Source organism: Balaenoptera physalus (assembly GCF_965194825.1).
Source record: "Balaenoptera physalus genome assembly, chromosome: 8".
NCBI lineage: Eukaryota > Metazoa > Chordata > Mammalia > Artiodactyla > Balaenopteridae > Balaenoptera > Balaenoptera physalus.
In genome coordinates this window covers 109,474,390-109,618,568 of record NC_138887.1, presented here as the reverse complement: position 1 = coordinate 109,618,568, position 144,179 = coordinate 109,474,390, and the positions used below count along the sequence as shown (strand labels likewise).

The window sequence follows — 144,179 nt, the reverse complement described above, 5'->3', positions numbered from 1 at the left end:
TCAGGAAGAAAACACTCTTTAAGACTCCGAGCTTCCACTGCAGGGTGCACGGGTTCCATGCCTGGTCAGGGAACTAAGATCCCGCATGCCACGTGGCACGGCCAAAAAAAAAAAAAGAAGAAACCACTAATTTAGACATCTTTAAGGGAACTCATTGCTTCTGCAAATGGAAGTTTGAAATCTTTTCTTCATTTCAGACAAATGACAAAGTCAGCTAAATGTTTAGGCCCTACCAGCCCTCCTCTGCTATCCTTGTGAATGGAAGCTCTTGTGAGTTACCATTTCAATCAAATCCAAAAGCCAGGGAATCAAATCCTCTGTCCCATTTAAATAGGTCCATCATCATGTGATTTATCTACCAAATTAAAATGATGCCCTAAGATTAACCAACATCACTAGATATAGAACTTAAATTAAGTGAGCTTTACATCACTAGGAGTAAGCAATATAAATGAATTTTAACCGACAACACTACTCGCAAATTAAGTTGTGTAAATTTAAGTATTTACCAGTATATTTTCCCCACAATGATTTCCACATTCAAACGTGCACAAATCTTAATAAAAAGGTATACTGTTTTGGATGAAAGTCTACTCTGCTCAACAGTGAAGTAAACAATTTAAAAAATCATTTATATTATTTCTAAACTAAAAGTGCAACTGCTGTATAATAACTGCCTCTATGTTCCAAATAAGAAATGCTTTTTAAAAGCTTGCTCTGAAGAATGGAAAAAATTATACAGTAAAACACAGCAATCATTTTTGTGAGGAATCCAATTATTGCAGATCTAAATTATCAACCTGAATATAAGGGATGCAAATTGCTGCACTAACAAGTGTTTAAAAAAAAAATCACTGCATGATAATGTGACACGAAATTAAGACTTTATCAAGTAGTTTGTTTTCGTAGTATACCAATAACAAAACAACAGATTTAATAAACACGTACAGTTCCAGACAGGACATCATGGGGGCAACAATTCAGAAGGTGACTCTTGCATACTCTGTCATCACTGAATTTGATTCGTTGACGAGTAGTATCTCCTGTAATAGAGGAAAGTTAATAACATTCAAGGTTAGACAACTGGAAAATATTTATTTTCTGAGAGCCCTACCATCACTAGCTTTTTATGTGTGGCTATACACACACACATTTATAAATCAGCTCAAGAGGGGTTAGTTTTTATATAATATCCTACAGAAAAACTATTTTAGACAACATGCAGTTGCAGTATGTGTACTGCACATGTAATTCAAATAGTCAAAGTGGGAAAGCAATGCATTCTGTTAAACAGAGTACTTCAGAAAAGCATAGGATGTAGAGCAGGAATGGACCTTAAAGATTATCGAGTCCAACTCCTTCATACTGCAGATGAGGAAACTGAGGCCCCAAGAGGTTAAGTGACTTGCAGCAGACCCACTAGGAGAATTTCTACTGGTATACAATGTTCCCTACTTGACACTAAGCACTGATTTATATTGTAATTATTTACATTAATTGAAAAACATAAAAAGTAATCTTGCAAACATTGCATACACACTGCGAATCCCCACTGAACCCCAGACGCCATTTCTTCCACTATTTTGTTCCAGCTGAAGTGTCTCCCTTTTGCTGCTGGGAGGAGTTAGAGAGGGTAGAATAACGTGTTTAAGAGCGTACAAACCTGGAAGAAGGACTTACACACCAGTCAAACAAAGGCATACTGCCTAAATGAAATGTTAACTTTAATGCCTCCAAAGGTCCCACACCTCCAAGTTTTATGTAGTCTGTGCTATATATGGCCAAACTGGGTACATTTAAATTCATTCTGTCTTCATTTAACATAATACACCTCCTAAGCAACAGAAGCACCCAACCTGCTAATCAAATATGCCTATCTACTCAAAACTTTAAAGAGTCTAAGAAAAAGAAAGGTAACTATATTAACAAAATATAGATGTTAGTTACAATTTTTTTGCTTAGAATCTCTTTGCGGGGGGAAAAAACTCTTAAGGACATTTCCTCTAAGTAGAATGATAAGCCCTAGGAAATGAAAGTGTTTTATTTTTAGCCTTAAACTGATATCGTCATTGATGAATGAAAACCTACTGGTGAATTACTGAAGCGAGAACTGTTGGTACCAAAATAGATTTTAAATACCACTGAACTAAAAACTTTCATCTAGGAAGTGATTCAATTATCTAAATTAATTTGTTTTCCACATGTGAATAACAAAAAAGGTTAAAACTTTACCCCTTTCACATGGTCTTATTTTGAAGAGCTTAACTCAAAGTCAACTAAATACTATCATTTTTAGGCGGGGTAAGATTTTGTTCAAATTGTTTTAACTTGGTTAAAAAGACTTAAAGAACATATTAATTTACAACCAGGTTTATAAAATTTTAAGAATAGTAATTTATAGCTAAAACGATAGCTTCAGAGCAGTTCAACAATAGGTTTTCTAGAGGCTAGTCTCTAGTTAAAGTAGGTTATTTTTGACACCACAATTTGGAATAATTAATTTAGTGTTCACGCCTGCTACTATAATAAAGGTTATTTTGATGGTCCTTTTTTCCTTTTAAACACAACTGCTTTTGTTCCACATTCATTAACACATCTGAAAAGTTAGTGATAACTCACGGCTCGGCGAATGCGGGGCCTTTCTGACACTCCCTTGCAGACTGAAGTAGGCAGGCATAGATACATTGAACCTTTACAAATAAAACAAGGGGCCAGATTGTTCAGTCTGTATAGAATAGACTCTGCCAGCAATTTCAATATAGCATCTAGAAGTACATGTTGACTGTAAAGATTCTTGTATATGAAAACAAAAGTGAACAAAATCAGGGTGTTTTGTTTTGTTTTAAAATATTGACTTAACAAGTGTAACCCTAGAGAAGAATATGACTGATCACAGGTAAAAGTCCAAGGCTGGAGCTCTGTAAAGTGGTCCTTGGGCAAACTGGGGTTTTGAAAAATGTTTTTTAATAAAGTATATTTCATCAAGACTTTGGTGAGGGCCTTAAGCTCATGTCAGAATGGTACTCTGATGAGCTCACACCAGAATGTCAATGCTGTATTAGAAGCTTTTTGCTTTCTCGCATGTACCCAAATTATGCTAAGAAATTTAAAGATAATATAAATTTTTGAAGAAGAAAAAAAAAACTTACATATCTAGAAGTCTCCCTGCTACAAGTTTCTAAGTTTTTCAGTAATGCAACAGCAGTATTGTTTCAGTGCTTTGTCAAACTAATGGCTCAAGAATATGACAAGCCAGGCCTTAGACTAAAATCAAGATTCTCGAAGTTTTACTAGTCACACATTTCCTCTGAAATCACAACATAAATCTAATATTAAGACATATGTGCCTTGAAGACACTGCTATCAGATAAAATGAGAACAATTCCAAATATGAACTAAGCAAAATTGTCCCTGAGGACCTTTCAGTGTCAGTTTCTATAAATGCCAAAAAGTATTTTTAAATAACTCCTCACTACATACGAATGGTTGCTCTATAAACATTTGATAACTGCAGTAAACACAATAAATACAGCTATCAAATATCAGCCTGTACAGTACAGAAATCTTTATAACAATGAAATAATAAAATTCCTAATAATTTGAGATACAGAAATACCCTGAGAGGGACTAGCAACTGAATATCTGTTTATTGATATTTTTTAAATTTTACTTGAGAGACTTTAAGGTTAACATTTTAAAATAATTTGACTATATTACCATACAGTATTTAATAAATGTATTTTATTTGGGCTTAAGCCATGAAAGTATAATCTGGCTAAACCAACAAAGAATTTTAAAATAAAAATACTAGTAATATAAACTGTCAATATATCTGGCCCAAACCATGTTTTTCAAAAGAAACTAGGTAAAAGAGCGCCCACTAAAAAGCAAAGGGGGGGGAGGGGGGAGGGGGGAGGGGGGAACTATAATTAATAAGGAACAAATATGAACCAAATCTCCTTATAATACAAGGAATTACTTTATTAATTCAATGTACTTTATCTTTGGGTTTTCTGGGTATATATTCATTATAAAAATAACTAAGTTAAAAGAACAATTGCTCTGTTACACTAATATTGGATCCAAATAATAGAATCAAGCCCAATACTGAACATATCATATCCTCTGTGCTAGGCAATGGGATTACAAAGAGGCATTTAAGACAAGCTCTCTACCCTCAAGGAGCCCCTCATTTTCCTAGAGACACAGGATATTTAAATGCAGTAACAAGTAATAACAAAAGGAAGCATGATCCAACTGCCAGATGAACGTAATGGATGAAATACTACCAAATAGTAGTACTTCAGGAATTCTAAGACTAGAATGACCAACAAGGACTGAAGAGGTTAGAGAAGGCTTCATGCAATAGTAGAAGCCATTATTTGAAGGAAAGACAGGACTTAGACCAAAGGAAAGGGGAAAGAAGAGCATTCCAAACTGGCGGTAATACCTTTGACAAAGCTTACAGAGGCAGGAAGGTTTGGGAAACAATAAGTTAAGTCGTATCTGGCTTTGGCAAATGGCTTCATGTAGAGGAATAGCAAAGCTGGGGCAAGAATAATATTTTTAGGGTAAAATCTGATTCAATTTTTTCTGCACCCAGATTTTAAATGTGTAAACAAAGAAAAAAGTTTAAAAATAATGGGGCGGAGATTAGACCAAGTTATTTGAGTTCACAACAATAAAATGCCCTATCCATAAAAACATGGCAGGCTCTCTTCTCTATGACCTCCGTAATACTAATTAATTAGGCTTTGTACATAACTATAATGATGAGATTTGAGATTAAAAACTTGATTTAGAACTTTGAAAGGAAAAGTGTTCTTCATCTGAATGGAAGCATCAAAATTTCTATTGTTTTTTCTACCAAGCAACTACCTTCAGAGTAACAACTCTCTTAACCTCTGTTGTTCAACCCCTTCATGAGTTTCATGAATCATAACCTATACACCTGAGTCATAGGTGTACAATAAAAACTGGAATAAATATTATTCCTCTCAAGGTCTTTCCATAACGTTAACAGAGCCTCAGTAACGTTAAGAGAGTCTGAGGTGCTACTGAGGCAGTTTCACTCAGGGAATATGGACAGCCCACTCTAAAAAGAAGGCTTCTGTCCAAACTACTCAAATATTGCTATTCTCAAAATCCCCCTCAATCTGTAGGGAGGGAAAGATAAACCCACTGTAAATCCCAACACTGCCATTTTATGGTCCTGCCCTTTCTGAAACAGACTTAAACTGTAGTAGCAACACTTAAAAATCTTAGCCTAGATGGTATCTGACATCATTTTACATGGTGCATGCTATTTTCCCAATATCCACCCCCTCCCTTCCAGTGCCAACCACCCTCTCCCTCCCATACAAACAATAAATCAAATCAAGTTTCATAGATTTAGGTGCTATTTTAAAAACATCAAAATTTTACTTTACCCATTCTCTCCGATGCTCCCTGTATTTTTTTAAGCTGTGAGTGGATGACCATGCTATGTGATCAACAACTGTGAAGGCTAAGCAAAAGTGAACTGAGTTTAGTATTGTAATTTCAAAAGAACCTTAAACTTTGTAATATTTGACATATATAATGGTATGCAGAATCCTTATTTTACCGCATTTTATCAGGCATTAATGGCAAGCAATTTATAAAAACAACTAATTAGTATTTCTTTTGTACAGAATCAGCTAAGAGCTTAGCTTAGAGAAAACAGAGAAGAGAAAACTCAACAGCACACAAAGCAAATGGAAGCATCCTAGTTTATAAATGGGGCCAGAAGAGGAAAAGCTCTCCCACATTCTCCAATGTGACAACCAAAGCCCTCCCCACAGGCATACTTGTTAGGGGCCACGTGTCACTGTTGGCTTGGGACAGGGCAGGCACATTCCCTCTGAAATAAATTCCATACCCTTTCAGTGAAAGGAAAGCCAGAGCTAGAAAGAGAGGTGTATAAGCTTAAAGTTTCTCATTTCCCTGTGCCCTCAAATCTTCAAATGTTCCACCTTCTTATTACCATTTCTTTCAACACAAGCTAGGACTCCACATAATAATGTGGGAACTATATAAAGACCAATTTCTAGTCTAGTAACAGAGCAGGAAGAGACCTGTCCTGTACAGTAAACACATGTCTTCATATGGACAAGTAAACCCCTATGTCTTCACGTGGAACCAAGATAAAAGCTACTGCTTCATCGTAACTATTATAGTAAAGAGCAAATTTGATCATTTTTACACACTCCTCCAATAGGCTCACCAAATCCACTAACATCTCCCACCTACCTTTGTTGTTCCTTTAGAATTTAGCCTAAAGCTCACCTATAAGAACCCTTTTATAATAACCTTAAAAGAAAAAACTCTTACTACTCCATGTTACCTTGTTAATAAATACACTCAGTTTAATTCATTGTATATTTATATAGTACAAAGTATAGGGTTCATTTTATGAAAAGATTCACTACCATGTCTTAACATTATATGATTACTCATGCTTTGAAAACATTTAATAGGACTCGATACATGTCAAACTTTTCAGGAATACGTTTATTACATAAGGAAAGAAAAAATACTCAGACAAAGATGGCAGCGGGAAAAACTAATTAAGGCATTCTCCCTTCCAAATGTAATATCAAGTCATTCTTTCTAACAGAACTTATAAAATCATACTGAGTATTAGTAGAGGCTTTCCTTTCCCCCAGAAAATGCAAAAAAATAAGGGTACTGAAAGGCCATCCCTCTTAATTCTTTCATATGGTCCTAAAGGTTTATCATTACAAATAGGTATCAATATCACCCCCACCATGATCGCCATGACAAGCCCGACATTTTAAAAATGCAATGCCCACTGCAGAAGAAATTTCCAAAACAAGTTCATTCTTGCTGAATATGACCAAAGATTAATAATGCTAAAATAATTTTTTAAATCTATCAGCCTACTTGTCTATGAAAATCCATATAAAAAAATTATAAGGAATGAGACTGGGAAACAGCCTTGGTAGCAGGACGAAAAGCTTACTCAGGGCCTTTACGAGCTAACAGAATGGTGAAGGAAATGTGCAGAAAGAAATACTGAAGTAGCTACATTCCAAGGGCTCTATTCCACCCCTGCCACAACCCTACCTTCCCTCATTATAAAAGCACAGAATCTTGGTCACTGGCAGGGCTCAATGCCATCACATTTCTGCCAGGGGGATATATGCTTTAGGAAATCAACATATTCCTCCTCTTAGATTTAAGACACACCTTAGAAAAGCCTGAATAAACAGTTACCCACAAATTTAGTCCTAAAAGTGGATTATATACAATTTGTTTTATGGTATATGTCATAAAGGGAAGTCCGTCATTAAAAAGTTGCAGCCTGCTAAATTTCATATTTTGATACTTAATTGCAGAGCTGCAATTCTGATACAGTAACACTCGTACTCTGGATATGTGATGCCTTCTATCATCCAGAACTTTTTATACACAAAATTAGAAGTAACGAAAGCTCTCTCTGGCTACGAAGAAATAGCTGAAAAGAACCAAAGAAAAAGTAATTGGCTGATTTGTCTATTAGAGAGACAAGTTCTCCATAGTTGGTGATAGCTATAAATGCTAAGCAGAGCCTCCCCAAATCTAAAACTAATGAAGAAATAAAAAGGAAAAATAAATGAGAATATCAAAGGACAGAGGCGACAGACAACTCAATGATAAAGGAAGTTAAAATGAAAAACAGCGATTACCATGAAGGAGACTGAGCCTTACAACTACTGAACAACAGAGCAGGAAAACCGTGACATATTCACAAGAATTGCCTTTGGGGGAAAGGACTGAAACTGTGAAGGAGAACAGGAGGGACTTCATTTGTTAACACTTTACTTAATGAACAAATAACATTTGTTCTCCTATAGGTGTTTGGTGGTCTTTTATATTTTTTTAAAAACTTTCTTCAAAATTAGACACCTATATGCAATCAGAATCACAGAATTTATCACTTAAAAATAAACGTAACTGTTCATGTGCAATCTTCACTCCCTACTAGACTTTCAGCCCCTCGAGAATTAGAGTCCTATGTCACTATTTTATTGCAGAGTCAAATGACAACAGAAGCAAGTACGTCCATAATCTCTAAGTAAAAGAAAGCAAGAAAAAAACTGAAACAACTCAGCAACCCAGGGATATTCAGGTTCTAGTCCCATCAACAATTACTACACCCTAAAACACATCGGCCAGTATCAGAACACCACGTCTGGGGAAGTATTCCCTCTAATACTATAAGGCACATTAAATCATCTGATTTATTTTCATACCAGAATTTCTCAAACTTCTAAAATCTGAGGTGAATCAACTGTTTTCCTAGTAAGCATGCCTTGCTGGTTCCGGTCCATAATACAGAATCACAGCACTTCCCCCAGTTTCTAGTCCAGGGGTTTTCTTTGATCATCAGCTTTTCTCACAGCCAGCACCTTTCACAATCCCACTGTGGAAGAGGTTGGCGAAATCCTGCAGAATTGCTGACCACCATGGACCACAACATTAATGGAAAGGTAAGATGAAGCAAAATACGTAATTTCATCCTAGAAGTCTAGATGGACCTCTCTGGGGACTTCGATATCTATCTCATGGGTGTGTATTTCTGTCTATTTCTAAGGAAAAGTCATTTCCACCCAGTGGGTTAGGCATATACAGTTGAGGCAGCTTTCCTTCCGTATGAGCAACTAATACAGCATTTCTTAAAGTATGGGATTTGGAGAAAAAATAATTTTAGATGTTGTATGATTTCACCAACATGACATTTTAAACACCACTCAATCACCAGTGATTATTTATCATGATTAAGAAAAAAGTTTCCACTTGGTGCTTAGTACGTACTTAATACATCTAATGAGTTCTAATTTTTAGCATAGGGTAAGTGACAACAGACTCTAGTTATCTCATAACACCATGTTGTTTTCATTGTATTTATTTTTCTGGTGACATAAACTTTCATTTTACAATTAGCTTAAATTTTCAGAAAGTGAGTTGACAAAAAAAATTAAACAAAAAGAAAACAGGGTAAAAAATAGTACAGGTGATATATGTGATTTACATTTGGGAAACATTTAACCGGAACAGAGTTTCTCAAACTTTTAATGTGCATGAGAGTCACATGAAAGGCTTCTTAAAACACAAATTGCTGGCCCCCATCCCCAGAACTTCTGATTTGGTAGGCCTGGGGTGTTAAGTCCAAGAATATGTGTTTCTAACAAGTTTCCAGGTGATGCTAAGGTTGCTGATCTGGGCACCACATTTTCGATAAACACTGATCTAGAACAATGGTCAAAAAGCTTTTTCTTAAAGGGCCAGATAGCAAATATTTTACACTTACCAGCTACTTAACTCTGTTGCAACTACCCAACTCTGCTGTTGTAAGGCAAAGCAGCTACAGACAATATATACACAAATGGGCATGATTGTGTTCCAACAAAACTTTATTTACAAAAAGCAGGTGGACCATAGTGCCAAACCTGATCTAAAACACACCCTCAAGTAACTGAAAAGGGTATACTGCATATCATAGTAGTAGGACAGAATATAGAAGCAGCTGAACAGCAAGGCGTATATATACTGTAGATACTATCCCGTAAATATCCAACCTATTTTATTGAAAGGCAAAGCTTTGGAAAGTTTAACTCTGAAAGAGAAAACTGATGTAGGCAGAAACCTGAGGTTTCAAGAAAATAAAAACAATTTACCATGCATTCAGGAGACATGACAAAAGATTCAGCAAGGGCAGCTGGTTAAATTCTTTTCATGTTGAATCACAGAGGTCAACATCATTGCACATGGTTCACAACTAAATTAGAACATAAGGATCAGTATCTAGTAAGAGTATTTTAAGAAAAAAGTTTTAAAGACTCCTTTCTCTAGGCCATGTTAAATAGAAAAATATAACATTTATTTAGCTGACTGAGTGACATGTTACTTTCTAATGGCTTTGACTTTTCAGTCATAAGTTACTCAGTTAAAACAAAAACACTAAGCTGTAGCCAATTTCAGAGTTTTTACAAACTACTTTTCTCTCTATCCTCAATAATCTTACAAAACTGATTAACTGATCTATTTTGGCCTTGCCTTCTAATTTCTATCCCAGCAGCTGCTAATGTATGAGATCTTAAACTGAAAAGGAACAGAATGACTTTTTTGCAGGAATCCATAAGATTCCTGTCATAAACTTACCCTCCCTCCCACTCCCTCATTCTTTCTCCCCAAAATGTTCTAACTTTCCTCATCTTCACAGTCTACAACTTCTTAGTAGACTGACTATTAGGTTGGGTAGTACAATCAATTATGTGTCCTCAATGAATACACTAACATTTCAAGCACCTTTCTGGAATTCCATTCTTGAGGAGTACCTGCTTCATTTACCTAGTCTTGGCCACACTTACTGTTTTAAGCCCTCTGCCTATCTTTGCAAACCCAAACTTGCCTGAACCCTTAGGAACTTCAAGCTTTAATGTTGATATGAACCACCTGGTACTGAAACCCTCACTAAACCTCACCCCCATCCATGACACCTACTTGCCCTTGACTTCTTGCTACCTATCTTTAACATGTAGCTCACTACCGTTTATCCTTATATGACATCTTACCCAAACCAAATCAAAGTATTTACTTGCTGCTTATAAAGCTTATGGACTGACAGACAAAATGATTTTTCTTTGCTTTTATTTTTTACCCGAAGCAAAAGAATGTCTCAGAAGCATAGATTTACTTGAGGAGAGCTAAACAACTGTAGAGAATCCAAGAACAACGCAGAGTTGTAAGAGGTGATATTATCATCACCTGGGCTGTTCTGTAGACAAGTACCTTTCAGAGTTCAAAGTGAGTTAAAGTTTTTTTAAACAGATTCACTATGTGGGTGTTAACAGAGTTTTCAGTGTTTTGATATGCTTGGACCTCCGATAAAATCAAATATTTACTAAAACTCTGTTTAAGTTTATGTTTAACTACTTAACCTTATGTTTGCTAAAATTTCTTATAATGTTAAAGAATTTACAAGCTCTGGAGTTAGATATAGCCCATTATTATTTCAAAAAATGTATATCTGCACATTAAAGGCTATGCCTCCTTCACTTAAAATGAACAATCCAAGTGGAATAGAAGAATGACTTACAACTGACCAAGAAATAAATATGATTCATTATGTTAATGAGAGAAAATGAAAAGAAAATGCTCTCAGTGTTGATGACAAGTCAAGGAACACAGATTACAGTAAAGATGATTTTACGAAAAAAACCACTGAAGAAAACGCTACTTCAATCGTTGATTCAATAATTTATTTTGCAGAAAGGCAGCGAGGTCATACTGTCCTATAGGTTCAACAGTTACATATCACTAAACTTGTACTAGGTACAAGTAAATGATTTTCTGAACTGTATTTTCCTGGGTATCTCCTAGGATACATCTCCTTTTAATTTTACATCCCATAAACTACAACTACCATATATATAAGTGATCAGCAAAAATATTAAATTATGATTAATGTACTCTATTAACTGAGCAAGAACATCGTATGGTCAGAAGGATTACCATCAAAAATAGCTAAAATTATCTGAAAACTTCAACTTCCCCTAAACATTCCCTAACCATAATGGGCAACTAATGATGCTATAAAATTCTAATCTATAATCTGAATTCCATTAATCTACTGGTTGTTTTTGAGGGCAGATGCCATTTCTGGCCTGGTGTAACCTTTACGAGATGGTCTCTGTTCCCATTTAAGGGTTATAAGCAATTAAGAGATATGGAATCCCCAAAACTACCTTCTGTAACTTCTTTAGTTGCTAAACTTAGGATATACTCTAAATTCACACCCTCAATTTTGTTTAATTCCTATCCCTGGAACCTTGCAAGGCCTTTCTGGGGTCAGGGCCAGAGACTTCTCATAACTAAACTGTACCTGTTGTCAGAAGGGCTTTAGCTAAGGGACATCCTTCCAATTAAACCAACCCAACAAAAATAACTACAGTCTGTGTGAGGACACTAGGTTCCTGCAACCATCACACAGACAATTCAGCTGAACTGCTGCTTGACTTCCCCTGTGCTGCTCCTCCCTGCTTTCAAGTGGAGTATGTTCCGGGAAGACAACTGGTCCCTCTCCCTTCCATTAATGCTAACAACTAAAACAAAGGTAATTATAAAACTTAATGTATCTTAAACTTCAGACAAAATAAGATACTAATTTATATCTACTTACGGTTCCTCCCTTTTAAAAAACTTAAAATATACTTATTTTTCAACATTTTTGAGGATAACATAGGAAATTACTTGGCTTCTCATTTAACAAATTATAGATTTAACTTGAGGCAAAAAAGGTTAAGTGACTTACCCAAGGTTACAATTAGAGGTACAGCTGGGGCTAGAAACCAGGTCTCCTGAGTCTCAGCCCAGTGCTCTTTTCCTTAGCCCATGATGCCTTATCAGAAAAATCCAAATACAGTCAGACCCCCAGTTACATGGGTATGAGTTACACTGATTCACATATACAAACTTTATATAGTGTGACCAATGTTTCAACTCACGCGGTACCCTGCTTCCATTTATGCAGTATGCCAGGCATCGGCACGATTTTCAGTGGCACACAGGCGGTTGCCACCACCAGGGCCCTAGGCAAAATTGCAAAGAAGGCAAAGTTTGTCTTTGGCCCTCCCACCTCCCTTATGCATTCCTCTCCCACCTCCTGGTCATCCCCCTGCCCAGCCTCCCAGCACCATCATGCTGCCCTCTGGTTGTCCAAAGCCTCCCACTTCCACCACTCAGCCAGGACTGTCCTTTCTGGGAGTGCCCAGGGATCCAAAATTACCTCTCCATTTCCCTATTAAAATTCCTATTTCTGAGAATTTCAGTAAAGTTTATGTAATCTACATGATTAACCGATTTAAGTAATTCAAAGTAAGTTACATTTAACAGACTTAAATCTCCAATGAGTTTAAAAAGGAACTAATTAAAAATTCTGATTTGGGGGAGGGGAAGAGGAAATAAATCTTTCATTAGGGGGGCAAAGAAGGTAAAAGAGAAAGTACTCTGAGCCTCCTGTGCCACTTCAGATTCCCTCACAGACAGGACACTAAGAGTTAACGGGGTGGTTACTGCCACCCTGACAAAATGACAGTCATTGCTTTATAGTCAGTCTCTGGGATTTAAAAAAAAAAAAAAAAATTGGACACAGCTGCTTTGAATACCCTCCTACCTACCTTTTCCATCTCTTTCCCACCTCTTGGATCCCCATTTCCACCTCTTAGTACCAAAGACACCCAACAGCATTCCCTGTAAGCTATTCCTGTGTCCAATACAAAGCTTCCCGTTATATGGTTTCAAATTACATGAGTTATTCAGGAAGGTGTATCCACGTCCCCCTATCCCTGGATAACTTCAAGTTGACCGTACGTTAAAAAAAAAATCCTAATTATTTAAAGGTCCTGAATCATAAGCTGAAATATGTAAACTCATTAACTATCTGGTAAGAAGGAAAAGAATACTGATTCTTGTCTTATATATATAAAAGAACTAATTTGGGTAGCTAAAAAAAATTCAATTCTTTTCCTTGAAAGTAGTATGTTTCTTACTTCTGGCCCAACACAGCAGTGAAAATCCAGTCATTTCAGCTAAATAATATCGTGGACTTGTAAACATGGGTTCATTGGTAAATCCTCTTAGTCTGGAGGCAAAAAAAAAAAAAATCCAGTAACAGACACATAAAAAGATAAATTTATTTGTATACAAAGCAGACTGGATTTTTAAGAAACCCAAGTTTCTGGTGATTACACACATAGGAGAAAAATATATATGTACGTATATGTGTGTGTGTGTATATATACGTATACACATATATATATACACACACACATTCTAATTCAGCTTTGCAATATTAGATTGGCTGCCTAGTTTGGAAATTTATCAGGTGATAGTAGTTACTTTGATCCAACTACCCTCCCAGTAAAATTAGGAAATTCAATCCATGCAGAAGGTACCAAAAACGGTACCCATCTAGAATTAAAAGGATCATGTAAAGTATGTCTTAAATGAAATGATTTCTATAATTTTACTACAAAGATTATTCTGTTAGCTAAGACCCTGGATTAAGTCTCTTCTCAATACCATATGTTATAAAAAACCATTCTTATCTAAAAGTGACAAATGGTAACTGATAAAACTTTCTCCAGTGGCATTTTTAATTAACGTTAACTTTCAAGGGTTTACTACACAAATGAAATTCATTTCCTTCCCAATCTTGCCTCCTCTCTACACAACCACAAGTAGGTTTGCGATCTACACCTATTTTTGTATACGTTCTACGAAGGTAAGTTCCAAATGTGGGTATTTATTACAACTGAACTATGAACACTGAAAAACCACGCAAAGTATACACTGCTAAAACATTTTAATTCGATAAAATGTTTTACTCACATATTTTGCTGCAGAGCATTCAAGGAAATTATAATAGCGACTGCTAAAAAGTTGAGAGTGCCTTTTCTCTTACGTGAAGCAATTTAAATAACTTGTCAAAAAAAAGCATTTCTTTAATGGCTAAGAAACTATTTGCCTGAACAAGCAACATACAAAAATGAGCAAGTGTTGGCTTTGTCTTTAAGAGAAAAAGTAGTGAACTAGACCCTTCCTCCATATTAGCATGGATTTGAGTCGAATATCAAAGAGTACATTACTAATTATCACCACCAAAAAAGCATCAGCATTTCATCTTATCTAGAAATTCTCTATGACAAAAAGATATCCAGCCATTAGTGGTTTTCTATACAAGCTCTAACCTAAGCGCCTAAAAGGATCGTTGTTTCCCCTCAATTCTACTTCACTGGGCACCACATTTTCAAAATGGTTCTATTCGGGGCACAAGCAAGGTTTGTCAATATTTACTGAACAAAGCCTCTATTAAATTGTCTAACAAAATGGAGGTCTCTCGGAAAAAAAAACAGGCCGTAACATCCTTCTTTTCACAAAATGGGCCAAACACACCCGCTTCAAGAAACCATGGTTTGGGTCAGATTTTCCCATAAGAATGGTTGTTTCATCCCTGGGACTGGATTCCTAGTAAAGGTTTTCTCCGGACCCAGGTAAGGGGGTGGATGATGGGGGCCAGTTCTCCCTGGATACTCTGGAAGGCGGCGACGAGGACTGATCCCAAAGCTCTGGGTTAAGGAATTAGTTCAGGGGGCGGAGGCTTTAGCGGTCCGCAGGTACCTAATCAGCGACAAAACAGGCCGCCCGCCTACGCAAAAGAGACGTGGGCTCTCCCGTCCCAGCCAAGTCAACACTCAAGGCTCAAACTCTCCTTTCGGCCTCCAGGCCCCGCCTGACCCCATTGGCAGCAGTTCCCGCCAATCCGCTCGGTCGCCGCCCCCCAGGCCCGCCTGCCCAGCCCTGATTGGATGGGACGGGAGCCGGGACCTCGTGTTACCAATCTGGGAGCCCCTTACTCAGCCACACACACAAGCCCAGGTGCGCCCGCGGAGACCCTTCCCTCGCCTTCCCCATCCCTTCCCCCACCCCCAGGGCACTGGCAGAGGCTTACCGTCCCGGGAGGTGCCCATCAACTGGTCCAGCATCGCGCGCATCTGGGCCTGCGCCGACATGGCGGCGGCGTAGCGGGCGGACGGACGGGGGTGGGGCGCAGACCGGGCCCTCTCGGGCGGGGGGACAAGGGGAAGGGGTGGGGGAAGGTGAGACGCTGTCTCGGTTGCCGCCGCTGCCTCGAGGCGTGCGGAAAAGGGAGCTGGAGGGGTTGCAGGAGAGTCCGGGCTGCGCTCCTCACGACGACGCGTACGTGGAAGGCAGCAGCCCCCGAAAGCGACCCTCGTTCCCTCACTCTCCGTCGGGTTCCTGGGACAGAAGCAATACCGGCTAACCAAGCTCTCGTCTCCAACACCGCCACCCGCCAGAAGACGTCAGCCCCCCCTTCAAGCTCTGACGCCGCTCGCCGCCACCGTCGCCGCGACGTGAGCGCGCACGCTCCTCGCGTTTAGTCGTTTCCCGCGGGGGCTCCACCAACTAGCGTCCAACTGTATTTGCTCCGCCCACCCCGTGCGGGAGGGGTTCCACCCTAACGGCTCTCGGGCGCGTGCACGCGGGCCTCTCCCGCCCCAGCCCTCCAGATCTCGCGAGACTCTGGTGCCTCAACGGACCCTCGAGCCGGATCCGCCCCGGGCGCGAAACCTCACGCTCCAGGCTGCAGGGCCGCTAGGGCAGTGTTGCGCGCTGTGCTGGCGAACCAGCCCCAAGTTAGCCAGTGTGCCAGAGGGTTAGCCCGAGTCGAAAGTAAGTAGAGACCATACCCGTCGTTTCGACGGAGGTTAGCAGCCTTAGGAGCTAATACGGGCGTATTCCTGACGAATATTCATTGACCGATTAACTCGTTTTCAAGGGCCCACCTGAAAATCGTGTAGACTCGACTCCTTTCTCACTGCTGCCCGACCCTCTACAGAAGGAGCCCTGGAGACCTGACAGCTGGGTCATCTTCCTTAATCTATGCAGGGAGGCTTTAAGCACCCCCAACTGGAATAAATCAGGTTCAGGAAATAACGCCTGAAATTACTGCACTACGAAACAGGCCACCTACCCCATTCGGATTTGTCATCGTTACTTATATATAGAGCAGGAAGCTGTTAGTCTAAATTAGAAACTATAAAAGTTAAGCAGTATTCTACTGCTAAGCAGGAAAGGTCATCTTGTAGAGAATTTTTTTCCTGCTTGAGAGCTAAATTTGAAGGATAAGGCCTTTTCAGTGTATCAGCAGACCTGACAACAGAAAAGCAAGCCTGTGGGTTCTTAGCTTGCCATCACCCCGCATTCCAGACGTAGGTCGACCGATTACTAACTGTGGGACCTTCAGCGATTTATTTCTTAATCTCATGTCTAATGAAGATACATACCTTATAGCACTGTTGTGAGGACTAAATGAGCTAGCAGAAAATCCTAGCCCAGAGCCTTGCCCTGAGGTTTTAACTTTTTTTTTGTAAAATATTAATTCCTTAAGATGAGACATAGGTACTTTGCAAGGGAATACTGGTAAAATTTTTTGTTTCATTAAGATTTTATATACATTGTCTTGGAACTTATAATTTAATATCAAGATCAGTAAAAAATTTACATGAAATAACAATCATAGTCCCAAGATCCTTTTTTTCTTTTTGGCCGCACTGCGCTGCTTGAGGGATCTTAGTTCCCTGGCCAGGGATGGCACCTGTGCCCTGCCAGTGAAAGCACCGAGTCCTAACCACTGGACCACCAGGGAATTCCCCCAAGATCCCTTTAAATGCATACTGGGCCAACAAAAATCTTAGAATCATCCTAGTGTTTAGTAACTGACCAGATAGTTTCCCACCAGTTATTCAGAGAACTGAAAATTCAAACAACTCCAATACTTGGAATATCATCCTTTGAAAACTATTTACAATAAAAGAAAAATTTACAAATTAATATGTCTGAGAGGAATGCACTATTATATATACAATACCCTTAGGAGGAAAATACACTAAAATGTTGAAATGTTATGTGTCAGTGAAGAGATTTTAGTTCTTATCCCTCTCTTACTTTCTACCTTTCTGGTTGCTTACATTTTAGATGTATCTCTTATTTTTAAAAAACATGGTTTTTTTCAATAGTCTGATATTCACTGTCTTTTAATTGAAGCATTTAATCATTCATATTCATGTAATTACACATGTGCTTGAGTTTAAAGCTCTTATTTTGTCTATTTGTCTCACCTGTTTTATGTTTAATTTTCTCTCCTTTCTTGCCTGCCTTTTAATCATTCCATTTTTTCCCCTTCTAGTAGTCTGAAAATTTTAGTCTGTTTTTATTCTTTTAGCAGTTACCCTAGAAGTTATAAGGGGCGTTTTTAATGTATCAAAGTCTTTACACTTCCCCCAGAGAGAACCTAGAAAACTAACTCCATTTAACCTATTCCCAAGATACATGCTCTTGTTAAGCATGTTTTAGTTCTTTACAGTTTTTTTTTTTGGCTGCACCCCGCAGCTTGTGGGATCTTAGTTCCCCGACCAGGGATGGAACCCAGGCCCACGGCAGTTAAAGTGCAGAGTCCTAACCATTGGACGGCCAGGGAATTCCCAGTTCTTTATGTTTTTTAAAACCAAGTTTCATATAATCGATGTTTATTTACCACTTTGCTTTGCTTTCCTTCTGGAATCTCTGCATCTGGGGTCATTTCCCTTTTGTCTGATGTTTAAACTTTAGGACAGGAGTCAGCAAGATACAATTCACCCATCAAATCCAGCCCATTGCCAATTTTTGTGAATAGTTTCATTGGAATACCACCAGGCTTACTGATTTGTTATTGTCTATGGTTTTTTTGCGCTACAACAGCAAAGTTGAGTGGTTGTGACAGATACCATACCCTATGGCCTGCAAGACTAAAATATTTACTATCTAGCTCTTTAGGGAAGTTTGCCTACCCTGCCTCAGGGTTTGCTTTAGTGTTTGGCCTGCTGGTAAGGAACTCTTCCATTTTTGTTGATCTGAAAAGACCTTTATTTTGCCTTTCTCAATTCTAGATGGGTATTCTAGGTTGGAAGTTATTTTCTTTCAGCACATAGATTCTATTGTTCTGCAGCCTTCGTCGCTCCTGGGAAGTCAGTTCTCACTCTGTCACTCCTTTGAAGAGAGCTGGCTGCTTTCAAATTTTGTTCTTTTTGCCTGTGGTTTTCTGCAACTTACTATGATGTATCTGGGTGTGGATTTTTATTTATTCTGCTTGAGATTCATTTAGCTTTTAGAATCTGTGAACTGACATCTATCAATTCCAGGAAATTTTTAGCTATTCTCAAATACTGTCATTCATCAACTTCTGGACCTCCAAATAAAGTTTTCACTGTTTCCTCTACGTCTCTTTACTCTCTTCGCATTTTCCACCTTGTCTTGCCAAGCTACCTTCTTGATGCTTTTTTTCTGACAAATTTTATAGTTCACACTAATCTCCCTTCCACTGTATCTAGTCTGCTGTTAAACCCATCCATTAAATTCTTTAGTTTTTCAGTTCTAGAATTTTTATTTGGTTTTTCAAATCTAAGTCATTTTTTATAGTTTCTGGTTCCTTGATGAAATTCCCAAGGTTAGCTGTTCTTTGACCCTAGTGATCATAATTGTTTTGTAATCTGAGTTTGCTAATTATAATATCTGATGTTTTCTGTTTCTGTTTCTGTTGTCTGTTGTATTTCCTGGTTTTCACTTATGGGGTCTTGTTTTCTTCTGTGTCTGGTTATCTTTGTGTGCTGAACATGTATTTGAAAAACTATGTGTAGGAATAATATAAGCCCTAAGTAGGATATAATGCTATCTTTCTCCAGAGGGGATTTTTATTTTTCTCTGATAGTAACTTGAAGTACTTGTCAAGGATCACCATGATACAAATTCAATGCTTTAATTTCTCTTGACACCAAAATGGCAAAAATATGGTCTGAAAGCCTGGCAAGGGCTTTTTTTATTTCCAGTTCACACTTGAGGGTGAACTCCAGGGTCCTAGTTTAAAGTGAGTGTGAGTTTATTAGAGTGCCCACCTTGGTGGGCCCTAGACTTTGCCTTTTGCCTCCCTAGCCCTATAATCCCACCAAAAATACAGGTCAGTTTCAATACTGAAGCTATTGCTACTAAATTGGCAAATGCCCTGAAGCCAAAAATGTGCCTTTGTGTGCTGCACTTACTTTTCTTGGTTCTTGTCTTCTAAGATTTGGCCTAGTATTTCCCTACTTATCTTAATAGCTCTTTAATGATTTTAAGAATTAAAAAAAAAATTTCATCCATGTTTTTTAGCTGTCTTCAACAGAAGGGTTAATCCAAATTACCTAGACTATCATTAACAGAAGTTCGTTCTCTTTGTTTGTAAACTTTTTTTAATTTTTAAAATTTACTCTTATCTGAAAAAAACAAAAACCTCTGTGAATATGTCTTTGTGTACATTCTAGCAATGATATCCATTCCTTCAGGAATAAGGTCTCATAAGGAAACAGGAACTTACAAGAACAGTATATACTCTTAATCTATACATGCTAGAAACTAGGTAGTTAAAAATTAGAATAAGTACAAGTAGCATACATTTTGCTAGCCATCCAGAGCAGACAACTCTGCATTTTACTGTAATTTATAAACTAATATAGTAAATAAATAAAGGCTATATAGTAAAATTTAATACTGCAGTTATCCTTGGGGCATGAGTACATACCTAACATCAAATTTTATAAACATGGTTCCTGTTAATTTAAATGTAGATTAAAAAATTCAAATTCTGGGGGACTTCCCTTGTGGTCCAGTGGTTAGGACTCCGTACTTCCACTGCAGGGGGCGTGGGTTTGAGCCCTGGTCGGGGAACTAACATCCCGCAAGCCACACGCAGCAGAATGTTGAAAGAAAGCCATGGCTCCTAGAACCAAATTTCGGTATGGCTAGACTGTCAAACGTGCGGGGAGTAGAGATGTGGCTCAAGAGATTTGGCAAGGGCCAGATCCTGCAGGCCCTTGTTAAAGTTTAACTTGAAAGGTTGTAGGCTGGAGAGAGACAAGATCAGATCTGTACACAGTGGAATATGGATTGATTGAAGAGCGCAATTTGGATTTAACGAGACCAATTAGGGAGGGCAGTGGTTCAGAGAAGAGATGCAGGAGATAAGAGGTCTGCGCTAGGGTACTAGCAACAGCGAGTCAAGACTCTTAGGAGGTAAAATCTAATGTAACGATTATTTAGCTGAGGATGTGAAGGAGAGGAAGCAGTCTCGAATAACTCAGATTTCCGGCTTAAGTGGCTGAGAATGTCAATGAACTAACAGGGAACGCCAGGGACTTTACGGGGGAATGAGGAGTTTCCATTTTAGATGCACTGAATTTGAGATGCCTTTGAGCCACCTAAGCGGTGTGGTCTGGCCGCTGGACGCACGAGTCTATAGCTTGGCAGGGGAGACTGGACTGGAGTTAGCCTGTTGATGATAATTAAAGCCTTGGAATGGAGGTGATAACCCAGGGAAAGCATGTAGAGTGTGAGATAAGGACCTAGGTCTGAACGTGAGGAACACCAACCTATAAGCGATACACAGAAGAGGAAACTGAAGACGAATGGCTAGAGTGAGAGAAGAAAGCAGAAAATGTATCATGAAAGCCAAGAGAAAAGGAAGGAAAGGTTAACAGTGGCAAATACTCCCTAGGGGTCAGCAAGATAAGGAATGATCCATTGGGTTTAGTGGCATGAAGGTCATTTGTAAATTTGCAAGGCAGTTCTAGTAGAGGGTGAAAAACCAGACTGCAGTGGATTAAGAATGAATGGTCATGAAAAATGCAGAAAATGGGTACATGAGACAACATGGATTATTAACCTCAAAATCTGCATGCTGAGCAAAAGAAGCCAACTCAAAAGAGTAAATACTATATGACTGCATTTGGATGAAATACTTGAACAGGCCAAACTAATCTGTGGTTACAGCAAGCAGGTCAATGGTTGCCTGGGACCAGGTGTGGGGAAGGGGGGTTGTCTGCAAATGGGCACAAGGGAACTTTTGGGGGGCAATGAAAATGTTCTATAGCTTTATTGGTGTGGTTATTACACAGATGCATTCATTTGTCATTATTCATTGACCTGTGTATTTATTTTATGTACATTATACCTCAATATAACTTATTTTATAAGTTTAAAAAATGTGGGGACTTCCCTGGCGGTCCAGTGGTTAAGACTTTGCCTTCCAGGATGACTAATAAGAAAATAAATAAATAAATAAATAAACATTAAAAAAAAAAAAAAAAAAAAAGACTTTGCCTTCCAATGCAGGGGGTGCGGGTTCTATCCCTGGTCGGGGAGTTAGGATCCCACATGCCTCGCGGCCAAAAAACCAAAACATAAAACAGAAGCAATATTGTAACAAATTCAATAAAGACTTAAAAAAAAAAAATGTATAAAATGAAAATTCACTCAATTCACTGAATAAATTCATTCAATTCATTGAATACATTCAATTTGTTTGCGAAGAGGAATGAGTTAGAAGCTGAAAAGATATTTGAGTTAAAGCTGAGTACAACTGACCCTTGAACAACATGTGTTTGAACTGTGCTGGTCCACTTATACGTGGATTTTTTCAATAATAAATACCAAAGTACTACCCGACCTGCAGTTGGTTGAATCTGCAGATGCAGAACCGTGGAGGGCAGACTATAAGTTAAACTCAGAGTTTTGACTCTGTGGAGGATTGGTACCCCTAATCCCCCAAATTGCTCAAGGGTCAACTATAGTTGTTTTTAGATGGAAGAGCCTTGAGCATATTTAAATACTAATAGAATTCGGTGAGAGGAAGCAGCTGAAGTTAAAGGACAGTCAGAAGAGACAGCAAAGGAATGTGATAAAGCATGTACCACATCAAAAACTACAGTGAGTTAACACAGTGCCAAAACCTCAGGAGTCCCTAGTTTTAGGACATTCCCTGTATAGAAAGTTTATCACTAATACAGTTCATATCCCAGAGTCAATTCCATCTATTTCTAACATTGAGTTCACCTAATTCTGGATGGTAAGACCATTGATAGGAGGTCCAGGTTGATTAAATAAGGACAGAAATGGCCTGAGCAAATCATTTAAACCATGGGAAATAAGCTGGCTGTGTTTCAGAAGACTGGTGGCAATAGGGCTTAGAGGAAGGGTTCATGATGAAAGAATAAGGGTGCGGTGGTTTAAGATGAAAACAAGTTTTTCTTTTTTGTCAGGCACTTATGTACTGTGCAAATGTTTTATGTAAACATTATTCTCACTTATTACAACCACCTTGTTGGCATTCTCATTCTACAAAAGAGGGAACAAGCTCAGGGCAACTAACCCACCCAAGATCACACAGCTGGTAAATTATAAAGATGGGATTAAAGCCTAGGTCTATATGACTTCAAGCCCATAAGTATTTCCTACCCCTTTAGGCAATTCTGCCTCAAATCTCTTTCTTTAAAAATGTTATGGGAATTCCCTGGCGGTCCAGTGGCTAGGACTGGGCGCTTTCACTGCTGTGGCCCGGGTTCAGTCCCTATTCGGGGAACTAAGATCCCGCAAGCTGCTCGGCTCGGCCAGAAAAAAAAAGTTATTTGTTATATACACAATATTTTAACTAAAGGAATCAAAACATCAATCTATCCTAATCCTTTTGCTTTCTTCATCTTAGCAAAGTAAAACATCTTCAGATAATAATATACCCATGTCCATGAAATAACACAGGGGGAAATAGTATGTTAAACATTTTTTTTGATCTGTTCAATTGAACAAATGCTTGTTTTGACCTCTTAATACTATTATTTTAACGTTAATCTCTTAGAAGAAAGAGATAATGTTTTGAAGTGCTTGGAGTATTCTGTTCAGATTGTTCTCCTAGTGAGCAGAACTGAGCCTTGCATTCAAAACACTGAATAATTGTCTATGCAAGTCACTGTGGAAGACGCTTTATAGGCTACAGAAATGAATGAGACATCATCCTTACTCTAAAGGAGCTGAGAGTCCAGGGAAAAAGAGATTACATGTCTACAATTGTAATACCAGAAGAAACTGACATATACCACAAAGGGGGCACACATAAAGAACTATTGGTAGTTCACAGAGAATCTTTACTTGTGGAATTCAGGACTTTAGAGGCAAGGGGACCATTTAAGAGTCTAGTTTAATAGTTCAGCCAAAAGATTTCCAGCGCCTGAACTAGGACAGAGACGGAGATGCTAACAGTTCTTGCAGAAGCAGAACTTACTGACTGGATGTGGAGAGTGAGGAGAAGGAGAAACACAGAATGAAGCCCAAGTTCTTGACTTGGTCAGCCAAGTGCATTACGCAGCCCTTCACCCTGAGACAGAATTCAGGAGGAAGAGCAATTTGACATGGAGGGTAGAAGGCAGAGGCGGAGCGGTCAGTGTGCTCATTCCATTGCCCTCTCCCTGGTCTTCCTGCAGCCGGTAGATGAGTGGTGGCCATGTTCTTATACCTAAGGGTCAACTCCGTCAGGCCTAGGGAGATGACAGCTCCCCACTGTCTTGTTGACCTTAATTCAACCCACATCTTTATAAATATCCCTTCATTAACTCTCCTCAGTAACCCTGTATGAGTGTGCCATCTGTTTCCTACCAGGACCTTAACATCATATTTGTGTACTTTTAGATAACAGGTATATATGTATAATTGTTTGTTTATGTATAGGAAACATCTAGAAAGATGCACACCAAACTGTTAGTAATCGTTACCACCTGGTAATGGGGTTGGGAGAGCGGAGAGAAGGGCAAGGGAAAAGGTAAGAGGGCTTTATTTTATATGTCTATGCATTTGAATTCCTTAATAGGCTGTATTACTTTTTAAATTAAAGAAAAAAATAAAGAGTTTTAAAAGTAAATCAAGAACATCAATCAGCCTAGTGTAAGAACTTCAGAAAATTCACTGAGAGTAAAGATGAAACCTCCCTAAGAAAACCTCAGTCAACAAAATTTCAGAGAAAACCCCTAAACTTTAAAAAAAATTTAATGATAAATACATATTGATAGAAACGATTAAATTCCTGTATGAAGGCAGCATCCAAGGAAGCTCTCCATTTTCATGGCTCCCAGCCCTTCCCTCCAGGCTGCTGGGGCAACTTGAGACCCACTAAGCCAGCCGACTCCTCCGCTGAGCGCTCACCCTTGCCATGAAATTCCTGGTGGAGGGCCACATGTTCTCGGATGCTGCGCAGAAGGCAGAGATAGGTGGCAGCTTGGAAATGAAGCTCATGCCGGGCTCTGCACAGCTTCTCACTGGTGACCTGGAGGAGTAGCAAGGTCAGATACTCTATTAACAGCCCAGCTGCAGACACAGGTCCACAGAGAAAGATTTGTTAAACAAGCATTCTCTAGAATGAAAGTAAATTGCAGAGGACCTACACACATGTGTTTGTGCATACTTAATAACATATATAAAGGCACTCTGTATATATATAGAGGCACACTGTAACTGTTGATGATTAGGAAAGCTGGCACCTGTTAATCAAAGAGGAATTTTACAAGGAGTTTCACTGAAGCATTTCATCCTGTCCTCAAATTTTAATACCGGAAAAAAGTTTATCTCTTGGTTCAACACCCTCATTTAACGAATGAGGGAACTAAAGCCCAGAGAGGCTCTATGGTTGGTTAATGGCAGAGATGGGGAATACAGTCAGGTCACTGATCATTAACGTCACCTAAGGAATAAAATACAGAACTTTCTCCCCTTCAAACAAATGAAGGGCTGCTTTATTTTATGTGACTGTGGACTTTGGTTAATATGGCATATGCCTTTCATTTCAATGAAAATTAAAAACTTATTTTTCTGAAAAATAGCTTTGTCCTCACCAGTAACAAAATGAAGGTTTTATAAATAAAAGTAATATGTGTATGTTCATACTACTTAATTATACTCGCTCTCACAATTTATTCATCTAAAAAATCTGTATTCTGATGACCTTTAGAAGCTGGAAATTCCATATCCATTCCAAAGTGACTATAAACCTTGTTTTTTCTTCATCATAATTAACTTCCAGATTAAATTAGTACACAGACTTTACTTGACTAGTTTTATGTTCTGAGGCTGTGAGAAAGGGGCAGGAAAGGTAAGACAAAGATGTGTGCGTAGCCTCAAATGACTTAAGGAGCCCTGTTCAAGTGTGGATTAATCTCTGGGCACCACTGCCTACGTATGTCTCTCTTTGACCTTTCTTTACTTGAATATCTAGGTTTGGAATCTGAAAACTAGAATGTGTGCTTTAAGATTTGCAGATCACATATATGAAAATGGCACCTATAAGCTGCTCAAAAATAAAATTCATCAGCTTTAATCAATTTAACTTTTTATAATTAAAAATTTATGAGTGACCAACACTAATGTCAAGCATCAACAACGGGTAACATTCACTTCTATTATATAAGTCTAAATTGACAGAATTTGAAACAGGAATTCTATGTTAGTATAGGGAAGAACATAACTTATCTTGATTCAGCTAAGCCTGAATCATGAGGAGTCAGGAGAAAAGCATCAGCAATGTAACATAGTAAATGAACCACAAGAGACCGAGAGATCTAATGAAATAGAAAATTGTATTTTCCCAATGGCGAAAGGGGAGATTCAGCTAACTGAATCCCTTCAGCCTAGGGAGAGGAGAGAGAAAATGGGCATAGATGATTATTGAGTTAGCTCTGAGCCAGCAGGAAATAGAACCCTTTCCCATATCCTCATATGCATTCCACAGAGTGGTGTTTCTGGAATTTTTAGCATGAATTTCAGGTGTATTTCCAAGGAACTTCAGAGCCGTTACCAAGGCCCTCTCAAGGGCAATCATGTTGCCTCCATTAGGTACAACTATAATCATGTCACCTTGAAAATCTTGAGTGACTTCCCATTACATTTCCAATGAAGTTTAAACTCCTGCCTACCACCTACCTCATCTTCCTCCACTTCCTCCACCACACCCTAAGCCGTAACAGCTCTCCACTGTCAGCTCCTCTCACCTCTGGGCTTTCAGTTGTACACCTTCTTTACTTGGACCTCATCTTCCCCAACCCCCATTTACTTGCTAACTCTAATTTATTCTTCAAGTCCCTGGTTAATGCACTTCCTCCTGAAAGCCTACCCCTTCTGTATGCCAGGACCCCTGTTGTCTATTTACTCCCTTAGCACTTGTTTATTCTAAGTCCTTGGTTACATGGCTCCTCAGGTGGATCGTAAGCTTCTTAAAAGACAGCACGCATGTGGCTCTTATTCGTCGTTTTTAGCCAAGTTCCTAACAGTCCCTAATATTGTGACCTTTTAAAAATTAGTTGGAAGTTTAGTTCTAACATTTTGCATTCTAACTTCCATGGCCCAGAAAATCAAGAGTTAGGATGATGGTTCTCCCCTTTCCCACACTGCTCAAAGGACGCTAAATTTCCTTTGCTAAAGCCCAAGCTGACTCTCCAATTTATCATTTCTGAGAAAGGCTGCAACTTCTTTCCAAGCCAGATCAGTAACTCTAAAGGCAGTAATTAAATGGAAGACTCTTATTTGGGAACCAAGTAACCTAGAGCCTAGTTGCTCCTATACATGTGCTTGTACAGGTCAACCGTCCCCGAGCCTCAGTTGCCCCTTTTGAAGAAAGAAACTATCTTCCATCCGATCTTGCCTAAGGGGTAGGAGTGCGGATTTCACAAAGGGATTTTCCAAGGATGATGGCCTCCCATATGTACATATTTATCTACTACCGGCGGAAAAACTGTTGTCTGGTCACATATCACGTTAATGTTGTAACTCACAGTACCACCTCATTAGAGGTTTCTAGTTCAGCCCTGCAAGGCACCATTCCCTGAAGCGGCGTAGTCCTGCTCTTCAAGAAGCGCCCAATATTCCTCTCTGCATCAAAAACTGGTTCTCAGAATAGCTCTCCTCCGGAAAGGAGAGTGTCGGGTAGATGCTGTGGCCTGTGAGCCTACACTCTCCACCAAGGACATCTTTTTTCTTGTCCCTCTCTATTTCCGCCATTTCACTTCCCTCTGACTTTCCCCTCCACACGGGCCAAAGACAGCCAATGAAATCCTCAGGGACGGCTCCACCCCAGGACGACTCTGCCTTCCCGCCGGTCCTCGGTTAGTCCCCGGGCTCAGGCCTTAGACTAGGGCCTGGATCTGTTTGGAGGGAACCAGAGCCTCAGAAATGAGGGCTAAGGCCAGGCGCGCTCCACCCTGCCCAGACCCGACTCTCCCTCCCTTCCCGGGAAAGGGACGCTGGAGCCCCCGGACACGGGCTTCCGTACCCGATGTGCACGGAAAGCCTTCACGAGGTACCGATAGGCCGCGGTGTGGCGATAGGGTCGGCCTGTGGCCGCGTTCAAGTAGCGCAACTCTCGGAGAAGGCCTCGCCAAGTGCGCAGCGGTGACCCCAAGGCCGCCATTCTCCCGTCGTCCGAGCCTGGTGCGGGACGGCGCCCTACGCCCCTCTTACTCCCTCACCACCCCCTGCTCAGCCGCTTAATGGTACGGTCGGAACCAGACTGCCGGCTCCCCCTATCGACTGCAGGACAGTGGAATGTCTCACTTCCCTTCTTTGCGGAGCGTTATTAATCGAACGCCGAGCGGCGTCCTAAGGTGTTAAGAGAAAAGCAAACGAAAGCCGAGTGTAATTGAAGAGCCTGGAGAAAGGCCGGGCGAGGGAAAAGAAGGTCCTAGTTCCTTTCCTGACTGCGTCATTTCAGACGCCATTCGCTGACGGACTGCTGACTCTGGAGAAAATGAGGGCATGTCGGAAGTGGGTGTCAATTTGAAATAGAAAACTTTGAGATTTTATTTCTAGAGGGGATGTCAAAATTCAACGTACTGACTTAGCAGAAATCTTAATGGGGTTACGGCTCAGAAGAAGGAAATGGGAGTATGTTGATTCTTGCAAACTGTAGCCCCACACCTAGAAAAACCACGCATACACTTTCCATCGTTAAAGAGTAAAATTAAGTTAGCATTTTTAGCTATAATTGTTTAAGAAGGGGGAAAGGCAAAATGTTTTAGTGGAAAGTTTATTTTAAAGGCAAAAGTGCAACCACCCCAGATGGGACTCGAACCCACAATCCCTGGCTTAGGAGGCCAATGCCTTATCCATTAGGCCACTGGGGCTTCGGTGAACAACGCCCTCAAACAATGTATTCAATTTTTTTCCTCCTTGGTACGTCATCGTCATTTCAGTTTCTTTTTAACCTATCCTAGGAAACCACACTTGGTACCATTAATGAGGTGCGAGGCATGCTGGGAGTTGTAGTTCAGAGAACAAATATCCGCCTCACAGCTCCAAAGGTTTTACCCTCGAAGCAGCACCGACGCGCCGGACGGAGATCGGGCACGCGCACGGTTTTGCGTACGCGTTTCCTACGCGGTAGCTCCGCGCCTGCGCAAAAGCGCGCATACGACGTCGCGGAGCCGAGCGCGCTGGACACGCTAGCCGAATCTCCCAGATTCGCCCGCTGAGCTTGTGCTTCGTTGGGTTTTCACCGGAAACAGCCGGCCCCTTCCGGTGTTGCGGCTTTCCGGACTTGGCTTGGCTGCATCCTGCCGTTAGGGGGCGTGCGTGGCGGTCATTTTGTTTCCGGTTGAAACACTGAGGCCATTTCCGCAGAGCAAGTGGCCAGTTAGAAACGTTTGCCTTGTCCTCTGAATTGGCGGGTTAGTGGTAAACATGGGACAGCAGGGAATTAGAATTAGTTAATTCATTAGGAATTAGTTAATTAGAAACAATTAGGAGTTAATTTTCTGTTTTTTTTCCTATTTGAATAAATTGGACAAGTCACTTCTGAGTCTCAGCGGACTAACGCCTTGCTTAAAATCTCGCAGTGGCTCCCCGTTGCCCGTAAGATAAATTTCAGACCACTGGACCCTACCTAAATTGACCCTTGCCTGTGTCTTAACCTTCATCTCCTCTCACCCTCTGCTCAGTGTAGCTGAACTTCTGTCTTCCTCTCCACATTTTTTTAATAGATTTATTTAATTTTATTTGTTTTCGGCTGCATTGGGTCTTTGTTGCTGCATGCGGACTTTCTCTAGGTGCGGCGAGCAGGGGCTACTCTTTGTCGCGGAGCACGGGCTCTAGGCGCGCGGGCTTCAGTAGTTGTGGCTCGCGGGCTCTAGAGGGCATCCTCAGTAGTTATGGCATACGGGCCCAGTAGTTGTGGCTCACGGGCTGTAGAGTGCAGGCTCAGTAGTTGTGGCACACGGGCTTGGTAGTTGTGGCTCATGAGCTCTAGAGTGCAGGCTCAGTAGTTGTGGCTCACGGGCTCTAGAGCACAGGCTCAGTAGTTGTGGCACACGGGCTTAGTTGCTCCGCGGCATGTGGGATCTTCCAGGACCAGGCAAGCCCCCCTCTCCACATCTTGTGTTATTCCCTTTGCCTGAATCTTAACCATTTGCATTAATATTCCTATTTACCTTTTGGGCTTCAAGTTTCCTCAGGAAGTCTAGGTCAGACACTTCTCCAGGCCCTTATGGTCAGTATGGCAAAGTTAAAATGATTCACTTCACCTCCTGTGGGCTCCCCTAGATTTTCTATGTAATCTTACCTTTTACGAGCTATATCACCTGTGTCTCAGCTTCATCATTTTCCTCACGAGCCAAGATGCAACTGCTCAGACTCCGGACTTCCCATTCTCATGGGTCTCTCTTCATAGGTCCCTCTCAGGGTTCACCAGCTCTAGCTGTGCCAACTTTGATCAATTTTTCACGTGGGCTGGAATCCTGACACTTCCAGAATCAACGCAAGAATAAACCAGTATGACTTAATGTGAATGAATTGATCTCTCCCTGTCATACTCATAAAATATTCATTTTATCACCCTGTAATTCACAAGTGTCTGATTTTTAAAAGGCAAATATGCAGGGGGTTAAGAAGAATGCTGTCAGCTATTTTCCCCTTAGTAGAAATTTGCAACTTTCTAAGATGTAGCAAATTTAAGCCAGCTCTGAGGAAGTGGGAGAATTAATTGGAAGTAGGTTTTCAATAACTGTTGATACGGTAAGGGGCAATAAGACATAATTCTGAGTTCCTTTTTACTGAACTGCAGAGAGACTCTTTTCTTCCATTTTTACACTAAAGCAGAGTAAATAGATAATTATAAAATGTTAGCTCTGTGTAGCCACTAGTCACCAAAGATGGCCGCCCAAGATCTTCCCCTTTCATACATATGATGCTTCTTACATCAAGAGGTGAAGCTTATTACTCATCCTACTCACCCCTCCCACACTTGAAAGCCAGCTTAGGCTGGCTTTGTGACCAGATTTAACTAATAAATAGAAGGTTCTGGGACTTCTCTGGAGCCCCAGGCCTTAAAACTGGCAACTTTCACAATCTGCTTCTTATCTAGCTACTATGCTGTGAAAACCCCACGGCCCAAGGAAGAGTCCTGAGGTACACCAAGCTGACCTCTCAGCTGACAGCACGAATTATCATGTTCAGTGAGCCATCTTGAGTGTCCCAATCCAGTGGCACCCCCAAATGACTACAGTCTCAACCAATGTCATATGGAGCAGAGAGCTGCCCAGCTAAACCCAGTCAACCCAAAGAAACATTAAAGATAATAAAATGGCTGTCTGGGAATAAATTCCACTAAATTTTAGAATTACTGTGTGTCAACAGAAAACCAAATCAGTCTAAAAAAGTTCTTAGAGACAATTTAGCTGAACTTCATAATTTTGCAACTTTGGAAAATCTTTATATTCCTAGCGCAGGGCTACATACCCAAAGCCCTACAGCAGAAAGCAGGCAGGTAAACAAGAGTGAATCAGGCAGGTGGGTTCCTACCTCCTGCACAGGAGCTAGACTTTTCAGCTCAATCTAGTTGCAAGTAGGAATGTGGTTCCAGTGTTGCCAGAGCTTCTGATTTTTCAAGAGAAGTTGTAAATCCAGAATTTTTATGCAATGCCCCTTTAAGTGTTAGCAATCAGTTAAAAACAATACTGTCTGTCAAACAAAACACTTCTGTTCACCTTACATAACCTAGGGTTGCCAGGGTTCAAACTATGTCCTGGGGCACTTCACAGGCAATGTCCCACTGGACCCTCGCCACAATCCTATGAGGTAGTACTCGGATTTTACCTACTTAGAAATGTGGGAACAAGCTCAGGGCAGTTTCTTGGTTTAGCCAACTTTACTAACTGCTCAGTGATAAGGCTGGTATTTGACCTCAGGCAATCTAACTCCAAAGCCTATTTTTTAAACTTTAAAAAAAGTTTTATAGCAGAAAAGGGATTTTTATTAAAAAGATACTGGGTGATTGTCAGAACTTCCTGGTTAGGCTAGACACTAGGCTTAGGAGCTACACAGGCAAGAAACCTCACCTAAAAGTCTGTCCCAGATCTGGTCCAGTGAAAACACCAGCAGGCACAGTCGCTGCAGTTGCAGTGCTAACACAGTGACACTGGACAAGGGCTGGACAATGGCATCAAAGCTGTTGCTCCAGGACACTGGCAGTAGCTGGCTCCTCTGCCTCCACTTGTGCCAGAATAGATTAAGTCATTACCTAAGAGTCAGAGTTCTGGGCTGAGTACTTCTAATTAGCATGGCCTGGGTTATGTTCCCATGTTGTTCAGGGGAGGCTGGGAAAGCAAATATTTTGTCATTCAATGAATTTTTATTAAGCATCTGCTGTGAGGCAGGCACTTCCAGATGCTAGGGAAAGCACAAGTAGAATAGGTAAACCTTTCCTCTACTCATGAAGCTTCCATTCTAGAAAGGGGCAGACAGACAATAATCAAATAAACAAGAAAAACATAAAATTTATCAAATGGTGATGAGTGCCATGAAGAAAAAGAAAGCCAGGGGCAGGGGATTGAGACCTGCTAATGTGTTCTGAGAGGTCCTTACTGATAAGGTGACATATGAGCAGAGACCCAAATGACGTGCAGAATCTGCATCTTCAGGTTGTGTGTGTGTGTGTGTGTGTGTGTGTGTGTGTTGGCATGGGGAAGTGCCCACACTTTTAAGTAGAGAGACCCTACCTCCAGTCTCCACCCACTGTGAGGCCACCATTATTCTGTCCTTCAAGCTCTGGGAGGGTACAGGAGGAGTTCTGGGACAAGTTTTCTATGCCCAGTGAAACTGTAGGAACAGACCCTGAAGGTCCAGTCTTAACACTGCAACTATAGCAGTGACTAGCTACCTGGCCATGAGCTTGGGAATCTGGGGGAAATTTTGGTGGGAAAGAGCCAGGACTAATGAAAGAGGGTGTATCTGAAAGTAGACGTTTGTAGGCACTCGCTTCCATCAATCGTGATTCTAGAGATGCGTGTCCCAGGGCAGTGATTTCTAAACTTCTTTGATTGTGTAACCACTGTGGTAAAAATCTTGTGCCTCCTCCTTTGTATTTATTTTTAAATTATATACATGTACTATTGATTCAACGTAGTAGATACATTTAAAACATGCACAAAATAGAAATAAAAAGTATATTTTAAAAAAGAAAAACAATATTTTGAAAATATTTTTATTAATTAACAGTAAAAAAGTACTAATTTCTCTCAGTAAAGAAAGATTATTATTCTTTATTTTATTGAAAATGCAATGTAATACAGTATGTTTTATTATTTTGAAAATCTTGGTTTAACACATCATTTGGGGCAACAAAATCACATAGTGATAAACATTTCTAAACATCCATTTTCAAATTTCTTCATTGCATGAGTTTCTTTTAAAAAGGCAGTCAGTGCCTCACTTAGCTTTAAAATATCACTTTTAACTTAAAAGGACCCATTAAGTATGTTCATTTCTTTCAGAAGATCAGCTAGGCACCTGTATCCATCAGGGCTCAGTCAGAAAAAGAGAAACCACCGCAGGCTTTTCAAGCAGAAAGGAACTGAGTGCAGGGCATTCAATTCAGTAGACGCTTGACGGCACCATTAGAAGAGCTGCAGGAGTTCAGGAAAGCTGCCACTAACGTTCAGCAGTTCAGAGTACTGGGAGGTTGCTGCTATCACCTAGGTCAGAAAAATGCAGGTCCCCCTGCTGCTGACCAGAGCTGGCCCCCAAGTACTCACATAGGGGCTGACAGGAGATTACTTGGGAGCTACGGCAGAACTTTCAGTCTCCCATGGCCTGCCCGTTTTGCTAGGTGCTGCCAGAAGAAAAAATATCACTTTTTCCTCCCACCTACAAAATACCACGTGAATACATCTAGCAGAAAGAAATCACATCCAGAACCTTGAAGGCAAGGAGTTTGGGAACGTTTCCATAGATCTCGCCCGTGTAATACATAAGGATATGGGAATGAATGCTGGCTGCCAAAAACCAGACTCAGAGCACACAGCAGTTTACTCTTCATACCCTCTTGTCATCACAGAGAAGGACGGCAAATGAGAAACACTTGCCTCTTTTGTAAAAGAAAAATAGGTAATTTTTAAGTTTGACAACTCTTGTAAATACTTTTCAGCAAGATAATCATTCCATCTGTGTAGTTTATGGATTTTTATGTCGTTTACTTCCCATTACATAGTAGTTTCTGCCATTTAAATGTCTTACCCTTAAGCAAATTAACCTTACTGATAACATCCTGTAGCATACAGACTGCAGTACATTATAATACTCAGAAGTAAAGGTGACTATTAACCAGTAAGCTGGACTTGCTAGATACAAGCAGAGAGCAATTTATTCCTCCTTCCATTGCTGCTTGTGGACTTCTTCCTCTCCGGCATGAAATCGTGGGTGGCTCACACAGCTTTCCTAGGAAATAACGGGACAGTTGGCTTTTTTTTTTTTTTTTTCCCTTTGGTTTTAAAAAAGTCCAGTCTGTTTAACATTAAAACTCCAAACGTCATTGCATAAGACCTCTCCCCATTGTCAGCTGAGGCTGCCACAGGCTGAAAAATAGGCAGTTAGGGCAGTAGGACACGGCCCACCTACCTACTGCTCTTCAAATGCAACCTCTTCCTGGAACAAGCTAGATTTGTGTAGACAGAAAGCAATTTTGTTTTCTCATGGGTGCCCCTACACACTTGCTGTAATGATTTGTGCTTATGGTTGGATGAAATTTACAGCTTTACTCGTTGAAATTTACAGCTTTACTCTTTTAGGTGACAAACAGGTTAAAGAGTTATCATGATCATTTTAAGAATAGTCTCTTTTTTCTAGGTGTGAACAAGTCTCATCCAGGATCAGATCAAAACTTCAAATATCAGTTAATTTAACATTTCTCTCCTCCTCCAGTCTGGAAATGTGAAGGAGAATGGGGGTCAGGATCAGTGTCATTTCTGTTTCTCACTACCTCCTGCCCCCTTGCTGGCTGCTGTTCTGGGCCTGTGGGCCGGTTACAGCAAGGGAAAGAAGAAAGAGGTAAGGTCTTACTTTGTTGGTAGAGATAAGCTGGTGTCCGTGTCCTCCGGGAGCAGCAGATTCCAGTGTTGCTTCTTTTTTTATAGGTTCTCAATAGTTTCTCCTTCTCTGGGGATCTCTCAGCTGTAGTTCCCTTGTAGGCCATGCCTTCTCTAGTTACTTAGAATTCCTGCCCCGGCCCCTTAGTTTCCAGGAGCCTCCCCTCCACTGAGGTCATTCCATCCGTCCAGGTGTTCCCTTTGGCTGGGTTCCTTCTTAAAATGACCAAATCTGGCTCCCTTTCTTGAGAACCACGTCAGGACCACAGGAACTCGGGAACTTTGGGAGTGTAAACCATTCCCATTGCAGCCTTCTCTCCTCTTCTGTCTTCTCCAGGAGCTAGCTACCTACGCCTCATTTGTCTTTAGACTTTTAGGAGTGAGTCAGACACCAGTTTCTGTGTCCCTCAAACTCCACAGGATGTGTCACGCTCTCCCAATGGTCCTCTAGAAGTGCCCCCCTCATTTGGCATGAGGTGAAGAGGAAGCACCTCCACCCTCTCCTGCTTGGGGAGCAGAAGGGAAATGTCCAGCATACTGACAGCTGCTTCCAAAGGAATCTTCTCACATTCTCTCACAGAGCCTGGAGGTGGGTGCCGAGCTCTTCCTTGCCAGCACTGAGCCAGTGCTTCCCAGTATCTACTTCACAATCTCTTAGCATGTGGTGCACAGGTGATCTAGCTCCTTTTCCCTTTAGACTGTGGATGGACTTGGCACCTATTGTTTTGTTCTCAGCCTTTGGGGTTTCTGGTGAAACTGACACAGAAAGATTCCCACTTTAGTAAATGAAGTTACCACTGTCAGACCCTCCTTATGGAACTCCTGTTCTTTCAACAGGACACCTGATGCACTCACTGCAGGCAGCATGGGACAGTCTGACTTGTGAACTGGACTGTGGGAATGTACAGTTAATATAGAACTTTTTTTGATATTTACATATTAATTATTAAGTATAATCTTATATTAATTATATTAAATTTTAATATTATGTGTTTATATAGAGATATAACTATTTTTATAGAACCTATAGGTTCTTTCCTTCTATAAAGGAAAGGAAGCCTCCGAGTAGCATGGTAGGAGGTCAGATCATAAACTCTTGCAAAATAATGGAGCCCCCAACAATTGACCTTATTGCTGGGAATTTTAAAAATATCCCTGACCTCACCAAGAGGAGACTTATCTGTCTCAACCTCAGCTCAGGGTTGGGTGGCAGGGTAGTGAACCTTCTACAAGAATCCTTAACCACCAGCAGTAACCACTCAAATACATTTGTGGCTGAAAGTCCTCCTATCTCTGTGTCCTTGAAAGCCTTAAGATGAGCATTTAGTTTGAAGTGGTCCTGGGTTGGTAATGTTCCTAGAAGCCTGGAAGAAGCAAACTCAAATACTCTTTTAGAAGAACACACTTTAAAACCAGGCCTCAAAGAATGCCCAAAGCCAAAGTGCAGGGATATATAATAAAAAAACCACCACACACATGCAGAAATAAGCCAGTATAAGCAAGTTAGTAGAAAACAATAAACTGTAGGATTGGACCTACAGTTTGGTTCAAGGTCTGACTCTGGTGCCTGGGACCTTGTGGGTCTGTTGCTCCCAACCCACTAAACACATGCTAGGGCCCTAACCTTGGCCTCTCCCCTTCGTATACATCACCAGCTAAGAAAGCTGCTAAACCCAAGAAAAAACAGGCTCACACCTGAAAATAATGAGGTACTTGAGGAGTATAATCACAACAAAGAGACAGTTAATGGAACATACTGTAATAGACAAACCAGAATGGAACAACACAGATCAAGAACTTAAAATAAGCATAATAAAGATCCTCACAAAGAGGCTAATAATAAGGAACAAGCAGTTACACAGAACCAAATGGAAATATATATGAAACATGTAATAGCTGAACAAACCCAACAGACTGGATAAAAACAATGGCTAGCTAGCTGAAAAGTGAATAATAATCTAGATCAGCTCAAGGAATTTTCCTAGAAGGTACTGGAAAGAGATGGAAAATATGAAAGAACATTTAAGAGATAATAATAATGTCAATATCTGTACAATATGAATCCCAGTAAGAGAGAAAATGGATTTAGGGAAGAGATATTTAAAGAAATCATAAGTAAGAACTTTAAAAAAATGAAAGATAAAAAGGACTCCATTTCAAAGGTCTCATGGAGCACCAAACGGAATAAATATGGAAAAACCAAAACTTCGACACATTACAGTGAAATTTAAGAACATTAAAGACAAAAAACTCTAAAAGCTTCTGGAGAGAAGAAGCAGATAGTTCACAAAAGAATAAGAATTAGATTGACATTAGTCTTCCTAAAAGACACTGGAGACAAAAAAACCAATGAAGTTATATATTCTAAGTGATGAAGGAAAATAACTTAGAATATTATACCCAGCTAAACTGTTACTTAAATGTAAGGATGGAAAGATGATACATTCAGACATACAAGGCCTTAGAAAGTTTACAGCACAAAGGGTCTCTTTGAAAACCCTCCTGCTAAGTGAAATAAGTCAGACAGAGAAAGACATATACTGTATAATATCACTTATATGTGGAATCTAAAAAATACAACAAACTAGTGAATATAATAAAAAAGAAGCAGACTCACAGATATAGAGAACAAACTAGTGGTTACAAATGGGGAGGGGGAATGGGGAAGAGGTAACATTAGGGGTAGGGGATTAAGAGGTACAAACTATTAGGTATAAAATAAGCTACAAGGATATATTGTACAACATGGGGAATATAGTCAATTATTTTATAATAGTAATAAATGGGGTATAACCTTTAAAAATTATGAATCACTATACTGTACACTGTAACTTATATAATATTGTACATCAATAAGAAAAATAATAAAAAATATAAAATATAAAAAAAGAAAACTCTCCTGGAAGAAGTACTTTTATATATTTAATATACTAATATAAGTAAATTATACTTAATATACTACATACTTAATAAGCATATGAAAAGATGCCCAACACCATTAGTCATTAGGGAAATGCAAATCAAAAGGATGAGATATCACTTTATACCAACCAGGATAGCTATAACCAAAAAAAAAAAAAAAGGAAGATAACAAGTGCTGGTAAAGATGTAGAGAAATTTAAACTCTTATACATTGTTGGTGGAAATGTAAAATGATCCAGCTACTGTGGGAAACAGCTTGGTGGTGTCTCAAAAAATTAAACATAGAGTTACCATATGACCCAGGAATTCCACTCCTAGGTATACACCCAAAAGAACTGAAGACATATATCCTACAAAAACTTGTACACAAATGTTCATAGCAGCATTATTCATAATAATCAAAAGTGGAAACAGCCCAAGTGTCCATACTAATGAATGGATAAATAAAAATGTAATATATTCATACAATGGAATATTATTCAGGACATAGATAGCTGGGATATTAAATTTAATATTAGGGCAAAAACACATCATAAAGAAAAATGAGCGACATTATATATTGGTGAAAAGAACAATAGATCAAAAAGATATAACTAAAAATAGAACTACCATACGACCCAGCAATCCCACTACTGGGCATATACCCTGAGAAAACCATAATTCAAAAAGAGTCATGTACCACAATGTTCACTGCAGCTCTTACAATAGCCAGGACATGGAAGCCACCTAAGTGTCCATCAACAGATGAATGGATAAAGAAGATGTGGCACATATATACAATGGAATATTACTCAGCCATAAAAAGAAACGAAATTGAGTTATTTGTAGTGAGATGGATGGACCTAGAGTCTGTCATACAGAGTCAAGTAAGTCAGAAAGAGAAAAACAAATACTGTATACTAACACATATATATGGAATCTAAAAAAAAAAAGTGGTTCTGAAGAACCTAGGGGCAGGACAGGAATAAAGATGCAGATGTAGAAAATGCACTTGAGGACACGGGGAGGGGGAAGGGTAAGCTGGGACAAAGTGAGGGAGTGGCGTGGACATATATACACTACCAAATGTAAAACAGATAGCTAGTGGGAAGCAGCCGCATAGCACAGAGAGATCAGCTCGGTGCTTTGTGACCACCTAGAGGGGTGGGATAGGGAGGGTGGGAGGGAGACGCAAGGGGGAGGGAATATGGGGATATATGTGTATGTATAGCTGATTCACTTTGTTAGAAAGCAGAAACTAACACACCATTGTAAAGCAATTATACTCCAATAAAGATGTTAAAATATATATATATAACCAAAACTAACATAACATTGTAAATCAACTATATTTCAATTAAAAAAAAGAAGAAAAGATATAACCATAATGAACTCAATAAAACTCATGGTTCCTTGAAAAGCTAATAAGAACAAACCTCTGCCAAGACTGAATAAGAAAAAGGGAGAAGATGCACATAAACAAAACAGAGAATGAGAACAGGAAAACAAATACAGATACAACAGAGGTTATAAGGATAAAAAATATTATGAATACATTTCTAAGAAATTTTCTGCAAGTGGGTTGATTGTACATAGGTGTTATAGGAAAAGCACTTGACTTAATTCAACTTATACTTATGATCAAGATTTCCAGAAAATTAGGAATAGAATTTACTTAACTTCATAAAAACTATAAACCAGAAATATAGAATAAATGCTATAGTTAATGGAGAAAATTTAGATATTTTCCCGTTAAAATAAGAAACAAAGATGGGAACTCCCTGGAGGTCCAGCGGTTAGGACTTGGTGCTTTCACTGCTGTGGGCCCAGGTTCAATCCCTGGTCGGGAAACTAAGATCTCACAAGCCACGCAGTGTGGCCAAAAAAAAAAAAAGAAAGAAGGAAACAAAGATGGCATTTTCCCAACTACTGTCTACATAGTACTTATTAAAGAGTCTAATGCTCTAAAATGAGACATAAAAAGTGAAAAAAACTGGGAGAGGAGATTAAACTGCCATTATTTGTAGAGTGTATGATTAACTCAGTTGAAAAGTTAATAAAATAATCAGACAAGTTATTAGAATAAGAGAGTACAGCAAAGTTGCTGGATACAATCACAACTTGTGAAAATCAATAGCATTCCCTGATCCCAGCAAAAGTCACTAGAAAACATAATAGAGATTAACATACCATACTTAAAATCTACAACTATAAAGTACCTAGAAATCAATACACAAACAATACCTTTACAGAGAAAATTTAAAAGCTTTACTAGAAGACATGAAAGAGGATTTAAATAAATGAAGAGATATACCATGAATGAGGTAATTTAACATTAAAGATTCCATTCTTTGTAAACTACAAATTAAATTCAATCCTAATATTTCAGCTAGATTTTTTGAATGGAACTTGAAGATTTTATTCTAAAATTTATATAGAAGAGTAACAATTCACGATTAGTTGAGTGAACATGGAGGAACAAAGAGGGAGACTCTGCCTACTAAATATTAAGGGAGACTATAAGTCTATACTGGTATGGAAATAAAAAGAACAATGGAATGGAATTGAGCTCAGAATAGACCATTGCATATATGAGTATTTGACATATGATAAAAATGGCACCAAAAATTAATGGGAGAAATACTGACTTACTAAATGGTGCTGGGAAAAAACTGGCCCACTAAATGAAGAAAAATAAAGCTGGACCCCTACATTATACAAGGTATAATGGACAACAGATGGATTCTAAATGAAAAACTGAATATTCAAAGAGAATGTAGGAGGATATCTTTGTGATCTAGGGGAAGGGAAATATTTAATAACAAACCCCTCAAAACATAAATTAGACAAAAATTGACTATTAAAAAAGGTTTTCTGGTCAATAAAGGATGGCATAGGCAAAATTAAAAAGACAGGTAATAGACTAAAATATCTGACATGTCTGAAACTGTTAAGAGATTATTATCACAACAAAAAGATGAAAATGCAATAGAATGAGAACAGATGAACAGGCAATTCGCAGACTACCTATAGCTTTTCTCATGGTAATAAGGCATCGGAGACACCCTAGATATCCACCTCTAGGAGGACGGATATGCAGAAAGTGGTGGATGCATCATATGAAATACTATGCAACACGTAGGATGTACAGAGAGCAACGTGGACCAATATAAGTGAGAAAAGTAGAAAACAGCACAATTTATAGCACAGGACCATTTATATAAATTAAAATTGCATACACACAAAATAACACTACAAGTTTTAGAAGGACACATGCATAACAAGGGGCACATATCAAAAGAGTAAGGGTGGGTACCTTTGGGACAGAGGGAGTGGGGACTAAGGAAGGAAGGAGAAACCTAATTTATAATAAAATGAGGGAATGAGATCTTGTATTAAGTGATGAAAACCATGTGCTATGGATTGAGGCACATGATTAATGCATTGCTTTGCATTTGAGGTACAATAAAGCAGAAATAAACTATATACAACACATACTAACATACAGTTTGGAAATGCAGCAGCCAATTGGCTATGAAGCGAGAGGCAGTAGTTGTCAGAGGGCTACCTGTGAAACCTGACACTTCGAATGCCAGGGCAGAGACAGATGGCTGGCTCTTGGTGACACTGAATCAGCCTATAAAGCTTTACCTAAACTAGGTTTACCTCTAGAAGGCTCACTTATATGAATCGAAAGATCCCCTTAACTGTTTTGTTTGATAGACTTCATTTTTAGAGCAGTCTCCCTTTACTTTTTATGCCAGGGGTTTGACACCTGTGATGAAAGAATTTTAACTGATATTTATCCACTCCTGTACTTTAAAATATATATATATATATATATATATATATATATATATATTTTAAGATTTTTTAAAACACTGGTTTCACTTCTATATTTGGGGAAATTAGGAGAGCAAGAGGAAGCACGAATTTAAGAAGAAAAAGGCAGAAAAGAGACAGGATAATAGTAGCCACCATTCATTAGCTCTTCTTATGTGCTAGGCACTATGCTAGGTGCTTTCCGTATCTTGTCTCTAATTCAACAACAAACCCCACCACTGGGAATTACCCCTGCAGAAATGAGGAAACAGGCTGAAAGGAGATCCGCATCTTGTCTAAAGTGCCACAGCTTCATAATCGGGACCTGAGAACCCAAGTCTGTTTAATGTCAGCCTATTCTGCATGCTGTGCCACCCTACTAGAAAAAAGATAGTGGGAAATAGTGAAAGGTCAGACACAGGGACACAGAAGAGGTAACTATACACAGAGACAGAGAAAACAAGCCATGTCAAGGCACATATTGATGAGGAGCAATCATACTAGATGATACCTGCATCAGAGGGGGCTGTCACTGTCCTTGGAAAAGCTCATGATCCCACCTGCAAGCTAACGCAACCCTTCGTGCACCTCGAATCAGTTCTTTTACTTCCAATTTTCAAAACTCTGTTTTAGAAAAGATTTATTTTCTCAAGTATTCCTCAAAGCTTTACACAGATATGAAGCAATGCCACAGATTCCAGACACCAACTTTCAAATCTGGAATGTTAGTCATTATTATCCATTACAAAACAAACTTTTGACTGTTGGTTTGATATGCATACACAGACTGCAGATACCTAAAGGATATCACAATTTGACCTGTGACAGTTATCTAACTGCCCGTTAATAAAGAATGGATACAATAAATTATGGTACTATAACTATGGAATACTATGAGCTGTCAAAAAGTACAAGACAGACCTCTATGTACTGTGTGGAATAATTTCCAAGATAATTGAGAAAAAAATGCTAGGTCTGGTAGAGCAGATATGTACGCTAAATTTATGTTAAAAGGTCAGATGCATATGTATACTTTTAACTGGAGAAATTGGTAGCAGTGATTGGTCTGAGGGAGGAAAATGGGGCTATGGTTAGGAAAGATGCCTTGCGTTCACTGTATAATCATGTATTTAGTACTTTTTTTCTTTTTAACTAAGTGCAAGAATAATCTTTTCCAGAAAAATCTTTACTTTAAATCAAGCAGTTCAGGTGTGTCTTCCCTCTAAGCCAGATCCAATTTTGGGATCTAGCAAGGTCTGAGTGGAAGAAATAAATTCTTTTCTTTTCCCTTCTCCCAGTGATGAGACAGCAAGAGGCTCCTTCCCATTTCTTTCCCCTTTTCCTCAACTAAGTCCACCTACTGTTTCTTAAAAAAACCCCAAAACCAAAAATCTTGCTCATGTTATCCATGTTCATTGAAAATACATTTAAGTAAAAGGACAAAGAAAAAAGCATTCATTTCACCAATCTTTATATTTTGGCGTGTACGTCCCCCCATATATTTTTTTCTGTGCCTATATATGTGCATTAACACTTATAACTGCTCTTTTAATACATGGACATCTTGATCATTTCTTATGTTAAAACAATTTTGTTTAGTAGTATTATTTTTATTTACTTAACCAATCCCCTCTAGCACATTAGATTGGTTCCAACTTTTACTGTTATGAGCAACACAGATTAACACACTCGTACAGAAACCTTTGTACAAGGCCATTTTCCCCTTAGAATAAATTTGTAAAAGCAAAGTAGCTCCATCACCAATTTGTTAACTTCTGCCTTCGAGCTCCATCTACAGTTGTCGATTTTCTTAACTAGCCACACTCTTTTCTGCGCCAAAGCTAAGGTCTGAGATGGTTTCTTGACTACATGGACAAGTGTAAAACGTACTTCCTGCTTCGGAGTTTTCTATACTCCTTTGAACCAGCCCCCCTTCTGGACACCTGTCCCTCATTCAACTCTAGAGAACTGGTCGCATTTCTCTACCTGCTTACTTCTCGGCTCTCTAAACTGACTTGGTTATTCTGAAATCCTTAACTCCTTGGGCCATGTTTTTTCTTCTTAAAAACTTTAAAAATATATATATACTATATAATAAATAATAAAACAGAACTAGTATGAATGATAATAAAAGCTAACATTTACCTAGTACTTACTATGTGTCATTATGCTAAGTGCTTCACATGCCTTATATAATTTAATGTTAATTGAAGTTACATGAAAAAAAGTATTCCATGGTCAAATAAGCTTGAGGAAATTATGGGTTTAAAAAATCTGGTTTAATAATGGCACCTTTAATATGTTAACACACATTTACAAGATGGTGACAACATAGTTAAGTGTAGTCTTATTATTTAACTACAGATTTCTTGTTACTCTCAAGAACACACTTGCAAAACTGTCCTTAAATGTTACTAGTTTTTCATAAAAGCACTTGCAGCCTACCCTCCTCCCTGCATGAGGACCATGCCTTTTAAATTCTTCATCCTGATGACAATGCACTGAAAATACACTTAAGTACCACCACTCTTATATTTGGGGGCTTATGTTCTTTTCTGTATCTTCTATGCACATATACACTTACAAATGACGAAACCGTTCAATTTCTCTGACAAGTTGCTTTCTATCTTTTCATCCTTTTCCCACACTCTACCTGGATTTCTAAGATTGAATTCTTTTTTACTTTTTTTCTCTTAACAATATTTTTCCTAAAGAAGTCCTCCACAAGACTAAAAGATGCTCACCTATGCAACTAATTCCTGTATCTACAACTGCAAGCCTTGATCCTGGAGGCACACACACACACACACCCTATAACCTGCAGGAAGAACCTGGTAAGCCTGCATTCCAGACTCCCCCAGTCTGGCTTCTCCTACTCACCCCAATGTCTACCTCATAGCAGCCTGGCCTCCTTCCTGTTTCTTTCTGACTCCGCTCAGCATGCTCCCTTTTCCTCCTTCCCAGCCAAATCCCACTCATTCTTGGAGGCCCAGTTCAAATGCCATCAACTTGACAATTCTCCCCAGATCTTTCCAATCCAATCTCTCCCCTGCTCTGAACTCAAATGTCAGATGGCCACGGACCACACCTTTGTGATAAATTTTGAACTGTTGTCTTTTAACTTCTCATGTGATTGCAAACTGTTTGCAAATATATGGAGGGTGGGGACCACGCCCTTACCTCTGTATCCCACAGCGCCTAGCACAGTGTGAAACAGGCACGAGATACTCAACCACCACCGAAAGAATGAGATATTAAAATCCAAGGTAGTCCAATGATACAACAGACACGAGAATAATATGTACATTCCTCTTTATTTAATACAACAAACACATAACACATACAAAAAGAAAAAACACTCATGTAAAAGGCCCTGTCACAAAGGATAGACAGGAAAACATCTACACTGAATCAAATAAGGCTCCTGCTTTAAAACAGGGGTTTGCTTAGCTACACCTGGAATATGAGCAAGGCTGTTACGAAAAAAAAAACAAAAAAAAATCCCTGCACTGAAGGAGTATATCAATGGGGTCAATTTACTAAATTCACAGATCCACATTTAGGAATGTTCAAGTCCTCTCACATGTCCAAAATTCAACAGGATTTTATGAAATGTGATTTTTTTTTTTTTTTTTTTTTTTTTTGGTTAAAAAAGTTTACCTGTCCTTCTTTCTTCTTAGAAAATAGTGACAAGAGCTCTTTAAAAACTAGAGACCAGCAAACCACCCAAAGTTTGGAAAGCTTTACCATTAAAGTTCAAAAAGTGTGTAGAACTGAGAATTCAAAGGCAAGATGGCAGTGGGAAGAAGAATTTAACTTAGTCATTTCCTGGTCAATCACTAGGAAATACAATGGAAACAGCTAGGCTCAGTGCAGGGTTCAGTAGCAGCAGTTTGTCCATATTCCTGCTCTCATTAGAGCCAGAAATTAAACAAGCACCAGTTCATCTCAAAAGAGCCTTATACAAACACACACACATACATACCCACACCCATCCACATGTCGTCACCACCCCCTTTTATTTAAATTTATTATTATTTTTTTTACTAAAATAATACAAAAAAGGGAGACAGGTATATTTACAAAAATCCATGGCTGGTACAGTACATAATTTTTAAGACACACTAAATGCTACAATCTTTCAGGTCCTGAGATTATTACAAATATCAACTCAAAGCTGTGTTCAGGTCCAGTTTTAAAGGAGGAAAAAAAAAATCCCAAAATATTAAGTCACACACTTATTTAAAATACAGTATATCCCTTCAAGTTAGCAAAAACACACCTCCCTATTAACAAATGCAGTACAGTAACCAGGGCCTTTCACCCGAAGGAGCAACAATTACGTAGGCTCCTTCCTTCAAGACTCGTTGTAAAACATGTTGGCATCTATATCAAGTGTGGAGGCGGCTAAAGTGAGAACATGATGTGTAACTGGAGGGAAGCTCCTCTACAGAGTGAACGTTCACTGTATAAATAAGTCCTGTTTTTCCTTCTGTTACCAAACAAAAGTCTTTCCTTTATGAAAATTCATACCGCAAGGGTTGGAAATATGTGCTTAACCCAGACTAAAGATCAGAATCCTTATTTCCAATCATTTATAGCAAATAGGCCTGCAGTCCCACAATAATTTTTACAACTGCAAATAAATTTTCTTGCTTGTAATAAAAGAGAAAACACTCATCACTTGGTTACCGTGGTAGACTTTGATTAACATGTTATCTGGGGCACAAAATTTTCACCAGCCAGAGATTTCCTTTCCTTTTCTTTTAAGCTTTACAATGTTCAGCGAGCAACAAACAAGGGCAAGCTCCAGATTTACATACTCTTCTTAAGAACAATTAGATATTTTTGATACATTCTATAATATAGTTTTTCAATAACAGCCAACAAAAGAACAGTACAAAGCTTGAATCCTTTCTCTGGAGGCTGGCCAGGAAATTACGTATAGGTTGGAAACCTACCTCTACTGGTGAAAGGGCCCCTTGCTTATCTGAAGGTCTCAGAAGGTATATGTAATTAATTATGTAAGCATAGCCAGGATTTTAAAAGTTGGCCAAACTTGGTCAACTTTCCGACTACCTATATAAAACAGTAATACATTTATCAACTGAGAATAACTTCTCTTTTAATGCCTCTGGCCAAAATTGGGGTAATTCTTGATAATTTCACAGGTACAGGAAAGAAAACCCAATATGCGGGCACAGGGCACACTACCCCTGCAAACAGAAGAGAGAAGCAAAAAAAGGAGGGAAGTTTATGGCCGCAAGGACAGAAAATATAATATAGCTGAGATGTGACAAATAAAGGGCAGGTGGTCACACAGAAAAACATGCCACTTGGCTGGTCTTGGTTACTGCTGACTCCTAAATGTGCTTAGAGGGTAGATGGAGCTGTTAACTTCAAAAACAGAAGTATCTCCAAGTTATCTTAGGTAATAATCATCTTGTTTGTATTTCAATTAAGTTTCCATTAGTGCTTTATTACAAAATATTTTAAAACTAGATTAAAATAGAATTATATTATTATTGGCAAATGGGAGCAAATAATGTATAGAGAGTTTTCTGAGGAACATAAAATTGGTACTAAGGATTCACATGGCCTATCTGACTCAGACCTTTGCAAAGTAGGTTTATTCCAGGGGAAGTAATGAAAATAAGCAAGGCAGAGTATTATGTGAAATAAGAGCCCTAACAAAGGTCTGTGTCTCTTCTGAATAATCTTGAAAAGTATTGAGGAAGCCATGCAATGTAGCTACTACTACATTATATAGTAGAGAAATCTATTTTTAACACAAAGAAGAGAAAAATAATTCAGGTCACCAGTGATGACTCTAAGTTCTAGACATATAGACCCCTTTGATTTTACTACTGAGATTTTTAGAAGTATTCTTGACCTGTTTGGGTAACAGTTCGGAAAAGTGTCCAAAATTTAAGTACTAACCCGATCTAAAATGTACATATGTAAGAAAGGCTGGAAAAAAGAGGTATTACAGTATGAGGAAATTAAATAAAGATCACAAATAGTTACTTTCAAGCAAATGGTACTTTGGGAGTATCTGAGAAAAATGTAATTTAATACTAAGTTATTCAAAGGCAGTCTGATTAAAATCTTACCAGTCCCTGTCTTGAGTCTGTGCTGGGATGTAAACAGTCTCCTAGAAATGCCTACAGTCTTTACTTTTGAATTCAGTGGGAACACAGCATAGATGGCCAACGTGAGTGAGAAAAGGAGGTGAAAGACAGTTTAACCTTTCCTCCCCTGACTCTTAGCAACTTATATTCTAGTGTAGCAATTGGTTGATGGAATGGTTAACTGAAGAGCTCAGACTAGAGGAAAGAAGAATGAAGACTAAAGAAAATGAAGAAATAATAAGAATTTGACATTAATATTCAAAGCTACTTTTTAATTATAGTCTGACCATCTGTTTAGCTCCACAAACCTGAACACTGTGCCACAGAATCTAAAACTTTCTCAGAATTGAACACTGGGATGGTTTTATCTTAACAACCCAAAGACATGCCATGATTCTAACTACAGTTTGCACCAGTATCTGTACTTAGTTTTTTAATATAAAGTTCACATTTTAGGATAGATGAACACACAAAATATCTCTATTTTTATGTTTCCATTAATTTTCCCTAGAGGAACAAACACACATTCAACAAAACCCTTATGCCTTATTTCTTTGGGTAGAAGTCTTAATTAACATCTGTTATTTAAAGAATGGAAAAAAGAGAAAAAGTGTGGAAAATTTGTGTGTTTATCTGCATAGTTGATATTTAGAGGCTACTAACTAAGGCTTTATCTGGAAAAAGCAACAAAAAAACCAAAAAGTGACTTTTAAGGAAAAACATCCTATGCTAGAGATTAAATGGGCCTCAGCCAGTTCTGGGAATTAACCCAGAGGCTTTGTCTGCTTGGGCCTGGCGCTTTCTGCTGACTCACTTACACTGGATAATTTGTTCCTCATCCCCCTAACATTCTCTTTCCTGACCCTGAATATGTGCTACAATTTAAATCTACATCCACCCCCTAACAAATGTTGCTAAGCATTTGGCTCAGAGAGGTGGCATCCATTTTTTCCTGTTGTTGTTGTTTCCAACGATAAAAGGAAAATTCTATGTATTACTGCTTAATATACCCAGTGGAGGGTAGGATAAGATGACCTTCCTTTCCTCTTTGGAGTTGAGCAAAACATGTTTCCCTCTACCCCCGCCCTCCCCACCCCCTCCCCAGCTACAGGAAAAGAATCCTGCCTCCCCCCTCTCCCATTTTCCTACCACCTGAGCAGTTGATGGCTCCAACTCTTTCACGGTTGAAGAAGCATAAATTACAAAGGTAGACTGGCTAAAAGTACACCCAGCTGACTGTATGCAGTGCTTGCCCCTTCAGTGCAAAGCTGGATAAACCTATAGTTACAGCAAGAGTACACAATCTCAATTTACAAGAAGGAGGAGACTCCCATTCATTCTTAGAAAGTTAAAAGTTTAGCTATCCCTCACTAAACAAGTCATATAAGGAAATCAGACTGAGAATATGGCAAAGTGAGGCAGATAAAATGTTTGGGATCATTAATCAACTCCAATAACCAATCGTCCAAGCTTTAGCTAGCTTCAGCTCCACAACCTTGGCAAAAATCACATGTGTAATAATACCATAAATGGCTAAAAAAAAAATCTACTTATAATTGAGAAACTTAGTGTTATTTACCCCCTCCCCACTTATTAACCTGAAACTAAGCATTTTATCCAACCACAAATATAATATGTTTAAATAACAAATATGTATCTAAATTAGAATTCCAGTGATTTTTTTTTAAACTTAAAAATCATATGGTACTTTTTTATACCCATCATAGGGAAACATTTTTTAGCCTCTGCAGGAAAATGATAATACTTTTTTAATTATATAGGACATTTTAGAAAAACTCAAAATATTTTTGAAAAAGTCTCTGATATCCCTGGGAGGTAGGTGAATATTATTATACCCAATTTTCTAATGGGTAATCTGAGGCACAAAGGTTAAATGATATTCCCCCTAAACACAGTAATTCAAGAGTAACATGCCTGAACTGAGGCCACCTGATAACAGTCTTGCTATCAGGTAACACTACCAGGAGCCTCTGCTTTCTCCTTTTTGGCCACCAGTCTCCTCAGTTAAAATGTAGTTAAAAGGGGGCATTTATTAGATATATCTGTACTGGGCTTTGAGGATTGGTTCAATTTAGTCTCCCTTAACATGTCACATCTGTTTTCAACAAGAAACAGATGAATATTAGCTATCGAATATTATGTTATTTTGCTCAAGGGAGAAACATAAATAACCATTAAATCGTATTAAGCCAAATGTAATTACTCGGCAAATAAGAAAACTGAAGCTCTCTCAAGAATGCTATGGGTTATATGAGTGTTTTTCCTCAGAATCTGAAGTCTTTTCTACTTCTAAGTTTATTAACCTTTTGACAGATATGCAGCTATATGAATTCTTCAAAAATTATTTCCCAGAAGAAAACATGATGCATTTTTAATATTGACAAAGTTGCTAACTTCCTTCAAAACTCAGAAACAATACCATGGTTCTAACTCTAGCTCTCCCATGTCTTTAGTCTTGCCTGCCGTTGTGTACCTTATCAACTTGACCCAGAAAGACTCTAAGATTCTTGTTATTCCAATGCTTTCTCTAGTATTATGCACGTCAAGTTTGAAGGGCACAGAGTAGTGGATTACATCCAGGAATAGTCAATGAGTCCACTAAATTTATTTTACTTGTAATAACTGACTTATTTTATTTATATCTATATCTATATATCTATATCTATATATATATCTATCTATATATATATAGTTATAGTTGTTGTTGCTGTTGACTTCTACAGACAGATATTCAAAGGGGGAAAATAGTATCTTGTGAAAAGACAATTTCCCAATCTACCCATTTGAATTGACTAAAAGCAATGGAATAAACAAGGCAGTTTTGCAAGCATTAATAGGGGAGTGCTCAGAAAGGATGCAGTGGTACAGCAGCTACTAGTTTCGTATATATATTACATATGTATACATATATATACAGATATATATATATATATATGTATGCATGTATGTATGTATCTTACACATATATCCATATTCATATAAGGAAAAGGAAGAATATTATAGCATGACATGATCTTGGCAAGTTTTGAGATTCTTCCTCCTGAATCCCCTGACGTATTAGCCTGTACTTTAGGATATCTGAGAACAGTTTCAAAAGAAGGGAAAAAAGAAAGAAAAAAAAGGCACTTAACAAAGACAAAGGCCTGAACTGAGTATGTTTTAGAGGAGTAATATAAGCCATTTTACCAGAGCTAAGAAACGATCTACAGAGTTAAACCGTTCCCCTTAAATTTTATAAAATAAAATTAACATGTTTGTAATCAGTCATTTACCTACTACTGCATTTTTCTTCCACATCACTATTACAAAAACAAAAGCCCCCTAAAAGCAAAAACAAAAACAAACAAACAAAAAAACAATCATACATGCACAATAGAAAGTAAAAGTGCCCTTTTGAGAACATAAGGTCAGCAGAAACTACAGTGCTGAAGCACGGGGCAAGTTCTCAAGTTTGGCCTGATTACAGATTACAGATTTCTCTCACTCTTCTAATTTAAAACAACACAAAACAAACATCAACGAACAAAAAAAGCAAACAAAAATTCAAAACCTAAATGATGATAAAAAAGAATACAGGGACCAGTGTGCTTTTATGGTACACCCCTAAAATAAAGTATCCTAATTCTATACATGGGCCAAATTATATGACAAAACCTCCTAGAAGTAAAGAACTGTAAATTAGATTAAAGTTGACCATTACAGGCAAAGTTCATTTTACAAATGTAGCAGCAAATCTGATAGATAACTGGAGTTCTAAGAGATGATCCCAAGGGACACAGCGTTCTCATAAGCAATGGCAGTTTGAATAACAGTAGAATTCCATTTCAGAAAATGTCTTGAACCAAGTAGAGGTGGAAAGGGGTGTGGTAGAGGGCAACGAGAGGAGAAAGATTAGAGGTGTCTGCCCTTTCCAAACCTGGGTAGTAAACAATTTAGATCTGCTTTGGGAAAAAAAAAATCCTGGGTTAAAAATCTTTTCAGATAAGTTGTTTTCAAACAGGTGTCAAACCCACAGCATTCAAACGTGTGTGTGCCCAGTTCTTCCTCCTACCTGGGTGATATGATAAACCCTATTCAGCTTCTCTGATATTAAAAAATGTAATTTGGGCTAACAGCATCCATCAAAGGGGTGGTAGGCATGAAAGAATGTACTAACACAATCCTCTGATTCCCTCAATCTCAAGATTTTGTGACTTCAGATTAACCTCACTTCTTTCCCCAAAACTTAACTTCTTCAGGCTGCTTTAAAATCATGATTTCTTTTACCCTCTGATCTCAGAAGCATATGAGAAAGAATTATAATCGACTTATAATTAAATTATTGCTTACATCTATTGTGGAGGCTCTGAATGAGCTTGACACTTTGCTCTCAGTCTCCAACTGAGGCTCAGCTCTGCTATCTCTGCAGACAGCTCTGCTGACCATTCGTTATTGCTCGTGAATACTGAGGATTAACTTGTATGTACAGTAACAGCTTATACATCAGTGAAGGCAATTTAAAATACGAGACAGTTGAAAACAGCTTACTTTTCCTGAATCAAGAATCCCGCTGAATGGGACATCATTGTGTGCTGATTACTTTTACACTGGGATGTTGCTAATGCTCTTCAGAAATACACATTGCTCTATATCCTTTCCAAATTACTCACCATTTTAAAAAATAACGTAATTTGACTTTCAAGTGCAAAAATAGAATATGAGTCACAAGCCTCTGTGCTAAAAAATAAACCGATTTGTATGTATGATTTTAGTAAGACAAACTGTAAAAATAGGTGACTGTACAGTATGGACACCATTTTCAATGTTATGGCCTAGAAAAGAAAGAGGTATTTACATGTAGTAACTCTTTGATCATACTTTTTAAGAAATATAAGGATGTTGGTTTCACTTGTACAACATAAAAGGGTAGTCTTGATTGGAGTGGATTAAGGTAGTGAAAATGTGGTGCAATGACGCAGAATCAAGACCGAAGAGAAAAGAACAGAATCTCCACGTATGAGAACTCCTCAGAGCCAAGGGCCTTCAGTTATTTTTACCGGTTAGTTATAAACGATACTGGGGGAAGAACTGATAATCCTGTTCTTCTCTAATGAAGACAGAGTCATCAGGGATCTTCACATGGCGTGATTCAGAGTTGATGGATTAAAGAAATTAAAGTTGTTACTCCTCAACTGAAAGTCCTAATGAACTTATATATAGATAAATGTATGTGTACAGATATACACATACAGATGAATACATGCACAACTATCCTCAGGAAGAGAGATTAATGTGCATTCTGACTTCTCTCCTGGTATGGGAAGTAAAACAAAGGCAGCTTCCCAAAGGAAAATTCCTAGAGATTAGCAAAGACTTCTTTTTTCTAAATTAAATAAAAGCAAGAGGTATGCTACACTGGAACAACTCAAGAACTGGGTAAGCTTCCCTAGTTAAAAAACCAAACAAACTTTAATCAAACATACTCAATTCAAGTCAAACCTATCTGCACCATCCCAATATCCTTCCAAAATATCCACCAGGGTTGATACAACATTCTTATTTGCTTTACCGGTAAACTAAATTCTTAGAGGCAAGTAATTATATCAATGATTCCTTTGAAATAATCCTTTCCTCTTATTGTAACAAGTTCTTAGAACTAAAGTTTTCAGTTATTAACTTTTTTTTTTTTTTTTGCTATAACCAAGCCAATGTGACTCTGAAGTCAAAATACAGGCTTACAGATCTAAAGAGATCTGTGCTCATTTATTCACAGTCCTAAAGCTATTTGGAACTTCTGCTCATGAAAGGAAAAAAAGGGCCTGGTTAATACCCTTATCTGAGTAAACGTAACAGGATGATTTGTAATGAAAACATATGCAAGGAATCTTGCTACTACCAATCTGATGCTGGTTTTTTTAGGTTAGTCTGTCATTGTTAATGGATCAAGCTTACACTATTCTTGAGTACAGTTTGAAAACATTCAGAAGCCTAAATAGGAAGAAAAAAGAGAGACTAGAACAATGATGAGGTGAATAAAAACCCAAACAAAATGCATCCAAACATAACCATAAATTTCTCCCTTAACGTCCTTTGTTGAATATGCTATTTGCATGAGGAAGTTATAATAACGGAGTCTTATTATCTGCAGGTTTACTCACATATCGATACTCTGAGTAAATATTAGTAAAGCTTTAAAATCCCAAATGCTCCAAATCAATTTCACTACACTGGATATAGGGAGTAAAAATACACTATGATTGTTATAAAAATAATCCCCTGTACACATAATGATCCTAATTTAATTCTTCCCTTTAAAATACCATCTTCAAAATTCCAAAAAAATTACATATATGCCATTTGAATGACCAATGAAGAAGCACTGTAATGCACACTTATACCTGTTTATATCAATAGTTAATAATCACCTGAAATACCACTAGCTAAAAGAACAGAAGGAGACGTTGTGAACCTGAGGTGATGTTGGGGGAAATTTACAGTTCATACTGGCAGGCCTGCAAAGGCTAAGTGGACCAAAGCCACAGCCCTCTATCAAAGATCCCCATTTCTCAAGAGGAAAATGTGAACACAGTCACGTTTTAACATCAAGAATGGAAATAAGAATCAACCAGTCAATACCAGATGCACAAATCACCTGAAGAAGAGAGTTAAGTACCTGCTTCTGAATGGAAGATGTAACTGACCCTTTTACAAAAAGGGAACATCTAAGTTTTGTCTGTTAAGAGCAACGGGCTCAATTTTTTGACTTAAAAATGTAATATATATCACTGTGCTAAAATGACTTTCCTGAAGCATCTTTAGTCCACTGATTTACATAGGAGTTGCTACACACTGGAGAAGATTCAAGTTTGTTCAGGATTTTTGAGGGTACATGATTTATACTCAGCTACTGTCTGTATCAGACATAGGGTCATTAACTTTTTTTGTGGCAAATTTGCTGCACGGTCCACCCAGACGTGATCATTACTCCTGACAAACTGGCCTAATTTCAGATATATTGTCTTTTATTATGCAATTATGTCTACAAGTGTTCAGATCCAACCCCCAGGATGGATGGAGTTTACCCAAATCCTCAATTTCCTTCTTCCTCCCCCCGGGAAAAATCCAATTTGTATTTCTGTGGGTTTGACAACTGAGTCTCTTTCAAGTCAGTTAATATGGTAACTTTGTCTTTCTTTAGAAAAGACCAAAAGGTCACTAACTTTGCACGAAAGCATTTCTTCCTCCTGCACCTGGCTTTACTCAAGTAATGTTTTCTTTTCTTTTTCCTCCTCACCACAGTGCTTGGGACGAGAGAATGTAAACATCGACAGAACAGCAGCCCTATGACCACATGAGTACTTTTCCATCAGGTAGATTCCATCAGCCAGCCGAGTGTGTCATCTCCTTTGCTTGCTGGGAAGTCACTGAGATTTCCGTGGTAATTTAGTGTCCCCTTTACTTTGGCCTCCATCTGAGAAAAGAGATGTTTAATTGGTATGGGTCGGCACGTAATAAAAAATAAAAACAAAGCAAAAAGAACAATTAACTTTTAATTTTCACGTGGATGATGAGATTGCTAAAAAGATAACCTTTCGTACCTTACATGTTATAGCATCATAGAGGTTGAGAACATAAAGGAGATAAAAACTCAACAAGAATGATCCTCTTACCTCAAATGACTATGGTTTAATTGGTTTTCAGTGTCCTAAAAATACTATTTCAACAAGTATTTATTATCTACTTCACTGTAAATTGTGTCAAATGCTGTGAGGATTATAAAGAAACATAAAAGACATAATCCCCCTCCTTCAAGGGACCTACCACATTTTTTGATTCCTTTAGAAGACAAGGTCAATTTCATTTTCTTGCAAGCGAGATTAAATTTCCTGCCATGACACAGCATTTAATAACTCTCAATTATTTATGTAAATGATTGGACCACACTGGTAGTGAAAACTCCAGCTGAGTCTTTGTTTTAGTCCTAACCTGGCAAAAGTTGTAAAAGGTAGGAAAGCTTGCTACTGGGAACAATGGTTTCTAGTTTTACATATGGCTATGTAACTTTTACTGGGAAAATGTTGATCACTCTACTTAAACTGGACACGAGTAGGGCCCAGTGACCTCGAGAGACAATAGAATATAGAGAAAATCTCTAATAGATCATTCATTGCCTTAGCAAGGAAAATTAAGCCCCCACCAGGCCTGAGAGAAAAAGAGGGAGGCACAAAGGGCAGAAATACACAGGTGTAAAGGAACAAATTATTGCATTCAGTAACAATCTTAAGGCTGGAGGAGACCACAAAAGTCACAATGCTAAGTCCACTCGTGTGAAACCTAAATTACTCGGGTGAAACATAAGCAAAACAAAAAAACTGCCTCCACTGAAGAAAAGATGTATCAATGAAACAAGACAGTTATTTCAAAAGCTGTATAAACAGAATATTATTAAAATGAACTTGGTGACAACATCTAAGGAATTGACTTTTCTATTTTATAATGAGGTATTATACCCTTGCATTTGTAGACAGAAATGATTTGACTTGAGGCATAATTAAATTCATAAAATGGCAGAGTGGGATTTTGCTCAAAGAAGCTTTGGTTAATTACCAAAATAAAATACTCATATTAACTGGACTGTGCAATTCTTTAGACCAGGGTTTGGCAACTATGGCCCGTGGGCCAAATATGGTCTGCCACCTCTTTTTATGAATAAAGTTTTATTGGAACCCAGCCACACTCATGCTACATATCGTCTATGACTGTTTTCCTACTGCAATGGCAGAGTGGAGTAGTTGTGATAGACTATGTGGGCTGCAAAGCCTAAATTATTTACTATTTGCAGCTTTATAGAAAAAGTTTACTGACCCCAGTCTTTAGACTAGATAAGGTCAGAAAATTAACATTAACTGAGCTCTTACTATGTACCAGGTACCATGCTAGAAGCTTTAAATATATATTTTTGTTAAATTCTCATAAGAAGCCTATTAAAAACATCTTGTTGTCCCCAGTTTACAAGCAAGGGAAGTGCAGGTCAAACAAGTTAGACTTGCTCAAAGCGGCAGTCCTAGAATTCAAAAATCCCAGCCTGATTCTCAAATTTAGTGTCTCATACTTTAAAACGTTTTTACAATGAAAAATTATAAACTTTTTAATTTCAATTACTTGGAAAATGCCGACAGTCTTATTTCCTTTCTCCCTCTGGAACAGTGGTGCTGGCCAGAAAACAAGATAATGTACCTACACCTGGAATATTGGGGTCATGTTGAACCACAAGAATCCCGGGTGTCTAATTCCTTGCAGGTTTCTACTGGTCTGCCCTCAAACATACAGCTCTAAGCCGGACTCATCCTACCAAGCAGTGGTCAATACCCAGGGTGGAACTACCTTAAAGGGTCACAGGGCAATTTTCCATAAGCATTTAAACCTAATCAAGAAGCCCAGGAAGATCAGGACTGTTGACACTTGTGCCTACTTTGTGGTCCCCCATTTGCACGACTGTGGTTTTGTATTCATTCTCTCAAGGGGAGAGTCTGGGGCAGCTTACCACTTAGGTGTTTTAGGGGATTAATTACAACCTATTGCCTCAAAGCTCCCATTTCCACATTGTGGTCAACTGTAAACTTGTTCAACAATAATTTTAAATGCAGTGGCCAAAAAGAATAGTGAGGCCCCAGTCAACTTCCAAAGTTAAGAGAGCAGCCAAGCGGCCCAAAGATCCTGAAAATGGCCTTCAGAACGGTATCAGCGTTCTATGGGGGTCAACTGCTGGTGAGAGCAAGAATCTGGAGGCCAGTGTTGTGTCCAGTGTCCACTATCCAATTTCAGATTTCAGAGCGACCTAGTTGGGCTGCAAATATATAACGTGTACAGTTTAAAATCACGTTAATTTAATCACGGCTAAGAGGCAGAGAAGTTTAATAGTTAAGAATACAGGCCATGGAGTCAGACTTCCTGGGTTTGTATCTCAGATTAAACACTTACTACCCTATCATCTTGGGCAAGTTGCTGACCTCTGATTCAGTTTCCTGATCTGTAAAATGGGGATTGTTATCTCATTCACAGGTTTGTTGTAAGGATTAAATTAGCTAATACATGTAAGTAGTCACAAGACTGTCACTTAGTAAGCTTTCAATAAAGGTCAACTATGATTAATTACCGGACATGACTTTTGTACACTGTCGTATGAATCCTATTCTTTGTCATTATTTCCATATGACAAACACCTTCAAAAAGGCTCTCTACACATGTAATAAAAGATCTCCTTTACCTATTTCCTTTCTGTAAGGTGTTTGTTGCCAATAAGGATTCAGTCACATGAAAATTAGTTTTTCCAATCTTTGTCATTCCCTCACGTGGTTTTCAGAAAAGACTTAAAATATATATTTGTAAATTTGTATAAACAATAAAGAGAGGAAGAAACAGGTGGCTTTCTTACCGTTAAATGTTTGCTGTAAATGTGTAGGCAGAGGTGAGTGGGAAAGTGTTGCTGCATGCTGAGCTCCTGGCTGTAAACCCTTTAGCAAATCTGAGAGGAAAACAGACTTGTCAGTAATCTTCTTAAAACTAAGATTTGAGCCCTCTTAGATAAAAAATGAAAATAGTTTATCTAATGCAAGCACAGACCTTGACTTCTTAAAACTAGAGCACATACATTAAAAAATATTTACATGTATAAATATAAATGTGTATGCAAATAACCCAGCAAATCGGACTCCCTCTTATAAATTTCATTAAGATAGAAATGTGGAATAGATAGTTCACTTAGAAACTATAAAAAAATTTCAGAGTCCAGCAATTTGACTTATTTTATATATATAGATGAAATAAACTGCATTTCTTTTTAAAACATTCTATAATTTTCACTAACTCCAACTGGACTACTCTCAATTAGTATAAATTTGTGAAGTTTCCTGTTCTATCAAACTAGGTAGCCAAGTAAATAAAAGAGCCCCACTTACTCTGAGTTAGGCTATGGTGGAAAGCGGCTGAGGTAGATCCCGAGGTGGTTGTCACTCCAGCTGTGTCCGTTCCAAAGCCAAGTAGCTCCAAGGGAAACTGGAAGGGCATGGTCACTGGAACAAGGCCACCCAGCATCCCAAAAGGAGTCACATTTTGATTTGTTACAGACAAAGGTGATGTCATGAGAGTCAGAGGTGAGGCATTAGCCAATAATGATGCTCCTGCTGTGGACTGCAGAAACCAGGGGTCAAAATACATAAGAAGTCAAGTCTTTAACCTGAATTGATTTATTTTACTTAATATCCTCATGGACACGAGACTATGTCTTACATCTGTTCTAACAGAAACTTTGGGAGACAGAAATGAAGACTGAAGCATAAATTACATTTCAAAGAGTGACCAATATTGGCTCTGGAAATACTTCTACTCAGCTCTTCATCGCCAGTTTAGATTTCTTAACTGTTACCGCAATGCCTATATTAGCACCCATTCGCTCTCTTAATCAGCTCATTTCTAACCTTAGATTTCCATTTTTGCTCTTAGCCCCTAGATCTGACACTGGTAATTAATTCCATATAATTTCAATTTGGTCTCTGAAAATGCTCTGTAATTTTACTGTTTGTCTTACAATCTTTTCCGACACAACCCCTGCAGCTGCTGTTCTAGACTGTTACCCTCTCAGATCCCCCAACTTGATACCCTGTACTTTCATCATAACAGCCATCCTGTGTCCTCCTCATCATTAGCCTTACCTGCCTCTTCCTCAGAAGCTGAACACCTGACCTATGCCATGAATCCCACCCACGCAGAACTTTCTGCGACAAATGTCAAGCACTGCACCTTTTCCGTATTCCCTCTGCCTTCGCAAATACAGTCCTCTTACATGGTTTTACAACCACGCTGTTATTCCTGGCTCTCCCCCAACCCCTAGCAAAAACCTGACTTATGTATCTTCCTTTTATTATCAAACTTGCTGAATGACAGCCTCCTTTTTCCACATTATCTAGCCTCTCCTTAACCCCTGAAAGAGGTTTCCAATTCCACTACTTTTCTGAACTTAGACTCCTAAGGCAAAAGGTAAATTAGAGAGTGTTTTGACACTCCCCGACCTGGGCTTTGATGCCATGTTTATGTTTAGAAATATGCTAGCACTGATGAGCTTTCATTGTCAAATTACTTAAATATACTCTATTAAGCTAATTTAATTCTTTGAACACTTTTCTATAAAGCAATTAAATAATTTTTTCCCATTTTGACTTTTTTTATGTGTACTTATCAAAAAAGATAACCAAAATTTCTCAGTATCAGACGTTATCTACTATAGTTTCTGCAATTTTGTAGCCTATTTTATCAACTCAAAATTTCTGCGGTAAAAAACTTTACATTTCTAAATTTGGTCAAGAAAACTGAATTCTCTGAATATCTGTTAATCAATAATAAGCATTAGCTATGGTCAGTTTTACTTTGTATGTTGATTATTTCTACCAGTAAATATTATTAATTAAGGGCTAGTCATTTTATTTCTTAGTTAATGTATGAGAACAAGGTAGGTGATTTTCCCATGCAAAAATGCCACATTACATCATATATTTATACACTTAATGGTCCACACCACTGCTGAACAAAAAAAATGAAGAACATCCTCCAAAAGCTTTCTATTCTGGTTTTTCCACTAGTTCTCCAATAGCCTTCCCTTATCTCCTTTATTTATCTCTCAGATTTATACCTATAGTTCTGACCTCTCATCTCAGTTTCAATCCTGTTTGGCTAACGGTTTAGTGAAGAATTCCGCTTGGATATCTAACACTCGCCAACTTGGCATGTCCAGAACTGAACTCATCATCTGCTACAATCACTTCCTTCTCGTATATGTTAAACGCTAGGATCAGTAGTTTCATTCTTTCCCACCACTCTGGCTTGAAACCTTAGTTTTTAAGCATCATGAAATGAAGAACAAGATGAGCTCGCAGTCAACATGATATCTTTTTTTTTTTTTTTTTAATCGCAACTTCCTCTCACACTTAAGTACAAATCTTTATCACTTTACGCTTGGACTTGACTACTTTTCTTACTTGCCAGTCTTTCCCCTCTACTGTGCCCACCATGATATACAAAATGGGTGATTTAGGAAAGTATTACTAAGTTAGACACAACAATGCTTCTGAAGCAAAAAAAGGATCCAGCATCAATTTAAGAATTAACAAGGGTTCTTTCTTCTTTTTAATCGTAATTCTATTTTAGTCTCAGGATAATATGGGGAACACACTGCAAGGCCATGTGCCCCAAGTGGAGCCCCCCTAGTGAGGAACATGAAACACTGCTAATAAGGAGAACTCTTCTATGCTTTTCTGGAGGAGGCTAATGGAAGCATTAAAACTGACAGAAAATGCAAATTAGGGCAACTTCCACAATTAAGTAACATGTATTAGCAATAAAAAATGGCACCATGCCATAACTATCTAACATTCTGTACTTTCAAAAACCTTCCATAACCACTTTTGTTTATAAAGCTAAAGTGAAACGCCAGATTATGTAAATGTTATATGGGCATTTATAAGTTTTTCTCTCGTAGAAGGTGGAGACCTTTCAAAAGTGGGATATCCCACTGTTGATATCATTCGGAAGCACACAGGAGAAGCTGTCAACATGAAGCAGGTAAACAGTTCGGGATAATGCCTCATAATAAAAAATATTTTCCATGACCTCCACATTTCATTCCTAGGGGAAAATATGGACTGGCACCTTGCTCTTCCTGTGGTGGGCATTACATTCTTCTTTTAACGACGTTTTTTCATTTTGGTGAGTACATCTGCCCCCCGTTCTCTACAACACCCAGAGTGATCTTTTGAAATATAAATCAGACCATACCACTCCCCTCCAACAGCTTCCCGCTGAACAGAAGTAAAAGCCCAAGCCCTTACTGTAGCCCACAAGGTCCTCCATCACACAGTTCGGAGTTGACCTTTGATCTCCTCACCTCCCCATCCTTCCCTACTGTCTAGCCATGCAGGCCTGCACGTCGTCAGGCTCTTTCCTATCTCAGTGTCTTCACATCTACCATCCCCCTCTTGCCTGGGCTGTTCGCTCTTCTCTCCAAATGGCTGGCTCCTGCTCATTCAATTCTCAGCTCTAATGTTGCCTCGTCAAAGAGGCCTTCTCCATCTCCCTTATCCATGTTAGTAGCAATCACACTTTATCATATTACTGTTTTATTTTATTTTTATAGCGCTTAAAGTATTTTTAAATACTTGTGTTTTGCTTATCTTCCTACCTAGAATATACGCCCCATGAGAGGAGGAATCTTGATTCACCCCATTTCCCCAGCACCTAGAAGAGTGCCTGGCACACATTAAACACTTAGTAAACGTTTGCTTGGTGAATTATTTTGGGAATTATAGAGTGGCAAAGACAGGATTCACAGAAAATCAATAAGCTGAAGGGCAAGAAAGAACAGGAAAGCCTTGAGTGGAAAGTTAATAAAAAGCAGGTAGAGATAATAATGTGAACCCAGAAAGACTTTAACTTTTGTTAACCTCAGGACCTGTCATTTTCACATCTGCAAACAGCTAAAGATGTCTTTCAGAAAGGAGTGGAATAGTTTATAGGCATAGATAGGAAATCTGTTTTTAGTGTTCGCCAGCTAGAAGGATAGGATCTAGAGGCCACAAGGTAGCTGATAAGACTTCAGTGAGATGCTATGTTAAAAAAAAAGAACCTTAGTTGACCAAAAGTTAGAAATAACCTTATTCAATTACTGATCTTTTCCTCAGTCAAACCAATAAGAAAGACAAAAAGGATCCGACATGAAGGCAGGAACACTAAGGTCTCCAAATCATAAAGCCATTTCGGAGAGGAAGAAAACCAGGGAGGAAGTAGTTATATTTTAGAAACACAAATTTTGCCACGTAGTTTCCTTGCCAACAAACCAATTGGTAAACAACAAACCAAGTTGTTCTTCAGGGAAAAATGATCAAATATAGGAAGGTTTCCAGGAAAAAAAAAAAAAAAAAAAGAACTGATAGATTCTGGAGATGACAAAAGATAGAGGGAGATTTAACTTTAAATTCAAAGAAAACAAAGCAAGTGGAAAAAAAGCAATTTTTAACTACAGGAAAAAAGTCCAAAATTTATAATTGAAACCACAGTTAATGACACTTAGCTCAATAGAGACAATATTTTACATAGTCACAGATTTAACCAAAAGTTGTAATTTTAGTCTTTGAAGATAATGGGAAAGGTATAAGTGAGCTAAAAGCCTTATTTATCACAATGAGAAGCTGAAAGATAATACTAAAATAAATAGTCTTCCATTCATTCTTATTTTTTAAAAAACAATTTTTAAAAAACACAAGAGAAACAGCTAAGAGAGTTAAAAGTAGTTGACACTAGGAGGAGGATCTGGGGCACGGAACTGCCATTTCAGTTATACTCCTCTCACATACTCCTGTGATCAAATTAAAGACTGATCTCAAAAACAGTCAACATTTTAATAAAGATAATAAAACAGGAATGTGGACTAACTCCTAGACCTTAGTTAAAACTTACATTTTAACATACAATCCCTAATCGGTTTTTTTTTCTTATTTCTGATAAAAGCAAAATCATATAGATAAAACATCTATTTATCCCAGATTTCAGTTAATGAAGTATCAGTTAATTGAATTTTGTTCTATATTAGAATTCTAGAATTCATTCATTCCTAAGCCTACTTTAGTAAAGGCAGAGTGATGATTTGGGTTTTAAGTGTATATTGAATACCAACACTTAGCTTGTACCGAATAGCAGAGAACCTCTACAAACACCAAGGGGAAACGTATTTCATTAGATGTTCCTATTCCACATAAATAAGAGGCAGTATAAAGTTAGAGCACTTTCTTAGACGACAGAATTTCAGAAATCAATAAAAGTCATATTTTCAAAGAATAACTGAGAATCTAAGAAATAACATCATAAAATGTTATATTTTTTTAAAGCTTCTTATGAAACAGAATATTATGTAAAATCCACTTTCTTGAAGAGTCTAAAAAAGTTATCAGGAAAATATCAACACTGGTGGGATGATGGGTGGCTTTTATTTTCTTCTTTTCTGAATTTTACCTACTGCGAACATGGATTATGTTTCAGGGGACGGGAAAAAAAAGTTAAAGAAACCTAATCAGTAAAGTGAAGGACAAATTTGAGAAAGCCTCAGAATACAAAGAAGTGGCAGATAGATGAAAACAATAACAGAGAAGATGATATGAAAGGCAGAGAGGTGGAATATATGAGTGATAAAGAGTTCTCAAAAAACCTAGGCGAATGGATCAGAAAACATAATCAGACCCATAACAGAATAAAATATTCTTGAGCTGAAAAAATGGGCAGGTCTGAGATTGAAAGATGTTACCATTTTTCTAGGTACACAATTAATGAAAACTAGATAAACATAGCCATTATCTGGGAACACTTGATTTTCAAGAAACAAGAGAAAATGTGATTAGCATTTAAGCAGAGAAAACACATTACTTATAAGGGAACAAAAAGTCAGAATTGCCTCATACTTTTTTATAACCTTAATTAGTAAGTAAGGGTCAGTGGAGCAGTATTTACAAAACTTGGAGTGAGACAAGTTAGTGACCCAAGAAGTCTTTATCAACTCAAGTGTGGCAGCACAGAAATTATCAGGTATGCAAGAGCTAAAGTAAAACAGCTTTCACATTAGCCTTCTTGAAAAGATTCCTTGAGTTAGGTACTCCTGCTAAATGAGAGATAAATTTAAATTAAAATCTCACAAATGGGGAAAGTGTGGTATAAACGGATTACTGACACTAACTTGACAGAGAATTATATATGAATAACTGCAAAATTTGTGAAAAATAAAAATTTTATTCGAAAAGACAAATGGTTAGAGAAAAAAATAATATGAATGTATAAATTTTATTAAATAAAAAATTATGAAAGTTGGCAGGAGAAAGGGGACTAGGATGGGGAAAAGAAGAGACATGTGAAGGTATGTTAAAATCATAAGTGACTATTTTGTTCTGGACTTTGATAAGGTACAGTTTTAAATATGCATTTTAGTTGTGTTTTTTAAAAATTCTGAAAGTAAGCATGTAATAAAAAAAAATCCACATCCCAACAAAAATTTCATTCCCAGGTGTCTCCATCACTGTGATGTCAACATCCATAAGTTATAAGTCATCATAAACAACTGATGATATTATAATAAAGTCATTAAATTGACTCACAAGAGAAATTACACCATCTTACACTTTATCACGTGAATGTATCTAACATACATACCTGCACACTGGCTGTTACCACTGACGACCCTGAGGCAGAGGATGGTCTATGTGGAGTAGACAACGGTTTAGTAGCACCCTGTGTTCCACTTCCTGTTCCCCCAGATAGACTAGTCCTACTAGCTCCGCTTGAGTTAAGGTTGCTACCTCTGCTGGCCGGTACATTCATTGCAATTCCACTCAAGCTATTCTTGCCGACAGTTCCAGTGGATGATGAGTTTGTTAGCTTTGGAGGGGCCTGAAGATTTTTTGTAGATGGAAGGCCTGAAGTGCGATTAGAGGGCAATAAATTCAAGGTGGGAGACTGTCTGCTGATGTTTATTCCACTGGGCTGTTTATGGACTGGGTTGTTACCGCTAGAGTGGCTACTCTGGGCCACTAGTGCATTCGGACTGGAAGGACTTGGGGATACAGTAGGTTTGGGAGTTGGGTTGGATTTAGAAATAAGTTTAGTTGATACTGAAGGCTTAGCTGACTGAGAGGGCTTGGGTGAGGCAGAAGGCTTAGGTGAGGGCAAGGGTTTAGGAGACGTGGCAGGTTTCGGAGATGCGGCAAGTTTTGGGGATGCAGCCATTGAGAAGGGAGATTTGAAACCCTGCGTGGGGATTTGTGACACCATCGCCTTGGCTAAATAGTTACTGGAGGTAGTGGTGCTAGGTACTGTCCTAGAAACCAGGGAGTGGGACCCTTGAGAACCATTTCCAGGTTGGGGAGCAGATAAGGGAAGGCGGTACATAAGTGGCTTATCTGAAGACTTAATAAGTGGGGATGAACAGGAAAGTTGGGGATTATTACTTAATTTCACCACTGGATTGGTCTGTGATTTACTAATAGTTGCTTGTAATGGAGACACATAGTTCTGTTGGACAGCTGAATGCTGGTGCACCTTTGTTACTTGTGTTAACGAAGAAGCATCTTGGGCCTCTGATGTTCCCAGAGCGTGAGAGGAGGCAGCAACTTGGGCTTGGGAAGAAGAGGAGACATGGGTCTGTGAAGAGGAAGCAGTATGAATCTGGCTTGACCTCTGTAGTCCTTGTTGAAGTAGCCTGGCTGGCAAAGGTTCTAAGGAAACTTTAGGGTTCTGAATTGAAGAACCAGCAATAAGGCCTGAAGAGATGCCAGTATGAGCTAAATCCTGGGGTTTCTTTGGTACTGGCCCTGTGTGGCCAGCAATAAGACTTGATGAATGTGCGGTCTGAGTAGAATCTAGTTTTTTGGGAGTAGCCAGTGGCAGTTTACTCATGATACTTGCTAATTTTTCCTCTCTCAGTCCTGGACGAGGTTTTGCAGTTGGCATACTTATCCTTGAGCCAGCTGGAGGGCCCTTGTTCCCGTTGTTGATAACAGCTAAAGCTTCAGAAACAAGATCCAGTGCAGGTGGATGAAAAGAAAGTTCTTCATCTAGTGAGTCATCAAGGCAGATCGTCTCCTGGGCTGGTGTAGAGCTAGAACTGGTGGAGGCCACAGCAGACGTGCTCGAGCTCGTTGAAGGGCCACCAACTGAAGCCACCAAGGATGCAGGAGTTTTCTGGTCCTTTTTTGGACTACACTCCTAGCATAAACAGCATTATGTTGGAAAAACAAAAACGATTAGTCAAAATTTACAAAGTATTAGATTTTAAAGGACAAAGGAATTCTCATAACTAAAATTCTACTAGAAATCTTTAGAGACTGTAAAAACCAAAATAATTTTCCAGAGGGTAGAGCTCCTAACTGAACTGTCCTCAAAAGCCAAAGTATCTGATGTATTGCACACAGCTGCCACATCTTAGTAAGCCATTCTAAGAAGGCTTAAAACCAAGCCAAAGGAACATTCATATACTAGGTCTATTACTAATGAAACCTCCTCTCCCCTCACCCACCTCTATCAGATCTTCAGATACTATTCCGAATCCATTTGTTCAGAAACTATTCTCCTTTTATCCTCCTTATACCTAGGAGAACTTCTGCCTTTATCTTTTTTATTTGTATTTTTTTAACCTTTTGGCCGCACCGTGCAGCATGCAGGATCTTAGTTCCCCGACCAGGGATTGATCCCGAGCCCCCTGCAGTGGAAGTGCAGAGTCTTAACCGCTGGACCGCCAGGGAAGTCCCTCTGCCTTTATCTTAAGATTCTACCCAGGGACTTCCCTGGTGACGCAGTGGTTAGGAATCCGCCTGCCAATGCATGGGACATGCGTTTAAGCCCTGGTCTGGAAGGATCCCACATGCCAGGGAGCAACTAAGTCCGTGAGCCACAACTCCTGAGCCTGCGCTCTAGAGCCCACGAGCCACAACTACTGAGCCCGTGTGCCACAGCTACTGAAGCCCGCACGCCTAGAGCCCATGCTCCGCAACAAGAGAAGCCACCGCAGTGAGAAGCCCGCACACCGCAACAAAGAGTAGCCCCCGCTCGCCGCAACTAGAGAAAGCCCGCGCACAGCATAAAAGACCCAACGCAGCCAAAAATTAAAAAAATAAATAATAAAAATAAATTAATTATATATAAAAAAGATTCTACCCATCTCGTATAGTATGGTTTACAACGATACTGGCCCTCACTCTCTGCTTCCTTGCATTTCGGCCTCTTTGTATGCCTGTCCTACAGCTACCCATAGGCAGTACATAGAGAAACTGGTACATCAAACTGGCAGAAGATTCAATTCAAGCACACTTAAATTACCTTTTCTATTCATTATGGTAGAAGTCATTTGTAATTTATTCCACATATATTCACTATGAGCAAGGCACTATGCTAAGAAAGCAAGAGTATTAGGAATTAAAACTTGGAATACCTAAGAGAGAATATATTCTGTTTTATCAAAAAAAATTAACTTTCTTAAAATTCAAGGAAGAGATACGAGAATTAGGGCACAGTTTAAAATACTCAAAGAGCAAAAGAATTTAAAAAGTATCTTTCTCTTAAGAAAAATATAAAGTACATGATTCATTTTATATTTAAAATTAAGAAGAAATAAAACTACATAAAAATCTTTTCAAAGTTTCTTCAATTAGTTTCTTAAAAACAGACAAATCCAAATAAACCCAAACCCTTATATTATACATTAATTTACGCCATGACAGCACTTATTCTAACTACAGTGGAGAAAGCATGGAGAGAAAGGGTCTTTACCATCTACTTTCTAAGGTATTACAGTAAATAAGAATAATAAATTCTTATTTCTGTTAAGAATGCCACTATACTCTTTCTTAGCAATTTCTCTAAACTTCTATTCTAAAAAGCCATGATTGAAAACCTCAATACCTTTTAGAAGTCTGTAGCGTAACTACATTAAGGTCAAAATTGTCTGCTAAGATGAACAGGTAATGCAGATGAGACATGATTGCACTGACATGCCATCCAATTACATAATTAGTGAAAACTGCATTACTATAAAAAGTACAGAAACTGAGAGTGGGGGAGTGTGTCAAAATAATATTGGGAGTGTTACCAGTATAAGATTGCCATTTTAAGTAACTTTCTTTATTAATTTTTCTTTAATTAGTATTTTTTTCTTTACAAAAATAACATTAAATCCAGCCAAGAGAGTACTGTGTAGATTTATATTGGTAAATTGTTCAGGATATATATTTGAGCCGAAAAAGCAGGTTATTCCATTTATATAAAATGTTAATTCAGTCTGGATAAATGAGTGACTGGATGGACAGATGGATAGATGGATAGATGGATGGATGAATGGATGAATGGGTGGAAGGAAAGAAGGAGGGGAGGCAGGGACAGAGAGCCAGAAGAAGGGAGGGCAGATGTGTACCAGAAAGTTAGTAGCTCTTTCTTCTGTGTGAGCAGAAATTTCTGGATACTTTTACTTTCCTCCTTCTTACTTTTCTGTATTGTTTGCATTTTCTCCTGTAAGCATTTCCTTATATTACCTTTATAACTGAAATAGGTATTTAAGGGTCAGCAGGGCAGGAAAAAACCATATCCGCAATACAGTTTTTCCATTTGGGGACAAGGAAAGGGTAATTTAATCACAAAGAAAGGAACAAAACAGATAATTCCCCTGTACCATCCCAGCACACCCATTATTAGAATTCTGGTAAATTAATCATATGTTTAAATATATGTATCAAAATTTAACCAACGCTTTATGGTGGGTATTAGGAGTTTAAAAATAAAGTCAAATGTCAAAACAAAGCATGAATTCAATAGATTTAATGAAATACTGGCTCCATATTATTTGGATTAGAAGACAAAGCCAGGTTAACTAAGAAAAAGAAGACTATTTAATCTGTATTCAAAGAGCCTCTAATACAATAAATTAAGAAGACCATGGAGTAGCAAATATTGACCTTCTGGCCCTAACCTCACAAGCAAGGAACCTCTATTCAAAGAGATGAAGGCTATGGGAAAAGTCTAAAACCTACAAGTTGTGGGCTTTCATTACAATTTTAATTTCAAATGATTACAGTTTTCACTTCTAGAGGTTATACTTGGTTCAACTCTGCTTTGTCTACTTTGATCGGATATTTTTTGTCCCCCCTTCTACTTTTTTAAATATCAAAAAGCTTAAGTTACTTTATGTTCTAAATCTAATAAATCCATTCCTTGCCCTTCTTAGGGATCTAATTCTGTTGGCTGTTTCTGCTGATTCACTCATAGTAACTTACTTCTTCACGTATTCTGTATTTTCAGATTGTAAACTCATGTTTCACACAGTATATATGTGATAAGCCTTTGAGGCCTGGGATGAAGGTACATTATTAAAGAGTGAATGTGATTTGCCATTGCCCTGGGTTAATACTAATCTACCAACCTTAAGTTATTTTCTTAGCCTGAGGTTTTCCCAGATCTTGCAGGTTGTGTAAATTAAACTCCTAATCCAGAGAAAAATTTCAGGGAGGACTTTCTTCCCCTAATCCAGAACCCAGGCCAAGATACACAAATTTCTTAGTCTTTCCACTGGTGAATGGATTTCTTTTCTAGTTCTTTCTTTTACTAAAAATGTTACCCTTTGAGAGTCCCAGGTTTATGGAGAGTTTCATTCCAATTCCCAACCTATTTAAGTCTAAGAAAATCTTCTCTGCTGTGCTCTGAGAAGGTGATGGAAATCAGCAAATGCACCTAAGGGCAACTAAAGTTTCAGTGACAGATTAACACTCTGGCAGCTTCTTCTTTGTTTTGAGCCTTAGGAATTTCTCTTATATATTTATATTTGCAATCTCAGCGATGCTTCTGAGAGATATTTGTCATATTTTATCCAACATTTCTAAGTAGTAATAAGCCTTACAATTTAACTAATGTATATAAATTTCCCACTGCCACAAAGTCATCTCTTCTCCCAAATACAATGGTTCTAGGATTTTTACAATGTTTGAAAACACCCATCTTAAGAGTATGGTACCTAAAATATATGTGAAATGCCATATAACCTTTTCATCCTAAGAATGTATTTCAACAGTCACCAATTATCACTAATTAAAGATTTGGTTCAACACTTACCTTCACTTTGGGTTTAGGTGCAGGAATCACCTTTTTCTTTGCCCTAAGAGAAAAGATTAAAAAGGACGCCATTTCAGGAGCAGTTAAGTCATGCATTAGGAAATTGTAACACATAATCTTGTAATTATATGGGTCAGTAATTTCTCCCATTTGGGAAGTTCTCTGAAGGAACTATATATAAGCTATATAAGTGCTCAGTTTATATGTGAATATACAGCAACATGTTCCCCAGTTTCAATTCACTAGAATAAAGGCCAAACCATTAGTAAAATGTGAAATGTAGATGATAAAGTTTTTTTAAAAATTAAATGTAAATACTCAAAAAAAAAAAATTAAAATAATTCAAGACAGGCTAACAAAGCTGCCTAAGGAGGCTTATTTCAAAGAATTGGTAAGAATTTGTAATCATTTATAGAATAAGAGCTTCAAGGAACTTTAAGCTCAAATTAAACCATGCTAAGAGGTTGTAAATGAGATACTGTTTAAAAAACAAAACAAAAAATCCTCAAGTTTTTAAAGAAAATTATTTTTAACATAATAATTTAGATAAAAAATTTCAAAATGACAGAAAAAAGGCAATAAAAAATACCATGGATCCTTGGAACCTTTGGGAACCAGTGTGGAAAATGTTTGAAGATTAAAAAAGGGTTGAAAAGCTAAAATACCTCACATGTCTGAATATTTCGACTTCACTAAGTTAAAATGCCATCAATTAAATTAACAAGTATCTTGATTAAAATTTTACTGCCAATCTACAACTTCGTTAAGGCAACAGTAATATTCATGACTTTCAGGCCCATATTATCACACAGATTCCTACTTTCTGATATAAAATGAAACACAAAGTTAGCCATAATAATGAGGCTACTAAAAAAGAAAAAAATAAAAACTGAGGTAAAGGATCTATGTAAACACTTGCTTTAGAATTAAAGGAATGAATTATTTATTTATACTTGAATTGTAACGTGATTTTAGAACTATAGGGAAATCAAAGGCCTGAAATATTATTGACACAAATACATATAAAGGCATAAAAAATATACATACCCCCCACCCTGGGATATCTAAACCACCTGCAACAAAGTAAACCTATAACGTATGAAACCAAACTACTCCAAATTTATACCCAAAACAACAAAACTAGCAAGATCTGAAAACCATACCAACTCAATACATCTCTGATGGTATACTAACAAAGTGTCCTTCCTAAAAGCTGTAAAAAATTCCACCTACTATAACTGTATACAAGGAGAGGGGGAATTTTGTAACATTACCCAGATGTTAACCAGATCTCTCAGTGGAATACTGAACTACAGTGCTCAGTAAATTCTCAGTGACTTGCTAATTTTATATTTTATTAACCCTTAATACTACACTTCTAGGCAATAGAGAAGTAGCCTTAAGTTGTAAGTAAAAATAAAATCCTTGTCAAATTAACCAGTATTCACCCAAAAATGTAACCACAGAAAAAACTTGCCTTTTCACTAGAGACCCTTCTTTAGTAATTATCAATACATCACTAATGAAAGATTCAGTTTTAGACAGAGGGAAGGACATGAAGAGCATGTTAATTTTGTGGAATAAAACACTGCAAGGCAAGGCTAGGTAGGATATACACAGAACTGTCTTGGAAAGCATGAGGCTAACAGATTACCTTTGTAGATGGTCATTAAGAGGGAAAGAAAAAGTATACAAAACAACTGGAGGGCAGATGGTCCAGGAACAAAGGAAACCACCAGAGCCTTCCTGTTTACATGGCTTCTCACTACCAGATCTCAGGCCAATATGTTACAGTATGGATTCAAGTTTTTAGAGACTAGCCTGAGAAGTTCTTTAATAGATAAATGTGTCCTGAGGTCTACAGAGTCAACAGTTTAAATGATTTTTAAAAACAAAAAAGCAGTGGTAAGACAGAGATTGTATAAATGTATGTTTAAGTTCTATTTTACCTAGCATTTAACAAATGATATTTTTGTTTACTAAATATCATAATGTGAATAAATATAAATGAAGAAATCTGGAGTCTGCATTTACTCACGGAGCAGAAGTAAGATGATTATGTACACTCCGACTTTCCTTAAAAAGCATTCTGGAAAAATTAAAAGGACACAATTATTTTTCTGCAGCAGATAATAACATGATAATCACTTTGTTAATTTAATCATTTAATATTCAATAGGCTACTACTCGCTTTTTTTACCAAGTAAAGACTTATAATGGTACAGTAAATTCAATAACCTATTTTATGGGAAATGTTATATTACCTCTTTATTTAAACCTTTTAACAGATTTCTGTTGATTTAAGATGAATACTTTAGGATGACAGGTTGAGACAGCCAAGTCTATTAATTTTAACATTCTTTACTTAACTCTTTAAACTGGGCTACACTTAGTTTTAGAGATACCACTCTACATTGACTATTTTCAATAGCACTAAGGCTGTGCCTCTTTTTCTACACTCTAAATCTTGTACTCAGTTACTGATCTTCATGATACCCATACAAAGTTCCCCTTCCAAAGTTCAAAACCTTCGTCCCCCCTCCCCTTTTCTCTTATTAGGAAATTCACGTGCAAAAAAGAAAAAGTGGTCGGTAAAAAAAAAAAAAAAAAAATCACCTTTATGTGTATCTCTATGTCCATGTGACTAATTGTTTTGTTTTTTAAGTGAGTGAAGCTTTCAAAGCAGACATCATCTGAGATGACTGTAAATAATGTTAAACACACTAGGTTCTTAGGAAAATGAATGTCATACGTGTGTATATATGTCTTTAATAACAGCAATAAAAAAGTAAAATAAAATCTAGGATGTCATATTTCTTACCTTGCCTGCATCCAGCCCTTAGGCCACAATGGTTTCACCTCTGTCTCCATAAAGGATTTAAGATAATCCTCAGCAGACTGGCTTTTATTTGGCTCTAACTCATAGCATCCCAATTTGATCTCAACAAGGTTACATAACAAAGTTCTAAACAGATTAAAAATATATATTTATATATAAATCTGACTGCAAAATTGTAGAAAATTAAGCTTGAAACAGATTTTTTAAAAGCACACAAATCTGACAGCAATAATAAAGAATATTATCTGAAGAATTCAGAAGATGACATGAAGATAAATAATTTCTAACATATATCATTCAGTGTACTATAGCCAAATTCCCAATATGAGATAATTTCCTTTGATACCTTTAATCCAGGCACCAAAGATTAAAAGGGATAGTCCTACAACTAAACCCTCCACTTGGAGTACAGAAATACTGGTAAGAAAGATGACTGGTTATATAAATATATTTAGTACTTCACCTCTGAAACCAGTATGACTTACTCAATAATAAGATTAGTTTATAAAAAGTACTATATGTAAATAGAAGTGATAGAACTCTGAGGATATTAGAACCAAATTAATCTTCTCTTGATTAATTTTTCCTACACACTAACTTCTGGTTGCTTCTATCTAGTTTTCCATTTACTATCGATTCTTTTTATGAGAAACCTGACTTCTGCATCATCTATTTGGTTAAAAGTGAAGGTTTTGGTTAAATCTTACCTAATGGTGTCATCCCAGTGGAATTTCTTCCTTGGTCCTATGACACGTTTCCCTGGTTTCTCATCATCATCTTCCTCAGATCCATTTTTTTCTCGTTCTTCATCTGTTTGAAACCTAAAAGTGAAAACCATTTTATGAAGCAAAGTTTCAACCCAACACTGCCTATAATATGTTCCTTAGATACTTGTTGAATTGCTTAATTGAATGTTAACTCAAAAGCCAGGGTAAATGAGGAGTCTGCCTTTCCACATAATACTCTGAGTTTGAAGTGCATTATAAAGCGCTCTGGTAAATAAGGTCTTCAGACGCTAATATAAAGGCATGAACACTTATCTTTTGTATCCAACTTCAACCAGTCAAGTAGGTCAACATGTGAAATGTCTGACCAGTGTCAGCTCTAGCTTTGGTCACATCCATACACTAAATCAAAAGACCTTTTGCCTTCCACACCAAAGCAGCTGAGTGATAAGTCACTTGCCATTTAGAAAATATATTCAATTATACCACGTCAGTGGTTTATGTGGATTTCTACTGGGTGATGAAGTCCACTTGAGACCAATCCCTAACAGCTACAAGTATTTCTCAAATGCAAAAGCCAGTCCAAATAGAAGAGGTACGTACTTGGCACACTTAGCTTGATTACGAGCCTGGCAGTCCTCCTGGTATTTAAATAGCTGTTCAGGCATGACATTGCTAACAGCCAGTTTCAGTTTTTGCAGAGGTTCTCTTAAACGATCATCCTGAGGAAAAAAAAACACTGAAAGTTTTTTCAAACATATTTACAAAACTTATTTTGCAAGCAGATCCTCAAAAGATGAAATTTGGGTTTTAGATATTGATCACACATTTCAAACGTTAGCATATTCAAATACGGACATTTCTTCTGAAATGCTGACTTTTCATAATGCACACTGTAAATAAAATTAGGATAACCCTACTTCCCAGACAGCCAAGCAGAGTCCCAGTTTTTGCCTCTTGCCTCAGCATAATTATTAATAGTGCTCAATTACACTCTTAAAAATACTCCAGTAAATTATATGGACACTTTAACTGTAATAAAATGATTAAATAGAGAACAAAATCTACATTGTGCAGACTACTACCAGTTAATCCCCATTAGGATGGGGAACTAGTACCACAAGAAGAGATACTGCTTTGGAGGACTGGAATGCACAATTTGGTTTGGTGACTACCAACAGAATGTTGGCATCCTGTTTTCTTGTTTATTGTTAGTAACTGTGACTTAAGTTGTAAGGAAAAATGCAAGGTCAAGGCCAAAGTGAAAGAGGAAAATGGGAGACTCTTATTCATGTCGGTTCAGGGCAAAAAGAAAAGTAGGTTTGTATCTGACAGCTTTAATCAATCAATTTATTAATTTCATCTTGCAAGTAACAAAATATATATGTAGCTATTTAGAACATACTCTTATTACTGTCATAGGTGCAGAAATATTAGACTTTGCTTTTCTTACTGACACAACTGTGTTTAAAATGTGATTTTTGGTAAGGAGAAGATTTTTAGGAATGCAATTATCATTTTATGGCAGGTATGTTTTACAAATTAAAACATTTTATTCTATTAATAACATTAATTTTATTAATAAAAACAAAATACAGATATTACTAACAAGCATTTTACTTATTTCATGCATACCAATTAATAAGTATTATTGCACATATGACAGTGTCTGCTATAAAATCCCATTTTAAAAAATGGAAGATCCAGTATCATGGTCTCTGGGTGATCTCATCTTAAGAATTACATAGCTGAGACTATCTGCCTGGGAACAATCCAAATATACATCAACAGTACAATGAATAACTGAGATATATTCATACAGCGGAACACTGTACACACAGCAGTAAAAATGGAGTTCCCCTACATGTAAAGACAGATAAATCTGAGATGCATAACGGTGAGTGTAAAAAAGCAAGCTGCATAAGAAAACAGACACTATTACTCCATTTAAATGAAGCTCAAAAACATGGCAAACCAAACAATATAATGTTTAGGGATACAAAGGTACATGATTATACCACATAAAGAAAAGCAAGGGTTAGATAAATGTCTTTCTTCCATAGCCAACATTCCATAGTCAATGTCCAGGCATAGGCACAAAATCTGAGACCTCAAATAAATTTCATTTGTTCATTAACCTGCTTTGAATTGAGAAAGAACTACAGTTTCTCAATTCAAAAGGACTATTTGATTAATAGAAGTATAGCGCCTATAACAAAGAATTCTATGCCTGTCAGATCACAGCCACTGCGGAGATCCAGAGCACCGCACTCAGTCCCCTGTTTGCACCATGCTGTGCTCTGTGACTCCAACCCCCCGACCAGAAAAGTTCAGACTGACTCAAAATAATACAACCAGAGTTTTCACCCCAAGAATATGGATTGGGATGAAAAATCTGCAGTCAATCTCTGTGTGTAGCTCTTCTGTAATATAAAACCTTGGAAATAAAGAAAACTTATCTGCAGATGCACATAAAAGGATAAAACTGAGATAAGGTGAGAGAGGTAAAGAGAAACAGAGTTAATTCAGATTATCAGTTCCCATTCCTTCCTGGTTGCATTCTTACCCTTAATTCCAGGAAATACCTTTATTCATAGAAAAGAAGTGTTCTTTTTTTTATCTTAAACTGCATCCAAGTTATTTTTTTCTATAATTTGCAAGTTGTAAATATTTTTAAAATACATAGTCAAACAAATCATTAAACGAAGAGTAATCAGGACAGTGAAGGTACTGAAGCCCATTTTAAATGAAGTAAAGAAGGGGACATAATTTGTGAATAAACGCAAAAGGAGAATTAGGACCAATGGGATGGAAAGCACTTGGATTTGGCTCAACATATGCAAAAACTTCCTGATACTGTAATGAAATAAGTTTCTGATCACTGGAAGCATGCAAACTTGCACAATTACTTAGAGGCATTGTAGTCAAGAAGAATCTAGCAAAACATGGATGCTTACACTAGATAATCTTTAAGCAATCTTAAGTTTACGTGCAACCCTGTGATTCTTTCCATTGGTCTTCATGTCAGTGTGAGCGTATCTGTATAGGTCCATTTCAGGAATAAGAAAATTGAATTATACGTATGTCAGATTATTTGTTGAGGGCAAAGTTGTGTCAGTTGTGGAACTGAGGTTAATTTACCTAGTCCAAGAAGCATTAGAAAACATTATGTCTCATCTAAACCTCTCAATTGATGAAAAGCAATTTTTTCCCGGGGGACCCAACATGCTATGGTTACTAAAGAACATCCTATGGTTACTAAATATGTACAATACAACTATAAAGCAATTAGTATGCAAAAGTAGCAAACAGAAATCAGTCTCCTTTCAGGTTATAAAACCCCAGATGCAGGTATTATTGTTCCTCCTCTTACCTGGACATTGAGATGTAACTTCTTTAGACGTTTTACCAGTGTTTCTTTATTGCATGGCACAAAAGCTTCAAGGTGGGAGTAGACACCGCTACGAATGACAGGGCCTAGTTCCTGCAGCTGTAACTCAATGCTGACCAAAAACAACAACAAATAAGTAGTACAGAATTTCTTTTAGGTAGTAACAAACAAGCAAGGAGGCAGAGGCAGTGATTCTTTTCTCCTTTTACCTTTCCATGATTTCCTAGACAGTATTTTTCAAGGAAAAAAAAAAACCCCATAAATCGTAATGCTATAAAAAATTTCAATGAATCTAGTTTAAGAGTAGAATTTACAATCCCAAACAAGATGGCAAATAATTTTTTTTGCTTTCTTCTTTTTTTTTTTATTGAGGTATACTTGATTTACAATACTGTGTTAGTTTCACATATACAGGAAAGTGATTCAGTTATATATATATAAATACTTTTTCAGATTCTTTTCCCTTATAGGTTATTATGAGAGATTTAATATAGTCCCCTGTGCTATACAGTAGGTCCTTGTTGTTTATCTATTTTATATATAGTAGTGTGTATCCTAAACTCCTGGGAATTCCCTGGTGGTCCAGTGGTTAGGACTCCACGCTTCCACTGCAGGCGGCATGGGTTCGATCCTTGGTCGGGGAACTAAGATCCCGCAAGCTGCACGATGCAGCCAAAAAAACCCCCAAAAAACCTAAACTCCTAATTTATTCCCCACCCCGCCCAAATAATTTTTTGATGACAGGGGCAAAGTCTACATTTTTGGGTAAAGCACAGGAACTCCATTATTAACCAAAAGCTCACTTCCTCAAAGAGACATCATACTTCCCCTCACCACCCTGCAACTGCTATACTAGAGTCACAGTTTCAATGAATTCTTAGAGTATTTTTTCCTTAAAGGTGTTGGAAAAAATTACAGATTCAGAAGAGGTAAAGCCCTCCTGGCTACACACACAGACTGTTTTATCCTTCTTTGTTTTCCTTATTGTGCCTCCACTGAACTAGATATTTAATAGTTTGTTCAATTTATTCCAGTTCTCCAGTTCCTGCTAAAAGGGTATTTAACCAAACAGTTACTTCAAAAAAAAAAAGGAAGAGTTTGTAATAGCCACCATATTCTCAGCAGGACAAGCCTACTGACAAACAATTGAGGTTTCTTCCAGATGGAAGACAGTATATCTGGCAGTTGCTACTGTAGAAAGATGAGAACAGATGTTAATTTGAAGGTCAAGACCAAACTGCGGCCCTTGGCAACAAACTATGTCCAAATCATCATGTTTTACTATAGAAGAAGGTGCAAACAGACGTAAATATTTTCACAAATATAAGGTGCATCCAAAGATTCAATTAACAGCTTTTGGGGAAGGAAAGAAACCCGCCAGATCAAATGTATCCAACACTTAAAATATACACTGCAATTTCAGAAACAATGAAATGTGGAAAACTATACTCCTTAGAATTGACAGTTGAAAATTCTTGGTATTAGAGAAGCCAAATACAACAAAAGAATAAATAAAAAGAAGTTTAAGCCCTATTAGAGCCAGAGGGTCAAATCAGAGGTTCATATGGAAGGCAATCACTATGGTCATGAGTTCTGTGTACAAACACTTGGTTAAATATTGTGGTTAGATCTTTATTAAAAGTCGAGACTCTGGGTAGGAGGCATTCTAGGCTTGCCCCATTATAAAAGCTTAGTTAAAGCTGAAAATAAAATAGAAACTCCAAGTAGTAAGAGATTCCAAGTAAGAAGAGACTGGCTCAATGACCTACTTATAAAAATTAGTAGTTTCCAAACAGGGGTTAACTCAGAAACAGGAAGTGCTGACTCCCTGCTCCTAAGCCCATAATATTAGGTAAAAATTAGAGAAATGTATTAACCATAGAGGTTACTGACTGTATTGGTCTATCCCAAATATATACAAATTCATATCTGAGAGCAGTTTAAGTACACATCCCTCACACATATACTTTAATATTTTTTTTCCCACTAAGAATTCTAATGTTGTAGTATATGGGGACAATAAAATATACCTGAATAAATTCATGGGAATTACTACCCCAAATAATCATGTCTCATATGCCCTTAGAAAATCAACTCAGTCCAGAAAAATAAGGATGTCTATTCAGGAAAGTGGAAAAAGAAGACAAGGGGGCATAAGAAAGTCACTAAAAGGGAAAAAATTCAACTCTGAACACTAGGGCTTGTAGAATTAGAGGCACACTCTCAGTGAAATAAAAAGCAGATGGGCTCCAAGAAAACTAGAAGATTCGTTTTAAGACAGACATGGCAGGAATTAACAGAGATGCTTCTTTGAGATGTTATATCCCAAGGATGATTTTTTGATTCTCTCAGGAGAGAAAGAGTTGTCCCCTTACAGAAGAGTAAAATAAAAAAGGACTGTCTCAGTCACAGGAAAAAGACCTGATCTAGAAAACTTAGGGCTCTTAGGTGAAAAAAAAAAAAGGAGCTAGTCAGATCCCAGATTTTGGAATCTGGGGCAGCTCTGATGAGTAATGGTTACACTGTTTACTGAATCTAAGGTTTAAAAGGGAGCTAGGTAAAAGGAGGTGGAACAGACAGGAAGCACCTGCAGGCAGACAGAATCAGTCTGCAAACCCCTGGCTAAAATAAAGAATAGGAACAAGAAACTCCTCTGTCTCCACGCCACTGGCATACTAGGTTATGTGTTTTATGAGTCCGTGGGGGCCAAAATGATTTTTTAAGTACTTCAGGAGAATGAGAGAGTGCATTAATTAAAATAGTTATCAAAACCAATAAGCTAATCCATCCTTTATATCTCACGAGAAACTATCTCCATTATATATTTAAAAGACAGGAATCGTAGTATTGGAAACACTGCCTTGTTTCTTTGTATACGATGCTACTGAACCACCAAAAGTAGGCATACGTTATTTTCATCACAGAGGAATTTGCTGCTTTTCCCAGGACCACTTCCTTTTTGCCCATTTCTGCGTGTAGCCAATTATATACTCAATTTCTGGAACCATGGTCAAAATTTATAAGCCAACAGGTTTATAAGTACAGCTTATTTGACCACAGTCTTAGAACGTGCAACTTCATTAATGTTAAACTCTAGCTAAGGGTGAAAATTATCACTAATTTAAATACAATTTATATCATAAACCAGCTTTCACCCTTTCCTTTCCAATTTAACATCTGTCTTCTCCACACTGCCTCCGTCCTACCCCACAAAAATGATTCTTCATTAAACCACACTTTCCATTTGGCTATAAATGTCTGTATGAATTATAATAAACCTCACTGGATACTAATGGAATTATTTTCCCCACGTCTGAATCAAAGTAGAAGGAAAGTACACCAAATTTAATACAAACAATCAGAACTGTCCCAGAAAGATATTTTCACATAACGTGACAAAGAATGCATTTAAATCTACGATAATATTCAACCCATACAGCAGTCACTTGCTCTGGCAGTTATAACATTGGAAGATTTGATTATCGTAAGGGGTCCTGGAGAACCAATGTATGTAGAAGCATCGTTTTGCTAAGAAACAAATGTTAATCACACATGCTGTGAGGCCAAAAGGGAAGAGCTAATGCATGAGACTAGCCAACCACTCAGCATCTGTACCTCAAAGGCCTACTATATTTTTTAATGACTTCATAAGGTTTAAATAATTTTCAAGGTTTCTTAATCAAAGAAGAAAATTACTTACTCCAGAAGAATATTATTCATATCCTGTGTAAAGAATTTTTTCCTTCCTTCTTCGTCAAAAAGTTTGGCAGCCTAGAGAAACACAAGATTGTCAATATAACTCTCAATAAACACATTACACATTATATGCTTCCATATCTATTTACTTAGAATAAGCTCCTTGAGGGTGGGGCTATGATTAACTACACTTTGTATCCCAGCTTATTACCTGGCATGAGCAGGCAATTAAACAGTGCTGAAACAAAATTTAGCATACATAACATTCTTTCCTGTTATGTCTGTATTTCATTTTTCGGAATTTTCCTAAATTTAAAAAGTTACACAGGGGCTTCCCTGATGGCGCAGTGGTTGAGAATCCGCCTGCCAATGCAGGGGACATGGGTTTGAGCCCTGGTCCGGGAAGATCCCTGGTCCGTGGAGCAACTAAGCCCGTGTGCCACAACTACCGAGCCTGCGCTCTAGAGCCCATGAGCCACAACTACTGAGCCCATGTGCCACAACTACTGAAGCCCACGTGCCTAGAGCCCATGCTCCGCAAAAGAGAAGTCACCGCAGCCGGTTTGCAGGGCAGAAGTTGAGACACAGATGTAGAGAACGGACATATGGACACCAAGGGGGGAAAACTGCGGTGGGGTGGGGATGGTGGTGTGCTGAATTGGGCGATTGGGATTGACATGTATACACTGATGTGTATGAGGTTGATGACTAATAAGAACCTGCAGTATAAAAAAACAAACAAACAAAACAACTAATACTAAACTTTCATTGGGTTATTTGTATGGAAATATGTTAATATAAATGTTTCAGACATTACATGAAATTTCTAAAAATCTTATATGTTCTGGTATAATGTTATAAGTCATAATCCTAGTTATTACTTTAAAATGTATATCTCAGAAATAACTAATTTTCTTGTCAACTGCATTATCATGAACTTTCATCAAATCTTTAACTGTGGTCATTTTTAAGTCTTTTGTCATTTACAGACAGTTCTGGGTGTACTCTGATGCTTTTGCAAATATGTTCCTATAAAAGGGTTTCATCTTTAAGAAATTCATGGAAAAGACTCTGACAAGTACAGGTTTCTGGTAACTGACTGTACTGCTGAACTGAATGAATAAGCATTTTCAGAACTCTAATGAAAAACTGATGAACTCATAAAAGTGCTAACAAAAGATCAAGATGAAAAAAAAAATTAATTACATGGGACTGAGTGAACTGATGAGGACGACTATAATTTTTGTGACTTTCTGTCTGAATTAAAAAAAAAAAAATCCCACAAGGACTCAGAGGTAAAGAATATACAAATCAATTTTCACTGCAAAGTAAAGGAGCTGTTACAGTGGAGGATTACTGGACTGAATGTCAATATTATGACATAGTATGAGTGTGTTTCATGTTTGGTAATTGCAATCATTGTTGCTTTTGTTGTGGTCATCCATGTACAATGCTTGGTGTCAGTCTATTTATCTCTTGTAAAAATAAAATACAGTGTGTGTGTATGTGTGTGTGTGTGTGTGTGTGAAAAAAAAAAAAAGAAAAGAAAAGGAAGTTAGTGGGCTGCCAGAGATTGTCATTAAGAAGACAGTCACTTTCCTGTATTAAATGGTATGATTAGAAAGTGAAAAAAAACAAAAAACAAAAAACCAAGGACAGTCTGAGAAACTGTCTCAGCCAAGAGGGGCCTGAGGAGACAGGATGACTGAATGTAATGTGGTGTGCTGGATGGGATCCTAGAACAAAAGAAGGACATTAGGGAAAAAGTAAGAAAATCTGAATAAGTGTGGACTTTAGTTAATAAGAATCTATCAATACCGGTTCATTAATTGTAACAAATATACCATATTAATGTGCAATGTTAATAATAAGGCAAACTGAGACTGGGGTTAAAAAAAAAAAAAAGAGTCTGTTGTTAAATACTGGCTAACAAGAAATAAAGAAAAATTTGCTTTTCAAAAAAAAAAATAAAAAGAGAAGTCACCGCAGTAAGAAACCTGCGCACTGCAACGAAGAGTAGCCCCCGCTTGCAGCAACTAGAGAAAGCCCGCATGCAGCAATGAAGACCCAACGCAGCCAAAAATAAATAAACTAAATAAACTTATTTTTTTTAAAAAGTTACACATATAAGACTTTTTAGTGCTATGGGTGTCTTGTGTATTTTGAGTATCTGTAAGGTTTATCAATTCTTGCTGTGATCTCCAAGATAACAGAAAGCAGATGTCTCATTTTCTACAAGACAATACTGTCCAACAATGTGTCTGATAGTCTATATATTATACTCATTACCATGTTTAATCTTCACAACAGCCAGTGACATTGGTATTATAGCTCCCATTTTACAAACAAGGAACCTAAATCTTACAGAAGTCACATGATATACCCCCAGATCACACTGCTAGTAAGTGGTGAATCCCAGACTCAGACCAGAAGCTTTCTGACTTCAGCCGTACAACACTGTCGCCCTGTACAGAGATACTCAGCTGACTGCGGCCAGTCTGGGTTCTACCTAATTACTGACAATGAAAAAATTAGCCACAGTCATTATCAAGCGATAAGCAACAACTAATTCAATGAGGATAAGAATATTTTCATCACTGTGTTCGTCACCTTAACCAGTTTACCAGAAACAAAGAGTATGCAAACCAAGACACCGTACCATAAGCAAAATTTACTGGGGAAATCACAAAAGGTAGTTTATTTTGAGATGCCCAAGATGTAAAACATCGAGAGGCCTGATCCAATAATCTGAGCAAGCCACATGCTGACTCTGTCAGTCGGCAGATTGATAATTTTACACTGTTTGACAACATCACATTCTGTAAATAGAAGAGGACAATTTCTGAGATGTGCCTCAGTGCTTCTTAGAAAGGATGAAGACTGGGTATGTGTAGGGAGAAGAAATATAGGAAGAAAGCCAGAATGGAAACTAAACTTCAAGAAAGAGAATCAAAAGAAGTCAAGAGGCTGAATAGTGGAAGATATGTTACAAAGTGAGAAAAGAGCAACAAGAAGAAAGTCCTTATCAGACAGATACGAGCATTTTACGCAACAATGAATTCTCATCTCCTGAAGAAAAAAAATACCATCTCCTATTTCAAAGAAAAAAATACAGAGAATTCACAGATACTAAAAGTGAAATGAATCTTCTTATTGATAATTTCCTACTAAGAGGTTAGGAAGTAGCTGTTCTAATCCTAGCATGGCTACTACAGAAAGAGTTTTTAGTATATGAGATATAACAGCACCTTACAAGATTGAAACACACTCATTACTAATCAGTTCTGTTTATTAAGTGAAAATAAATGGCATACAACACAGTGGACGGAGGGCAAGTTATAAAGCATGATGGTCCTGCCTTTAAATCCTGACTTTGCATCAAGCCTCACCCATTTAAAAATTATGTGGCCTTGGGAAATTCCTTTAACCTTTCTGAACCTTAGTTTCCACATCTATTAAATGGAAGAATACTACCTACCTCACAGAATTGTTGGAGGATTAGACTACACAGTATATACAGTATTCTAAGCCCAGTCAGGGCACTGTCTCCTGAACAATAAATGATGTCTTGTGAAGTTGTGGGTCCCAGGAGCACTGCACTCAATACAAGGTATAGGTTTTTGCTAAATAAATAATAGCTGTTATTATTAATTATATATTGAAAAACCTGGATTACATCCCTAGCACTTTTTATTTAAAACATAAAAGAAACTAAAGATTTTAGGGGCAACATGGGACAGCAAAAAGCATGTACTATTGAGTCAGGTGAACCCCTGTGTTTAAATTCGGGCTCCACCAGTTACTAGTTGTGTGGACTGACCAAGCTATTTAACCTACCTCCACTTAAGTTTGTTAACCATAAAAAGGAAATAATACCTACACTTCATACATAAAGTGGTTAAGAATAGTAAATAAAAAACCTATTTGATTAATAAAATGATTGTATACTTTTCAAAAAATAAGCTCAGAAAATAACAAAAGAATGAAAAACAAAGGAGGGGGAGGGAACAATAAAACAGAATATAAAAGAAAATGACAGAATAAAGATGAATTATATCATTATCATTATAACAGCAGTAGGTAAGATAAAATTTTAAAGAGAAAATCTTAAAAAATACTCAGATGAGGTCGATAAACAAATTTCCATTTACATGCTGTCTATAAGAGAAAGAGCTAAAATAAGTCAAAAAATAAAAGAATTCAAAAAAAAAAAGGGCTAAAATGAAGGTAAATGATGGGAAAAGCTATACCATGCAAAAATAAAGAAAAAGGAGTCTACAGTAAAATCAGACAAAACTGAATTCGAGGTGAAAAGCATTAATAGCACAGAAAGGGTCACCTTCAAATGATAAATATGACAACAGTGATCTAGCCATCAAGAATTTTATGGGCCAACAAACAATAAAGCATAGAAATAAACAAAGCAGAGGACTTCCCTGGTGGCGCAGTGGTTAAGAATCCACCTGCCAATGCAGGGGACACGGGTTCAAGCCCTGGTCTGGGAAGATCCCTCATGTCACGGAGCAACTAAGCCCGTGCACCACAACTACTGAAACCTGCGTGCCACAACTACTGAAGCCCACGTGCCTAGAGCCCATGCTCCGCAACAAAGAGAAGCCATTGCAATGAGAAGCCCACACACTGCAATAAAGAGTAGACCCCGCTCGCCGCAACTAGAGAAAGCCTGCACGCAGCAACGAAGACCCAATGCAGCCAAAAAAAATTAAATAAATAAAATAAAAATAGCTCATGAGTAAAATAAAAGATACTTAGAAGTAAATGACAGTGAAAATCTTACCAAAAAAAGTAAAAAGAAAAGAAACAAAGCAAAAACTATGGTAAAAACAAGTTATAACCTAAGAAACACTGGCAATGAGATACTTGAGCACAACTCTCTAAGTCCTGAACTAATAAATAAAGTACCTTAAAATAAGTAAAAATGTAAGAGAATTTAATAAGCCACAACCTCAGAAGAAATGCTAAAGAACAAAAACAGAAAAAAGAATAGAACTGATAAACAGAATCCATGAGTCAGTTGTTGGAAAAATTAGATAAATCTCTCGCTTCCCTAATCAGATATTTAAAATTCAGAAAGAGTTAAGAGAAATAAATACAACATAGAGAATAAATTTAAAATCTGATTTAAATGGTTACTATAACCTTAGAAGAAAGAAACAAGTTGTAGAATAGTCCATACATTATACTTCGACTAACAATTATTTTTAATAACAACATATTTGCAAATGCATGGATTAAAATCCAGAAAAATAAGTAGTTTAATAGTGGTTATCCCTGCTGGGGGTGGGGAATGTCTGATTATGGGGTATCTTTCCCTAAGTATAAAATACAATTTAGGGAGTTCCCTGGTGGTCCAGTGGTTAAGAATCTGCCTTCCAATGCAGGGGATAAGGGTTCGATCCCTGGTCAGGGAACCAAGATCCCACATGCCTCGGGGCCACTAAGCCCGCACCGCAACTAGAGAAGCCCGAGAGCCATAATGAAGACCCAGTGCAGCCAAAAAAAAAAAAAATTTATATTGAGCGTATGGCTTCTGTAATCAGGAAAAAAAAAAAAAAAAAGAGGACTAAAACATGGCATGGGTTCAAACAAACATGCTAAAGTAATAAAAAAAGGGCATTTTAAGCAAGGTTTGAAACATTTTAAGTCAAAATTATATTTCCCTGAGATTAAAGGGAGAAGTGTACTGACATACCTGGATTTGCAGCTAGTTAAATAAAGATTACGTACCCAAGTCAATCGGGAGAGGAATCTACTGTGAAATGCTACAATCTCAACTCTTAAAAGTTTGTCTAGTGAGAACACAATGTTTGCTTACTAAAGCTGTTGATTAGCTGGTAAAATCGATTGTAGAATAACTAGTTGTTAACATAGTTGGGACCAAGTTCAAGTACACTTCTGCATTGTTACTATTTGTTCCTACCTTTCTTCTATTTTCTTTACATGACTACGTATGTATTTATGAAACCTATGCAGAAAAATATTTATAAAGTGAGATAATAAAACAACCAACTGTTATCCATGTTGTAACTATATTTAAAAGAAAAAGGCTATGCATAGAGCCAATGCTTAAAAGGAAGTATAGAAAATAAAGTTACTTATAAGTAGTTAGGATTATAGGTTATTATTTTTGCCTGAAAGTAATTATTGTTATGTTTGTGCAGCAAACACAACACAAGAAAATGATCACACTTACTACGCGGAGGTCTTCGATACGTTTTTCAAGAAGGACAGGCAGACCCTCTGGGAGTGTAGGTACCACCTTGGGCATAACTTGAGAAGCATAGGTTGGCTGGGTGGTGTTTCCATTCTCTCCTCCTGACTCAGAGAGGGGGCTACCATTAGAAGCAGCATCCAGTAATCTGTCAAAGTCGAAATCATCTAGCATCTCTAGGGCATTTTCAGCTTCCTGAAATAGTTCATGTTCATTTGTGCTAACAAAAATGGGGAGGTCCGGATCAGCACTATTCAGATTTAAGTCCGAGACATCATTTCCCAATGCCACAGCAGCAGAGGGGGTTTTATTCAGAGAGGAGGTTGAGAAGTTCACTGGGACTTTAGGGTTAGACTCCTTCCTTAATGCATCCTTCTCTTTTTGAAATTTTCTTATCATGGCAGCTAGAGAAAGAGAATCTTTATAACGTTTCTTCTTTTTTTCAGATTTGTGTGAATTTAGAGCCACAACTCTGTGAAGAAAAAAGTGATCAGTTAGGCTATGTATGATTTTAAAGGTTAAAACCCCAAGTAAATAAGCAGGCACAGAATTAAAATAATCATTTGATAGGTAAGGAAGCAAATTTGTTACTAAATTACATTTTTACAATGGCATCTTCATCATCATCTGGATTGTCACTTATGAAAGGCAGATAGGTGAATGGCCATTAGAGTGAAGAAAATGAAAGCAATAATGTCAACAGAAATAAACAAAACTGAATAGAGCTCTGGTTTATTAGGTATACGAAGTTAGGGAATTCCCTGGCGGTCCATTGGTTAGGACTCCTTACTTTCACTGCCAAGGATGCAGGTTCAATCCCTGGTCGTGCATCTAAGATCCCGCAAGCCCCTCGGCGTGGCCAAAATAAAAAAAATAAAAGAAAATGAAAGTATACGAAGTTAAACTTACTACTCTTTTTGGAATGTTCATTCTTTAGCACATCTATAAAGTAGGCACCTAAAGAATTAACGAAGTAAAGAAATGCACTTTTGCTGAAAACAGAGTTGATTACAACCAGAGAAACCTACATAGTACACCTTCAAACTGGTACCCCAGGTGGTTTGTGCTACAAACTGCCGAAGAAATGCAAAATGTCTGTGTCAATCTGTGAGCCTTCATTCATCACCATGTCTTCTATCCAGACCCTATTTTATCTGCTACTACCTTCTGATCATTTTTCACTCTCCATTCTAGGAACAGCCTTCTGAGGCTTTCGGATAGATCCGTGTAATTTTCAATGACAACTTTCTCCCTATAGGGACTAAGAGGAAAGGGTGGTCTCAGTTTAGCTATCACCTTCTCTAAAAAATCTTTTCTAAATTTTATGTTTTATATGCTTCCACGTGCACTACAGAACCTACAAGATTATTAGTGCCTTACAGGTAGGCCAGTGTTTCATTTACTGTTATATATCCAAAACCCAGACAGTGTCTGGTACACAGTAAGCACTTAGTAAATATTTGCTGAATGAAATCAGTTACAAATTTGAGAAAATGATAAATTCAATAAAAGGCATTACTTACAGTTTTTGTTCATAAAAAGTTTACTTGTAAATAATGATCATTTAAAACAACCAGTAGTAATTTTTTTTTCTTAATTTCTTAATGACTCAGGGATCACTATAATCTCATGTTTAGGAGGGGATAAATACCTCCCTACATCAACTCTGGGGATACTGACAGCCCCAAGTTCAGATGTACCTTCTCTGCTAAGGAGGGAAGGAAAATCCAGCCTCTCACAAGTTTTTGTCCCTTGATTCTACAAAAAAAAGCCATAGAGAAGTAGAGACAAATGGTAGCTTTATGACTGCAAGGTACAAACATTTATTCTTTAAAAAAAAGTCTTTTTTTTTCTTTTCTTTTTCTTTCTTTCTTTTTTTTTTCGTGGTTGTGCCTTGCGGCTTGCGGTATCTTGGTTCCCCACCAGGGATCAGGAATTTCACCCAGACCCCGGCAGTGAACGTGTTGAGTCCTAACCACTGGACCGCCAGGGAATTCCCTCTTATGACTTAATAAGGCTTTTGAGAAATTCTACTTGGTTTTTTAGAGGCCATATCATTATCTAAAGTCACAAGCGTTAAGAATAGCTAAATAAAATCAATGACTTTTAAAAAATATTAAAACGACCATAAATCGCTTATACAAAGACTACCGCCAATTGTCAATCCCCAGGCATCTAAGCTCAGTTTTAGTACAAAAAAATTAAAATAACATGTTCAATGTTTGTACCATCTTTTCAAACTGGTTCTTGTTGATAAAATGTTGTAATGAGCAAAATACTTAACAAATTTATAAATGTGATCTAAAACACCTTAATCTCTAAGATGACTTCTACTTATTAATAAATACAATATTATTAAAATATAAGTTAATAGGTCACTGACATTTATAAATACTGTATTAAATTAGACCCAGCTCAGCTGAACTAATTAATGCTAAATATATCTTTCTAAAAGGAGAGTCTGTCATGCTACAACACTAGTTCCCTCATTATGTCTAATTTCACATACCCCAGTTGTTTCGGTACTTTTTTCCTTGGCTTCTTCTCCTTTTCCCCTTCCTCTTTCCGCTTCCGCTTCTTCATCTCAATATCATCTTCTTTCATTTTGGGAATCTACAAAACGATTAAATGCATAACTTACCTAAGTATTACTGCTTTACTCTCTGATGTTATCAATCCAGCACCAGGGCAAGTGGTTTTTCTCAAATTTCACAGTGCATTAGAATTGCTTGTTAAAAATGCAGATTCCCTGGGTCCATGAGAACTCCCACCCCTGGTTTTGGTTCAGTTAAAGGTTTGGTAGAGCCTTTTAATCTGCATTTTTAACAAACATTTTGGTGATTCTGGTACAAATATGTCTTTGGCTCACACTTCAAGGAACGCTTATCTAAGGACATTCTATTCATTTCCCAAATACAATATATATATATTCTATAAAATTTGCTTTACATCTTAGGAAGAGTAACAGCTATTAACAGTCATTTCCATATCAAGTCTTAACGTATCCTAGAACCTCAACCTTATCCAGAAACAGATTATCAGACTAGATATGGAGAGAGAAATTTTAAAAGAAAGTATTAGAATTATATTAGGATTATAATAGAATTATAATAGAATTTTATGATATAAAAATAAATTTCCCCGTATCTATATAATTTTACTTTTAAGCATGTAATTAACTATAAATTCATTAAACAATGGTTAGCATTTTACTTTTCCTTATATTCACAGCTGTAAAGTACAAGTAAAAATCAAAAAATATATCCTTTTAATTGAATGCTCTCATTACTGTTGCAATGTTGGATAAACTCACTTTGGGTGGCTTGTGCTTTTGGTTGTCTGTAATATCTTCTTCTTCAGTATCTGAAGCTTGGCGAAACTGGAGAGTGCCAGTGTTGATATAAAAGCCTCCATATTTTGTTGTTAGAGAAGCAGGAACTAATTCGTCATACTAGATTTAAAAAAAAGGCTTCAGATATATCTTATTATCTTTAATTCTATAAATATGTCAAAGAAATTCAATCACCATGTCAGAATCTTCCTTAAACCTTAACTGCAAAACTAACTGCAATGAGGATGTTTGTGAATAAATAAAGAGAGAGTTACTATCTGGAACAGAAATGAGCTCTGATCATTCAATATTTAAGAAATGAACTTCTGGAATACTGAAGCAGATTCTAAATATATCATCTGCTGAGAAAAATTTAAGGATCACTGATATTCTTAATGACAAATGATTCTGATGAGAAACTGAAACAAGTTAAAACAAATGACTGAATGTCCAGGCAACAAATGAACTTCATTTCTTACCATATTGGTATATAATTTTATTCATAAAGAGATTATAAAAAATAAAAGGTTATTTCTTCGGCCTTAGCTCTAAGCTTTTAAGTAGGGAATATTTTTTAAACATATAAAAGAAAAATAGCATATATATATGTTTTAAAGGGAAGTAGAAAAAGAACTGCCCTGTTCGGTAAGCATACACCAAGGGCCCATAATGAGCCAGGCACTTTGCTTCGAAAAAGAGACTCAAATTGTCTAAATCAGTCTGAATGTCCTCTAAGCCTGGATTTTAAGGTTTATCATTATCTCACCTGATGAAGATGAAGAAAAGCAATCATTAAATGGAAGGCCAGTCTTAACTAAACGAAGATGTTGATGGCAGAAGAGAAAAAAAGGAACTACTTATCTAACAAAAGCAAGATACCTGCTACCTGGGTTCCCCAGAACTCTACTTAAGGGTTTTCTTCATATTACATAATTAGTCTTTAAGAAAGTCATATTTGTAAGGAAAATTCTTTGCCATAGGCAAAAAATATACAGAACATGTTAGTTACTCTAAAAATATTAAGGCTAAGTACAAAAGTTGTGATTTTAACCTGTATCATTTTAAATTACGTGGAAAATGGAAAAAGAAAGAATGTACATTTAATCATATTGAATCAAAAAGGAATGAAGTTAGAAAAAGAAAAAGAAAAAAGGAATGAACTGCTTTCTTGTTGCTCCACTTGACGGGCTACTACTGAACAAAGACCTACAGGCAAGACCTTCAGAAAGGGCCCCGTACTATCTGCGAGTAAATGAGCGATGTGAGGAGTAAAGGATTAAAAGTGAAAAGGCTCTGTAGTCATTATTTTGAAAATGTGTAATTTTGATAAGATAAATACACCTGTACTTTCTGCTTACATATACTTGTATACTGCTTTATAATTTTCAATGCTTCTTCATATAAATTATTTCACTTGATGGCCTCCTGATACCCTTTTGAGGCAAGGAAAGTAAATATTCCCATTTTATAAGTGAAAACCAAATTCAGAGAGGTTAAGAACCTTGCCAGAGTACTTTTATTAGTTTATGGCAGAGTCACTGACTGCTTCCCAGCCCATCCACTGAACCAAGCAGCATCTCATGTGGAAAACACACTCAACACCAGGTTCCCAGGCAATGTGGATGTGTTCAATGTCTGTCTTCTTCTGCAGTATTCTGCTGAGCTTTCCCTATCAGGACACTTTTCAGGAGAACAAACTCTTTATGCATATTTGATTTAGCCTTTGTTTTTTGTTTTTTTTTTTTTCAAATTTAACTGGGTGGACTGTAGTTTTATTTGCTAAATCTGGCAACCACACTAAAGTGACACAACCAGTAAGTGACAGAGCAAGGATTAATACACAGCCTCCACTGCACTGTGAATTATAAATGTGCCAAGCATTTTTTTGGTAAGGTACAGGAAATATTCTGGTTTTTTTTGTTTGTTTGCTTTTATTGAGGTAATATTGGTTTATAACCTTACATAAGTTTCACATGTAAATTATATTTCTACCTCTGTATCATTTAGCCTTTTAAGTACAATGTATTAAGAGGCAATGGATCACTGAACTTGAGAATCAGATTTACTAGATCCTTTGCCAACAACTAGCTATTGTGACCCAGAGTAAATCACTTAACATCAATACTTCAGGGCTGTAAAACAGGAAAAATATTACTTACTTCACAAAGTTCTAGTGAAATTTAAAAGAGATAACCTAAATAAAAGCATTACTCATGTCTGGTATTATTATTATTTCTAATAACAAAAACATTTTCTTTTGGTCTTTTAAAAATTTGGCAGCATAAGTGTTAGACTAAAAATAATCTTCAAAAGCATTTATTTTCAGATATTATAGTAGTGAGTAGTATACAATTCTGAAAGTTAATTAGAACCAGATTATTATCACTCTCTATCAAATAATATATGAACAGTGAAAGCCTACTGGTGGGAATTCCCTGGAGGTCCAGTGGTTAGGACTCTGCGCTTTCACTGCTGAGGGCCCAGGTTCAATCCCTGGTCGGGGAACTAAGATCCCACAAGGCGCGTGGCACAGCCAAAAAAAAAAAAAAAAAAAAGGCCAACTGGCAATACAATCATTTAAAAAAACAGAGAATCATTTGGTTGGCTCATAAGTGTTTTATGTCTGAATTATTGAATTATAATGAGAACCAAATAATCTATTAAGGACAATGATACAAAATTATTTTGCAAGTCAATAAACAACCTGTGCTTTAGTTCAATTTCCTCGTATAAAACAGGGACCTAACTTGTCCTATAAATGTCAGTAATTGTATAACTTATACAACTTATACCTATAAAATTTATCCTTATTTATTAGAGCAGTGGCTTTCAAATTTTCTTCACCACAACCCAAGTGGAAAATATACTACACATCAAAAGCCAGTGCATGGTACAAACACACAAACATAATAAAAATCACATAATGTACCAGTGGTTTACTGTTAACAGCTCCTATTCTATTCTATTTTATTCTCTTTAAAAATGCTGGCCACAGTCTCTAAACTGATACACAGGTCCAATTATGGGTTATAAAAATCTGTTTGAAAAACACTTTATTCAAATATTTGGAATGCTACAAAGGAAAATATTAAAAATGCTATTTATGAAAGGCTACATACTATATGATTCCAACTATATGACATTCTGGAAAAGGCAAAACTATGGAGACAATAAAAAGATTAGTGGCTGCAGGTGTTAGGGAGGGATGAATAGGCAGAGCACGTATTTTTTTAGGGCTGTGAAACTATCCTGTGTGACAGTATAATGGTGGGTACATGTCATTACACATTTGTTAAAACCCATAGAATGTACAACACCAAGAGTAAATCCTAAGGTAAACTATGGACTTTGGGTGATGATGCGTCAATGTAGGTTCTTCGACTGTAACTAGTATACCACTCTGGTGGGGGAACGCTGGTAATGGAAGCTGTGTTGTGAGGCCAGGGAGTATATGGGAAATTTCTGCACCTTTCATTCAATTTTGCTGTGAACCTAAAACTGCTCTAAAAAAATTAAGTTTACTAATTTTTAAAAAATATTTATTTATTTATTTATTTGACTGTGCAGGGTCTTAGTTGCGGCATGTGGGATCTTTTCTTTTTTTAGTTTGGCATGCGGGATCCCTAGTTCCCTGACCAGGGATTGAATACAGGCACCCTGCATTGGGAGCCCAGAGTCTTAACCACTGGATCACCAGGAAGTCCCAAGTTTATTAATTTTTTAAAAATTCTATTTATGTAAGCCTGAGTACATGGAATGTCCATTTATATATGGCTGAGTTCCCTCTTGGGTTACTTAGAATTCAAAAATCTACTTCACATATAATGTTAACACCAGTACCAATGCTTTATACTTGCATTATGCTTTTCAGCATGTCATTATCTTGACTCTCAGAGTACAAATTCTGCTGGGCAAGCCAGTCATAACAGAGAAAACTGGGTGACGCTAAAATAAAAGACTTGCTCCTGGTCCACAGTGAATTAGAAACCAAGTGAGGTCTAGAATCTAGGACTTTTGACTTGAATGCCAAATCAAGGTCAAGACTGTTGAAAACATTCCATGCCCTAACCTACAAAAAGGCTGACAACATTTTTGGTAACAGGAAATCCTCTCTACTCCAAAGGCACTGTCAACATTTTATTTCTACAGACTAGGCCTGTTAACCAGTTTATCTCAGGACACCAAAATAACACAGGGGTATGACAGGGTATCCCATACGCCTCGTGCTGGAAGTCCTGCCTGTCACTCTCCTACCCCTGTATGCCTTGTCATCATCTATACAACCAAGCACTGCAGTAACAGGAAAAAGAGGCACTAATTTGTGGGTAGTATAACAGCGACCTTAGTGTCACTTTCTGTATATCCTAAGTAATCACTGAACACTGCAGAGGATATAATCCAGGGATTATACACTGAGAAGAATGTAAGAACATGTACCTTACCGACCCACCTAACAAGACACGCCTTTATTTATTTGCTGTGTGATCAATGGACTGCTGTAGTCCTGAAATGCTCTCCTGAATTCCTCTTCCTTTTATAAGAGAAAGAGGATTCCAGTGCAAAAGCTGTAGGGCTTGATCAAAACAGACAGTGATAAGGCCTGGCATTCAATTATCGCCACTGTAGTAAGGTTTGGCAGCAACAAAAATATTAAGTACATTTTAAAGACACCTGCCAGATTAACTTCAACCCAATAGCTCCAGTCTTCAAGATCACGTGGTTCTTATCTGGAAGTCATTTCAAAATATACCTGCTCAAGTTTGGGAATATCAATAAAAATTCAAGATGTAAATAACCTTTGATCAATAAATCCCACTGCTAGAAATTTATCCTACACATATATTTGTACTCTATAATTATCTTCATACATACTCAAGTACAAAAAGAGAAATGTATACAGATGCTCAACTATTTGTAAGCGCATAAAACTGGAAACAATTTAGATGTATATTGAAAGGGGATTAGTTAGTAAAAACACTTGCTGAAACATTTACTTTTTCCTTGAATTCTACTATCCAAGTAAAGAATTGCTGCTATATTAAAGATACATTACTCACAGCCTCTGAATTATCAATAAATGGATCTGTCTCATCATAGCCAAAGCCTATATCGATTAAATCTTGTAGCCGATCCTTCCGGTGTTTACGGGGCTTCCCACCCTGTGAAGAACAGATATGTTAGACTGATTCAGTACTCATGCTGTTTCCATAAAATTAAAAAACACCTGTTAGAAAATAAACAAATCGGACCTAATGAAACTTCAAAGCTTTGGCACAGCAAAGGAAACCGTAAACAAGACGAAAAGACAACCCTCAGAATGGGAGAAAATATTTGCAAATGAAGCAACTGACAAAGGATCAATCTCCAAAATATTCAAACAGCTCATGCAGCTCAATATCAAAAAAACAAACAACCCAATCCAAAAATGGGCAGAAGACCTAAACAGACATTTCTCCAAAGAAGATACACAGATTGCCAACAAACACATGAAAGGATGCTCAACATCACTAATCATTAGAGAAATGCAAATCAAAACTACAATGAGGTATCACCTCACACCAGTCAGAATGGCCATCATCAAAAAATCTACAAACAATAAATGCTGGAGAGGGTGTGGAGAAAAGGGAACCCTCTTGCACTGTTGGTGGGAATGTAAACTGATACAGCCACTATGGAGAACAGTATGGAGGTTCCTTAAAAAACTAAAAATAGAACTACCATATGACCCAGCAATCCCACTACTAGGCATATACCCTGAGAAAACCATAATTCAACAAGAGTCATGTACCACAATGTTCATTGCAGCACTATTTACAATAGCCAGGACATGGAAGCAACCTAAGTGTCCATCGACAGAGGAATGGATAAAGAAGATGTGGCACATATATACAACGGAATATTACTCAGCCATAAAAAGAAATGAAATTGAACTATTTGTAGTGAGGTGGATGGACCTAGAGCCTGTCATACAGAGTGAAGTAAGTCAGAAAGAGAAAAACAAACACCATATGCTAACACTTATATATGGAATCTAAAAAAAAAAAAATGGTTCTGAAGAACCTAGGGGTAGGACAGGAATAAAGACACAGACCTAGAGAACGGACTTGAGGACACGGGGAGGGGGAAGGGTAAGCTGGGATGAAGTGAGAGAGTGGCATGGGCATATATACACTACCAAGTGTAAAATAGATAGCTAGTGGGAAGCAGTTGCATAGCACAGGGAGATCAGCTCGGTGCTTTCCACCTAGAGGGGTGGGATAGGGAGGGTGGGAGGGAGACGCAAGAGGGAGGTGGTGATATGGGGATGTATGTATACGTATAGCTGATTCACTTTGTTATACAGCATAAACTAACACAATGTTGTAAAGCAATTATACTCCAATAAAGATGTTAAAAATAAATAAATAAATAAAACTAAGAACAACAACAAAAAACCTGTTAGAAGAATTTCTAAATGATTTCTGTAGATTAATTCCCCTCAGGAGGTTGAATTTAAGTTCCCTCACACCTTGAATGTAAGTTGTACCTAGGGACTTACTCCCAAAGAGTACAGTATGACAAGGAGGAGACAAAGTAACTTTACAGTGAAAAACCTAACACTACTCAGCCAGGCGATCAAGGTCGACATCAACAGTGATACGTCATGTTGATAGCATTACCCTTGACATGATGAGACACAAATGGCACTTTACCTTTGTGGTCTTCCTCTCAAAAGCCTATAACCTCAGTTGTAGGCTAACCACAAGATAAACATCATGACAAACTAAACCACAAGAAAAACACCAAACTAAACTGAGGGACATTCTACAAATAACTGACCAGTATTCCTCAAAGCTGTCAAGATTATCAAAAACAAAAATCTGAAAAACTGGCATAGTCTAGATAAGCCTAAGGAGACATAATAACTAAATGTCATCTGGTATCCTGGTTGGGATCCGGGGACTAAAAAAGGACATTAGGGGAAAAATAGTAAAATTTGAATAAAACACAGCGTTAATTAACAGTAATGTACCAATGTTGGTTTGTTAGTTGTAACAAATCTACTCTACAAATATGAGATGTTACAGGGGAAAGTGGATGAGAACTATATGGAAACTCTTTGTATTTTCTTTGCAAATTTTCTGTAGATCCAAACTATTCTTAAAATTATTTTTTTAATGTCCTAGATTTATTTATACACATAGACATACAAGAAAATAAAAAATGAACGCATGCAAAAACTGGTGAAATCTGCAAGACATGACTTTCCTTTGGTTTCAATTCCCATAGTGCATGTCTCTCAATGCAAAGTGTCACTGGTTCTAATTGGTGAAAGATGGCTGAGTTTTGTGCAACATGGCTCTTAAATGAGAGCAAATTGTTTCATCTTATTTCCACGTAAAGAAATGATCTTTGGGCTTCCCTGGTGGCGCAGTGGTTGAGAGTCTGCCTGCTAATGCAGGGGACACGGGTTCGAGCCCTGGTCTGGGAAGATCCCACATGCCGCGGAGCAACTGGGCCCGTGAGCCACAGCTACTGAGCCTGCGCGTCTGGAGCCTGTGCTCCGCAACAAGGGAGGCCGCGATGGTGGGAGGCCCGCGCACCACGATGAAGAGTGGACCCCGCTCGCTGCAACTGGAGAGGGCCCTCGCACAGAAACGAAGACCCAACACAAGCAAAAAATAAAAATAAATAAATAAAATAAAAATTAATTAAAAAAAACAAAAAAAACAAAAACAAATGATCTTTTCCAGTGTTCACGTGACAAAAACAAATATGATGGACTTACTGAGAAAAGTCTCCAACATGGTACCATTTACTTTCTAACTAATTTGTAAAGGTAATTCTGACTAAATGCTATATTTGTATTGCATACTGATGTTAAAAAACCTAATCCCCATAACTATGAGTCCAGTGTATGTTTTTCAATGAAAAAACTTTTACTATACCATCACCACCAAGAGGGTCATTTTGGTGTGAGATAAGTAACAGCTCTCATGTTTTTAGATTTTACAAGTTCCGAAAACAATTTTGGAGACCAACACAGGGTGGCAACCCTTTTATTTTGCTAAACAAGACCACTGAAGGCATAATCTCAGAATAAGAACAATTCTTCTCAAGAGACACCAACTGGCAACTTAAACATACCTACACACACATACACACATGCGCGCGCACACACACAAAACGTATGTATATGCTTAAATGCAACACATAAATAAAGTGTCCTTATTTTTTCCATATGCTAGGTCTGCAAGCTGGAACTCTTACACTAGGTTACAGAATTACAGTGAGAGTAAGAAGTAAGGAAAGGAAAAAGATATTTCTATGTTAGAAGTTATTCTACCAAGAAAAAGTAACACACAAGCAGTTAAACACACGAGGGAATGTTTCGCCCAAAAAGGAGAGAGAGAGTTCTAATAACATAAAAATCCACAGACAAAAACTAATGAGGAGGACTACCCTGTCACATATTAAATATATGTAAAGTTATAGGAGTTAAAATAGATATGACAGGAATACAAGAATGAATTTAATATGAAAGAGGCAACATTACAGCTCAATGGAGAGCAATTAATAAATAAATGGAATTAAAGTAAGACGCCAATTTCATCTATCAAATTATAAACTTTTAAAATTCTGGCAAGATGGAGAAGAAACAGGACTGCTCAAACACTGCTGATAAGAGTATACCAATAAAACTCTTGGAAAGTGATCTGAAAGCATCTGCCAAGAAATTCTGCCATACACTTACATTTTCTTCTTTTGTCTCTACTATGTTTTCCAAAATTTCTATGAAGTATTAATGCCAAAATGGAAATATACTAAAATTAGTTTTAAAACTCTTCATCATATTTGACTCAATAATCCTACTAAGTTACATATCTTATTTTGAACTACTACTTAGATTCAAAAGTAACTGTTAAAAATGTATGCTATAGGGACTTCCATGGTGGTCCGGTGGTTAAGTCTCCATGCTCCCAACGCAGGGGGCCTGGGTTTGATCCCTGGTCAGGGAACTAGATCCCGCATGCCACAACTAAGAGCCCACATGCTGCAACTAAAAGATCCTGCATGCCACAACTAACACCCAGCCAAATAAATTAAAAAAAAAAAAATGTATGCTGTAGAAAGCAATATGTGTAATCTACAGATTCAACACAATCCTTATCAAATTAGAACAAAAAATTTTACAATTTGTATGGAAGCACAAAAGACCCCAAATAGCCAAAGCAATCTTGAGAAAAACGGAGCTGGAGGAATCAGGCTCCTTGACTTCAGACTATACTACAAAGCTGCAGTCATAAAAACAGGATGGTACTGGCACAAAAACATAAATAAAGATCAATGGAACAGGACAGAAAGTCCAGAGATAAACCCATGCACCTATGGTCACCTAATCTATGACAAAGGAGGCAAGAATACACAATGGAGAAAAGACAGTCTTTTCAATAAGTGGTACTGGGAAAACTGGACAGCTACATGCAAAAGAATGAAATTAGAACATTTTCTAATACAACACACAAAAATAAACTCAAAATGGATTAAAGACCCAAATGTAAGACTGGATACTATAAAACTCTCAGAGGAAAACACAGGCAGAACACTCTCTGACATAAATCTCAGCAAAAACTTTTTGATCCACCTCCTAATGAAAATAAAAACAAAAATAAACAAATGGGACCTAACTAAACTTAAAAGCTTTTGCACAGCAAAGGAAACCATAAACAAGATGAAACGACAACCCTCAGAATGGGAGAAAATATTTGCAAATGAAGCAACTGACAAAGGATTAATCTCCAAAATATACAAACAGCTCATGCAGCTCAATATCAAAAAAAACAAACAACCCAATCAAAAAATTGGCAGAAGATCTAAATATTTCTCCAAAGAAGACATACAGATGGCCAAGAGGCACATGAAAAGATGCTCAACATCACTAATTATCAGAGAAATGCAAATCAAAACTACAATGAGGCATCACTTCACACCAGTCAGAATGGCCATCATCAAAAAATCTACAAACAATAAATGCTGGAGAGGGTGTGGAGAAAAGGGAACCCTCCTACACTGTTGGTGGGAATGTAAATTGGTAGAGCCACTATGGAGAACAGTATGGAGGTTCCTTAAAAAACTAAAAATAGAGCTACAATATGATCCAGCAATCCCACTCCTGGGCATATATCCGGAGAAAACCATAATCTGAAAAGATACATGCACTCCAATGTTCACTGCAGCACTATTTACAATAGCCAGGACATGGAAGCAACCTAAATGTCCACTGACAGAGGAATGGATAAAGAAGATGTGGTACATATATACAGTGGAATATTACTCAGCCATTAAAAAGAACAAAATAATGCCATTTGCAGTGACATGGGTGTACCTAGAGAGTGTCATGCTGAGTGAAGTAAGTTAGACAGAGAAAGACAAATATCATATGATATCACTTATATTTGGAATCTAAAAAAATGGTACAAATGAACCTATTTACAGAACAGAAATAGAGTCACAGATGTAGAAACAAACTTATGGTTATCAAGGGGGAAAAGTAGAGGGGAGGGATAAATTGGGAGACTGGGATTGACATATACAAACTATTATGTATAAAATAGATAACTAATAAGAACCTACTGTGTAATACAGGGAACTCTACTCAATAGTCTGTAATGACCTCTATGGGAACAGAATCTAAAAGAGTGACAACAAAGACCCAACGCAGCCAAAAATAAATAAATAAATAAATTTATTAAAAGAGTGAATATATGTATAACTGATTCGCTTTGCTGTACAGCAGAAACTAACACAACACTGTAAATCAACTATACTCCAATAAAAATTAATTAAAAAAAAAAAGAAAGCAATATGTTAGATCAGGGGTCCCCAACCTCCAGGCCACGGACCAGTAACAGGCCACGGCCTGTTAGGAACTGGGCCACACAGAACGAGGTGAGCAGTGGGTGAGCAAGTGAAATTTCATCTGCTGCTCACCATCGCTCATGTTAACACCTGAACCAACCCCACCCCCGTGTGTCCGTGGAAAAACAGCAGTCCCTGGTGCCAGAAAGGTTGGGGAACGCTGTGTTAGATGTCACAAGGAACTTAGATTTAAATATGAAGTCTTTGCCCTAAAGGAAGTTAAAAGAAGATAATCTGCTCAACAAATTAACTGAGCACCTACCAAGTGCCAGCCTTCATGGATTTTATATTGATAGTATTGTGGAGAAGAGAAAGATTAAATAATTATAGTAGTAATAAATGGTAAAAAGGGAATTATAGGTGGTACTGGATTTTTTAACAGAAGACCTAATCAAGGCTTTCCTGAGATATTTATGCCCAGACAAGGAAGAGTGGAAGTAATCACTTGTGGAAGCCACAGAAAGTATTGGAACTGGGAAGTAGCCTGGTAAGATTAGTGCTTTAACAAAATCACTCTGGCCATTGTGGTGGGGAATGAACACAGTCGGGGAGATGAGTTAGGAAAGAAAAAAATGCAGATTTGCAAGAAAGTCACAAGTTACTGGGGGCATAAAACACATATTTAAGTACCAATCATGATAACGATGACGATAGCCACCATCCCCTGAGCGCTAACTTCGCATTAGCACCTGTTCTAAGTACAGCCATGTATTATCTCCCATTTAACAAACAGGAAAAACTACACCTTGGAAAAAACAAATAACTTGTCTAAGCTCAGAGAGAAAGTAACAGAGCCAATTTTCAAACTCATGAGCATCTGACTCCAAAGTATCATTCTATTAAAAGTTCTGTAGGAGAAGTGATAGAAATTCTGGGGTCATTTTTCCACTCGGAGACACATAAAACTCAATACCAAAACTCAAACCAGTGTTCCTGCTGTCAATCATCTCCAAATTAGCTTCCCCCACTTGACATTTCCATTTTATTAACTCTATTTTTCTGCCTTAAAACTTCAGTATTAACTAAAATTACAAAGGTTGATGACAGCAAGTATTAACAAGGATGTGGAACAATTCAAACTCTCCTACATGCTGGTGCAAAATGATACACCCACTTTGGAAAACAATTTGGCAGTTTCTTATAAAGTTAAACGCACACTTATCATATGACCTAACAATCCCTCTCTTAATATTTCCTCAAGAGAAGTGAAGACATATGTTCACACACACACTTGTGTTCCAATGTTAGTTTAGAGCAGCTTTACTCTTACCACCCACAAACTGGAAACCACCCAGTGCCCATCACCCGGTAAGTGGATACACAGACTGTGGTACATCCATACGCTATGCAGCAATAAAAAGGAAGGAACCACTGATAACATGCAAAACATGGATGCGCTTCGAAAGCATTATAATCAGTGAAAGAAGCCATGTACAAAAGACTGTAAGATTCCATTTATAGGAAACTCTAGAAAAAGAAAAAACAAAAACCAAAAATCTACAGAAACAGGAAGTAGATCAGAGGTTGCCAGGAGCCCGGGCTGGAGAGGAGAGGATTACCTGTAGAGAGATAAAAGGGAACTTTCTGGGGTGATGAAATTTTTCTATATCATAATTGTGGTAGTGGGTACAGGACTATGTATATTTAACAAAATACACCAAATTGTATACTTGAATGAACTGTATTTATTTATACTTCAATAATGATGATTTTTAAAAACGCTTATTAATTCTACTTCAACTCTCTCTCCCCACAAACCTTTGTTCATATGATTATTCACATCGACAGCTTCCTCTCTATTCTAACTGCTGTTGCTTATAATCCTGGCCATTGTTTTCAACTTAAATGTAATGAATGCCTTAATTAGCTTCTCCTTCCTCATATTGATTCTCAGTTCATCCTGCCTAACATCATCTAATATTTCTGATTCCCTTGCTCAAAATGCTTCAGAAGCATCCTACCTATTACAAAATACACCCAAAACCCTTAATAAGGCAGTAATTAAATGCCTTCTACATGTTGGCTCAAACCACCTTTCCAACTTTTTTCTTCGGATTTTCTGACTTGAACACTTCAATCCATTCAGTTTATAGATCCACTCTCCTCCCGAACACACTTGCTTATCTTTCCTCATGCTTCCCCCTTATTGGGAATAATCTCTTATTCCTCTCTGAATTCTCCCACCCTTTACTGCTCAGCCCAAGTTTTTGGTTTTTTTTTTTTTTTTTTGAAATTTATTTATTTATTTATTTATTTATTTATTTATTTATTTATTTATTTTTGGCTGCGTTGGGTCTTCGTTGCTGAGCACGGGCTTTCTCTAGTTGCGGCGTGCAGGGGCTACTCTTTGATGCGGTGCGCGGGCTTCTCATTGCAGTGGCTTCTCTTGTTGGGGAGCACGGGTTCTAGGTGGGTAGGCTTCAGTAGTTGTGGCACACGGGCTCAGTAGTTGTGGCTCATTGGCTCTAGAGCGCAGGCTCAGTAGTTGTGGCGCACGGGCTTAGTTGCTCCATGGCTTGTGGGATCTTCGCAGACCAGGGCTCGAACACGTGTCCCCTGCATTGGCAGGCGGATTCTTAACCACTGCGCCACCAAGAAAGTACTTCAGCCCAAGTTTTAAACCTTTTCTCCTAGATGTTTTCTACTCAAAATCACAATGATCTTTTTCTGCTCTCCTAACGTATTTTTTGTCTAGGCACAACTAGCTGCCTAAAAAAGATTTACTTAGGGAAAACTAGAAAAACAAATAGGTTCTGTTTTAATGGGCCTAACAAGACATATGCAGAAGTCCAAATAACTTACGCGTAAGTAGACAGATTTAGGAACATTTAAGTCTAGTCAAGGCTACCAGTAGTTACCACAGGAAAAGATAGCAGTTATTAATAGTTCTGAGTCCATATCTAATATATGCAATAAAATGGTTAAATAAGTAAATGTGACTCTTGTCAATGACAGTAACCAAAATGGCTAATGCTTTTACTTAACTATAACAGTATTAATCTGACTAAAATGGCTCTCAAAATAGGATCTTAGAAGTATGCGCTTTCCCAAGAATCATAGCAATTAAAGCATCCTAACAATGATAAAGGTATAAATTATATATACTATGACAAATCTATGCAATATTAACAGCCGTTTTAAAACAGTGTGGTAGAAGAATATTTAATAATATAGAAGGCAGCAAAAGCAGTTTACCAAATGTTATGTATAGTTCAGGCTGTTCACAGAAAAGGTAATATTGATGCTCACTAAGCATCTGAAAGTGTTCAACCTAACTGGTAATCATGGAGGCAACATTAAAATAACAAGATACTGCTTTTTCAACTATCATACAAATAGTAGGATCTCATTTAAGAAAAACACAACAATATACATCTATAGCTATATATTATATATATAATGCTCAAAGAATTGTAACACGTAGATAACCATGACCATTACCAGTGTGGAAGGGATAAAACTGGAGGCAGTGGTGAAGGAAGACTTTGGCTTAACATGTATATTTGAATTTGTTTTTAATAACTGGAATGTGTTCATGTAATACTCAAGTGATTAAAAAAGTGCAAGAGAGGACATACATAAGCTCATATGCATTTTTAAAAGCCCTAAAAGGGTACACATCAAACTATTAACAGTGGTTATGCCTGGAAGTGGGCTTAGAGATGATTAGGTGATTTTTATTTTCCTCTCTTTGTTTATCTGTATTTATATATTCTTTTATAGTGAAAAAAATCTTTGAAATATGTAAATGCTTACATATACATAGATCCCTTGGGCAAGAAACTCAGTGATTATTTCTGAGAAGGGAGCTGATTAGCTGGGAGTCAGGGGTAGGAGGTAGATTTACTTTTCATTATATTATCTTTTGTATCTTTCAAATTTTTATTAAGCGCATGTATTACCCATTCAAGGAATTTTATTTTCTTAGGTCTGGACCATCAAATGTTCAATATCATTTACTGTTTGACTCCTTACACGGTTCTGCTTCCCAGGCCCACTGCAGGGAAAGAGTTTTGGATACACTATATGTGACACACCCATGCCCATGGTGGTTCTTTCTGAAATCCCCCTCCACTAGCCAGGGTGACACTGTCTTTGCTCTACCAAATACTGGCTTTCCGCCAAAGCATTACTGTTGGCACATCCCAGTTCCCTCCTGCATCACAGAGGCCAACAGAGTAGTTTTTCTGGCCTCGGTTTACTTTTCTTCACCTTCTGGCCTTACTGGAAAAACTCCAAGTCCCCGGCCTGCCTTCTGCCTTACCTTCCTTTTTCTATTCTCCAGATTACAATTCTCTAGTCCCCCAATTATGCTGAAATCCAGTGATACGCAAATGATATAAAGTGGAGCCAAACTTTTGACAGTTGCCAAAAAGGCACAAACCAGTTAATCCACGAAAAAAAAAAATTTTTTTTTTTTTGGTCGCACCACGCGGCTTGCAGGATCTCAGTTCCCCAATCAGGGACTGAACCCGGGACCACAGCAGTGAAAGCCAGGAATCCTAACCACTAGGCAATCAGGTAACTCCTTTTTTTTCAAAAATCCACAAATATTAAAATTCACCTAAAGGAACTCAAGACAGATTGGCAAAGGACTATACTATCGTGTCTTCCCTACTGGGCCTATGTTGAGCTGCTGTTTTTTTCAGCATCTGTGGCAAAAATACACTCTGCAGTATCATCGAAGTCTGACTTGATAAATTCTCTGGCCTCCTGCAGTTGCTGATGTTACAGTTTACACAATAAATGCATCTTATAAAAATACAAATTTTATTTTCCAAATTTAAAAAACCCTTGGGCTTCCCTGGTGGCGCAGTGGTTGAGAATCTGCCTGCCAATGCAGGGCACACGGGTTCGAGCCCTGGTCTGGGAAGATCCCACGTGCCGCGGAGCAGCTGGGCCCGTGAGCCACAATTACTGAGCCTGCGCATCTGGAGCCTGTGCTCCGCAACAAGAGAGGCCGCGATAGTGAGAGGCCAGCGCACCGCGATGAAGAGTGGCCCCCGCTTGCCGCAACTAGAGAAAGCCCTCGCGCAGAAACGAAGACCCAACACAGCCATAAATAAATAAATAAACAAATACTTTAAAAAATAATGACTCCCTTCTTAAAAAAACAAAACAAAACAAAAAAAACCCTTGAATTTTGCTACATCTAAGATGAAGAAACCCCTTTAAATCTACTCCCCTAGGGCACTAGTTCACACACTATGACTCAGAAAAAAACTAGCTTACTGAGTCATTAGTACCTGCTTAACCTGATAATCAGTGTTTCAAGCCAATGAAGTCCGATTACACTGTAACACTAAAATGGAAAACAACAAGTGTTCTTAGTACAGGACCCCCTATTGCCTTCAGGTAATAAGAAACCTAACTAATAACCAGCTTTCATTGATCACCTATGGAAGACAGAAGAATCACGACACCGCTAAGACTGTCGTCTGACAACTGAGAAGAAAATATCTGCTGGTCACAAAGCTTCCTATTTGTTCCAGCCCTGTCACAACCTTATCTTCTACCTTTACTAATTTTCTTAACCTACCAATAGAAAAGGGTAGAGATTTAAGTCAGTGGAAAGACAGTCAAGAGCTGACTTAACAGCACATAAATACTATACACAGATTTCTATAATCACCACTTATGGATACAGAACCTTCCTCCCAAATACCCTAAAACTGCTGATTCTCAACTGTTCCTAAGGGATTGAAGGAAGATGAAGAGAATTTATTTAGCTCAAAGAGGCCAAGGACTTATAAAAGGGCATGTCATGGCAAGCAATTACAATTGATAACTGTACTAAAGAAACAATTATTTGAGTGGAGAAGTCTCCCTTGCCCTTTAAAAAATCACACCCCTCAGACTGCTTTGAAAGGTTACTATTTCACATTTTTATTGTATTTGTTGTACTACACTATTACTGGTCAACAGAACCTAAATACACTGGTATTTGTGCTTTGTAAGTAGAATTTATTTTGTGGTGGTATTAACAAGTTGGCCCAAACTGCTTTACCCAAAGCCCTACCAAGTTGATCCTTAGAGACCAGACCTAACATAATGCTCAAACAAAGAGAGGAAAACCAGCCCAGGAAGTTCCCAAGGAAGCTCTACTGCCTCAGCAAGTGTGCATGATCATCTAATAATATGAATAACAGATAGAATTCTTAAAATTCCCAGATAGGGTACATAAATGCTTTCTAACATCCACTTATGTCAGTCTCATATTTGAGGACACTTTTCAAACAATTCATAATTATTTTAAGTATAAAAATATTTTTCCTTTCCACTCAGTTGAGTAGTATATATCGTGAAGAAGCCAATTTCATTGGAAATTATACAGTTATTCCAAGATATTGCCATCCTTTAAAACATAACTGGACAAAATCAGTTTTAAAAGCCATACCAAAAGAAAATCAAGACTTTTATAAATATACTGTTTTTGATTAAAAACAGTGTTAACTCTATTTCATCAAATGCCTTATTTGTAAAACTGCTCAAAATGACTTTTAAACCATCAAATCTACCCTTATTCTCCCTTTTATTTATTTATTACTATTAGTTTTTTGGCTGGGTTGGGTCTTCGATGCTGCGCGCGGGCTTTCTCTAGTTGCGGCGAGCGGGGACTACTCTTCGTTGTGGTGCGTGGACTTCTCATTGCGGTGGCTTCTCTTGTTGCAGAGCACGGGCTCTAGGCACACAGGCTTCAGTAACTGCGGCATGCGGGCTCAGTAGTTGTGGCTCACAGGCTCTTGAGCAGAGGCTCAGTAGTTGTGGCTCACGGGCTTAGCTGCTCCACAGCATGTGGGATCTTCCCGGACCAGGGATGAAACCCATGTCGCCTGCATTCTTAACCACTGCGCCACCAGGGAAGTTCCTATCCTCCCTTTTAAAATAAATATGAAGCTACTTAGGGCTCTGAGAGTCCAAAATCACAAAGAATTAAGCATCAAAGGTGGTACTATCAAAGGTGGTATTCAAAGTCTATGTGGTATAGTAAGCAGATTTTAAAGTCATAATGTGATTTTAAAAATGCTAATAAATGCCTGGCAGAAATACATGTCTTCCTGTTTAGAGAGTCATTCAGATTCAAACAGTATTAACTGCGATGTATCAGGTATTGTGTTAAGCACTTTCATTTAGATTACTGAATTTATATCCAATTCTAGGATAGCATGATCTTTCAAGATGGCTGGGGTAACAGAGTGCGAAAAATCACTAAAAGAAATCTGCCAACCACCATAGGTTATCCTATGCCCTAGAAGGCTTAGAGAACAAGTCTACACCCATCAAACCAAACCTCATTTCCTGATCTACAGTGTACATGGCCTCGGAAAAACATACACAACTTAGAAACCATCTAAAAACTGAACTGGAAAGTAGGATATTTAGTCTCCACATTTGGAGCCTTAAAACTGGGAATGAGGAAAGTCACGGGGGCCTCTTTAAACTGTATCCTGCTTCCTTCCTACAGTAACCAACAAGACAAATGTCAAATGTCAAAACTCGGACTTAGCTATTTATTAAGATTTATGTACAACAACCAATTTAATATACTCTAGGTAAAAGTAAGTGCTGAATACTTATACTGCTCTGTTCCCAAAAGAACATTTAGCAATTGATGCTGAATACACAGTGTCACATTACCTGAAGAGTAACATAACAGGAAATATGACATAGACAATAAAAATAGGACAGAATGGGGGAAAAAGCACAAACCAACCATTCAATACAGGGTTCTACACTCCCCATAATTTCTGCTATCACCAAAGCTGTCTCAATCCTTCTTCCACAAGCAACTGCTGCAGGGTAAGGCACATCCTATACTCCACAAGTAGCCTTCCCTTCTCCCTCAGGTGGCCGCTTGCTCCCCCTCACTCAACTCCTCTCCAGCACAAGCAACAGCTAGATATACTAAAGACCACAAAAAGCCCGTAAACTTGCCTCTCAGGCCTTCCAGCAAAACACAGAATTTATCACTAACATCGCTCTTGGACGCAGCCACATCTCAATGCATCCTATTTTTTTTTTGAAAACTACACATATAAGATTTATTTTATACTTTCCACCTCCTTGGTCATTGGACCTGTTATTACATTTGTCAATTTTCTGAGATCAAGTTGCATCCCATTTTTCTCCATATCTGGAAACCCCCAATTGAGTGTAACTTGCTCCATTCTCTGAAACTTCGTACAAATGCGTGCTCCTCCACAATGGAAATGGTACACGCTCCCACATGTACCACCAACCACTCTGCTTGCAGAAGAGAAAGGGCAGAATGTAAAAGTAGATGAACTGATGAGTTAAATATATTAGGAAAAAAATAGTGAAGCAAGTACACAAAGGTCTCAAACAAAAGCCTGAGAGCCGAATCTGACCCATAGATGAATATTTTGTTTGGCCCAGTAGGTGTTTTAGTTAGAAGCCCACATTTAAAAGTAAGAGATAATCAGATTTCCCTGGTGGTGCAGTGGTTAAGAATCCACCTGCCAATGCAGGGGACACGGGTTCGAGCCCTGGTCTGGGAAGATCCCACATGCCACAGAGCAACTAAGCCCGTGCGCCACAACTACTGAGCCTGTGCTCTAGAGCCCATGTGCCACAACTACTGAAGCCCGTGCGCCTACAGCCCATGCTCCGCAACTAGAGAAAGCCCGCACGCAGCAACAAAGACCCAATGCAGCCAAAAATAAATAAATAAATTTATTTTTTTAAAAAAAGTAAGAGATAACAGAGTAAAATCCAGATTTCAGCCTTCTTTTGAGAAATGGAAAGATCTGGCAACCCTAAGCCCAAATTCCTACAAAGTAACAAGGCTGGAACTGAGTAGCAATGTCCCCTTTAGACAGAGCACGTGCTGTCCCCTGTTTGGAACAATCCCCCACCTTAATTGTCCATCTGGCTTGCTTCACTGATTAATCAGGGGAAACTGGGGACATCTGAATTTGCTACTCCTGAATTTCAGGCACTAAAGTAACTAAAGGACAGTAAACAGTAGGTCAGGAAATATCTTCATTTGTTGCTTAACAGTGATCTTTTGTGAGAGCCTAGGATTGGACAAGGTATCTTCTCCCAGGTGACTTCTGGCTGATGATTTTTTTTTTTTTTTTTGGCTGCGTTGGGTCTTCACTGCTGCGCACAGGCTTCCTCTAGTTGCAGCGAGCAGGGGCTACTCTTCATTGTGGTGCACAGGCTTCTCATTGCAGTGGCTTCTCTTGTTGTGGAGCACAGGCTCTAGGCGCGTGGGCTTCAGTAGTTGCGGCATGCGGGCTTAGTTGCTCCACAGCATGTGGGATCTTCCCAGACCAGGGCTCGAACCCGTGTCCCCTGCATTGGCAGGTGGATTCCTAACCACTGCGCCACCAGGGAAGCCCCGGCTGATGATTTTCTTAAAGGGCTCCAAATAATCTGTTGTAGTCTTTAAGAAGACAACAATAGTTAAGAAGAATATGTAAAAAGTGACTGGAGGACGAAAAATAAAGGCCACTTGGAATAGAATGCCTGAACTAAAAGATCAAAATCAGTGGGGTCATCAATTAAAAGAGGTTAAAACCACATAGATGTTTACGTAAAAAGAATTTATGACAGGTACAGAATAAGAGCAATTCTCCACAAGAATGATATGTTTTAATTTCTGTTTTATGCAATGAAGTAATTCACTGCATTGGTCTAGCCCTCGGGGTAATCAAGAGGCCAGGTTAATATATCTGCCTGGGCTTCGCTGGTGGCGCAGTGGTTAAGAATCCGCCTGCCAATGTAGGGGACACGGGTTCGAGTCCTGGTCCAGGAATATCCCATGTGCCGCAGAGCAACAAAGCCCGTGAGCCACAACTACTGAGCCTGCGCTCTAGAGCCCATGAGCCACAACTACTGAAGCCCAAACGCCTAGAGCCCCCGCTCCGCAACAAGAGAAACCACGGCAACGAGAAGCCCCTGCACCGCAATGAAGACTAGCCCCCGCTCACCACAACTAGAGAAAGCCCATGCGCAGCAACGAAGATCCAACGCAGCCAAAAAAAAAAAAAAAAATACACACACACACACACACACACATATCTGGCTGCCTGGAAGGGAGAGAAAAATATTAGGTGTTTTAATGTCAATTCTTTTGCAAAATTAATCAGTTACTTGCTACTTCCTTAAATAAATTATTTTTCAGAAAAGAAAAAAAAGAATGATATGTTTAAGTGACTGAACAGCATTTCACATTTAGATAGTACTTTAAATATTTCAAACACTAATAATCTATTTTTCATCTTATTTTGACAAAACCCTTGTGCTATAAAGTTGACTAAGCAGACCTTATTTTCCCCTCACACATACTAAAGCATAAAAAAGCCAAGAGCCTTCACTAAGGTCACCTAGCTAGTTATGGCAAACAGAGGATCAGAATCTAGCTGCATTAACTCATAATCCCGGGCTCTTTCCACTACAATACATTGCTGCTGCCGCGTCTCATCTATTGCTAGCCTACAAAGGGTAGAAAGGAGGTTGAAAGTATCCATTCAAGTCTCCAAAATTCCTTCCAATTTCAAGAATGGGACTCCTACTCACTTTCAGGTCCCCAAAGGAGAGTCATTCATTTCCATAGGCCACTGCTTGGCCCTGAATTTGTGTGTCATATGTATGTTTTGTCTTCCCAATGATTTTGAAAGTTTCTCCAGGAGGCAGCAAATCCATGTCTCTTTGTATGTCCAACAAAAATGCTCAAATATTTTATTATTTATATACAAAATTTAACAAATAATTCCATCTCTCGTTCCAAGAAACAAAGGGCTAGAAGTAACCTTAAGTGATTTTCAGAAATAATGACAAGGACATCTAAGTTATATTATGAAGGGAAAAAAAGTAAGAAGAAAAGGTAGCTAGGGATACAAGTTTTATCTGTGTTTTATAAACCTCAAAGAACTAAGTCATCTTTTTGTCATCTGCAAAAAAAGAAATCTAACTTTGGTGGGTTAATATTTTGCAAATATCTAAAAGATTTTCTTTCACTTAAAATATAAATATATATATAGTGTTTGTATAAATAAATATACAACATATATGTATAAGTATACATATAGACGTCTGCATATGATATGCCTGAACACCAATAAAAATCTTTGTTGTTTAAGAGTGATCTTTTGTGAAGCCTAGAGCCTAGAGCTGGCAAGATATCTTCTCCCAGGTCACTTTTAGCCTGATGATTTTCTTAAAACGTTCCAAATAATTTGTTATAATATGCATATTTAACATTCACAGATATAATATTCATGGCATGCTTTTAGGTTTATGCACATAAAGCCTTCATGAGGTAGGACATTTTAAATCTCTACTTAGAATGGAAATAAGAGAGTCAGTAGCCAAAATAAAAATCTAGAGAAGAAATACAGCCCATTAATTTGGATTATAACAAGAGTAACATTTTATCCCTGCACAATGACAGTGCTTGGATATATCCCAGTTATTTTAAACAATTTTACACATCAACCAACTTCTTCAGAACACTGGTTTTTCTATGCCAAGAACTATCCAAAAGCTTCCCAATAAGATTCAATGCTAACTGTGAGGTACATTACTTACAGGATATGCTAGGAATTTTCCACTTGCAAAGGGCAATCTAATCCTTGGTGTTATAACCCATGGGGAAAAAAGGCACTCTAATATAGTGTTGGAGGGAGAAGAAACTGGTAATTTGATAATACTGTATATACCAAAACTATAAATGCATAAATCTTTTGACCTAAAAATTCCCCTTCTAGGAATTTGTTCTGAAGATAAACTTGAAAATGTGTGAAATGGCATGCTACTAAGTGATTTACTGCAGCACTATTAGCAGGGTAAATTTTTGGAAACAACTGAAATTATGTGGGGACTAGTTAAATAAATGGTGATATGTCCATACCATGAAATACCATGTAGCCTTAAAATGAGAGAGAGAAAGCTCTCTTTGTCCTGATATGAAAAAAATCTCCAAGATATAGTAAATGAAAAAAGCAAAGAGCAGAACCATGTAATGCATTCTGTAACATGTGTAAAAAGGGGTGTGGGGTAGGGGGAGGAATAATGTATACAGAGAGATACACATAAAATATCTCTGGAAGGACACCCAAGAATATTACTTGCCACTAGGAAGTGAAATTAGGTGGGTGGACAGTAGAATAAAAGGAAGATTTTTCACTCTATGTTTTTTTTCATTTTTGAATTTGAACCATGTAAATGTACTACCTGGTTAAAACATTAAACTTAACCAATGTATTAATCTGTATAAAAAGTACAGACAGTTATTTCAGGATTTATAATCTGAGAACACTGTATGATAATTAACACTACAAATGTAACAACTTTGGCTATTCCTTCCATGGAAACACCTATTAGTCCACCCCTAAAGATATTATACAGCCACAGAATACAGAGCCAGAAGGGGCTGTGAAAAACCTGAACATCTCAATTTACAGATAAGAAAACTATGGCCCAAAGAGGTTAAATAACCTCACCAATGGACACAACTAGTAGCTGGCAAAGTATGGCCTAGAACCTGACCCACGTTTCAAAATATTCTCATGTATTTTCTCCATCCCCAAACTGTTTCTTCATTACCGCAAAGAGCCAACAAGTGTCCACCAAGACTGTAGCTGCATTTTGAAGATAACATGAATGACAGAGCTAGTGTGAGCTGATATCCTATCTCTGTGAGATACTTTTCAATGCTCACAAGGGAACCACAAAGGGTAAGGTCTTGCTTCTCCTGGGTCATGTTTTAGCAAAGAGACAAAGGGTAGTTAAAGCCATAAGATAAAAATGGGGAGGGGATGGGGGGATCTTCCAACAAAGTCAATTATACTAGAAAAATTGAGAATAACATTAAGCAACTTTACAATCAGGTAATTCAAATTTATTTTTATATTAAAACAAACACCAATCTACTGTGGCAAAGAATATAAAATGCACATGAATTTTAAGGTAGACAAGATACTTATAAAGAAATTTCATGCTGCTTCTGATTGATCCTGAACCCAGTGGCCTAGAAGTACACACATGCATTCTCTTAAACTCTTAAGAGGCAGGAAGGCTTGAGAACTAGTACACCAAAGGAATTAAAATAGTGTTCTCAATGGCAGTGGAAAGAGCAAAGGATTAGAGCTAGACAGACCTGGATATGCAGCCTCATTCTTGCCATTGTGTGACCTTGGATCAGTTATTCAACCTTAAGCTCAGAGCCTGTTTCTTCATCTGTAAAATGTGGTCCATATTACTTACCTTGGAGTGTTGTTATAAGGATTGGAGGTAATGATGATAAGCAAACTGCCTGAACTCTAGAAGGAGTACAATAAATGATAGCTACTATTACAGCCATCACAAACCTATCAGAATCTTTATAGGACCATCTAACAATTTATTGCAGTTCAATCGGTTAGAACAAGATAATGTGAGCAATGGATGCTATCAGCCTTCCCAACCTGTCACAGAAAAAAAAAAATAGGCCAACAGGATAAAATTACCTACGTGAAAAGTTTATTATACTCACATATTTCATTTCAAACTTCTTAGCCAACATTTCCACTTCTTGCCTCTCTTGATGATCAGTATTGAATGGGTCTTCCGTGTAAACGGGCTTCTTCTGCTTCAAAGTGAATGGTAAAAGAAATAGAAGTATTAATATTACTTCAACCAGAGTTGAATATATCTAAATTTAAAAAATGAGTCAATTTTTCCAAATATTAACAAATAAGTTAGAAGCATTAAAAAGTAACTAAAAAGGGACTTCCCTGATGGCAGAGTAGTTAAGAATCCACCTGCCAATACAGGCGACATGGGTTTGAGCCCTGGTCTGGGAAGATTCCACGTGCTGCGGAGCAACTAAGCCCGTGCGCCACAACTACTGAGCCTGCACTCTAGAGCCCGCGAGTCACAACTACTGAGCCTGCGCCCTAGAGCCCACGAGCCACAACTACTGAGCCTGTGCTCTAGAGCCCGTGAACCACAACTACTGAGCCTGCGTGCCACAGCTACTGAAGCCCCCGTGCCTAGATCCCGTGCTCTGCAACAAGAGAAGCCACTGCAATGAGAAGCCCGCGCACCGCAACAAAGAGCAGTCCCCGCTCGCCGCAAGTAGAGAAAGACCGCGCGCAGCAACAAAGACCCAATACAGCCAAAAATAAATAACTAAATTAAAAAAAAATTTTTTAATAAAAAAGTCACTAAAAAGGAAACTAATATAACACTGTAAATCAATTACACGTCATTTAAAAAATTAAAATTTTTTAAAATTAGAAAATAAAAAATTCAAAAGTAAAAACAAAGGAACTAGAATGAAATGTTGGTTTATAGCAAAAATATTTGCAGTTTTAATGAACTCTTACACATTCTAAAGTTTTTTGGTGGTTAAGAACTCAACATTTCAAACTGTCTTCACCCACAAAATGATCTATGGTTACCCCATCCAAAATAAAAAGGCCAAAGAAACCCAAGAAAATTAGGTAAACATGAAAATCCCACCTATAACTCTAGTTTGAGATCTTCTCAACAAAGATTAACCACTTTGGTCAGACAATGCTTCTAAAAGGTTATTGGAATCTAGGTTATTACAATCAACATTTAATCATCTGCCCTGAGTTAGCACTGGAGTATCTGTACCTGCTACAGCTTTTTGCTGAGGCCTAGCATTGACAACCTCTGTATCACCTACATCCTGTTAATGAATATCCATTCAGAAAATACATACAACTTGTAAACAAAGCACAAAAGTTCAATAGCTACAAACAGATTATATTATCACAGCTTCTTTCTAGCAAGGAGAGTGAAAATCTACTATAATGCATGGTTTAAAACACACACACAAGGGCTCCCCTGGTGGCAAAGTGGTTAAGAATCCACCTGCCAATGCAGGGGACACGGGTTCAAGCCCTGGTCTGGGAAGATCCCACATGCCGCGGAGCAACTAAGTCCGTGTGCCACAACTCCTGAGCCTGTGCTCTAGAGCCCGCGAGCCACAACTACTGAGCCTGCGTGCCACAACTACTGAAGCCCGTGCACCTAGAGCCCATGCTCCACAAGAGAAGCCACCGCAATGAGAAGCCCACGCACCGCAATGAGGAGTAGCCCATGCTCGCTGCAACTAGAGAAAGACTGCGCACTGCAACGAAGACCCAATGCAGTCAAAAATAAATAAATAAAATAAATACATTTATAAAAAATAAATTAAAAAAAAAACATACCCCCCCCACACACACAGAGCTAGGATCCCACATTTACCATCTATTGACCAAAACAAACAAAAAGATACATCACATCCTTTACTACTTTCACAGACACATTTCATAGATATATATATACACACACACACACATATATATATTTCAATATACAAAAAACCCAAAACAAGGAGCTACATGTGGATAAAAATGCTATTTTTATCTAATTATGAACAACTAAGAAGTTCATTAAAAAAAAAGGCTAGATGCTATTACTGATGTAGCATATTCAAGCAGTAATTAAAAATGAAAATATATTACAGCTGAAATATTAGATACAGATTTGCCCTGAAGGGCAAGAAAAAATGCAGAAGGGATGAAGATTTGCACAGTTTGAAGCTGAGATACATGATCCTGGCTATTAAGGCTGAGACATGATTAATCTAAAAATATGACAGAAAAATATGGACATAATGAATACAAAACAATTCATCATACCTAGGACATTAGAATTAAAGGATACATCTTAAAGCTTAAAGGAATTTTTGAATCAATTTTTTAAATTATCTATTATAATAAGTAATATATTTATAGAATCCTTTATCCCAATAGGAGTTACCAATGGAAAATATAAATATGACCTGAAAGGAAACAAACTAGCAGAAATAGACTGGTGATGAAATAAGAAGTACTAGGCATATTCAGGGCATAGCCTTAACTTGAGACTAAAGTTAAGGAGAGTAAACAACCACCATGACTTGCTTGCCATTATAAACAGTTTCCTTCATGTCACTATGAAGTCCAAATACTAGGTCTTACTACTGGTCTGACCCATTTTATATGTGCAAATATAAACACATGAATATATATTTTTAATAAGAATCACCTTATACACCATTCTGAACTATCTTATGTAGACTTTATATAGGCAGCAAAAGTAAATCTCTTATTTACCCTTGCTAGTCTATAAAAATAAACTTAAGAAAACTGAGTCACCTTTCCTTCACAGTTAAGAAATAACGCCTACCCACAATCAAGTAAGCTTTACGTTTTTCAGGTGAAAAGATCTGACAATTAGTAAATACCAAAATTACCAACCACCCACAGGCAAAACTGACCCAATGATTCTGTCTCTTGACATTAACTCATTAACATCATTTTCAGGAGAGCTTTCATATACGTTATCCGAAATATGCAGTGTGACAAGCAATGGAATATCATAGAATTCTCTGGTAACAGTATAATCACATTAACACTATAATCATTTATTTTTCTTTTTATACTAAATGTTCAATTAATCATGTTTATAGGAAGATGTTTTCTGGTTAAGTGATTTTCTGGTTTACTAAGAGTTAAAAAAGAATTTCTTGTGTATCAATTCCCCTTAGCCAGAAATGGTGAACAAATTAATCTTTCAGGATAGAGATGACTGCAATGTCTCAGCCTCAATCAAGGATCAATACTCTACAGATAACAAGGTTAAGGGTTTAGCTAACCTGTGTCCTGACAACCTAGACAAGGTTTTGTTTTCCATATTTTGCCAACACACGCTCATTTAATCGTGTTTTTCCGTATTAATAAGAAGTAAGTTTAGAAAAATTTCTGACTGCATTCGGTTAATTGGGGTTTTACTGTTCATTTCGTATTTACGAAGGGGGATGATTTAAATTCACCCTAGTACAGATGGTAGTCACATGTAACCGATTTTTTTATACTTACACCTATCAAGTAAAATCTTATTGGGTGATAGATGGCTATTTCAAAATTTTAGAAACTTTTCTTCTTTTAATTTTACAAGATCTCTTTTCCTCCCCTTTCTACTCTTACCCTGCTACGTAGTATGTCGTTCAACTACAATAACTTAAAATTAAAACTATTTTGAAAATATTACAACATCACTAAAAATAAACTGGACTCCTCCTGAGGGGAAGAAAAACCAAATTTGGGAATCACCACTTTGCAGATCAATTCTATTGCTTACATTTTGCTTTTTGATGGTTTCTCTTCCTAGGATTTCCTTTCATGGAAATGTGACAACTTCATTTAGAAAGGTGTTTTCTACACTTTCTTATGTAATAAATATGTTCACTGGGAGTAATCATAGGAAAATCTGGCAAATCTTTGTTGCAAAGGTACACTGTATAAGCAATGGATTTTTTGGTTCAGTGGAATATGACAAATGATATATGGCTGAATGTACAAGAAATCTGGACTAAAATACCCCAAACTGATAGTGTAAACAGAAAAATTAAACTGAATTATTCACCTTTCTCCTATTACATGAAACTATTAATTCTGATATTATCAAGTTAATACGATAGGGTATCAAAATTAACTTTATACTTATAATTAAAAGATACATATCTATTATTAGTTTATCATAGCATCAATATTACAGCATAGAGGGTCATAACAGAGGTCTTTGTATATCTACTATAACTCTCATTTCAGTTCATTTCGGCAGGACTTTCTAAATTTAAACTATATGAGTTAATTGTAAGAATTCTGTTTTACTAAGAATTGGTACTAGCATGGAAAAAAGTATTAATAAGATTACATATGAGCACTTTGTACACCAGCCTCCTTATTTGCAAAATGTGGATAAATGTGTCTGTCTCATGGAGCTCTGCTGGACTAAATTCCACAAGCCATGTACCACACTTAGAACTGTGTCTAGCACACTGTAAGAAATCAGTAAATGTTAGCCATTATTATGTATTTTTCCCAAATATAATCACCTGTAACTTATGAAGTAGATTAGGAAGTAAAACTGCAAGTCTACATAGATTAGAAGAGCAAACATAGTACAATTTTTTTGAAAAATGCTCAAATCCAGTATTCGCAAAAATCTTTGGGGGAAAAAAATGGCATCATTTTATAAACGACAGGGGCACTAAAGTGAATCTAAAGCACAAAATGTTATGTGGAAATGACCAAAATGATCTCTATCCTTAACAATTCATTTTGGTTTGACCACACAGCAGTATTTGTAAATAATGATCAAAAGATTAGTTGGCCTTACAATAAACAAAATCTAGTGACGTTGTTTAGTATGATATTTTTAAACTAAGTTATTCATTTCAACTATAAAGATAACTGAGAATGAAAATAAAACAAGTGACTTCTGGAGTCCATTAGACCTGCGCTAAAGCAAAACCTAATAAAGAGCACAGTCTCTAAACAACAGAGGAAACTGTTCTCTTATTATCGTTACTCTACCATTTCCCTTTCTAGTTTACTTCTGAACATCACCAACCAACAACAATAAAAATTAGTTACCAACGAACCTCTCTCCTATCTCCATTGTTCACCAGTTCCACCAAAGGCATACCTATATATTTTCAATAAAGTTTTTAGAAATTCAAATCTAAGTTTTTTTTCATCACTCTCCAAAAATTACAATGGCCAAGTGCAATATCCTCCAAGTAGGACCAATAAACTAATGATATGTACTCAAATAAGGATATGATGGTAGGCACCAAATACAACAAGAGACACCCTCCCATTCAATTATTGTATGAACACTAGAGAAAACAAAGCTAAAAAGGTTTACCAATATCAACGAGAGAGAAAAATAAGGAACCACGTAACTAACCCACGTAACCTCCATTCCTAAAGTGGAATCCTTACTCTGAAAATGTTTAGATTACTTTTAAATCCCCTTTCAATTAAGACAAATACCCCACGCTCAGAAGCACATCTCAGCGCCCAGCACAACAGCGATGAAGGTAAGGATGATACTGGAGGGGTTACACAATCTCTCTGCTTCAGACTGGGGGGCGTGTCCCCCAACTGGAGCTCCGCAAGCAAAACCCAACAACGCAACGTGCAGGGCCCCCAGATTTTTTTGTGGGAAGCCGAGAGGAAACCTGAGGTTTCGAAAGGTGCAGAGGGAAGCCGGCTTGGAACAGCGTTTGGAGCGGGCGTACGATGGGGTGGGGGGGGCGGGTTGGTGGAGCCGGGTGGGAGCCTCGGCCAACCCTGGGGACCAGAGGAAAGCAGCACCAACCGCCCGTCCACCCGCTCGGCCCCTGCCCCCTCCAGCCACCCTCAGGGGCGACCCGAGACACGCAAAGTGGGCTTCGGAAGGTGCAAACCACTGGGGGAGGCGGACGGGTCCTGAGGCTCCCGGGGTCTGGGGGATGAGGGAGGGATCTTCTGTACCCGTTGTTCTCCGCACAGCAACAGCTCCGGGTAGCTGAACTCCACGCAGCTCTCGTCGGTGGGATCCTTGAGCACCAGCTCCAGGCGCACTGTCTCCTTCGGCGGCCTCTGCTGCGGCTCGGCCCGGGAAGCCGACTCCCGCGGCGGAGGCGGCTGCAAGTGCAACTGCGGGAGCGGCGGCGGCGGCGGCGGCGGCGGCTCGGGCCTAGGGGGCTCGCGCTGCAGCGACATGGGCGGCTCGGCGCGGCTGACCTCGCGCTGGGGGAGCGGCTTCTCCCGCGGCGGGGGCTGCGCGTCCGACCGGGGGGCAACCTCCCGCGGGGCCGACTGCTCCGCCCGGGCCGGCTCGCGGTACGGCTGCGGCTCCAGTCGGGGGGGCTCGCGAGGGTAGTCGGGCTCGCGTTCGGCCCCCGGGAACTCGGCCTCGCGCCGCCTCACCGGTGACAGGCTAATAAACGCTACTCTGCGTGGCTCCGCCATCCCCACTGTTCTGGCCCTCTGCCTTCGCTCGAGCCGGCGCTCGGTTCTACGCCGAGTTGTTTGCCTGCCTGCCCTTCCTTTTGCTCTCCGTCGCTTTTCTTCCCTCCACCACCCTCAGCCGTCGCCGCCGACGCCACCGTGAGTGCGGACTGTGCCCCCTTCCCCGCCACTATGTTCTGATGGGCTCCACCGCCATCGCCAGGGTCGCTGCGGCCGCCATGTTGGATCCCCCACATAAATAGAAGCAGGCCGCTGAGCGGGCGCATGCGCAGACAGGAGACGCTCACATCCACCGTCGTGGCTGTGGCTCAGTTTTCCTCTTTTCCTCCCAACAGCCTGGAGTCCAGACAGGTCAGCGGAAGTGACGTCATGGCAAGACCGGTTTCCTTGGAAACAGAGACGCCGTCTGCGCCCTTCCTAAAGGGGAGGGGTCTGGGGTTTCCGGAGAAGCTTCCTATTCGCACCTGGAAACCAGAGGCGCGTTTGGGGCTCGTCCAAAGGCGAGCGTCGAGATGTGCCTGGGACGGATCTGGCTATGGCGCCGGTCGCCTCCAGCTCTCGCTTTCAGAGAGTTGGGGTTGTCAGCTGCTCAGTCAAGGCGGATGCGGGGAAAGGGTAGAGGGACGCAGGGACCAGCCTCGGTGTATGCCGGGCCAGCACCCCCGCAGCCCGAAGTATCGGGGGAAGAAAGGAAATGGCTAACTCCAGCCGAACTCGCCCTGTGGCTTCCCTGCGCAAAGCGCGACGTTGAATCCCACAGGCCTCCCTTTCCTAAACCGACTCCTGTTTTACTCGCCCGGCTTCAGGGGGGATTGTGTGACACGGTCTAAAATGCTCAGTGACGTTTTGCAGTTGGGAAATTGAACACGCAAATGAACATGGGCTCGTTCATAAAGTCTAAACTGTTTAATTTTTTTAAAAAGACCCTTCTCAACAGAGTTTGTTGGTATTTTATGGGACGTACTCTCTTGAAAGTAGAATGCTAAATGACCCATTTCGGGTAGGAGAGGAGCCTTAATTGGGAACGCCTCATAGTCACACCTGTAATTAATTGAAATTCACCTTTAAAAGAGTGAGGATTACCATCCGTTTTAATCCATTTAATGGAAAACAAATCTAAGGGCTCGCCTTCCACACCTTCTGTTAATTCCATTAACCGGATTAACAATGTTAACACCTACTGATGACTCTTTGAGTCAGTGTGATGTCATAGATGAATTCTGAATAGGTTCCGGTTTTTTGCCCTCCTATTACTTTCCCTATTTGTATAAAGATGGTGTTGGAATCGACGGTATGATGTTCCCTCCCAGTTCTGAATTGGTCATACGAAAATCGTAAATACTTTTTTGGAGTAGTAAGGGCCTTCGAAGAGGCTGGGAAGAAGTCAAAGTCAATTCTTGTTCAATGCAAAGTCAGAATATCTTTGTCTAAAATATTAGATTACCTAAAATGTGTAAGATATTCGTGCTATCTAACTATAATGCTGTAAGATCAGTCATTCTGTTTCTGTTATATATAAAATATACTGTGAGATCAAGCTACTCATACCTTTTTATGAATAATTAGTATCTAAAACATCTTCATAGCAATTTTGATAATTTTACAAACTCTCAAATTTCATGTTGAAGATTAATGTTCAATCCAGGGTGTGGTAATCTTGCACCTATGGAGAAGTGTACTTATAGAAAAAGGGCAAATCAATCTGATCCTTTAATGCCTTTCCATTAATGTTCTATCCTAGAGGCAGAGCAGCAGGATTGTCCCCAAATCCCTGTCTCCCATCTTCCCCAAAATGAATTTAGCAATAAGCTTAAAATGCCTGCCTTGTGGAGTTAAACAATAGGAAAAACTTAACTGACAATAGCAGAGACAAACAGAATTAACATAAATAGGTAGATTTCAAGACAGTTCAATGTCATGGTAGTACTTTTTATGTTATTCCTCTCTGAGGAAGACACGTTTAAGACTAGAATGTCTTGGAAAGATCCAAAGGCAGAATATCACAAAGAAAGAAAAGCAACTGCAAAAAGACTGTGTAGGGAGTGAACTTGGTGAATTGGCCAAAAGGTCAGAGTGGCTGGAGCACAGTGAGCAAGATGGGGAAAGATGTAGGAGACAAATCTGAGACAAGACTAAAATTGTATTTCACACCTTACAGAAGGATAAATATCTAATGAATCAAAGTTTTAAATGTAAAAAGTGAAATCAGGCATGGCACCAACGTGTCCACCGTCTTGGGGCAGCCTTTCCTGCCTTCTTCCAGCAGCAGAGGGGGAAGCTGGATTCCACGACGGCAGCAGCAGGGTTCGTGGCAAGAATCATGGGTTGCAGGCTGCCCCGGGTGGTCTCGTCTTCCTGCAGCTTGTAGACCCTCAGGCTTAGGAGCTGTTTCAAGCACACAGCCTTGTGAGAGTAAGGTGTTCTTGAGGTGATCTGCACCAAATCCATGACTGAACCCAGTGAAGACTGCTATACAAACGTTTAACATTCTGGCAGCACATGCGGAGACCTACTCTTTTAGCCACCGGCTGCTGGAGACAACTTTGTAGACAAATTGCTACCAAGTCAGCCTGTTCTCGCTGAATGGCTATTGTAGACCCTCATAATCTGACTTCATAATGGAGACTGCTGTGTGGCTAACAGGGTCTTGGTGCTCTGGCCGGGTGTCAGGCCTGAGCCTCTGAGGTGGCAGAGCCAAGTTCAGGACTTTGGATCACCAGAGACCTCCCGGCCCCACGTAATGTCAATCGGCGAGAGCTCTCCCAGAGACCTCCATCTCAACGCTAAGACCCAGCTCCACCCAACGGCCAGCAATCTCCAGTGCTGGATGCCCCATGCGAAACAACTAGCAAGACAGGAACACAACCCCACCCATTAGCAGAGAGAATGCCTAAAATCATACTAAGTTCACAGACACCCCAAAACACACCACCGGACGCAGCCCTGCCCACCAGAAAGACAAGATCCAGCCCCACCCAACAGAACACAGGCACCACTCCCGTCCACCAGGAAGCCTACACAAGCCAGTGAACCAGCCTCACGCACTGGGGGCAGACACCAAAAACAATGGGAACTGTGAACCTGCAGCCTGCGAAAAAGAGACCCCAAATACAGTAAGTTAAACAAAATGAGAAGACAGAGAAATATGCAGCAGATGAAGGAGCAAAGTAAAAACCCACCAGACCAAATAAATGAAGAGGAAATAGGCAGTCTACCTGAAAAAGAATTCAGAGTAATGATAGAAAAGATGATCCAAAATCTTGGAAATAGAATGGAGGAAATACAAGAAACGTTTAACGAGGGCATAGAAGAATTAAAGTGCAAACAAACAATGATGAAAAACACAATAACTGAAATTAAAAATTCTCTAGAAGGGATCAATAGCAGAATAACTGAGGCAGAAGCATGGATAAGTGACCTGGAAGATAAAATAGTGGAAGTAACTACTGCAGAACAGAATAAAGAAAAAAGCATGAAAAGAATTGAGGACAGTCTCAGAGACCTCTGGGACAACATTAAACACACCAACATTCGAATTTAGGTGTCCCAGAAGAAGAAGAGAAAAAGAAAGGGACTGAGAAAATATTTGAAGAGATTATAGTTGAAAACTTCCCTTCCCTAACTTGGGAAAGGAAATGGTCAATCAACTCCAGGAAGCACAGAGAGCCCCATACAGGATAAATCCAAGGAGAAACATGCCAAGACACATATTAATCAAACTATCAAAAATTAAATACAAAGAAAAAATATTAAAAGCAGCAAGGGAAAAGCAACAAATAACATACAAGGGGATCCCCATAAGGTTAACAGCTGATCTTTCAGCAGAAACTCTACAAGCCAGAAGGGAGTGGCAGGACATATTTAAAGTGATGAAAGGGAAAAACCTACTCTACCCAGCAAGGATCTCACTCAGATTCAATGGAGAAATTAAAACCTTTACAGACAAGCACAAGTTAAGACAATTCAGCACCACCAAACCAGCTTTACAACAAATGCTAAAGGAACTTCTCTAGACAACAAACACAATAGAAGAGAAAGGAACATACAGGTCGATAATTACCTTAAAAGTAAATGAATTAAATGCTCCAATCAAAAGACATAGACTGGCTGAATGGATACAGAAACAAGACCCATATATATGCTGTCTACAAGAGACCCACTTCAGACCTAGGGACACATACAGACTGAAAGTGAGGGGATGGAAAAAGATATTCCATGCAAATGGAAATCAAAAGAAAGCAGGAGTAGCAATTCTCATATCAGACAAAATAGACTTTAAAATAAAGACTATTACAAGAGACAAAGAAGGACACTACATAATGATCAAGGGATCAGTCCAAGATGAAGATATAACAATTGTAAATATTTATGCACCCAACCTAGGAGCACGTCAATACATAAGGCAAATGCTAACAGCCATAAAAGGGGAAATCGACAGTCACACAATCATAGTAGGGGACTTTAACACCCCACTTTCACCAATGATCATCCAAAATGAAAATATATAAGGAAACACAAGCTTTAAATGACACATTAAACAAGATGGACTTAATTGATATTTATAAGACATTTAATCCAAAAACAACAGAATACATTTTCTTCTCAAGTGCTCGTGGAACATTCTCCAGGATAGATCATATCTTGGGTCACAAATCAAGCCTTGGTAAATTTAAGAAAATTGAAATCGTATCAAGTATCTTTTCTGACCACAGCACTATGAGACTAGATATCAATTACAGGAAAAAAAAAACTGTAAAAAATACAAACACATGGAGGGTAAACAATATGCTACTAAATAACCAAGAGATTACTGAAGAAATCAAAGAGGAAGTCAAAAATACCTAGGAACAAATGACAATGAAAACACAATGACCCCAAACCTATGGGATGCAGCAAAAGCAGTTCTAAGAGGGAAGTTTATAGCAATACAATCCTACCTCAAGAAACAAGAAAAATCTCAAATAACCCAACCTTACACCTAAAGCAATCAGAGATAGAAGAACAGAAAAAAACCAAAGTTAGCAGAGAGAAAGATATCATAAAGATCAAATCAGAAATAAATGAAAAAGAAATGAAGGAAATAATAGCAAAGATCAAGAAAACTAAAAGCTGGTTCTTTGAGATCATAAACAAAATTGATAAACCATTAACCAGACTCATCAAGAAAAAAAGGGAGAAGCCTCAAATCAATAGAATTAGAAATGAAAAAGGAGAAGTAACAACTGACACTGCAGAAATACAAGGGATCATGAGAGATTACTACAAGCAACTATATGCCAATAAAATGGATAACCTGAAAGAAATGGACAAATTCTTAGAAAAGCACAACGTTCTGAGAATGAACCAGTAAGAAATAGGAAATATAAGCATATCAATCACAAACACTGTGATTAAAAATCTTCCAACAAACAAAAGCCCAGGACCAGATGGCTTCACAGGAGAATTCTATCAAACATTTAGAGAAGAGCTAACACCTATCCTTCTCAAACTCTTCCAAAATATAGCAGAGGGAGGAACACTTCCAAACTCATTCTATGAGGCCACCATCACCCTGATACCAAAACCAGACAAAGATGTCACAAAGAAAGAAAACTACAGGCCAACATCACTGAAGAACATAGATGCAAAAATCCTGAACAAAATACTAGCAAACAGAATCCAACAGCACATTAAAAGGGTCATACACCATGATCAAGTGGGGTTTATCCTGGGAATGCAAGGATTTTCCAATTTATGCAAGTCAATCAATGTGATACACCATATTAACAAATTGAAGGAGAAAAACCATATGATAATCTCAATAGATGCAGAAAAAGCTTTTGACAAAATTCAACACCTATTTATGATTAAAAAACTCTCCAGGGCTTCCCTGGTGGTGCAGTGGTTGAGAGTCTGCCTGCCGGTGCAGGGGACACGGGTTCGAGCCCTGGTCTGGGAAGATCCCACATGCCGTGGAGCAACTGGGCCCGTGAGCCACAACTACTGAGCCTGCGCATCTGGAGCCTGTGCTCCGCAGGAAGAGAGGCCGCGATAGTGAGAGGCCCGTGCACCGCGATGAAGAGTGGCCCCCACTTGCCACAACTAGAGAAAGCCCTGGCACAGAAACAAAGACCCAACACAGCCATAAATAAATAAATAAATAAATAAATAAAATTAAAAAAAAAAAAAAAAACCTCTCCAGAAAGGAGGCATATAGGGAGCCTACCTCAAAATAATACAGGCCACATATGACAAACTCACAGCCAACATCGTTCTCAATGGTGAAAAACTGAAACCATTTCCTCTAAGATCAGGTACAAGACAGGTTGCCCACTCTCACCGCTATTATTCAACATAGTTTTGGAAGTTTTAGCCACAGCAATCAGAGAAGAAAAAGAAATAAAAGGAATCCAAATTGGAAAAGAAGAAGTAAAATTGTCACTGTTTGCCGATGACATGATACTATACACAGAGAATCCTAAAGATACTACCAGAAAACTACTAGAGCTAATCAATGAATTTGGTAAAGTAACAGGATACAAAATTAATGCACAGAAATCTCTTGCTTTCCTATACACTAATGATGAAAAATCTGAAAGAGAAATTAAGGAAACCCTCCCATTTACCATTGCAACAAAAAGAATAAAATACCTAGGAATAAACTTACCTAAGGAGACAAAAGTCCTGTATGCAGAAAACTATAAGACACTGATGAAAGAAAATAAAGATGACACAAACAGATCGAGAGATATACCATGTTCTTGGATTGAAGAATAAACATTGTGGGACTTCCCTGGTGGTGCAGTGGTTAAGAATCCGCCTGCCAGTGCACAGGACACCGGTTCGAGCCCTGGCCCGGGAAGATCCCATATGCCGCGGAGCAACTAAGCCCGTGCGCCACAACTACTGAGCCTGCGCTCTACAGCCTGCGTGCCGCAACTACTGAGCCCATGTGCCTAGAACCTGTGCTCCGCAACAAGAGAAGCCACTGCAATGAGAAGCCTGCACACTGCAACGAACAGTAGCCCCCCCTCGCCACAACCAGAGAAAGCCTGCATGCAGCAACGGAGACCCAACGCAGCCAAAAATAATAAATAAATAAATTTAAAAAAAAAAAGAATAAACATTGTGAAAATTACTATACTACCCAAAACAATCTACAGATTCAATGCAATCCCTATGAAATTACCAATGGCATTTTTCATAGAACTAGAAAAAAAATGTCACAATTTGTATGGAAACACAAAAGACCCCAAATAGCCAAAGGAATCTTGAGAAAGAAAAACGGAGCTGGAGGAATCAGGCTCCCTAACTTCAGACTATACTACAAAGCTACATTAATCAAGACAGTATGGTACTGGCACAAAAACAGAAATAAAAATCAGTGGAACAGGATAGAAAGCCCAGAGATAAACCCACACACATATGGTCATGTTATCTTTGATAAAAGAGGCAAGAATATATAATGGAGAAAAGACAGCCTCTTCAATAAGTGGTGCTGGGAAAACTGGACAGCTACATGTAAAAGAATGAAATTAGAACACTCCCTAACACTGTATACAACAAAAAACTCAAAATGGATTAAAGACCTAAGTGTAAGGCCAGACACTATCAAACTCTTAGAGGAAAACATAGGCAGAACACTCTATGACGGAAATCACAGCAAGATCCTTTTTGACCCACCTCCTAGAGGAATGGAAATAAAACAAAAATAAACAAATGGGACCTAATGAAACTTAAAAGCTTTTGCACAACAAAGGAAACCATAAACAAGATGAAAAGACAACCCTCAGAATGGAAGAAAATATTTGCAAATGAAGCAACTGACAAAGGATTAATCTCCAAAATTTACAAGCAGCTCATGAAGCTCAATATCAAAAAAACAAACAACCCAATCCAAAAATGGGCAGAAGACCTAAATAGACATTTGTCTAAAGAAGATATACAGATTGCCAACAAACACATGAAAGGATGCTCAACGTCACTAATCACTAGAGAAATGCAAATCAAAACTACAATGAGGTATCACCTCACACCAGTCAGAATGGCCATCAACAAGAAATCTACAAACAATAAATGCTGGAGAGGGTGTGGAGAAAAGGGAACCCTCTTGCACTGTTGGTGGGAATGTAAATGGATACAGCCACTATGGAGAACAGTATGGAGGTTCCTTAAAAAACTAAAAATAGAACTACCATATGACCCAGCAATCCTACTACTGGGCATATATCCTGAGAAAACCATAACTGAAGAAGAGACATGTACCACAATGTTCATTGCAGCTCTATTTACAATAGCCAGGACATGGACGCAACCTCAGTGTTCACTGACAGATGAATGGATAAAGAAGATGTGGCACATATATACAAGGGAATGTTACTCAGCCATAAAAAGAAACGAAATTGAGTTATTTGTAGTGAGGTGGATGGACCTAGAGTCTGTCATACAGAGTGAAGTAAGTCAGAAAGAGAAAAACAAATACCGTATACTAACACATATATATGGAATCTAAAAAAAAAAAAAAGGTTCTGATGAACCTAGGGGCAGGACAGGAATAAAGATACAGACATAGAGAATGGACTTGAGGACACGGGGAAGGGGAAGGGTCAGCTGGGACGAAGTGAGAGAGTAGCACTGACATATATACACTACCAAATGTAAAATAGATAGCTAGTGGGAAGAAGCTGCATAGCACAGGGAGATCAGTACGGTGCTTTGTGTCCCCCTAGAGGGGTGGGATAGGGAGGGTGGGAGGCAGAAGCAAGAGGGAAGGGATATGGTGATATATGTTTACATATAGCTGATTCACTTTGTTATACAGCAGAAACTAACACACCATTGTAAAGCAATTATACTCCATAAAGATGTTTAAAAAATAATGAAATAAATATAATATTTCACTTTCAGATTTTTCAATAAAAATAATTGTAGTTTCTTCACTTAAAAAAAATGAAATCATAAAAACTTTAGAAGAAATCAGCTGAGATTTTTTAAAAAACTCACACTACGAAAGGCCTTTCCAAGTATGATTGATAATTGCATCTATTTAAAATAAATTTCATGGGGCTTCCCTGGTGGTGCAGTGGTTAAGCATCCACCTGCAAATGCAGGGGACACGGGTTCGAGTCCTGGTCCGGGAAGATCCCACATGCCACGGAGCAACTAAGCCCCTGCACCACAACTACTGAGCCTGTGCTCTAGAGCCAGTGAGCCACAACTACTGAGCCCAAGTGCCACAACTACTGAAGCCCGAGAGCCTAGAGCCCGTGCTCTGCAACAAGAAAAGCCACTGCAAAGAGAAGTCTGCACACCGCAACGAAAAATAGGCCCCACTTGCCGCAGCTAGAGAAAGCCCACGCACAGCAACAAAGACCCAACCCAGCCAATAAATAAATAAATACAATTTTAAAAAATAATAAAATAAAATAAGATAAATTTCATGAAAGAAAAACAGCAACGGTCAAAAGGCAAATGACAAACTGGAATAAAATTGCAACACCTTTCACAAAGGGTGAATTTCCCTAATCTATAAAGATCAAGGGAAACAACAATAATAACCTAATAGAAAAATGGGGAAAGACATGAACAGATAGTTCACAGGGAAGGAAATACAAAGGGCTCTCAAGTGAATGAAATATGCTTAACCTGACTCAATTGCTGAATGAAGAAATATGTGCATTTCTAATTTGATAAATTACCCTCCATAGAATGTATCAATTTATATTCTACCACCAGTGCATGAGGGTTTCTATTTCCTAATATACTTGAAAATATATTACGTTATCAGCCTTTTTAAAATATTTATTTATTTATTTGGCTGCGCCAGGTCTTAGTTGCAGCATGTGGGAATCTTCGTTGCCGCGTGCGGGATCTAGTTCCCTGACCAGGGAGCAAACCCAGGCCCCTTGCATTGGGAGCGGGGAGTCTTAATCACTGGACCACCAGGGAAGTCCCTATTAGCTTCTTTGATCTTTGCCAAACTGATATATTTATTTAAATGATTTTAGTGCACATGTATTCATTGGAATTCTATGCAATCTTCAAAAAAAGTTTCATCACTAAGATCTATACTTAAGTGAAAAAGACAACATGCAGAACAATATTTAGTATACTACTATTTATGCAAAAAGAGAAAACATTGTGCTAAAGGGGGGAAATAATGTATTATTTTTTTCCCTTTAGAAAACTTTATTCTGAAGTGATAAAAAAGCACAGCATATGTTTCTTTTATGAAAATCCATAGGTAGATATATTTTTTAAATATAGCATAGTTGTACAAGGGGAAATACGTTTTGTTAGTATAATCTTACCAAGAACGTAAGAAAGGAAAGGCTGATATATTGAAATACATTTGGCTTCTGGCAAAAAGGTACCGTCTGAAGAAATGAGAAAAATAGCGCCAGGGCCGATTAACAATCCCTCCCCCCTATTATTTATATATACATAAAATATCTGGATGTAGATACATGCAACTGAAAAGTGATCTGTGGAGGGACACGGTGTGGCTTGAAACAGAAGAGGTTTAACTATCAGCTGGAGACAGTCGAGGTGTGCTTGTTTTGAGCTGAAGCCAACTCTGGTAGCTGAACATTGGCATCTTTTTAAATTTTTTTTAAATTAATTAATTTATTTATTTTTGGCTGTGTTGGGTCTTCGTTTCTGTGCGAGGGCTTTCTCCAGTTGCGGCAAGCGGGGGCCACTCTTCATCGCGGTGCGCTGGCCTCTCACTATCGCGGCCTCTCTTGTTGTGGAGAACAGGCTCCAGACGCACAGGCTCAGTAGTTGTGGCTCACGGGCCCAGTTGCCCCGCAGCATGTGGGATCTTCCCAGACCAGGGCTCGAACCCGTGTCCCCTGCATTGGCAGGCGGATTCTCAACCACTGCACCACCAGGGAAGCCCTCTTTTTTAATTTTTAAATTAAGGAATTCTTTTTTTTTTTTCATGGGCATGATTTTTTTCTTTTGAATTTTTGAATTTTATTTTATTTATTTTTTATACAAATTAAGGAATTCTTAACATATAGGAAAATGCACACGACAATGAATTTTTCTTCTTGTATGCTACCCTTTAACCACTACCTACTTCAAGATACATAAGATTTCTTTAACCCCAGAAAGTTCTTTCATGTCCCTTTCCGCTCAGAACTCTCACAGAAGTTACCCCCATTCTGACTGCTTTCACCATAGATTAGTTTTGCCTGTTCTTGAAACTTACATACATAGACTGTTATGGTATGTACTCATTATGTACTATTATGTCTGGCTTCTTTCAATCAACATAATGGGGTTTTCTTGTTTGTTTTGTGTGTGTGTGTGTGTTTCCTTTTTTGGCTGCATCGCACAGCACGTGGGATCTTAGTCCCCCATGGGGGATTGAACCTACGCCCCTTGCATTTGAAGTGCAGAGTCTTAACCACTGGACTACCAGGGAAGTCCCATGTGTGTGTTTATTTATTTATTTATTTATTTATTTATCTTTTTTAATGGGTTTATTTTTTAAAACATTATTTTTAGTGGGAATTCTCTGGCGGTCCACTGGTTAGAACTCTGGGCTTCCACTGCCAAGGACCAGGGTTCAATCCCTGGTCAGGGAACTAAGATCCTGTAAGCCGTGTGGCACAGCCAAAAAAAAAAAAAAAAAGTTAAACATTTTTATTCATGGTGAAATACACATAGCATGAAATTTACCATCTTAACCATTTTAATGTGTACAGATTAGCAGCATTAAGTATATTCACATTGTTTTGCAATCAGCATCACCAACGTCTATCTCCAGAAGTCTTATTTTTTCTTCCAGTTTTATTGAGATGTAATTGACATACAGCACTGTATAAGTTTAAGGTGTTCAGCATAATGATTTGATGTACATCGTGAAATGATTATCACAATAAGTTTAGTGACCATCCGTCATCTCATATAGATTCAAAATTAAAGAAAGAAAAAAATTTTTTCTTGTGATGAGAATTCTTAGGATTTACACTCTTAACTTTCATATATAACAAACAGCCGTGTTAATTAAATTATTTATCATGTTGTACATTACATTCCTAGTACTTATTTATCTTATAACTGGAAATTCGTACATTTTGACTGCCTTCAACCAATTCCCCCTGCCCACCCCCCCACCTCTGGTACAAAAATCTGATCTTTTTTTGAGTTTGTTTGTTTTTGAAGTATAATTGACCTACAACATTATGTTAGTTCCTGATACTCAACATAGTGATTCAATATTTCTATACATTTAATCAACATAATGGTTTTGAAATTCATCCATGTGGTTGCATATTATCAGTAGTTTATTCTTTTTCCTTGCTGTGTAGTATTCCACTTACAAATATACCACAATTTGTTCATACAGTGATGTTATTAATGGACATTCTATATACTATTCAGCTTTTATTCTTATAAGTATAATTTTCTGTTTTCCAATTTCAAGGGAAATGTCATGGAATTCATGTTGAATAGTTCCCTTGAGCAGAAACTGTTTTGTTGCAAATTGTGCTGTAAGTAATGAAATACTAATTGTTTAGTCTTGAACAGTTCCATGAGATTGTAACCATGGGGCAAGGCTATGGGAATTTCACACAGCAGAAGCTAGAAGACTAAAAGATTCTGTGTGAAAGTCAGATGCTTGAGATGGAAAAAGCTTTGAGTGTTATTTGGCATAGCTGGGCAAACATTTTTCAACTCTTCTCCTAATACACAAATATTACATGGACATTTGGGACAGAGGAGGGCGAAATCAAAGAGGTTTGGAATAGTTAAGAAAACTTTATGGAGGAAAGAGGGACTTACTTCTTAAGGATGCTGAGAATACAGATAAAGAGAACAAGGGAAGGCATGACCATAGAGTTAGAGATGGAGTATGGCGGCCTGGCAGGATGGAATGAACTGCCATGCACCAGCAGGGCTGAGAGAAGGGCAGTGGGATTAGAATTGAATAATACTAGAACTTTGGGTTTCAAGTATCTTAAAAGAAATCAACATAAGCTAGTTGGATACTCAGAGAAGTTTGTAAAGCAGATGCAGGAGTATTTCCTGCATTCCTATCCCAGGGAAAGGAATGCAATGGGCCCCAAGAAGATGGAACCAGAATTAGGGACTAGAAAAGCTACACAGACTCCTGGCAATATTCTCTCTGTCTCATTTCTGCTTCTCCCTCAAATCTGTTTCATTCTGCTCCCCTCTCTCTGTGGACTAGCTTTCTTTGCTCCCCAAGTTACATGATTAAAAATATGGCCTTGTTATACTTTCCCAAAAATTTTTAAGCATTTTTGTTGGAGAGACCATCTCAGACTAAGACAAGAAACTTTTACACCCAATTCCAAAATCATAGAAAAGTTTCCCTGATTGACCTATTTGGGTCAGGTGCTCACCCCCAGATCAAACAATTGTGATGAATGTATGGCTACCAGGAACTTGTGATGAGGTGGATGGGGCTGGGAGCAGAGGGCAGGATGCTGCTCCAAGAAAGGGTAAGGGGTCCACCAGGCAATCCACCAGATGTCCACTAGCTGAGATGGCAGAGCGGAAGTATGGATGTTGGGACTTCCCTGGTGGCGCAGTGGTTAAGAATCGGCCTGCCAATGCAGGGGACGCGGGTTCGAGCCCTGGTCCGGGAAGATCCCACATGCCGCGGAGCAACTAAGCCCGTGCGCCACAACTACTGAGCCTGCACTCTAGAGCCCGTGAGCCACAACTACTGAAGCCCACGTGCCACAACTACTGAAGCCCGAGCACCTAGAGACCATGCTCCACAACAAGAGAAGCCACGGCAATGAGAAGCCTGCGCACCACAATGAAGAGTAGCCCCCACTCGCCGCAACTAGAAAAAGCCCTCGTGCAGCAACGAAGACCCAATGCGGCCATAAATAAATAAATAAATATATAATTTTAAAAAATAAATAAATAAAATAAATAAATTAATTTGAAAAAAAAGGAATATGGATGTTGCTTTGTGGTGAAATCACTGATTTACTGCTATCCTGTGACTTTGTTGTTTGATTATTGATGCCATTTTCTTTGTTGTCTCTTCATAACTGTTACATCTTCATTGAGAAATGGACCCTTTATCATTCAAAGTGTGTTTCTTTCACTTGCTTAATGATTTTGACCTGAATTCAACCCTATTTGATTGTGACACCTGCTCTCTTTATTTGTTTGTTTGTTTGTTTATTTTTGGCTGCATTGGGTCTTCTTTGCTGTCTGCCAGCTTTCTCTAGTTGCAGCTGGCGGGGGCTACTCTTCCTTGTGGTGCGTGGGGTTCTCACTGTGGTGGCTTCTTTTGTCGCGGAGCACGGGCTCTAGGCACGTGGACTTCAGTAGTTGTCACACGCTGTGGCACGTGGGCTCAGTAGTTGTGGCGCACGGGCTTAGTTGCTCCGCGGCATGTGGGATCTTCACGGACCAGGGCTCAAACCCGTGTCCCCTGCATTGGCAGGCAGATGTTTCTACTTTTTTTTTTTTTTTTAACATCTTTATTGGAGTATAATTGCTTTACAATGGTGTGTTAGTTTCTGCTTTCTAACAAAGAGAATCAGCTATACATATACATACAACCCCATATCTCCTCCCTCTTGAGTCTCCCTCCCACCCTCCCTATCCCACCCCTCTAGGTGGACACAAAGCACCGAGCTGATCTCCCTGTGCTATGCGGCTGCTTCCCACTAGCTATCTATTTTACATTTGGTAGTACATATAAGTCCATGCCACTCTCTCACTTCGTCCCAGCTTACCCTTCCCCCTCCCTGTGTCCTCAAGTCCATTCTCTACGTCTGGGTCTTTATTCTTGTCCTGGCAGGCGGATTCGTAGCCACTGTGCCACTAGGGAAGTCCCACCTGCTCTCTTTTTATTTGCATTTGCCTAATTGTACTATTGCCCATCTTTCTATTGTCAGCATTTATGTGTAAACACCACAGAGTTATGTTTTGCTTTGTGATCCAATCTGTTCATCTTTTTTCTTTTAATAGGTGAGTTAAGCCCATTTACATTTTGATATGAAAGGTATGTTCGAGCCCAGATCTCTCACGTTATTTTATATCACGCTTTCTCCTTTAAACCTTTTAAAAAATCCTCCATGAGCTTTGTTTTGTAGATGTTACTTCTGATAAATTGGAAGCTTTATATTTTTGTTCTAATGGGATACTTTTATTTTTTTTTCATTTATTTATTTTAAAAATATTTATTTATTTATTTGTCTGTGCCGGGTCTTAGTTGCAGCACGTGGGATATTTTAGTTGAGGCATGCGAACTCTTAGTTGTGGCATGTGGGATCTAGTTCCCTGACCAGGGATCGAACCCGGGCCCACTGCATTGGGAGTCTTAGCCACTGGGCCACCAGGGAAGTCCCTAATGGGATAATTTTATAATGAACTTAATCCTCAATTTCTTTGGATATTGTCATAATTCCATACTATGATTGATGATGAAATTCATCTATTTTTCTCTTTTTGTATACGTTATGTTTAACCTACTATTATAAAATACAGCTTACATACTACTTGATTTGTCACCTTTAATGATACCTTAAAGATGAAATATCAGTGAACTACTACTATTTTCTACTTTTCTGTCAGTAAAATATTTGGTTACGGCTTTCATATACACATCACCAATATTCTAGTGATATTTTTTGTCCAGCATTTGATTTTCTTCTTTCCTCCCTCCCTCCTTTCCTCCCCTCCTTCCTTTGTTTTTTTTTCGCTTGTATTAATTGTCTATAGACCCTTAACAGTGTTGTCTGTTTGGGTTATGCATCTTTGAAGAAAATGAGTTTTCCTGGACTAGCTATCTTGGTGGGTATGCATGTCGGGGGACCCCAGGGCCATGTGCCCACTGGCAGGTATTTACCTAAGACTTGAGGTTTTGCATTTACTCTTCCCCACCTTCTTTTTAAAATTTATATATTTTGGGCTGCACTGGGTCTTCGTTGCTGTGCGCGGGCTTTCTCTATTTGCCGTGAGCGCAGGCTTCTCATTGCGGTGGCTTCTTTTGTTGCGGAGCATGGGCTCTAGGTGCCCGGGCTTAGTAGTTGTGGCTCTCGGGCTCTAGAGCACAGGCTCAGTAGTTGTGGCGCATGGGCTTAGTTGTTCTGCGGCATATGGGCTTAGTTGTTCTGCGGCATGTGGGATCTTCCCAGACCAGGGATCAAACCCGTGTCCCCTGCGTTGGCAGGCAGATTCTTAGCCACTGTGCCACCAGGGAAGTCCCCTCCCCGCCTCCTTTGATAAGGAGCTGTTCACAATGATGTCATAACTACTACAGGCAAAGTGCTTCCTGCAAATATGGTTTGTCCAATCCTTTGGTTTGCTTGGCCTCCTCTGCTTCTCAGAACTAAACTGTAGACTTTTTCGTTTTTTTTCATTTATCATTTTGCAATGAAATATGAAGATTTAGCTTTTTCTCACACATACCCTGCACATGGACACTTCTCACCTGCACACCCCCTCCCCATACTATTGGATCAAGTTTTGGTTGAATCAGTGTTCAGTGCTTACAGTTTTCTGACCGTATAAACTCTTTTTACAGCTGAGCCGTGAAGTATGTTATGATTACTTTTCTTTCCTGCACACCTTATTATTTGCTTTGTTTTCTAGAGGCTTATCTCCAAACTCTCACCCAAACTCTCTTCTCAATATGTTAACAAATGAGGTGTTCAATTTAGCCTTCAATGAGTCCATCCTGGAGCTTTCTGAGCTGCTCTTGTCTGGATTGGTTGATCTCTGAGACTGTAGCAGAGCTGCATTGAAATACGTCCCCACTCGTACTGCGGGCATTCCCTCCACCCCCTCTCTTAATGTGGAGCCCCCTTTCTTTTATGCTACGTTTTCTTTTCTTAGTTTGTTCCCATATTTTTGGTGGAGCACAAAGTTCAGGAGCTAATTTTATGAAATTAAATACATGTCTGAAAAGATATTTGTTCTACTACATACTTGAATGACAGTTTCTAGTTGGAAATAATTTTTCCTCAGAATTCTTAAGGCATTGCAACATTGTTTTAAAGCTTCCAGAGTTGCTATTGAGAAGTCCAAGGCTACTTATCGATCTGATTTTTGAATGTTTGTGTGCAACCTGTGCCAACCTTCCCCAGCAGAAGCTTTAGTTCTCTTTGTCACCAATGTTCCTATAATTATCTTTTTTAGTTCCACTGACACGCTGGACAGATGCCCAGGTCTCATTCCAGTTTCCAAATGGTGGTTGCGACCATAGAGAGTGAGCATGAACTTAAACCTGGGATTCTTTTTTACAAATAGCTTTTTATATACAAAAAAAATCATATGTATTAATAGATCTATATATATAGCATATATATGTTGTTACATGACTGTATACATTTGCCAAAACTCATAGAACTATAAAAAACATAAATACATATTTCACGATTTCCCCAGTCCTTGTCCCAAAGGACGTATGGCCATTTACTCAGATGACAGCACACTGAGGAATACCCAGCTCTTCTGAGGACTGGGAGACGCAAGGTCCTAGTTGACACTGATACACAGAGACCCGGCATGTATTGGGTTGGCCAAAAAGTTCATTCGAGTTTTTCTGTAACATCTTACCAATACCATGGCCTGCTTTTGGAGTGGGGGGACCAGGTAGTAAGTGCAGTCCTGGCCCAAGTCCATCTCGCTGAGGGTCCGCTGATCGGCAGACCCGCCTGGTGGTCATTTCCCCTTCCTTTAACATACAATCAGGATCTACACACGTGATAGTGAAAGGAACCCCAACAGTGAGTCCTCACCCCATGGTAATAGAGCCTTTAAGGCACAGTGGAGTATGAATTATTTTGTGTCCGATTAGATGTCAAAGCTTCATGCTTGGGACTTCCCTGGTGGTCCAGTGGCTAAGACTCGTTGCTCCCAATGCAGGGGGCCCAGGTTTGATCCCGGGTCAGGGAACTAGATCCCACATACCACAACTAAAGATCCTGCAGGCCGCAACTAAAAGATCCTGCAGGCCGCAGTGAAGATCCCACGTGCCGTAACTAAGACCCGGTGCAGCCAAATAAATAAATAAATATTAAAAAAAAAAAAAAAGCTTCATGCTTATGATGTAATGACACTGTAACAGAGCTAAAAGAACACAGTATATCACATTACCAGATTAAGCAGTCACTGCAGTATTTCCAACTCATAGGAAAGCAAACTTCAAAAACATTAGAAAATTTAAAATATTTCATCACAGCAGAATTTCTTCACAAAAATAAAAAATGAAAACAAGGCTGCAACCAAAGTAAGTTCCTGAGTGGTTCGTTTGTAAGCCAAGCAAGGAAAGCCATTTACCAATGGAGAGTTAATTGTGTTTGCTTGTAGCAGTGGATGAAAAATGTATCCAAAGAAAATCAATTAGCCTTTTGGCAAGAACAGTTGTTCGAAGAGTTGAGGATACTGGGAGCAACGTTAACAGTCAGTTCAAAAACAAGGCAAATGATTCCAGTGGTTTCCCTGGGCTCTTTCCTCTGAAGTCTACTTTGGTTACTAACATAGCCACTCCAGCTTGCTTTTGATTAGTATTTGTATGGCATATCTTTTTACATCCCTTTACTTTTTTTATAATGGTAAAGAAAAACCATTGCATAACATTTACCATCTTAATCATTTTTAAGTGTACAGTTCAGTAGTAAGTGTCTTCACGTTGTTTTGGAACAGATCTCCAGAACGTTTTCATTTTTATGTTTTATTTATTTTTTATTCTAGTTTTATTGAGATGTAACTGATGTACAGCACTGTATAAGTTTCAGGTGTACAGCATAATGATCTGACTTCATCATGAAGTGATGACCACAAATTTAGTGAACATCCATCATTTCACATAGATACAAAATTAAAGAAATAGAGAAAAAAAACTTTTCCTTGTGATGCGCACTCTTAGGATTTACTCTTTTAACAACTTTTATATGTAATATACACTCCAGAACTTTTTCATCTTGGAGAACTTGAAACTCTGTACCCATTAAACAATCCCCCCCCCCGCCCCGCCCCACCAGCCCCTGGTAACCACCATTCTACCTTCTGCTTCTATGAACTTGACTGCTTTGGATACTTCACGTAAGTGCAGTTGTGTAGTATGGAAGCTCAGAGAAGTCCCAACTACTTTTCCTTTAAGTGTTCCAAGCACACCTTGCATGAAAGTTTCTCTTGAGGCAGGTAATGCAATATTCTAGAGCAGGAGTCAACAAACTCTCTGTAAAGGACCAGATAGTAAATATTTTAGGCTCTGCAGGTTAAGAGGCAAATTGAGAATATTATGTAGCTCTTTAAGTGGTAAGAGAGAAAACAGATTTCCCCAAATTTCTTACTGATGAAATTAAAAATATAATAATAACTGACTATAATTTTTTTTGGTAATACAAGTCTACTGATGAGAAGAATAGAATTCTTCTAAAGTGGGAGAGCCAGACACCATGAGTCTCCTGACATGACACAGCAGGAAGTACACAAACCCACCTACATCAGTCTTTAGATATATCCGTTTAAAGGCATATGAATGATATAGGAACAAGTACTACAGTGTTATGAGCAAGCAATTAACCAAACTCAGAATGTGAGACATTCTACGACGCAGAGGACCCAAGTTTCTCCCAAATCAATGGCTTAGGAAAAAAGCAGGGAGGCGATGTCTATTAAAAAAATAAGGGTAGTGGATATAACAGCTACTTGCAATGCTTGACTTAGTTTGGATCCTAATTCTAGCAAACCACTTTGGGGACAATTGGGGAAATTTGAATAAGGACTGGGTGTTAGATGATATGAAGAAATTATTAATTTTGTTCGATGTGAAAAGATTTCTTCTTTGGTTTTAAAAAGTATTTTTAAATTATTTCAGTGGTCTTTTTCTGATACACAAGTAACATGTACTCATTGTGGAAAATTTGGAAAATACAAAAAGGAAATAAGAGTATGAAGTACAGTTAACTAATTCCACTATTTGAAGACAATCATTGCTTACATTTAGGAGTATTTCCTTCTGGTTATATATTTATATGTTTTGTTTTGTTTTACTTCAGGTACACAGGATTGGGTTGGTCATAATTTTTAGTTCAAAACATATATTCATCATTGTTCCTCTTTTATTTAACTATAATTTATTTTTAAAAGCATGTTTATTTATTTTAAATTTTAATTTATTTATTTTTGGCTGCGTTGGGTCTTCGTTGCTGCACATGGGCTTTCTCTAGTTGTGGCGAGCGGGGGCTACTCTTCGTTGCGGTGCGCGGGCTTCTCATGGCGGTGGCTTCTCTTGTTGCGGAGCATGGGCTCTAGGTGCGCGGGCTTCATTAGTTGTGGCTTGTGGGCTCCGTAGTCGTGGCTCGCAGGCTCTAGAGCGCAGGCTCAGTAGTTGTGGTGCACGGACTTAGTTGCTCTGCGGCATGTGGGATCTTCCCGGACCAGGGCTCGAACCCCTGTCCCTTGCATTGGCAGGTGGATTCTTAACCTCTGCACCACCAGGGAAGGCCCAGCATGTTTATTTATAGTTTATCTTTATTAAGGCATAAATTCCTGTGGCTCACCACCAACATGAAAACAGAACCTTGATGATGGTGTGCCTCTCTGTGTGGCCTCCTGGGCCCCAGCCTGCCTCCCCCATTCCTGGTCACCACCATCTTGACTTCCCTGTTCTGCTTCTCTTTTGATTACATATTTATATTTGAGTTGTCTTTACCTTATAAAAAGTTATTGCTGTAAGCACTATATTGCTAAGCTTCATTCGTGTTGTTGTAAGAGGCTGTAGTTCATTTATTTTGTATAACATTCCACGTGACTTTACCACAGTCTATCCACTCTCCTGTCAATGGGTATTTGGGCTGTTTCCAGGTTTTCCCTGGGCACAGTGCTGTGAGGATCATTCTTGTACGTATCTCCTGGTGTACATGGACGAGAGTCCATATCTCATGGTATACATGGATATGAGTATCTCTTGAACATATACTGAAGAGTGGAATTGCTGGGTCATGGCATGAAACTACAAGTTTACAAAAAAGGCCATACTGTTTCTCAAAGAACAAATGAAAGTAGATAAATAGGAACAATTAAAGTTAAGATTAAACATCTGTAAATATTACTCAAGGCTTCATTTATGTTATCTTCATCTGACATAATCGTTGACTTATTCTCTATATAGTTAAATTCTATACTCCAAGTTTCATTTAAGATTCACTTCCCCCATGTAGCCTTTTCTATGTGACCTATTCTACAATGTTTTTCCCTGTTGAATTTTCTCAGTAAATGTATAAGCTATGCTATCCCATAATTTCATTGCTTTTACAGTACCTTGCAATTAGTCTCTAGGTCACTGTTACATACATTTTCATCCTAACATGAGCTGTAATTTTAAAAACTTGAATAACATGTCTCAGCTTCACCATATTAATAGCTACTCCTCAGTTAAAAACTGGCAAAGGAGAGTATAATTTTATATATACAGAGGAAATTAAAAATAGAAGGACACGTGTAATTATTTAACTGTACATAGTAGGAAAGACCTGTACATACTTAGAGATGCAATAAGATTCCCTTGAAATTTTTATTAAGCATTTGGTTATGTCTAAGTTATGGTGCAGAAACCTAATTCAGAACCCTGCCAACAATCAGAGATCCCTGAAAATCCAGTTGTTTTTTTTTTCCCATAAGGCAGTTCATTTACACAGATGGACTGAATTTTCCATCTGGTTGTGTTTCCCCCTTTGCTTTGGTTGGTGGGAAGCTTGAAAGTGAATTTCTGGCCCATCTTTGGTAATTCTGGTATGTACTTTTGTGTATGAACTTTACTCTTGGCTTCCTTTTATCTGTTAAGTTTTGTTGTATATATACTTGGTAACTCATCTCAAATTGTTTCTGGAACACAGTGAAATACAAGTAACTGACCAAATAAATACATGAACACATGAATCAATATACAAAAACATGGTGACTTGAATGAGATCAAAGGCACCCATAGTTTATGGTGTGGATGCTCACGTCCGCGCTTCCCACCGTCCTCTTCCCTGATGTTCACCTAGCAGGGTACTTCTTCCCTATATCTGAGGTTTGTAAACTGTGTTGCCTCGAGGGGCAGCCTGGGTGGTGGACCTGCTGCATCTGCTTCCCTTTGCCCTGACCACCAGGACAGTCCCTATTGTACTTGGCATCTAGACTTTATTTAAAGAAAGGGTTTTGATGCAAAAGAGTGCAAACTTGTCTATACACTATACATTCAATACGCACACATCAGCTGATTGTATTCACCTATTGTGTGCGTCTCATATCTTCATATATTCCTACAGTCCAGAGTTGAGGTATGTTATGGGCAATCATCAGGTCTCTAGCTCTGCTTCTCTGAGAGCATCTCTGAATAGAAGACTGTTTGAACGTTATCATAAAATACATTTAAACCTGAGAAGTATTTTATAGGATGAAGAAGAGAGATGACTATTTACCTAAGTCATATTGAGGAAGTCATAAATACAGGAACTAGTAAATCACTAATTCATTTTGCCATTAGAAAGTAAATATAACTGTTGTGATTTAATGCCCACTTGCTTGCAACTTTTTAAGTGTATCAAGACACAAAGAAGGAAACCAGTGGGGGCTTCCCTGGTGGCGCAGTGGTTGAGAATCTGCCTGCCAATGCAGGGCACACGGGTTTGAGCCCTGGTCTGGGAAGATCTCACATGCCGCGGAGCAACTAGGCCCATGAGCCACAATTACTGAGCCTGTGCATCTGGAGCCTGTCCTCCGCAACAAGAGAGGCCGCAACAGTGAGAGGCCCGCGCACCGCAATGAAGAATGGCTCCCACTCGCCGCAACTAGAGAAAGCCCTTGCACAGAAACTAAGACCCAACACAGCCAAAAATAAATAAATAAATAATTTAAAAAAAAAAGAAGGAAACCAGTCCTTTGGCTTCTGTGTACTTGGATATATG

General features: G+C 38.3%; 3 protein-coding genes and 2 long non-coding RNA genes across 11 annotated transcripts in view; 2 read left to right on the top strand and 3 right to left on the bottom strand.

Moving 5' to 3' along the window:
• Positions 1-15,945, bottom strand: part of LOC309666017 (putative RNA-binding protein Luc7-like 2) — a 56,896-nt gene extending 40,951 nt beyond the window's left edge. Inside the window, 6 exon segments of the mRNA XM_082473091.1 lie at positions 949-1,043; positions 1,541-1,564; positions 1,567-1,614; positions 2,620-2,690; positions 12,531-12,614; positions 15,536-15,945. Of these exon segments, the coding sequence (XP_082329217.1) occupies positions 949-1,043; positions 1,541-1,564; positions 1,567-1,614; positions 2,620-2,690; positions 12,531-12,568 (276 nt within the window). The 5' untranslated portion in view covers positions 12,569-12,614; positions 15,536-15,945.
• Positions 15,946-16,145: 200 nt separating this feature from the next.
• On the top strand, positions 16,146-17,439 carry LOC309666093. The gene is made up of 2 exons (XR_014266890.1): positions 16,146-16,278; positions 16,385-17,439. It is a non-coding gene; the product is annotated as an uncharacterized lncRNA (long non-coding RNA).
• Positions 17,440-24,468: 7,029 nt separating this feature from the next.
• FMC1 (formation of mitochondrial complex V assembly factor 1 homolog) lies at positions 24,469-27,970 on the bottom strand. Its single transcript, XM_082473181.1, has 2 exons — positions 27,758-27,970; positions 24,469-24,763 (listed from the first exon to the last, which is right to left on the bottom strand). The coding sequence occupies exons 1-2, from the start codon at positions 27,893-27,895 to the stop codon at positions 24,560-24,562; spliced, it is 342 nt and encodes a 113-aa protein (XP_082329307.1). The 5' UTR covers positions 27,896-27,970; the 3' UTR covers positions 24,469-24,559.
• Positions 27,971-44,856: 16,886 nt separating this feature from the next.
• On the bottom strand, positions 44,857-121,638 carry UBN2 (ubinuclein 2). Of its 7 annotated transcripts, XR_014266815.1 has the most exons (18): positions 120,817-121,638; positions 114,987-115,082; positions 95,644-95,745; positions 90,569-90,706; positions 89,765-89,868; positions 87,238-87,727; positions 81,028-81,098; positions 77,310-77,439; positions 74,540-74,658; positions 73,919-74,032; positions 73,194-73,337; positions 72,411-72,461; positions 70,373-70,415; positions 64,934-66,484; positions 58,651-58,882; positions 58,128-58,217; positions 54,913-55,163; positions 44,857-51,651 (listed from the first exon to the last, which is right to left on the bottom strand). XR_014266815.1 is itself a non-coding variant. In XM_082472859.1 (17 exons), exons 1-17 carry the CDS (start codon positions 121,294-121,296, stop codon positions 55,114-55,116), a joined length of 4,005 nt encoding a protein of 1,334 aa, XP_082328985.1. In that variant the 5' UTR covers positions 121,297-121,638; the 3' UTR covers positions 44,857-55,113. The 7 variants fall into 7 exon arrangements, 6 of the variants coding, with proteins under 6 accessions (XP_082328985.1, XP_082328986.1, XP_082328989.1 ...); XM_082472859.1 differs by having other exon boundaries at positions 44,857-55,163; XM_082472860.1 differs by having other exon boundaries at positions 44,857-55,163; positions 114,987-115,079.
• Positions 119,457-127,468, top strand: LOC309666085. The gene is made up of 2 exons (XR_014266882.1): positions 119,457-120,727; positions 121,632-127,468. It is a non-coding gene; the product is annotated as an uncharacterized lncRNA (long non-coding RNA).
• The last annotated feature ends 16,711 nt before the right edge of the window (positions 127,469-144,179 follow it).

What these genes read in the sequence shown, in the direction of transcription:
- FMC1 (XM_082473181.1), bottom strand. Translation starts at nt 27,895, where the DNA reads ATGGCGGCCTTGGGGTCACCGCTGCGCACTTGGCGAGGCCTTCTCCGA. An exon ending in AGGCTTTCCGTGCACATCGG is followed by an intron (nt 24,764 to 27,757) that starts GTACGGAAGCCC and finishes CTACTCCTCCAG; the next exon opens with GTCACCAGTGAGAAGCTGTG.
- UBN2 (XM_082472858.1), bottom strand. Translation starts at nt 121,296, where the DNA reads ATGGCGGAGCCACGCAGAGTAGCGTTTATTAGCCTGTCACCGGTGAGG. An exon ending in AGTTACATCTCAATGTCCAG is followed by an intron (nt 74,659 to 77,309) that starts GTAAGAGGAGGA and finishes TTTTTTCCTCAG; the next exon opens with GATGATCGTTTAAGAGAACC. An exon ending in TGGTAACAGCCAGTGTGCAG is followed by an intron (nt 58,883 to 64,933) that starts GTATGTATGTTA and finishes TGGTTTCTGCAG; the next exon opens with TCCACAGCAGGAGCATCATT.